Source organism: Medicago sativa, chromosome 5 (assembly GCF_051527215.1).
Source record: "Medicago sativa cultivar Bolivia chromosome 5, Bolivia_mono, whole genome shotgun sequence".
Classification (NCBI taxonomy): domain Eukaryota; kingdom Viridiplantae; phylum Streptophyta; class Magnoliopsida; order Fabales; family Fabaceae; genus Medicago; species Medicago sativa.
In genome coordinates this window covers 23549187-23693365 of record NC_140753.1, presented here as the reverse complement: position 1 = coordinate 23693365, position 144179 = coordinate 23549187, and the positions used below count along the sequence as shown (strand labels likewise).

The window sequence follows — 144179 nt, the reverse complement described above, 5'->3', positions numbered from 1 at the left end:
TCAAAAGTGTTAGAGAAGGGATTTCCAGCTTGATAGTTACACGTGTAATTAACTGTTGTTCGGTAGGTGTCTAAGAGCAATTGTAAAAAAAATATATATATATATATATATATATAACTCCCCGTAAAGAAACTAATATATGTGAACCAAAAAAGACTCCGTCTTTTTCCACCCTATTTGATTTCTCACGCGCTATATGCAATTGAGATTATAGAATTCGAATGACATAAACACCTCATAAAAACCTCCAAAACACGTTAAAACATTTCAGATTTTAGAATCAGAATTGGGCAGCAAGAAACTTATAGAGTGAGAAAAATAATAGTTACAAAAAATTAGCTTATGAGTTAGATTCTCAAAGGCCATATTGTATGAGAATAGAAAATTACTCTTCTCCCTTTCATAATTGCTCATTCCCACTCTGAATTTCCACAATTAACCCCAGCGGAAGTTAACTAACGCTCGATACCCAGTGTGTGTTAACTTGTGTTGGGTTCTGTTTTACATCAAAACAAGCAAGCTTCTCCGCCTTTGTGTTTCAAAAGCCAAGCAAATTGAATTTTCTCCATCCAAGTGTGAATTTGATCAAACTCAAGCAAATTAACTCCAAATTCTACTTCAATTACAAGTAAAAGTTTATGATCCTTTTGCATTGGCTTTTTTATTTTTGTTTAAATGTTAGATTTTTTGATAAAAGTTGTGAAATGTTAGGTTTGTATAGTTGATGAAATTGTTAGATTTTTTGGATGTTAATGATCAAATAAGTTAGAGATTGTAATTTAGATGTTGATTAGAGTAACTTTCCCTCCAATGTGGTAGTTTAGAGATTGAAAAGACACAAATAACTCATAATGTTTATGTTGAACTCAATGTGTTTGATAAATTGTCTCAAAGAAAGATTGATTGATTTTTCATTGTTTTCTGTTGTATAGATATGTCTGACAGACCGAATAGGCACAGACTTGGTAAGAAGACCATGACCTTCAATGCACGGGCAGAGAGGCAGGTTTCGCGCACTTTTACTAGAAGGGGGCGTGGACGTATGAGTCGCGGGGAAGGGACGTCCTTGACAGGTGTGTCCAGATAGTGGACTCTATAGTAGTATGAGGAGATCCCTCACTACCACGCTGCTTAGGAGCACTACGAGCACTCTTATTATGAAGAGCCACAACACGAGGAGGAGGGTAAGGCTAAGCCTGAGCACCGGAGGTTGCACCCGGTCGGGAGGAGTTTCCTGGGGGCCCTAGTGACTTGTCGCTTTTGCCGTCGTTCGGTACACATGTGACCTGCAGACTTTGGAGTTACTTTTTTCAACGATTTAATTGCTATATAAAATATTGTTTTTTTAACGATTCGATATCAATATAAAATAGTGTTTTTAACAATTCAATTGCTAATATTAGAATGTTTATTTTAATTATTGTTCTTTTACGATTCAATTGCTATGTTAAAATGTTTAAGTGAATTATTGTTTTTTTTTTTAACAAAAAAAAAGAATTATTGTTTTTTTTTTTACAATTCAATTGTTATGTTAAAATGTTTATTTGAATTATTGTTATTTTTACGATTCAATTTTTACGTTAAAATGTTTATTTTAATTATTGTTTTTTTATTGTATATTTTAGTTTTTTATGACATTTTGGATATTGATGTAAATTAATGACATTTACGTAATTGCGTATTTTCGATTACATTTGAATTGATTTTGGTTTTGCGTATCTTGGAATTGAATTGATTTTAGTTAGAATGGATTTTGAAAATGATTGAATGAAGGAATTGATTTTTCTATTACATGTGAATGATTGAATGAATGAAAGAATGAACGTGGTGAATGAATGTACTTGATTGAATGAAACAAAGAATGAATGTGATGTTTAGGTGCTTTAAAAACAGCAATTCTGTCAAGAATTGTTGTTCTGTTAACATACCTGAAAGCAGCGCAAGTTAATTATCGTAGGGGGGGTCAGCGTCAGTTAACTACTGTTGATACGCAGCGCAAGTTAACTCAAGTCAGGTACCGAGCGATAGTTAGCTTACATTGAAATTAATTGGAGAATTTAGAGGTGGAAATGAATAAAACAGAAAAGGAAAAGGGCAGTTTTCATGAGAATATATTTAGCCCAAACATAGGCGCAACCATATCATAGGCCCAAAAGAATAACAATATCTCCATTATTTTCTATGACATTTTCTATCGTTTCTTTGAGGTGGATATTTTTATCATCTATGTCACGTGTTAATTTTATACTATTCTCTCAAAAAAAATTGGGACTTACTTTTTCAACTATATGTGTTTCTCGTGCGTCCTATTTTTCTTTTTAAAATACCATTTATTCGGATTATATAATTCGAACTCCTGTATGTGGATTTTTGGATTGTACAATCTAAAGCCTCCCAAAACCCAGAATTAGTGTATGAATTGATAGCAAAGGTCTATGTTGACCATCATATGATCCCCGCAAAAACTGCAAAGCAATTTCAGAGATCGTATGAGTGGTCGGCAGTGACCAAGGTATCATGAACCACTCCTAACTAAAAACTAGGAAAGAAAATTTTAAAATGAACGAAAATTTTGATGCGTGCAAGGCTAGTTATAGCCATAAAACGTTCATAGATTGTAACAACATACAAAGGAAACTTTTAGAATGTCTAAACCGGCCAAAAATGCATTAAGCAAACCATAAACCGTCCAAACATTCCTTGTAATGACAAAGACCACATTTGGGATTGTTCGGATTATATATTCCAAATCTTCTGAGAAGAATTCAGTTTATATAATCTGAATCATACCCAAACTGAGTTAAAACTAGAGGTTTGCCTCAGAACATAGTAAATTTAATTTCAACAACATACATTAAAAATAACAATTACAACAACGCAATTCAACAACGAAAAACACATAATAAAACCCGACATAATAGATCACGGATCAACCAACCTCTACATCTAGTTCCTACATGAGAGTCTTAATTTTTTCGTAGGTTCTCGACAAAATCAAACTTTTTTTAATATATTTGAAAGATCTAACCAATGAAGTGTTCAACTCGATCGGTCCTTTAGTGTTATACTGATCAAATATCATGAAAATGGTACTTACATCATCGTTGTTGCTAAGCTTCACCTGGGTGAACTGGACGCTTCCCTTTGAATTGGTTAATGGACGATGATAATCAACATTGCCCATCGTCTTTGTGTCTCTAATGGTTGATTTGGTCCAACTGATCATTTAACCCGGACAATGTTACATCAATTCGTACCCTTAACATATTGGGTTTTTCTCCATTGTAGTAAAATACGGCTAATTTGGTGTTTAGATCTACCAAATACGTGTTTATGGTTTTTTATGATCTTAATTATACATATTTGGAAGTAGAGTATATAATTTGATTCTTTGGAAGATACTTAAAACAAGGAAACCATAAGGATTGTTATAAAGAACTAATGAGATTAAACTCACACATCAAAGATATGACAGTTTGAAGATCATTAGTATGTTAGACTTTGACTTTTAGATGTTTGTATATAATAGACATCCTTACTAAAAAAATGATTGTATAGTGACAAATTAGTCATTTAATACTTCAACAGCTAATTTTGTAAAGTTTATTGTCTTATATATTATTTTTTGTTGAAGTATATAACATGTAGAGACAAATTTTATGGTAGATTACCAACTAATCAAATCCTTGACATCTAAGTTCTTTGATATGATTATTGTCATTAAGGATGTATTAGATTAGTAGGAGACTCTTTTCTTTCATGTTTTATATTTTGTTTAGGTATCGATATAGACTGTGTTCTAATCTCTTTAAATAAAGTTTATGAGGTTATATTTGTTATAGTCAATTATGTATCATTCATGCAAATATTGAATTTGTAAATTTCTGTTTGATCTCACTAGAGATTTCAGTTGGAGCGGTTTGATGTGATCAAATAAAGTAATAAGGCAATTTGGATGTCTAATAGACTATTCAATAAATAATTAATTGATATAAACTCAACATGAGTTGATGTTTGGATGACCCATTTTTAAATAATGAGAACTTTAATTGATTATCAATTCTATATATAAGTTATGGTCCCCAATATACTAGACACACAACATATTGTCTCCTCTCCGCATCTGAAGAGTGTTGCCTAAGGCATAATGAGTTCATGTTGAAGAAGAACCACAAACGAACAAATGTTTGTCATTCACCTCTCTATTAATTTGAGATCATTAGTATCATCAAAAGTTCATTCAGATATTTCTAATTCTTCATACATGATTATAGTACATTCAGGTATTTCTAATTCTTCATACATGATTATAGTTCATTCCCTCGTATGGTTAATGATTATTCCGCACTAAGATATGATTATAGTTTTAATCTTTATAGAGTATATTTATTTGTATAGATGAATTATAAAATTAATTCCAACATAAAATCTTTTAAAAGAGCCTCTGGAAAAGAAAAAAAAATAAAAGAAAAGTTAAGAACCAATTAACATAAATTTTGAGTATATGATAAAGAACAAACAAATATTTTACCTATCCCTTAAAAAAAACTAATAAAGTTAGATAAGTGTAGCATACATCATTTACATACGGATCGTCATGTTATTAATCATCACATACTAGTATATTTTGTTCTAGTCACACAGTTCAGATCATTAAATTGATATGATCGAACAGTCTATATTGCTGGACAACTGATTTTTTAACAGCAAGAAATCAAATTCATTTACGTACATACCATGTTTTTCTTCCGACAAAATTTACATATATTCCATTTTTTACACACATATAGACCGTCTCTTTTCTTTACACTTTTGGGAAAGTAAACTAATGGTACCAAATAAATTCGGATGTAGATCCTTCATATTTGAAACCAACATGAGAGGCAGGGATGTTTGCGGTTTGGTTCGGTTTTGAGTATAAAAGGTCATCTTAACTGTGAGATAGAAAAGCATATGATTAGTTTGATTCCGTTGACTTTTAAAAAGTCATCTGAACTAAACCAATGCGGCTTGAATTGATTCGGTTGGTATGGTTTTTTAGAGACAATGTAATTTTTTGTTTTCAACATAAAAATCAAGTTGAAAGGTTAAAACACACCATATTTCCATCAATAATGTTTGCAACAATGTTTTATATTTCATCCAACATTACAATTTCTTCCAACAACATAGTCTAAATTAAAAATGTGGACAAAAAATATTATTATTCTATAAGAAATGTATAAGACTAATATTTTACCATTCTCTAAAACAGACTAATGTTTTTTAATTATATTTTAAAAACGCGATGCCTGTGAGAGAGATTAGGAGAGAGAATGTGCGACCAGCAGGTTACCGGCAACCATCTCGTCGTTTTCCTTCGTTGGTGGTGCATTCGAAAGGGGGGATGGGCCATATGCCGGGGAGGCAGAAACGGGGTGGGAACAAGGGGAATGGACTTGGGTGAGAAATAGAAGAAGGAAAGCATTGGGACCGGAATAGGACGGACGGAACGGACAGCGGCAGGGCAACGGACATGGAGGTTTGGATTATTCACCGGAACGTCAGGATTATTATTATGGAAGAGATTTCTATCGCAACAGGTCTGTAAGCAGGGGAAGAATGTGTGTTGGACCATCTAGGGTTAGGATTTTTCATGAAACAGACCGTGGAAGTTCACTGACCTATCGTTATGGACGTCCTTTTTTATGCTCTAGAGAAGGTGTGGCTCGGCATAGGAATGATAGGCACTCTGATACTGCTGCAGCGCAAGATAATAAGGCAGGTCATGGCAATTATCGTAATACTAGTGATGAAGTTGATCAGAGGCGCATGGTGGGGAGCAAATATTGTATCAAAACCAACGCGATTCAGGTATCAGCGGTGTTCTATATAACCAATTTTCCTCATCGTCTTCTGTTTGTCGATTTGAAGAAAGGCTTGGAGGTGTGTGGTATTCTCTCGGATGTTTATCTTTCTCGGTTTCGTAATGTGCGCGGACAAAGCTTTGGTTTTGCCAAATTCTTGAAGGTACGTGATGTAGAAAAATTGAAAAAAGCTCTCAATAATGTATTTTTTTGGGATCTTAGGTTGTTTGCGAATGTGGCTAAGTTTGATAGATTTGTTGACGTAGAAGGAGTTAATGTTGGTGGTGAGGAGCGGAATGGTGGTAAGAGGGTTGAGGGAGAAAATATTAGGGGTAATAAGGTAGGAAAAAAATCGAGGGAGTTGGAAGGGAGAGTGGATGAGAGAGGGGACAGTCGGAAGTTGGCTTTAGAAAAGGTGGAGGTGGCTGCCATTCGAAGCGAGTTGGAGAGGGAGAGGGAGAGGGTATTTACGGTGGGGGATGTGGAATGTGGTGGAACAAAGGGAGTGAAGTTTGGGAAGGAGGAAGACATTAAGATGAAGATTGTAGAGGTGAAGGAGGAGGATAGGCCGAAACCTTTTGTTGGGGAGGGAACGGAATCCGTGTGTGGTAACATTGCACCAGAAGTGATTCGAGAATATTTACCGTTCCATGATGATGTTGAATGGGCGAACAAAAGTATTTTGGCTAAAATCAAGGATGGTACGTGTATCTCTGTTATCCAACAATCTTTCTTAGATGCTGGTTTTGCGGATTTTAAGTTAATATCTTTGAGCGGGGATAATGTTTTGCTCCACCCGTGTGTGGAAGGAGATTCCATGGAACTATTTAATTCGGTGGCGGATTTTATTGGTAATTTTCTTTGTAACTTTCGACCTTGGACAAAGGATGCTAGTGTACCTTATGAGAGGGGTGCCTGGGTCAAGTGTTATGGAGTTCCTCTACATTCTTGGAATGATATATTTTTCTTAGAATTGGCCTCAACTCGAGGTAGGTTACTAAAAATAGATGATGTTACTGTGAATAAAGAAAAAATGGATTTTGCTCGCTTCTTGATTGCTACATCCGAATTGAAAGAATTAAATTATGTTGTTCATTTTATGATTGATGGGAGGGTGTACCCTATTCGTTTTATTGAAGATTTGGAGTTTGGTTTTGCTGACGATGCATGTTTAGCGGAATATGAAGATGATAATAAATCAAATTGTTCAGCTCCGGTTGGTATGCAAGAAGATGAACCTTTGGTTGATGCTATTGTTCAACAAATGCAAGAGGATTGGGTTAATCATTCTATTGCGGTTAAGGAGGTGGATGAAGTCGACATCACTAAGCCTTTTCAAGGAAAGGTGGAGCATCTTGAGGTTAAGGAAAATTCGGGTTCTTCGACAGCCAAATCTATGGCCGAGAATAAAATAGTGATGGGAGAGGACGGGATGAGCAAAGTGACCAAGAAAAATCCCACAACTAAATGGTTTAAGGTGGTTCCATCGTTGGTTGGCTTGAAAAAAATTGCAAGGTTATCTGAAGCTGACAGGATAGCTTTGATTTGGTCTCTGAAAAGATCCAAAATTGTTAAAAAGAAATCAGCGAAGGGTAAGAACTCTAAAACTTCTTCCAACACTTCTTCTTGCAAGAAAAATGGGGTATCTTTGTCAGCAGGTTCGGGTCCTTCAGTAAATTCTAAAGATTGGGAGAATTGGAATATCCTTCATGGGAATGATAAGGCAGTGGATGAAGATGTTTTAGATGTGGGTGAGACTATTGGTGTTCATTGTAGTAATAGTTTTCAGGTTCTTTCTAGAGGGCCAGCAGGTGGTGGGGAGGTGAGGGAGAAGGGGGTGAGGAAGGTGAGGGTGGTTTAGGGTGTGTGGGAGCCGTGTGGAGGGGTGTGGGGAATGGGTGGTAGAAATGGAGATTTTATCTATTAATATTAGAGGGTTAGGGGCAGCAGAGAAGAGGAGGGATATTCGGAAATTGATGTCAGATAGAAGTCGTCGGTGTTGTGTATTCAAGAATCTAAGCTGGAGGTGGAAGATGAGTTCTTGTGTCGCTTTTTGTGGGGGTCTGATCCGATGGCTTTTTCTTTTAAATCTTCAGTTGGTGCGTCTGGTGGTATTATTACTATGTGGGATCCCAGTGTGTTAGATGTCTGGTTGTCAGTGAATATTGCAAATTGTTTGATTGTTAAAGGGAAGTTCATAAAAAATAATGAAGTGTTTTGTTTGGCAAATATTTATGCGCCTTGTGATAGTCGGGGGCGCCAAGATTTGTGGGACGCGATGTCTAACCTGTTTCAGTTACATGGTGAAGCTGCTTGGTGTGTTCTTGGTGACTTTAATGCCATTCGGTCTAGTGAAGAAAGAAGAGGTCGAGAAGAAAATTCCTTTTATGTTGACTATGCTCCTTTTAATCAGTTCATTGATGGTAACTTTCTCATTGATTTACCTTTGTGTGGTCGCAATTTTACCTGGTATCGGGGAGATGGTGTATCCATGAGCCGTCTAGATCGTTTCTTATTATCAGAATCTTGGGTGACTCTGTTTCCTAATTGTATCCAAGTGGCTCTTCCTAGAAGTTTGTCAGATCATTGTCCTCTTCTTTTAACTATTGATGAGGAAAATTGGGGGCCTAAACCTTTTAGGATGCTAAAGTGTTGGGCGGATATTCTAGGCTATGGGGATTTTGTTAAAGAGAAATGGCAGTCCATTCAGGTGCAAGGTTGGAGCGGTTTTATTCTGAAAGAAAAACTTAAAAAATTAAAAGAAAGCTTACGGAGTTGGCACTTGAATCATACTCTTAACATTGATAGTAAAATTCATGGTGCTAAGGAGCGCTTGGCTGTTTTGGATGCTCTTGGGGAGATCAATTCATTGGGTGATCCGGAAGTAGAAGAGCTTCATAGGCTCTCGGCTGATATTATGGCATTATCGAAAGTTCAAACTAGTATGCAGTGGCAGAAGTCAAGAGTTAACTGGTTGAAGGAAGGTGACGCGAATTCTAAATTTTTTCATGGCCTTATGTCTTCCAGAAAGAGGTCAAATGCTATTATTTCTTTGCTGGTTGATGGAGTTAATATTGAAGGTGTGGAACCTGTGCGTCAAACGGTATTCCAACATTTTGCTAATCACTTTAAGAGGAACTTGCAGGCGAGGCCAGACATAGGTGGTTTGGTGTTCCAATCTCTGTCAGCAACGGATGGGGCTGATCTCATTAAACCCTTTCTGATGGAGGAAATTAAAGCAGCTGTGTGGGATTGTGATAGCTTTAAGTGCCCCGGCCCAGATGGTATTAATTTGGGATTCTTCAAAGAGTTTTGGGAAGTTTTGAAGGTTGACTTGCTGAATTTTTTTGCGGAATTCTATCATAATGGTAAGCTTACTAAAGGCCTTAACTCCACTTTTATAGCTTTGATTCCTAAGGTTGAAAATCCTCAACGGGTGGCTGATTTTCGTCCGATATCTTTGGTTAGTAGTGTTTATAAAATTCTCTCCAAAGTGTTGGCCAATCGTTTGCGAATGGTGGTGGGAAATGTTGTGTCTGCTTCTCAGTCTGCTTTTATCAAGGGAAGACAAATTCTGGATGGGATTTTGATAGCAAATGAACTAGTTGATGACGCGAAATGTAAAAAAAGATTTACTTCTGTTTAAGGTGGATTTTGAGAAAGCATATGACTCAGTTGATTGGGGTTACCTAGAGGAGGTTATGGTTAAAATGAATTTTCCACGTTTGTGGCGTTCTTGGATAATGGAATGTGTTACAACGGCAACGGCATCAGTGCTAGTTAATGGATGTCCGACTGATGAGTTTAAGTTTGAGAGAGGTCTCCGTCAAGGGGATCCTCTTTCCCCGTTCTTGTTTCTGTTAGCTACGGAAGGTCTTAATGTGATGATGTCCGCGGTGATCACAACTGGTTTGTTTACGCCTTATAGTGTTGGGGCGCAGGAGCCTGTGTTGGTGTCCCACCTTCAGCTTGCAGATGACACTTTACTAATTGGTGTCAAATCGTGGGCTAATGTTCGTGCCATGAAGGCAGTCCTTTTGTTATTCGAAGCTGTCTCAGGGTTGAAAGTTAATTACCACAAAAGTATGTTATTTGGTGTGCATGTTAATGATTCTTGGTTACATGAGGCGGCTGTGGTAATGCACTGTAAACATGGTCGGATCCCTTTTCTCTATTTAGGGCTGCCCATTGGTGGAGACCCTCAGAAGATTCATTTTTGGTATCCGTTGGTTGATAGGATACGTAGGCGGTTATCAGGGTGGAAGTGCAAAATTTTATCTTTGGGTGGTCGGTTGGTTTTGCTAAAGTCCGTTCTGTCGTCCATTCCGGTTTATTTCCTTTCTTTCTTCAAAGCTCCCTCAGGTATTATTTCTACTCTTGATTCTATTTTTATTAATTTTTTTTGGGGTGGTGGTGAGGATTTTAGGAAACTTTCTTGGATTAAATGGGACATTATTTGCTTGAAAAAGGAGAATGGAGGTTTGGGGGTGAGAAGGATGCGGGAGTTTAATATCTGTTTATTGGAGAAATGGGTGTGGAGGATTTTGGAGGAGAGGGGGAGTTTGTGGAATGTGGTGTTGCGAGCGAAGTACGGGGAGGCTGGAGGGAGGGTACGGTTTAGTGAGGATGTCGGGTCGATTTGGTGGCATCACTTAAACCAAATTCGATCGTATGGGGGTGTCGGATGGTAGGTGGTTGGTTGATAACAATGTTAGGAAGGTAGGTGATGGGTGTACCACCATGTTTTGGGAGGATTTGTGGCTGCTTGATGTACCGTTAGCGGTGTCTTTTTCTACACTTTTTGATTTGTTGGAAACTAAAGAGGCCACGGTGCGGGAGATGTTTTTGTTAGGGTGGGGGACGGATGGGGGAGCGTGGAGGTGGAGGTTATTTGCGTGGGAGGAGGGGTTGGTGGGGGAGTGTGTGGAGAGGTTGGCTAATGTTGTTTTGCAGGTAGACATGTCTGACAGGTGGGTGTGGAGACTTCACTCAACCCAAAGCTATACGGTGCATTCAGCTTACTCTTATTTAACAACTATGGACATCAAAATCACTGAAGATTTTAATCAATTTTTATGGCTTAAGGCGGTTCCGTTAAAGGTTAACATTTTTGTTTGGCGTCTTTTTCTGAATAGACTTGCTACAAAGGACAACTTGCGCAAAAGGAATGTCCTTGAGGCTAACAATGTATCTTGTGCGGCCTTGTGTGGTAAGGAGGAGGAAAGGGACCATTTGTTTTTTAATTGTGATCATTACGGTCGGTTATGGCTCTTGATATCACATTGGCTAGGTATTGTTACAGTTTTGCATGGTAATATAAAGAATCATGCTAATCAGTTTTGTGCTCTCGGTGGATTCTCAAAGAATTCTAAGACAGCTTTTACTATTATTTGGATTTCGGTCTTATATGTTATATGGAAAGATCGCAACAAGAGGATTTTCCAAAATCAATTTGATCATCTTGATGCTCTTATTGAAAGGGTTAAACTTCAAACGTATTGGTGGTTGAAAGCAAATTTCATCAGGTTCACTTTTGACTATCCCTTTTGGAGACAAAACCCTTTATGTTGTTTACAGACTGTCATGTAATGTCTGTTTTTGCTTTCTGTTGTTTACAGACTGTCGTGTAATGTCTGTTTTTTGTTTTATGGCTGCTTTTAGCCATTATGTTTTGTAATTAACATTTTTTAGCTCCCTTCGGCACACCTTGTGCTTGAGGGACTGATTGTTTCTTTAATATATTTCGCTTAGTTTCTTCAAAAAAAATATTTTACCATTCTCTAAAAATTTAATTGAAATAAAAAAAAAAGCAAAGAAGAAACTTAACTAATAGAAAAAATATGTCATTTTGTAAAAGTTTTCATTGAGTTTTTATGATATATTGGTCTTAGTGACATATGTTTAATTAGTGTTTTTACTATGTTGCAATCTGGTTTGGTTCGGTTGGTAAAAAAACCGCAAAACGAACCAAACCATACGGTTGAGTAAAATAAATTATCGGTTGGATTAATTCAATTTATGATTTTTCTATTGAATTGATTCGGTTTTGAACATCACTAATGATAGGGTTATGTCCCTAATCTTACTATAATACTCATTGAATTTTACATTTTAAGAAAATATAAGTGGAATCTCATATGATGATCCAAATTAGTTGGATTAAAAAAGGAGAATGTAAAGGGTGATGAACCACATCTACCTTCACATTCACTAAATATAATCCTTCTATGCATTTTCGTTGTACTTTTCCACATCTACTTTCTTTCCTTCATAATTGACAACAATATATAAAGAGAATATATATTTTTGAATTGATTATTTTTCTTCTATATTTCTCTTTTATTTAAACTATATTATAATTTTTTTTAGGATATTAATTAAATTTTCAATTAAAAAATTAGTCAAATCTCAATAAAATAAGAAAAATCTTCAACAATAGGAAAAATGATCCACAACGATAAAAAAAGATATTAGAAACCAAGAAAAAAAAACTATATTTTAACCTTATATAAATAAATTGTGTTTTTCAGTCAAAAAAATAAACAAAAAAAGTGTATTTTGGTGTAATGTTTCTTTCAATTTTAGCGTTCATTTAATTATTTATTTTTATCATTTTATTGTTTTTTGTCAATAAAAGTGGAACGATGAGCCATTTATAATAATAACTATTTTGAGTAAAATATGACTATTTTTTCTTGTGTTTTCATTGCCCTATACTATACTTGCAAGACCCCCCGCTAAGGATTTACCACTTTTCTTTTTACCCTAAAAAAATATTATTGTCACTATTAATTAAGCCCCACACCAAACTTAGTTGTCGTATTTTGTCATTGCCAAGAAACCTAACCCTTCCATTTATTTCATTCACGCACATGAACTTATAGAAAAGTTTATGCACATGAGCTTATAACAAAGTTTTGTATACCTTTTTTTATTGTCTAGGACAAGAAAGGAAAGTTTTCCATGTATGATAATGATATATATATAGCAATAGCATATAAATAAAATAACTAATTGAGTAATCGATTCGATGTGGAAGAGGTAGAAGTGTCGTGGGCGTGATGCCATATAAATATAAGATTTAACTTATATACATTATCAATGTATATATTTTTTACATGTTAAATAATTATAATCATCATTGAAAATATTTGACTTTAATTCTAATGCTTATGTAGTTATACATATACTAAGTTGTGATTTATCCATATTGTAAACCTACGTACAATATTAATATATAAAATTAAACTTTAACATATGATAGTTTTTTTTTTTATGAATTACTAACATATAGTAGATTGTTTCCTTCAAAAAAAAACATATAGTAGATTGTTTGTATAAATACTTAAAAACACTTAGATGAGATGACAAAGGTATGTTTTAGGTTAACTAAAATCATGGATTTAAATATAGCTTTAGGTATGCAACAATGTTAAAACTTATTGAAAGAGTTGTGCAGTTGCGCGGAGAAGATACCGATTTACATAAAACGATTCTTTGTATAAAAAAAACATACAATAGGTTGTAGTTCTCTAGCTAGAGTATTGATGATGAAGAAGACTCTTTTGTTTCCACTCAATGTGTCACTATGGAGATATCTATCACAATTCACAGAGCATATCAATAAACTGAATAAAGAGTGCCACGACACCCACGCTTCGACGCTCCCCCTCGAAACTTGCTACTAGGCACATTCCATCACTTCTCTTTCTCCATCCTTTTAATAGCATCCAAAGAGAGGAAAATGCAAGTACACGACAAAATGCCCACGTTTTCAACTAGAAAGGAAAAACAAGTATGGGAAAGTGAGAAACCCTTTGAAGCTTTAAATTTTCAGCTTACATTGAGCTACTTTATCTAGGGGTTACATAATCAAAATTTTACATCCTCTTATATTGAAATTAAAAGTAACATATGTACGGTTAACAATTTTAGGGGATATCTAATCAAAATTTTACATCCACTGTATTAAAGGCTAAAGTGCAACTTTGGTCCCTTATCTTTCAAAAAGTTGCGATTGTGGTCCTTAACTTTGAAAACTACAATTTTGATCCCTTAACTTTGAAAACTGCTGAGAAGGCGACACGTGTCCAAAAAAAGGGGCCATTTTGAAAAGATAAGGGGTCATAATCGCAACATTTTAAAAGATAAGGGGTCAAAAGACATATTTCCCTTATGTTAGGGGGTTAAAAGAGCATATTTCCCTAAACATGGGGGGCCAAAATTGTAGTTTTCAAAGTTAGGGGGCCAAAATCGCAACTTTTTGAAAGATAGGGGGCCAAAGTTGCACTTTAGCCTATATTAAAATTACAAGTGAGATATGAACGGCTAACAATTTCAGAAGTGCACTAATTGCAAGCAATTAAAACGATAAGAATGTTGCGGATCGATCTCATCTAGGCATGGTAATGAGGCAGGTGGGTCTTTACCTTTTTTGTTTTCATCTCCGATTCTCATATACTTATTTATTACCCTACTCATATCTAACGGATTCGGGTATCCCTGCCGCATTCCCGTCCCAGAGTGAATAGATTTTTTAATAAAAGAAAAAAGTTTTTTCAACCTCAAAAGCAATATAATTGTAATGCGTTATCCAATAGTATGCTCACTTTAATATTTCATTGACCAAATAATTTGATTGCTTCTTTAAACAATTGAATCTTAAGGGAAATGTTAACGAGTGCCCTCGGGGCACTCTTTAAGACCTTTAAAAGGTAACTTTTTTTGAAAATTAATGTAATCAATGCATTGGAAATTGAAATTTTGACTTTTTTGGTGGAATAATTTCTTCTTTTGAAATGCTTAAAGAGCACCCGAATCTTAATTTCATATTTTCCCGGTTGAACTTAAATTCCTTATATTTTTTCCACTATCTTGGATATAAAAGTTGTTAAGTCTCTTAAACAACTTTGGGAGATAAAAACAGGGTTAATAATGTACTTAAAAAGGTTAATATTGCAATTTTATAATTTGTTTAACCAATTGCATCTAAATTGCCTATTTTCTTGATTGAACTTAATTTCTCTTTTTGGACCAAAAGCAGGGTTAATGTTGTTCCTGGTGAGGCAAAAACATACTTAAATGTTGATAACCCAAGTACACTAGGTGGAAATATTAATAGTCCTAATGATATTCAAGCTCTATCTTAATACCATTAATTCTTCATGATTGTCGAGCCATGATTTAAATCTCAAGATTGGTGTTCCAATAATATTGTTGAGAAATGTTGATCAACCATCATGAGTATGCAATGGTAAACGCCTTAAAAATACCCAAATTGATAATTACGTTTTTGGGGAAAATGTCATATAATGAAGCAGTATTAGACAAAGATTATATCCCAGGTTGTCTTTTACTCCATCTGATCCCAAAATTCCTTTCACATTTCAACGTAAACAATTTTCCATTGTTGTCTCATTTGCAAAGACTATCGATACGAGGAGTCTCTTCAAAATGTTGATAATTGTTTACAACTTTATAATGCATGAATTTGTATGTTGTTCTTTTTAGGGCCAATTACATTAGTCGCTGTATTTTTTTTATCTGTATTTTTTTATCTGTTATATTGTAATGGAGTGAACAAGAGATATTAAATCATTTTTATCATCAATTTATCTGATGTGATGATAAGAAGTCTGAATTATTTCGAAGTTTTTTATTATTTATAGTTTGGAAACATCAACTCATGTTCAATGACAACTATTATATCATGCTCGGTTATCAGATTTATTAGTCAATGATATAGTTAACTTCCTTTGCATCGCACGGGTCCAAGTACTAGTTTGTTATTAAACACTTTATTGGTACACTCCGCTCTTACCAAATTTCTAGTGTGTTCGATCTTAATCTCTTAGCAAATGAACATTTAATTCTTAAGATAGCCCCTAACTTCGAGAATGGATTCTCTCAAGTAGAATTTTCTCCTTTTTTCTCAATTGTTACATCTACACCATTAAACATGAGAGAAAAAAATGATATAATATTATAAAGAGAAAAGGAAATTGAATGTGTGGTTAAGATTTTACAATTGAGAAAAATAGAGAAAATTCCTCTTGAGAGAATCCATCCCCCTCTAACTTCTTAACAAATTTAAAATTAAGAATAAGCATAAATTTATAGGAAATTATATTGGTTTCATGCTTCTACATTTAATCTGAGTCATTTACAAGCTCTACAACTTTTGACTTTAATCTTAGTCATTCACAATCTCTAAAACTTTTGACTTTCTTCACTTTTGACTCTAAAAGAATTTAATCTTAGTCATTCACAATCTCTAAAACTTTTGACTTTCTTCACTTTTAACTCTAAAAATTATCTACAATGATTTAAATTAAATTAAAAACTACTTAAAACTAACTCTAAAACAATGACTATTAAGAATTTATCATGTACTAATAAGTCTTAGATCTAGATACACTCCTTATCCCCTATTTTCATTAATTTTTTATTTTAGTTTTTCAATTTTCAAATCTAAAAATATGGGTTCGTTTATTATAGCTTTTTTTAAAATATATTTTTTTAAAGATTTTTTGTTATAATTTTTTTAACAATTTTTTTTTTAAGGAAAGCTTCAAATGAAAAATTCGTTTGACTAGCTTCTCTTAAAATGTCGTTCTAAGTATTTCATCATTTTGTTATAATTTTTTCAGATACTAAAATTTTGAAAAAAATCTCTAAAAAAAAAAAAATCTATTTCAAATAGTTGTTCATAAAAATCATTTTTGAAAGATGTCATTTTGAAAGAATATGTGATTTTTACTATGTAAAATCTCGAACAATGAATATTTAAGTTAGTGAATGTCAAAATCTCTTTTTTAACTTATACCAAATAATTTTGAAATAATTTCTACCATTTTTGAGTAAATTTCCAAAAAATCCATTTTTAAAAATACAAAGAAGAATCTAATTTTTTTAAATCTATAACAAAGAGGCCTATAATGTTTCATTTTTTAAAATTTCAGAAATTTTTCGCATCATGAAATTCGAGCCAACGGCGAAGCTAGCAGAAATATTATGCGGGGGCCAAATTTAAAGAAAAATGAAATATTTTTAAAAACAACATATTAAATTTAAAGATAAAATATAATTGTAGTTCAATAAATTATAACTTTTTAGGTTTAGTCACTACAAAAAAAAAATCAATTTTTCTCTCAAATTTTTACCCAAAAGAAGAAGAATAATGTTTTTAGTCATGCATTTAATCTCGATAACAACAAATTAAAGACTAAAATTAAACAAAATCTTAGGAGCTTAACTTAAATATCGTGAGTGTTATAGTGACTAAAATCAAATTTAATCACAAACTTTTTTTTTTGAATAATAATTTAATCACAAACTTAAATAATATGTTAAAAAAATCACAATATTTTTAATTACAACAACAAAGAAAATAAAAATCGACAATAGCTATTTAGAAAAGTTGGACACAAAGCAATTCAAAATGTCAATTTTATTAATAAGTAATTGTTTATGACTATTTTTGACAATTTTTATTCTTAAAAAAGTTTTCTCTATATTTGTTGTTGAGACCAAAATGTCAAATTAATACAAATAAATCTATCAATCATGTAGTAATTTTTTTATTTTCTTATTTATGCTAATTTAACCAAATAAATTTATTTGGGATAGCTAAATATTTTTTATTTGAGATAGCTAAATATAAAAACATACCAACTCATTCAAGAAATTTTTTTTTTTGGGTAGCCTTGGCTACCACATGGTCTTGAAGGGCTACGCCCCTGATTCGAGCCTTATTTTTTCATATGTGACAACTTGAATAATAAGCTAGTAAATTACTAAGTGACGTGACAATACATATTTTTTTTTAGAAATATTAGTTTTTAGGGTTTTACATTTTATGTGTAACACCCAATTATCCGTATATGTATTTTTAAGACCCACACGTAGTATTGTAGGCTCTAAGTTTAAAGAGTTACTCTGGAGATTCTTAAGGTCACTTGTTTGTACTTGTGTGTTAGATGTCTTCTTAATCAATGTAAAAATTTCATTTTCCTTCTCGTCTGCGTGAGTAATAGTGGAAAATCGTATGATATTTTTGGCTATGTTTTTAGTTATTTCCTTTATATTTAAGTGCAAATAAGATTTAGTCCTTATTTAATCTCCTAAACTATATCTTAGTCTCTAAACTAGTCTTTAAACTATAACTATAATGTTCTCTCTGATTTAGCATAATTACTATAATGTTCTCTCTGATTTAGCATAATTATTTGAAAGTGTCTAAACTATAACGTTCTCTCTGATTTAACTCCTAAACTATATAAATATAATAATTAGTCCTTAGAAATTTATAAAATTCGTTAATATAGCCCATACTCCTAAGATGTTTTTTTTTTTTTTTTTGAAGAAGTTATAGCCCACCAAAATTGACACCGGAGAGAATCAAACCTGAGACCTTGCGGAGGAGCACACTCCCAAGACCCAGACCAATACCACCGGGCCAACCCAAGTGGGTTTACTACTAAGATGTTATACACTATGAGTAGATAAATGTATAAGTTTTTTTTTTTTTTTGAAAGATAAATGTATAAGTTTGAAACCAAATCAAACCCAACATATATAGCGATCTAGATCCAAATTACATGTGATATATCATTGCTAATTATGAGTGTACTATAATTTGATTAGCCATAATGAAAATGGATCATATGGTTGAGAATTGTGAGCACGACATTAATAATTATTTTGAAGAGACATGCATAATATACATACAAAGGGTCATTTTACATGTTTACGTATAAATTTCAGTTCTGTCGCCATCATTTTCGTTGTCTGCAATATTTCAATGACTTTTCTTTTTGTTACTTTTATTTTATTATCTGTCTTTTATTCTTTTTCAATAAATCTTCTGCGCAATGGGGACAATGAATGCCTCAAGGACTTATACTTAGTGCTATGTCTTGTATTCAGCATCAAAATCTAAAAAACCATGTCTGAGAAACTCAGAATCATTCTTGCTTTTGAAAACCTTTTATCCCTCAAGACCTTTTTGTGGATACCCCACGAGCATATAGTTAATTTTACAACCAAATAAAGTCTCATTTTTCAATAGCTATGGCCACCAAAAGTATAAAATTCGTTAGCAAAAAGATAGTTTGATTCTATATAAAAAAGCCCTACCATTTATATTGAGAGGGGAAAAAAAGAATTTTTGGCTTTAGGGTTTTATACTTTGGATTCCTTATACCTCTTACTTTAAAGGTTATTTTGTTTACATGTAAAGGAGATAAGTGGGGAAGGTTATTTCTTTATTGTGACAAAGTTCCCTTAATAACATTTAAGACAAAAAAAAGAAGGCATGTGTAAATGGTCCCCTAGCATGAGTGCACATGTCAATATGTCATCCTCCCATCTCATCTATATAGATCTATGTATAAAATATATGTTAATGTTAATGTTAATTAGTAATTTTTTTTGTCTTAGATGAAGTGGTAATCCACTGAAATTAAACTCACACACAACTGTGAGGTTTCCGATTCGAACCCTGACCACGACGTTCGGCCTTGTAATTTCGGCATTTACCAATTGAGCTGAGACTTCTAAACTAATTAATAATTTAACTGCTTGGTTTAGTGATAATAATTAATAAGCACTTCTTGCTTATTTCTTTCCATACATGCCATAATGATAAGTAAATTATAAGCTATAGAAAGTCATCATGATCGATAACCCAAACTCCCATAAATATATATGTTATCATTGGGTTCTCATGATGGAGAATATTGGTGGAAATCTATCAAATACATTATACATGCCAAAATCCAAAGTTCTCATTTGGTAACTTTTTGTATCCAATTAGATGGCTTCCCTAACTTCGGATATGACAGCCACTCTCCTTCTCAGAATATGTCCCATTACCCATTATTCATGTCGTTCATTTATACATCCTCATCATGTATACATGAATTAAGAGGTGTTTGAGTATATAACTTAATCGGTCTCGTTAAAAAGTGTCCTATGTGTATTTGTTAAGGACTCAACAATTAAAATAATTGATAACTTTTATGTAGAAAAAAGTTTTTATTTTTATTTTTATGTTTTAATGTGTTAAATACAGAAATTTAAAGATAATTTTTTTTAGTTTAAATGTCTTCTCAAACACTCTAAAGACACTTATTAGCATTTTCCTAACTTAATCGATTCTTTATGATAAGAGTTTCACATAAACCACGTTGAATAGATAAAAATGTTCTATGTGGTATTTTAGTTAATAAAACTTTTCCATTTAACGAATTTCGTTTCTAGATTTGGTTCTCTTTATGAGCCAATGAGTTCAAACAGTTTATCTAATCCACGCTTATAAAGTAAGAGACTAATGTAAAATGTTTTATAATTAAAGTGAGGTTATGGTAATAAACTTCTACATCAACTAGGAGTAATATAATTCAAATGATCATGAAATGGGAAATTCCTCATCACGATTTGAGATGTACAAGCTGAGTAAGATAGCTACACACACAATAACCATACATATAGAAAATTTAAAATCAGTAAGGCATTAAAAAGTCAAAATTCTAATCCTAACAACCAAACAGATTTCTTCAAACAAATGGCCAACGGTCGATAATAATTTAAGATCATCAGCATTTAATTTCATCCAACTACGAAAGAATATATTTGCAAGTGTTTGAACAAATCAACTATTGGTGGTCTCTGATATGACCAATCTAACTATGTTGACAGTCATTTATGAAGTTGAGAGGATGTTCAAAATTTTGTTTTTAAAGGACTCATAAAAAAAATATGTCGAAAATAACTTATGAGCACACTAATTATCAATGACTCCACAAAATGATAAATAAATTAAGGATCAATATTTTGTTCGTGAGACCTAACTTATTTATCAATGTTGATATTGTTAGGTTGAACACGTTCACCCAATTTCGAATTCGAAATCTCATTATTTTGTATCGCCGTGCCACACACCCCAGAAATTTGATTCTTAATTTAGAATACGTACCAAAATTGGATTCTCAAATTATATTACAATTTAATTATTATGCAGCGTGAGTGTAGTAGTAGTTAAACTCTTTTTCATCTATGTTTTAAGAAGCTAAACTAACCCACCTAATCATAGGGAATCAAACCTGAGATCTTGAGGAGGAGAGCACACTCTCAAGTCCCAAGAACTCTTTTTTTATCTTGTTATCTCATTATTTATTTTTGTTTTTTTTTTTTATCTTGATCTCTCATATGTTTCAAATTCCACCTTTTTTAAAATAAAATGAAAAACTGGATTTGACCAACAACAAGAAAACTGTCATTTTTTGTATTAAGAATTGTTCTCTTTTTTATTAAGGGTCAAGATCTTATTCCCCTCTCATGTGATTGGAGGGGATCAACATCAATGGAACCCCTTACAATTGCCATAAAGATTCCTTGTGTGTGGAGCATATATATTATGAGTAAATAAAAGTATTTATTTAATCACATACAATTAAATTAAACTAAATAGTTCAAATAAAAGCTTTAAATATATTTTTTTTTTTTGAGAACAAAAGCTTTAAATATATTGTTTACCTAATATTTTTAAATCTTGCGTGATCTTTCGAAAGGAAGAAAATTTCGAAAGGATTAAAAGAAGTGTCAATTTTAATCTAAATAGTAATTTACTAACACGCTTAGCTTTTGTCGAAGTTAATTATGATTACATAATGTATTCTTCCTCCAGTCACTATTATAAGCAAATTTTGACTTTTTAGGTTCATTCAATAAATGATGTATGTGGTCTATAGTAGACCACATACATCATTTATTGAATGAATCTAAAAAGTAGAAATTTGTTTATAATAGTGACAGGAGGGAGTAAGTGTGTGTACAATCAAGATTAAGACAATAACTAAATCAATACACGTGCATTACTTTTGATGGAAAGAGTTAAGAAAATGGGCCAGCCTTGTCTATGCTAATCAAAGTTTTAATGGCAATATTCTCTTTCTATCCCACGGTTTGTCTTAATCATCTGTCTCATTAATCCTGCAATTACAAATCAAACTTTTGATTACAATCCAAAAACTTTGTCCCACATGGACCTTGAAGAGGAGCCTCTCTAGAGGAGCAAAGTCTTCTATGAATTATCATTCACCATACAGCTAATAATAAGTTCCATGGCTAATTTTGTTAACTTAGCACTTAATTAATGTATACTAATATTTTCATGGCTCCCACCAATTTGACCTATTGCAATATTGCATTAACTGATTTAACAGGCTGCTTTGCCTTTAATTAATAATAAAAATTGACACGTCTTAAATAATTGACAAGTGGAATATATAGGACAATTGATAAGAGGCGGATCCACATATTAGAGCTAGGAACTATCCTTAAAGGCATTCATAAAGCAGAAATAGTATAGTATGTACTACGTATGGGAAGACAAAGATGCCTCTTCAATACGAGGATGATCCAAATATGTTGTATTAAAAAGTTTGAAATCCTATTTGCACCATATAAGGCAAGATAATAATTCATAAAGTAAGGAAATTTCCTTGTGTGTACGAAAAATCAATATAAGGTGGTCCAATCAAATGTCCTTGAACCATGCATACGATCAATTATAGTACATAGCAAACATCCAAGAGCAATAAGAGAAATAGTTAGTCAGCTTAAATTGTCACCATGTAGGTATAATTTTCTTCACTATGGTCCATCTTTGCAGTTACATAGTTAGATCATGAACATGGGTTTTTAGACAGAATTGTATGGATGATATCCAATCAATGGCCATATGGGTGTCATGCAAAGGAAGTGATGATAAGATTTCAAGACAAATGCCTAACATGCATACATGGTCACTTTTTCTGCGAAGACATGGGAATAAAGCCATGGTGCTGTGACTGTGTAAGTGTTGTTGTATGCAAAAATAATATACCTTGTGTCGGAGATTGAGGCAAAATGACAAGTTCTCTCTATAAGTCTAACCTTTAATTAAGCCTTTGTAGAGAATAAATTCTGTACTAAAGTACCTTTTTTAAGATCTGTTGCTTTTTTTAAAAAAAAATTATACTCTTCTGCTTCAAATATGCAAATTTTAATATAATCTTGAAATGTAATAAAGGCATCTTCAGGTGCATAGGTAGTAGTTGCTACCCATCTTCCATTTCATTATGAAACATTTATTTGACAAGATGTATCTCTGATGCAAAAGTTGAAATGTTTGGGTGGTCAAAATATGAAAATAAATGTTCCTCATATGAAGATCTATGTCTGAATGAATGAATAGATGAATGCAAAGCAGAGACTGTCGGAAATTTCAGGGGGCAAGTGATGTATGTAGTATAAGGATATAATAGAACAGCCTGGAGATGGTCACGAGCAGGAACTGGTTATTTGAAGAGTCATAGTCAATGATAATTGATAGTACCTTCTTTATTGCTAGCGGGACCAAGGAGTGCATCAACTTAACAGTTATGCCTCACTAGACTCCAGAATATATATGGCCTTAAAATTTATTTTCAATTCAGTATAATAATAAAAACAAATGAAAAATCTATAATGTTTGGATTGAGAATAAGTTTGATAGATATACATTATGTAATCGTAATTAACTTCGACAAAAGCTAAGCGTTTTAGTAAATTACTATTTACAGTGTAAAAATGGTTTCGTCAAACTCATCGTGATTCCAAATATGAATATCATATCTAGTTATGAAACATATGATATGACAAGTTATTGTGTATTTGGATAAACTATGACTGAATCCTTTCATAAGATTCATGCATAGATTTCATTCATTCAAGGGTCAATTAAGAAGCTGATATATAGAATGAAAGAAAGTAAAGCAGATATGTGAAAAGATATCATATCATAAAATTTATAATTGCTAATAATGAATTCAATACACATCACACAGGAAAAAAGGCTCCAAAAACCTTTTTTTTTTTCTTATGCCAAAAGCCAATTAGGCTAATATGAAAAGAGGTGAAAACAAATGAAAAAATCCAAAATAAATTAAAACTATAGATACGTGTTTCCATCACACGTTGGACACCAGGCAATGGGTCCTGTATAGTTAGGCCAAAACTCAAGGCCAAAATAAAAAATATATAATTCCCGCCAAAAATAAAACAGAACAAAAATCACACATACTCACGTGCATTGCACACACCACCAAAAGTCCACACAATGCAGCTAGCTTCAACTTACTACTAGTAACATTTTTTTTTAACTGTGGGATCCCATCAAAGTGACTTGTGCAAGTTGAAAGAAGAAAGTATACTGTCCAAAATGAGGAGCTTGACTAAGAAAAACCCATTATAAGAAATAGTTCAAATTCCAAAGTTTCAACCCATATGTTTTTGCCAACCAAATTGATATAACTGCTCTGTGAGACTCTGCTTTTCTTTCAAAGCTTTCAAGCAATGTCCCACAATGTTCTCCCCTTTCAACAAATAACCAAAACACATTTTGAGTTCAGAATTCCCACTTCTTTCATCCACACTTACAAGTTACATGACCAATCCATTAATTGCATCTTTGTGGAGTATACTATTTCCCTTCTCACTCTCTACATGTCTCTCATTCACTTTCCCTAGGGAATCTGCAAAGCCATTGCTGAATGACTATACCCACCAACAAGTAATAATAATAACAAAAATAATAATAAAAGCTCACAACTCTCATGCAATATTGTAGTAATGTGCCCCATATGACTCAAGTCAATTATGAAACTCAAAAACCTTCTATAATAAAATTTCGAGGTTTCTGGACAAACTTGGACCACCACCTTATTTATTTCAAGTTTTTTTTCTTCCTTTATTGGTACTACTATTCTTTTTTTTTTTTTTCTTCTTTTCATTGGGAGTTTGATTCTTTGTCATCATCTACCCACAAACAGTTATTTAATTTCCTTCTTTTATAAGATGATGATGATGAGGAAGGAGAAGAGGAAGATGACGAGACACATGACCTCATAAGGGGCTGAATTGTCACTCGCATTTGTGGCAACACTTTAGGGGGTTTCCTTTGGTTATTTTCAATCACAAGTTCTTGCATTAACCTGTAGCACCCTATAATTTTCTCCTGCAACAATGAAATATATGTGCTTTAATAAACAACATATTAATATTGTCACTATTTAAAAGTATACAACAACTATCAAAAGTTCAAAATATGTTATTGCTGATTGCAATGACACCATAATTTTGTCAAAAACACCATAATTTTGTTGAATTCATCACGATTCCAAACATTCACTTACTTTTCTTAGCCCCTCGCACCACAACTCGGCATGCTCGGGCTTAACGAGAGACCAATTAGGAATTTCGTTAGCTGCATAGAGTATAGCCGCGGCAGCAATGCATGAGGGCCAATATGCAAGAATGGTGGCCTCTGCAAAAATATATTCACAAATTGAAGAAAAGTTAAAGTACAACACAACTCAAATTCACTATTGCTAGTACTTCACAACATTTTGTTGACACAATTTAATTCTTCCCAACCATCTCAACTACTCGTGATTGACATTTCATATCTTTATATAGCTACAGGAATCAAAAGTATGCATTTGGGTCTACCTTGGATTTTAGATAAGATAATTTGTGTAGCTCGTGAAATGAGAAACCCAGTAAAAGTTGAAGTTGAATCTAACTTGCACGCAAAGAAACTGAGGAAGCTAAATGGGGTAACTGATCTTAGCCTCCAATCCAAGACACTTAGAACAAGTAGCTCCATTCTTCTAATTGTTATGGGTTCAAACATGTATTTGACACCTTCAACCTATATTAAATTATAAGAAATTTATAAAGTAATGTCAAGTATAATGTAATAGTACATAGCTAAGGACAAAACATGAGTTAGCATAAATTAAATTAACTAATGTAAGAGTATTAAATTAATTTTTTTTAATGAAGAATGTGGTTTAATATTATTTTTCTAAATCCTAATTAAGAATAGGACCATACAGAAAAATATATACCTGAAGGTCCAATAGAGAAGGGACTAAAGTTTCCTCCATCTTTGCAGCTAAAGACAAGCAAGCAACTGATAGAAGTTGCAGTGGCCACCCATTTGTTTGCTGTAAACAAACATATTTATATGTATCAAACAGTAAGTTAAAAACAAAAAATAATTATCATTACTATTATTATTATTTTATCACGACTAACTCATCATACTTTCTGACACATTTTCCCACGCGCAATGCACGTGCCTAACGTACTCAAAACATCACCAAGCTGTCATTCTTCTTATTTTTCAACAAAATCATTAGGATGAGTTATTATAGTACTGAGAATAATTATATAGTTTTGTTAATGTTTTTAAATAATTTTTTGTTTTATAATTTTAAATCATTTTTGATTTTTGTTATGGTGAAATAATTCTTGATACACAATAATAGAACAAGACGTAAAAAAGTAAGTATAGTAAATACAGTGAATCCTATCAAAGAAAAAAATAAAAATACCATAAAGCATAAAAAAGTACAAAAAGTTTCATGGAAACTCAATTTTCCTTATGCTCCATCGACCCACCTAGTAAGTCACATGTAAAATTATATTGTTCCATTCAAAATAATGTAAAATTATTGCTAATTTACTTGAGTATATAGTTTAACACGTTGAAAATTGCAAAATTATAGTTAATCAAAAAGTTTAATTAGTTAAAATCTTGATTGAGCCAAAATCAAGAACCTTATATTCAATTAGATTCACAACACTTTTAAACGTATTGGACTTAATGTGGCAATTGTACAAAATAAATGGGTGTCAGAGTATCATTATTCTAAAAATATTACTATTTTTATATCTAATTTTTAAATCAAGATTAAATAAAGCTTAAAATTTTAATAATGTAGTAAAAGAATTCCATTTTCTTGTATATACTTTTTTGCAAAAAGGCACTTAGTACACAAAAAGTTCGAAAATAATATTATTCATATATGATTTTTAATGAAAAAAGCGATATTTGAACAACTAAATGTAATAACTTTTTCTATAACAACGTATAAAAATACACCCCAAATAAATGTTAAACTTGATTAAAAAAAATGTCTTGTTAATAAGTATCCTAAAGGCATCGTTTAAAAAAAACCATAAATAAAAATATATTTTTTTAAAACATAAGTCAAGACACATGAAAAATCACACATATTTCTTTGTATCGCTTAAACAATACCCCCAACAACAACACTTGTCAACATTTCTTAATAGTAAATTTACAAACTTATAGAAGAGATGTCACGTAACTTTTTTTTTTTTGAAGGAAGATGTCACGTAACTTATAGATTTAAATTGTTCAAATAACTTTTCACTTCCGAAAAATGGTTGTCAAATGATACATTCGGTCTTGTAGATTCATTATCTTAAACAAACTAGTAATTTTTTAGGGAAACTACTAGTAAAATTTATTAGACAACTACTCCCTTATGTCACATTTATAAGAAAATTATTTCTTAGATTCTATATAAAATGTTCGTACATAAATTGACCAAAAACATTTATAACATAATAATAAGAGTACGAAGTGTAGATAACAATCTAGTTAGTCGATTAATTAAAAACGCTCATTAAAAAGGTTAAACCTTTAAAATATTATTACTTCAATTAAACATTAAAAATGATTTTATTGTAATAATGTAGCATGAGCATTAATTTTCACTTCACATTAGAAAAGTCACGCACACAAATTTTACTGCTACTTAGGGAAGTCATACATAATTAATTACCGCTTAGAATTTTCTTCATCTTGCACATGCATTCGCAGACTCAGTAATTAATGTTCCATTATCCTTTTAATTTTTACTTTAATTTTTTATTTAATTTAATATTGAATATCACGAAACTTGACTTCACAGAACTCACCGGCAACCGCCGAGAATTCAAGAACCGATCCATATAGTTCACGGCAAGATACGCCGTAACCGGTTGAAAACCATAATAACCCTGCACCTGCACACACCAGATCACAACCCGATTCACATCAGAAAAAACAAAACAAAAATCTACATCAACCGTAACCGTTTTCTTATACACAAACATCACCGGTGCATTTTAGCAACATCCACCGTATGAATGAATCTGAGATTTTAGTTTTACCTTTAGGATCCATCGAATGGATTCATCTCTAGCATCGGAATCTAACGAGCGAGATTTCATCTTTGCGAAATAATCGAATCCGATGACGAACTTACGTTCGTCTTCGATTAATCCGGCGATGAACTCATCCTCCGGCGGCGGATAAGATTCAACATCGGATAAGCTTTCCGTCGGCGAATCTGACGATAAGATGCTGGAGGTTTCTTCGCCGCATAGGAGGTCGGAGTCGGTGAAGAAGTTGGAGTATGAAATCGACATCGTGAGTGGATGAGATTCATTCCGTTGTTGTCATGGTTTTCGGATGATCGGAGAAGACGCCGGAGGTTGATCGGAGAAGTTGCCGCCGGAGTGGATAGCGTTGGTGGTGGTGGTGAGAGTGTGAAATGGTAGAGAGTGTGGGTTGTTGATGAAAGGTACTTGTTGTAAGTTCTTTGGGTGTTTGTTTGAATATAAATATGCGATTTTGGAAGGAGATTTTTGGTTTCCCGGGAAAAAAATGAGTTTTCTGATTTTTTAGCGCCAGTTGTACAAAGCATGTGCTTTGGAGGGCGAAAATTACCTCAACAACCCTTTGGTAAATTTGAGTAATGATATTTGAACAATTATTTTTGTACAATTTTTTGGAAACCTTGTTGTTTCTTTTTTCATTAGTCAAAAACAATGGAGAGAGAAAAAGAAAAAGAGAGAATAAAAAGATAATGTGAGTATGAGAGAGAAAGTTGTACAAAAGTTATACAATAATAGTTATACAAATATCATTTCTCGATAAATTTAGTGATATTTATTTTTAAAAATGGAAGTAAATCATCAAATTGATCTATGTTTTTGTAAGTCATTCTGAAAGTAATATTTGATTATGTTAATATTTTAAACTATTTAGTGTCTTTGTCAAAAGTTTTTTAATTAGGTTTCTCGTCATGTGATAAAAATGTTAAGATAAAGATCTAATTGAGAAATTTTTGACAATATCAAATAATAGTTTGAAATATTAACAAAGTCATATACTAGTTTGAGATTGGCTTATAAAGATGGGGTCAATTTGGTGGTTTACTTCTGAAAATAGGTTTTTCTACAAAATGGTATTGCATTGTATACAAGTGTTTTTTTACTAATAAAAAAAATCACATCATGTTTCATTTAATTTTTCTTTCTTTCTAAGAAACGTGTTTCATTCAACTTAATGGTTAGATTTATTGACAAATTGATGATGGAAATTACCTTGTACATGATATAAGATTTATCTCACTTGTGCGTTATAGAATTGGACAATTAACATTACCTTTGTTTAAAATTAACAATAATAATCATGTAAGACAACTCAATTAGTAGCTGCAATGAAAATAATATGTAGAGACCGAAGTTTGAACCTCGAATTGCCCAACCGTTCCACACTCAGTTAGATAAAGTATTTGTAGATGCTAGTTGCGACTTGCGAGACATCGGGCTAGGTTTATAATCACACTCATTGTCTGAACATAATGCCTCTCTCTTTTAGCTAACTGAGCGAGACATCGGATGTTAAAATTAGAGTTTATCTCCTGCTATTTTAAGACATCGATATCTACATAGGGTGATTGGCGAAGCTATAAATGAAATATGATGAGTTTATAGTTGATTAAGAAAAGTCATTAAAAGACTAGCTATAATCCCAACACATCTTGCCTATTGTTTATTCCGCCTCACTCAAATTATGTCAATAAAACAACCATTTATTTACTTCCACCACATTTTAACAATCATAGTAACTAAACAGTTAATTAATTTCCCTAAAAAAAAACAGTTAATTAACCAAGTCTTAATGGATCAATAATTTACAATACATTGAAACCGCTTGTAAAACAACTCATTTAATGGTGTCATTGTTGTAACACCCCGTTCTCCCAACAACGTAATATTAGTTAATATAATCAGAGTAAACCATACAACGGAGTGTCACACTGCTAATCAAAATTTCATAAATAGAAAATAGCTATTTATTTAAATCAACATTTAAAATATCTCCAAAACTGCAGCGGAATAATTCTTTAGAAAATGCTATTTCAACCAAATCCAACATAAAGAGAAAATCTTGGCACAAAGGCCTCAACGTAATCAACATTATTTTCAACAACGATAAACCCCATTATTAAGTCTTTTACCAAAAATATGATACATAAAAGAAATGAAGAAAACGAAAACATTCGCGACGAATCCCCATTCTAATATGTATCAGAGCCCTAGACACTTGAGCCGACGAAACCTACAAGCCATCATTACCTGCAAGTTACACATACGAAGGGCAACATTTTCAAGCAGAAGGGGTGAGAAACTTATCCAATAATAATAATATATATAATTCTTCAAATTAATGTAAACAACAAAGCATATCACAACAGGCATCATTAATAATGTATATAAATAAATACATAAGCAACAACATAATTATTTTCAGCAACAAAGGTACAGCAACAACAACAACAACAACGTTATCCACAACGACACTGACAACTCGACAATGCGACAACGACAACAACTCGACAATGCTACAACGACAACAACAACTCAACAATGCTACGACAACAACAACTAATGCATCATGCAGGTGGTACCAATCTACGCGCGTTGAATGCTAAGCATTCCAGGGCATAAGCCCCCAACAATTTGGATGGTTAAAGCATCCCAGGGCATAAGCCCCCAACAGGTGAATGGTAAACATTCCAGGGCATAAGCCCCCAACGGGTTGAATGATAAACATTCCAGGGCATAAGCCCCCAACAGATGTGAGTATGCAAATGGACTCAACTTGTGTATATCAACATACAACTTCAACAACGACTACAACAACAACATATGCGCCTAAAACAATTATGACACACTCCCCAACTTCGACATCAGATGATACAACAACGTCAACGACGAAAAGGAAACAAGATAGCATAATAGAATGCATTAATATCATTTAAGGAATGAATTACATCAACATAATTGTCATAAAACATCATAATATTACTCATAATCAATTATCATCATATATTTAACCACTTCAGACATCATAAACATCAGTATTAATAATCATTTAGGATCATACTATCATCATCATCAATCATAAACAACATCATCATCAAAACAACATCATCAAGACATCATCATCAATAATCATTTATCATCATAACAACTACAACAACATCTACGACAACGACAATGTGCATAATTTACTATGACTCAACGACACAATAATTTTCAACAATGGAACAACAACTTTTATTATACAAAAGTGTCTACACATATATTTCATATAGTACAACCTTCAATAATAATATTCACTTCATAAACATGGCTTAATAAATCAAGGGAACCTATTAAAATGATTAGAATAGACTCCTAGTGCACGAAACAAAATTCAGAAAATGGCAGTACAGGACCAGGGACGCTTTCGCGACAGAAGGACGCTTTCGCGTCCTCTACAAAAAGGGGTAGGACGCTTTCGCGAGTGAAGCACGCTTTCGCGTCCAAAATGTCGTAACTCAGGATGTGGACGCTTTCTGCACGCTAATGGGACGCTTTCGCGTCCTCAACAATTTGGTAGGACGCTTTCGCGACAGAAGGACGCTTTCGCGTCCTCCTTCAGATTTCAGAAAAAGTTTGCGATTTCAACATGGTTTCACCCAAAAATCCCATCTTTGGTCCCTTAATCACCCAAATCGTTTTATAAACATGTTTACAGGTTTAGTATACAACATAGGGAACAAAACAACATACAATCATGTAATTCAACAACAAGTTTCATCATAATTCATCATCTATCATAACTTCTCAAACCCTAAAAACCAAGAACAACAAATTCATCAATTTTCAAATTATATATCACGATTATTGAAAGGAATCCCACCCTTACCTTAGTTTAGATGAATCAAAAGCTTACAGAATTGTTCCTCCTCTTCTCTTTGCCTCTTCTAGGTTTTCTCTTCTTCTCCCAAAACTTATGTTTTCTTTTTGTACGTGAAGAATGTTTCTGACCCCTCTCTATTCTATTTCCCAATAAACATAACCTCTCCTTTATTTTTCTTAACTCCCTTAAACTCACATAATTACTAATTAACTCCCATTAACCAAAATAGTAATATTTTACTCCTATTTTTATTTCTCCTAATATCTCCACAAATAATAAAGCCATATTCATTTAAATAAGATACAACCCCCTAAATCATATAATAAAATAGCATCACACCATATATCACATAAAATCACACAAAACACATATTTCACATAAAAATCTTTTATTTAACAAATAAAGTGATATAAAAATATTCACCCATCTACTAAAAATAATAGAAATAAAAATGGGGCGTTACAACTCTCCCTAACTTATAGAATTTCGTCCTCGAAATATTACCTCAAGCAAACAACTCGGGATATGACTCATGCATCTTACTCTCCAACTCCCAAGTAAGACTTTCACCAGTTGCTCCTCCCCAAACAACTCTCACTAGAGGTATCTCCTTGCCTCTCAACGTCTTCACCTTACGATCATCAATCCTCAAAGGTAAAGTCTCCACCGTAAGATTGTCCCAAACTTGCACATCATCTCTAGGAATAACATGTGAAGGATCCGCTACATATTTCCGAAGTTGCGACACATGAAACACATCATGCAAGTTCGAAAGATGTGGTGGCAAACCAACTCTATAAGCCACCGTGCCAATTCTCTCAGATATTTGATAAGGACCAATAAATTTTGGAGTCAACTTCTTGGACTTCAATGCACGACCCACACCGGTCATAGGAGTGACTCTTAAGAACACATGATCACCCTCTTGAAACTCAAGGTCTTTCCTACGCTTGTCATGGTAACTCTTCTGTCGACTCTGCGACGCTTTCATATGCTCTCTTATCATCTTGACTTTCTCCGTAGTCTGCTGAACTATTTCAGGTCCCAACACAACACTTTCACCCGACTCAAACCAACATAGAGGAGTTCTACACCTTCGACCATATAAAGCTTCGAAAGGTGCCATACCAATACTCGAATGGTAACTATTGTTGTACGTGAACTCTATCAGCGGTAGATGACTATCCCAAGCTCCACCTTGCTCAAGCACACACACCCTCAACAAATCTTCTAACGATTGAATCGTTCTTTATGACTGACCATCTGTTTGCGGATGATACGCTGAACTCAATTTCAACTGAGAGCCTAAAGCTTCTTGCAAGCTCTTCCAAAATCTCGAAGTGAACCTCGGATCTCTATCCGAAACAATACTCGACGGAACACCGTGCAACTTCACAATATTATGAATATAAATCTCCGCCAACTGAGCTACTGAATAGGTGATATTATTTGGAATAAAATGTGCCGACTTCGTCAATCTATCGACAACAACCCAACTGGCATCATGCCCACTTTGAGTGTTTGGCAAACTCGTCACAAAATCCATGGATATGCTATCTCACTTCCATTCAGGCACATCTAATGGTGTCAACAAACCAGCAGGCTTCTGATGTTCAACTTTCGATTTCTGACAAGTCAAACACGCATAAACAAATTGTACGACATCACGCTTCAACTCAGACCACCAAAACAGTTTCTTCAAGTCATGATACATCTTTGTAGCTCCAGGATGGATACTCAAGCTACTTCTGTGACTTTCTTCTAAAATCAACTTTTTCAATTCATTGTTATCAGGGATACAAATCCTGCCTCGGAATCTCAACACTCCTTGATCATCAACCTGAAAATCACCATCTGCATTCTGGTTACTAGCAACCATCAAGTCTACAAATTTCACATCAGCTTCCTGGGCTCCTTTGATACTCTTCAAGAAATCATTATTAATTTTCAACATACCCAACTGCACACTCTGAGGTGCCAATTCACAAACAAGACTTAAGTCTCTAAACTGTTCCAGCAATTCAAATTCTTTCACCATCATAGCCGACATGTGCAACGTTTTCCTACTCAAGGCATCTGCAACCACATTGGCTTTACCCGGATGATAATTCAAACCAAAATCATAATCTTTCAACAACTCTAGCCACCTTCTCTGCCTCATATTTAACTCCTTTTGATCAAATAAATATTTCAGACTTTTATGATCACTAAACACTTCAAATCTGGAACCGTACAAATAGTGTCTCCAAATTTTCAACACAAAAACCACAGCAGCCAACTCTAAATCATGTGTAGGGTAGTTCTTCTCATGTATTCTCAATTATCTCGAAGCATAAGTCACTACCTTGCCATCTTGCATAAGCACACCGCCTAAGCCCAACTTGGACGCATCACAATATACAACAAAAGGTTTATCTGGCTCTGGTAAAATCAAAATCGGAGCCGTTGTCAATCTCCGCTTCAACTCATTGAAATTATTCTCACACTGATCATCCCACACAAAAGCTTTACCTTTACAGGTCAACTGAGTCAATGGAAGTGCTAACTTCGAAAATCCTTCGATAAATCTTCTGTAATAACCAGCCAAACCAAGAAAACTTCTAATCTCCGTAACTGACTTAGGAGTCTCCCACTGTGATACCGCTTCAACCTTCGACGGGTCAACTGCAATACCACTACCAATAATAATATGGCCAAGGAAACTTACTTCACTTAACCAGAACTCGCACTTTGACAACTTTGCATACAACTTCTTTTCTTTCAGCACCTGTAAAACAATCTTCAAATGTTCTGCATGCTCTTCTTCAGTCTTAGAATAAATCAAAATATCATCAATAAACACAACAACAAATTTATCCAGAAAAGCATGAAAAATTCTGTTCATATACTCCATGAACACACCAGGCGCATTAGTAACACCGAAAGGCATCACTTTATATTCATAATGTCCATACCGTGTCCTAAAGGCCTTCTTTTGCATATCTTCATCCTTCACCTTAATCTGATGGTAACCTGACCTCAAATCAATTTTACTAAACACACGTGCACCCACTAGCTGATCCATCAAATCGTCAATTCTCGGAAGTGGATACCTATTCTTTATCGTCACCTTATTCAACTGACGGTAATCTATGCACAATCTCATGCTACCATCCTTCTTCTTTACCAACAATACCGGCGCTCCCCAAGGTGAGACACTCGGTCTTACAAACTTCTTATCAAGCAATTCTTCTAACTGCTTCTTCAATTCTGCCAACTCGGAAGTTGACATACGGTAAGGAGCCATCGACACAGACTTCGTACCTGGCACAAGGTCAATTGAAAATTCAACCTCCCTCTCTGGTGGCACATCTGGAATCTCATCAGGAAAAACTTCAGGAAATTCATTCACAACGGGCAATCTATCAATTATCGACTGATTCTCTACAGACAAATACGCCATCAAAGAAAACATCAAGTTTCCCTCATGCTCTAACCGCTTCAGCTGCTTGGTAGATAAAAATTCTGCTCCACTCTCTTCTTCAGCAGAAGAAAAGTACACCGTCTTTCTAAAACAATTAATATGCACATGGTTGTACTCCAACCAGTTCATACTAGGGATTGCACAACAAACAACAAACAACAATTAGGACAACAAGGACAATACAAAATTGTCACACAACACTACTAGGCTCGACACGACTCTACTAATTGGCCGGACGGACCGACCTGCTCTGATACCAATTGTAACACCCCGTTCTCCCAACAACGTAATATTAGTTAATATAATCAGAGTAAACCATACAACGGAGTGTCACACTGCTAATCAAAATTTCATAAATAGAAAATGGCTATTTATTTAAATCAACATTGAAAATATCTCCAAAACTGCAGCGAAATAATTCTTTAGAAAATACTATTTCAACCAAATCCAACATAAAGGGAAAATCTTGGCACAAAGGCCTCAACGTAATCAACATTATTTTCAACAACGATAAACCCCATTATTAAATCTTTTACCAAAAATATGATACATAAAAGAAATGAAGAAAACCAAAACATTCGCGACGAATCCCCATCCTAATATGTATCAGAGCCCTAGACACTTGAGCCGACGAAACCTACAAGCCATCATTACCTGCAAGTTACACATACGAAGGGCAACATTTTCAAGCAGAAGGGGTGAGAAACTTATCCAATAATAATAATATATAATTCTTCAAATTAATGTAAACAACAAAGCATATCACAACAGACATCATTAATAATGTATATAAATAAATACATAAGCAACAACATAATTATTTTCAGCAACAAAGGTACAGCAACAACAACAACAACAACGTTATCCACAACGACATCGACAACTCGACAATGCGACAACGACAACAACTCGACAATGCTACAACGACAACAACAACACAACAATGTTACGACAACAACAACTAATGCATCATGCAGGTGGTACCAATCTACGCGCGTTGAATGCTAAGCATTCCAGGGCATAAGCCCCCAATAATTTGGATGGTTAAAGCATCCCAGGGTATAAGCCCCCAACGGGTTGAATGATAAACATTCCAGGGCATAAGCCCCCAACAGATGTGAGTATGCAAATGGACTCAACTTGTGTATATCAACATACAACTTCAACAACGACTACAACAACAACATATGTGCCTAAAACAATTATGACACACTCCCCAACTTCGACATCAGATGATACAACAACGTCAACGACGGAAAGGAAACAAGATAGCATAATAGAATGCATTAACATCATTTAAGGAATGAATTACATCAACATAATTGTCATAAAACATCATAATATTACTCATAATCAATTATCATCATATATTTAACCACTTCAGACATCATAAACATCAGTATTAATAATCATTTAGGATCATACTATTATCATCATCAATCATAAACACCATTATCATCAAAACATCATCATCAAGACATCATCATCAATAATCATTTATCATCATAACAACTACAACAACATCTACGACAACGACAATGTGCATAATTTACAATGACTCAACGACAAAATAATTTTCAACAATGCAACAACAACTTTTATTATACAAAAGTGTTTACACATATATTTCATATAGTACAACCTTCAATAATAATATTCACTTCATAAACATGGCTTAATAAATCAAGGGAACCTATTAAAATGATTAGAATAGACTCCTAGTGCACGAAACAAAATTCAGAAAATGGCAGTACAGGACCAGGGACGCTTTCGCGACAGAAGGACGCTTTCGCGTCCTCTACAAAAAGGGGTAGGACGCTTTCGCGAGCGAAGCACGCTTTCGCGTCCAAAATGTCGTAACTCAGGATGTGGACGCTTTCTGCACGCTAATGGGACGCTTTCGCGTCCTAAACAATTTGGTAGGACGCTTTCGCGACAGAAGGACGCTTTCGCGTCCTGCTTCAGATTTCAGAAAAAGTTTGCGATTTCAACATGGTTTCACCCAAAAATCCCATCTTTGATCCCTTAATCACCCAAATCGTTTTACAAACATGTTTACAGGTTTAGTATACAACATAGGGAACAAAACAACATACAATCATGTAATTCAACAACAAGTTTCATCATAATTCATCATCTATCATAACTTCTCAAACCCTAAAAACCAAGAACAACAAATTCATCAATTTTCAAATTATATATCAAGATTATTGAAAGGAATCCCACCCTTACCTTAGTTTAGATGAATCAAAAGCTTACAGAATTGTTCCTCCTCTTCTCTTTGCCTCTTCTAGGTTTTCTCTTCTTCTCCCAAAACTTATGTTTTCTTTTTGTACGTGAAAAATGTTTCTGACCCCTCTCTATTCTATTTCCCAATAAACATAACCTCTCCTTTATTTTTCTTAACTCCCTTAAACTCACATAATTACTAATTAACTCCCATTAACCAAAATATTAATATTTTACTCCTATTTTTATTTCTCCTAATATCTCCACAAATAATAAAGCCATATTCATTTAAATAATATACAAACCCCTAAATCATATAATAAAATAGCATCACACCATATATCACATAAAATCACACAAAACACATATTTCACATAAAAATCATTTATTTAACAAATAAAGTCATATAAAAATATTCACCCATCTACTAAAAATAATAGAATAAAAATGGGGCGTTACAGTTGTCGAGGATTTGCGTAAATTGACTATACAATTACTTTTTATTGTTTAAAAGTATGTACATTAGTCAGATTTTGTAATTAATTTTTTTTTTCTTTTATACTATTATCCTTTGTGATTTTTTTGTTGCTTAATTGCAGTTTTAGCCTTCCTATTTCTTCTGATTTTGGATTTTAATCCCCATATTTTAAAACTTTGAATTAGTCCCCTTATTTTGCATGCTCGCCTAACGAATCAAACCTTCTTCATTAGAGCAAAAAGTCAGATGTCTACTGATATTCCTTAACACCACCTTAGTTCACTTAATGGACTAAATCTCGCATAGCGAACTGCCTTTGACAAATCTCCTTGGAACTCTCTGTTTTAGCTTGCTTTGACGTCACTCAGCTTGTCTAGCGAATCAAGATTTTCCAAATGCCTTTATGATGCTCTGGTTTGGCTTCTAGTGTGTCTACTTGCATCGTTTGTTCTGCATTGATTTAGTTGTGTCCAAAACCTACAAAAAGGTGTGGAAAACAGATGTAATAGCTTCTTGGTATAATTTTGCAATATAAACTGTATTTACATATAATGGGTTAATAGACTTTTACCCCGCTGCCATTTGGAGTTTTTCGGTTTACCCCCCTATGAAAAAAAAACTTGGAGATCCCCCTGTAAAATAAAGATTCTTTGGTTTATCCCCCTAAGGCCATCTGACTGGATAAATGAGATGATGTGGCTTGTTGACTGGGTATTTATTTATTTTTTAATTTCCACGTGGCATACATAATAATTTTTTTAAAAAAATAATATTAAAGATGTGAAATACCTAAAGTACCCCTAAAAATTCCAATTCCTTTTCTTTCTCTCCTTCTCCATCGATCCATCTTCTTCTCTCTTCTTCCCTCACTGTTCTTTCTTTCAAATTCCTCTTTTTCTATCATCTCTTTCCTCCTACATCAACTTCATGAACAAAGAAACATTCAACTTCTTCTCCAAATCTCAAACACAAAGAAAGAGATGAACAAAGAAGGGAAAAAAAAACCAGGGAAGCAAAAAAAAAAAAAACGTGTAATGTTTATCATCATTTTGAGTACTTCCACTTCCAAAATCATCAACCTAAAAACCCAATTTCAGAAAATCATACCTAAAAACCCAAAATCATCTCATCTTTCTTTCTTCTTATTGTTGCGTTTTTCCCTTTTGTGTGTTGGATTAAATTCAATTTCATGAATAGGTTTTTATTTGTGTGTTGATTGAATTTTCAATTATTTTTGCAGGTTTCAATTTTTTTTATACAAGTTTCAATTGAAGGGGAAGATGATGAACTGTTGTTGTTCCTGTTTTACTATTGTGTTTCCATTTTTTTTAAGATATGTTTGTGTTGTTGATAGAGGGAAGATGATGAATTTGGATAGATGAATGAGTTTGTTAAAGATTATTGCGTGTTGTTTTTCCGTGTTGTTGTTGTGGGTTGTTTTTGTTGCTGTGATTTGAGAGTAAATAAGGATTTGTGTTTCTGGGTTTGTGTTTGTTGTTGTTGGGTTGTGTTCTTGAAAGAGAAGATGAGATTGGGGAAGAAGATGATGAGGTAAAAAATTGGAGATTGGGTTTAATGATGAAAAGAAGAAGAAGAAGAAGCAGAAGGAGAAGGAGAAGGTCGGGGAAGGGAAGGAGGAAACGTGCTGCGAGAAGAGGGAAGAGAGAAGAAATCCAGATTTTTAATTAACACTAAGGGTATTTTAGGTTTTTCAATTTTTAACATTTATTATTTAAAAAATATATTATTATGATGTGTTAAAACAAGTAAATAAAAATTAATATTAAATCTGACGTGTCAGTGACACGTCATCCACCATTACACAATCAACATGCCACATCATCGTATTTGTCCAGTCATATGCCATCAGGGTTGAAAACCAAGGAATCTTCTAATGGCAAGGGGGAATCTCCAATTTTTTTTTTCATAGGGGGGTAAACCAAAAGACCCCCAAATGGCAGGGGGGTAAAAACCTATTAACCCACATATAATTGTGGTTTTTGTATTAGATTACTTGCAAAACAAGTCGATAAGTGCTATGAAAAACAAATGTAATTTGGCATTTATAAGTCTCCTCTACTTTGAACTTTGTTTATCCTTAAACAATTGTCCTAAAAAAGATAAAAGGTTGACCCTTAGAAAATTATTTGAATACAAATGGATTCGCAAGGTTTTTAGTGAATCAATCATTTTGATAGAAATAATTGATAATGTATGATTCAATTGCGAATTGTAAGGGAAAGTCTTATGGTTGCTACTATTATGGAATCAACCATGAATGTGAAATAAGTCTTAAATACAAAGTTCATTTCATATATTTCAAGTCAATATCATGTTAGATATTGAATCACACTTGACAAACTTCTTTAGAAGTAAATAGTTGAAATTAAGTACATATGCGAATTGGAACTCACGTTAAACAATTATGCTAACATCCTGATCAAGTTAGGCATTCATCCAAGCATACCAATTTGAAAGTATTAAAACATAGATCACTGATGGTTGGATTATGGCAAGTGCACCAAATCGTTTACCAAGTATTAAAGTGATAAGTAGAGTATCATATCCACATGGATTATCGTTTCGTCCAAACAATTTGCGTTACTTATTTTTGTAAGTTGATAGTATAAAGGTTAGGTTGCCATTTTTATTTGTTTACAACAGAACAAATTTACCTGTTTTTGGTTGCAGAAAAGTAAGCAGCGGTTGGGATTCTTCGAATCCCCCCTATATATATATTGTTGGATATTAAGTAAAAGTAATGTCGCATTTATTTATCTTAGGTAGACTATACAAGTGATGAGGCCGTTGGGACGTTACTAATCTACTTTGGTCTATCCCTCCGATGGCTAACACCACCTGTTGATCGCACGGTGATCCTTACGTGTGGGGTTTTGCTAATTCAAAGGTAATGGAAACATAAACTTAAATTGGCTTTCTAGTGTTTCCCAAGGCAATGAAGGTTAAGGTTCCCTTAGGTCTGCCCATCTATGAATCTTAGGACACTCATAGCACACTCTATCTACGTTCTTAATAGTTCTACAAACGGGCAGCCCTAATCTACGTCTACCTTACTAAGGGTTTAAAGAGAATGGTTATATTAGGTTACGACTTATTTCTTGCAGTTAGGCACTTGTTTCCCTAATTACTAACCAGTTAATTTCTAGGTTCGGTAGAGCACCACGCAGTCTTAATAGTTTTTAGCTACTAAGTACCTACGACTAGGGTTAACAATCTTTTCAGTATCTTTGGCTAATTAATAATCACTTACTTCTGAGACAGATAGTTATCAGTAAAATGATATAAATATCAAGATATAAGCATCTAGTTAGTGATAACAATATTAGGCCCTGTCACAACCTAAGTACCTAATCTAGGGTTGCATTTATCAAAGAAATAAACTATTTCCTAACAAAACTTAATAGCGAACAAAAAATAAATAAAATATAAACGACATTAAATTAAATAAATATCAAACAAAAATATACAGAGGTTCATCTTAGTACTCTAACCTAAAAAGTTTAGTTACACATGGTAATTAAAAACAAATTACTAAAGATAAAAACATACCCCAGAAAATCAAGGAGAGGTAGAAACTCTCCCGAAGCTCCAAAGTTGCCTTCCTCTTGAACTGCCACAGTTTTGAACGAGAATTTATGAATGAGGAAGGCTGATATTTATAGTGAGAGTTTCTACCTGGGTTTGGGTTAAAAGTGCGAGCTTTACCCAAAATAAAAGCAGGAAAAGACGCTTGTACCTCGCATTTTCAAATGCACGGGCACATTGCTAGTGTGCCTAGCACAAGAGTGTATGGCCAAAACCATGCCCTACGCTCATGAACAATGCCCTAGGCGCATGTCATGCCATTCCATGTGCTAGGCACATAGTTCATGTGCTAGGCGCATGACATCTTTCCTGGGCCCAAATTCTCTGATTTTCCGTCGTTTTAGGTCTTCGTCTTCAAATAATTTGCCTCGGAACTTGAGAACAGAATTCCTCCCATCTGTAAGTTTTATGAGGCCTCTTGAATCTTCATTCTTTGTTTCCTTGAATCTTCATAATTCTTCATATGTTCTTGATTTGCCGATTTGCATGATTTCTTCGTGAATTACTTCAAAAACCCCCTAAAATTGCTATGTTTCGGGAAAACTAGAATTACATACTCAAATATAGAAAACATTACAAAAGTCTCGAAATCATAGACAATCGTTCCAATACTCCTCCTTTTTGCTGCTAAAACCTAATGAAAATAACTGAAAGTTTTTAAGGTTTTATATGAATTTTTCAAATTTAATAGATTCAAGTTTTTTCTGATTCGATTCAAACTTATATGAAAACATTACAAACATATATTAATTTTAAGAATATCTTTTTGCTATTGATTCGATTCAAGGTTTTTCAGATTTGATTCAAACTTAATTTTTAAGTGTGATTTGATTCAAACTTAATTTTTAAGTGTTATTTTGGGTCAAACTTACTCCTATCTCACTTATCTATATATACTTTCATCCACTCGAATTCTAAGGGTTTATATGAATTCTTCAAATTTAATATTGTTATAATATTCTTAAAATTAAAAATATATTAATCATAAGCGTTAATTTATCACTCTCTAAAAAAACATTCTTTCAAAAGATGTGAAAGATTTCCTAATTTTCCCCGATATTTCTCTCCCCAAAACCCTTCCTTCCCCTCTCCTCCAAACTCCCAAACAAAGCCTAAAGGGACAAATGATTTGAGGAGGATGAATATTGCATAAGGGACATATTAAAAGGAATGGCATGTGGCAATGAAAGCCAACCTGGATAGATAAGAAATTGAAAGATTCAAAGACTACATCATCTGAAATTTGAGTAAAGACGTTAACGAGTTGCAAGAAGGTGCATAAGATTGGCTACTAGTACTTTCAAATAAACTCCAAATGAGCCATAGATATTCCGAACCCTACATGCGCAAACCAACTGCGCAAACCTTGTTGGTTTGCGGTGGTCACGTATGCTTGTTGCTATTTTTCGTGCGAAAAAGTTAAGCAATCTACTTTTCATTAATTTGGTACCAGCTTTGGGATGACCAATATACAAATTTAAGACCTACAAATAACTTCCTCCAAAAAATAAAATAAAATAAAATAAAATAAATGCTCGTTTTAGTATTTTATTTTACAAAAAAATGAACAAATATCTTTTTACATAGACAAAATGATAATAATCATTGAAAATTCATACAAATAAATAATAAGTTAGGATTTAACTCTCAATTATAAAGTTGGACCGAGCAATTTCAATATTGTTAATAGTGAGCTAGAATTTTCTCTCAAAAAATTAGTTGAACTAGAATTTGTGTTTTTTTTTTTTTACTAAACTAACAAATAGAGTATCTTTTTAGAATTATAGAATTAAGATAAGACGTATTATTTTCACTGTTAGACAAAATTGCAGATTTTTTTTCTTTATAAAGAAGACAACGTTATTGGGAGTATAAGGAGTATTCAAATTCATCTTATAAAATATTAAAATTACTAGTCTAAGCAGCTCTTTGGGCATGAACATCAAACTGAAAAATTCAACCCTGATTTTCTACCTTTTCCATCAATGAACCAACCCCAAGATAAATTGTTTTCTCATAGACACTGTTTATATATTAGGATATTTAAATTTTTATCATGAACTAAAATCTCGGAATTGGTAATTTTTATGAACTATTTGAGAATTTTGATTTGAATTACTATTGCTAAACTGAGTATTTTCTCAAAAATTAATCACTACCCTAACCCTAAAGTTTGATATATCAAATCAAAATAATGGAGGATTATGAGATATGGACCGAGATAGTGTTTGGTAGGGAGCAAAATAAATTGTATGCGAATTCGATTGCTATAATAGCCGACATATATAGAAGCATGACTTTTATAGCTGTGAAAAGTTCCAAATAAGGTATAAAAAAATGGTAAATTGATGTCATGTAGACATAGCAAATGGACAAATAGAGTGATACATTTGAAGTGTGGTTTAGTGGCTAGAGTTAGCTTAGCTGGGGTGGGGGAAAGAAGGTGCATGTGATCAAAAGTGGAAACGTAAGATGTTGGCATTGAATGAGGGTCAAGATGATGGTCATTTCTAGCACTTAAAGGATCATGTGGTGAAATCAATATCCTTATCATTTCCAACAAGGTGTTGAAATGAATGTGTGTGGAAATAATTATGGTCATACCAGTGAAATAATTCTTGTGGTTTATTTTTTGACCAGATGTTAAAACCAAAGGGAATTGGTATTGTGACTATTGTCGATATATCTATACATCTGGACTAATATATCTTCACATTTTTTTTAATTGGATAAAGTAAAATACACTACAATTCATTATTACAAGACACTAGTCTGTGTACTATAAATTAAAAATTTACAGTAGATCTAATCTGAAAATTTATATATGGAAAGGATGATGTGTGCTAAAGAGAATAGGAAATGGTAGTTTTGTCCAAAAGGAAAAAATTGCGGTGGTACTAATTATTATGGGTATACATGTAAGGTGTGGATCATGGATTTGATTTGTATAAGCTTATGATGTAAATTTAAACTTCTTTTTAGACATGTATCAAATCAAATTATGGGAAATTATACCCTATACCCCAACAATTATACTCACACCCTACAAACCATAAAAAATGCCAATTCTAGCCTTTAAAAAATTACACCCATTCACCCCATCAGAATATAGTTCCAAATTTTCCAGAATTTGCATCACGTAAAGAACTTTTCCGAATTTTAGCATCCAATATCGATTGATTCCAATCCTTCCCAATTGCACACAAAAACGAATCACAACCTCCAAAAACTTAAAACTAAAAAAATAATCCAAAATTAAAGTTAGGAAAAGATATGAGTATGAATTAGATTAAACGGAATTCAAAATAAGGGATTGAGATGAATCTCAAGTATGACTAAAATTGAACGGTGATAATGCATGAAATTCAAAAATTAAAGAATAATTAAGGTTTATTTCCTGTTGTTGGAGATTTGCAGATATGATTGAGGTTGTATGATTAAGGTTTATTTCCTGTTGTTTGGTGTGGCATGTATTGAAATTTGATTGAGTGGGATGAATTGGAATATGAAATTGATTAAATTGACATGAACAGTAATTTGATAGTGTTGGCATGAATTGGTAGCCACCCTTTTGAAATGAATTAGCCACAAAACATGAGTATTTTATTGGAATAATAGAATCAATTTATGCAGAATCATATAAACGGTGTATGGGAAGAAGAAGGAGTGCAGATGTGGGGGTGAAGTCCAGAGAGAGAAGTGATAGTGAAGCCCCCGCAATTGCAAATGTTTTCCTAATATCAAATGTTTTCCTAATATGAGGGTAAAATGGACAGTTTACAAAAAATGTAGGGGTGAAGGTATGATTGTAAGGGTGCATGGTAAAATTTCCCAAATTATGCCACATAGATAATTTAGTAACTAACCAATAAAAATGACACTTTGTTGTGATTTGATTTGAAATATAGGAGTCCAACATTACAATACTACAAAACAAAGCAACAATACAAAACAAAGCAACAATGTATCAAAACAAAGTAATAAAAATGGCTTCGCCCAGGCTCGAACTGGGGACCTTCAGTGTGTTAGACTGACGTGATAACCAACTACACCACGAAACCTCGATGTTCATCATCGATATTAAAATATATATAAACCAAATTCACTATATGAATAATTTGAAAACCCGTTATAAACATTTTTCTGTGAGTTAAAGAATTGAAGTTAAAATTTCACACTATCACTTTAACAATGCTCCGAGCAACTACATTTCCGGCACCGAACAATTCGGTGGTGATTCTCACCGGAAATCACCCGTGTCCTTATCCAGAACCCACACGCGTCATTTTCCCTCGCTCTTCTTTCATTTCACGGTTACAATTCCGGCGAACCAACGTGAAGTGTCTGCGCACCGTACACGGCGGCGGGTTCATCCCGGCGGCCGCGAAGAAAGAATTACGCGGAAGCGCAAACTTAGTCGAAATTGAGGAAGAATTCGACGAAGAAGGCGAAGATGAAGAGGAAGAAGGTGAAGTAGATGAGGTTGACGAGGAAGAAGAAGAAGAGATAGTTGGGTATGATGAAATGAAAGAATGGTTGGAGAAGAAGCCGAAGGGGTTTGGAGAAGGGAAAGTGTATGATACTTCAGTTGAAGATAAGTTGTTTGAAGAAATGCAGAAGAGTAAACAAGTTCAAGCTCTTAATTTGAAAAAGCTTAAAACCAATCCTATCAAAAATAATGTCACAAAGAAGATAGGTAACTCATCAAAATTCAGTTTTTTGTTATATTTTATTTCTAAAATTTTGTTATTGCTCCCTGTTAAATAGGTATTTGTTTGATGAAATTATTCTGTTATTGATGATGGGGTTTTGTTTATGTTCTTGTTGCTGTGTTGTGTTTGTTTGTTACTAGTGTGTGCATAAAGCATTTTTCTATGGGAATTTGTTCAATTGAAATGAGCTAACTTTAGAGAGTAAAATTATCAATCTTATATGTTTGGTTTTGCTGTGAGGTAAATTGATTTTGAGTGAATTGATTTTGGCTAAATGAGTTGAAGGGAAAGTGATTTATGTTTGAATACATTCATGTAAAAGTGACTTGAACAAAATATTTGAGTGTAAAGATCAATTATAGAATCAAAAGCTACAACTAGTAGCTTCAAGTAGAATTGCTCTTAGTCCCCAAAATTTATTTCTCAAAAAATGTCAAACATAATTTTATAGAGTCAGATTGCTTTTAGCATTTGAAAATCACTTCTAGGACGTCTAGAAGTGATACCAAACACACCAAGTAGAATCAATTCTAGAGGCAAAATCAATTATACTCTGAAGGAACCATACATTGTCAAAATCAATTCTACACATCTAGAATAAATTTTGGCTCCTCCAAAAGTGGAACCAAACATACATGTGTATGCATAACAAAGTAATTTATCATTTTCTATGATACATACACGACTGCTTGATTATTGATTACTTAATTGAGGTGTACACATTTCAGTTTGTTTTGGAGATTCAGAGAATAATGTCTATGGGGAATTTGTGGTACACCCACTCTTTTAGATTCTATATATTTAACTCATTTGGTTTGTATACCAATCTAACAATTATGCGGATAAAGGGCATCTCAGTGCACAAGGCTCTCACCTGGTGGGGTGGGGTGGGTGGTGGTTTGGAGATGATAGATGTATGTAGTCTTACCTTTGCAAGCTAAGAGGCTGGCAGCAGCCTTATCCTTGCGCCAAAATTTTCCCTTATAACAACTATACCGATCCAACCACTTAATGTGTGGAGCACTGGTACATGAATAAAAAAACAGGTAGAACGTAGGGGTGTGCAAAAAATTTGGTTAACTGTAACCAAATCAACAACCACATCGACCCATATTTAAAAAGCCCAGTCCATTTAAAAGAAAACCCAAACCAACCCATACTGCAAAACAAACATAAAACCGGTTTACCATTGGTTCAGAACCGGTTTGTTCAAGCCAAAAACCACAACTGGCACATGCTAACGCAACTCAGAAACGCTTCTCAGCACAAATCACGAACTGCGACGGTACCGGCTACGGCAAACACAACGACAGCAAATGCACGGCAGCATAAAGTCTAGATTGGGCCAAATCACAACAACAAACAATACTGCCTTCAGAATCCCAAATCCACAAATTAGCAGAGAACTCAGTTATTATTTGAAAATTTGGTGTGTTTTAAGGTCAGTTTCATGGATTCAAATTTCGCAATTTTGGAAGAAGCAATTGAGGAAAATTATTAACAGAAATGGTTTATGTGAAATCGATTTGGAAATTGCACTGGGCATCAAGGACAGGTATTACTATGAAGGTTGTTGGTGTGGCGGAGAACGGCGGCGACGGGAAGGTTAAAGTTGGGAGTGAATCGAATGAGCGTAGAGGTAGTGAATCGATTTTGAAATTGCAGAAATGGTTGTGATTCAGAAGAAAGAATTGATGTGAATTGTAAATGTTTTTTTTTATTGTAAACCGGTTCTGAACCAGACCTGAACTAGTATTGGGAAAAAACCGGTTTTTGATTGAAAAAGGTTATGGATTTGAACCAAACCATAAATTAGGTTTGGATTTGGTTTGGTTTATAACCATGAACACCCCTAGTAGAACGTAAGTGACATCAATGCTTAGTACAATCAATACATAGCTGTTGCACAAATGCTCAAAACCGGTTCTGAACCAGACCTGAACTAGTATTGGGAAAAAACCGGTTTTTGATTGAAAAAGGTTATGGATTTGAACCAAACCATAAATTAGGTTTGGATTTGGTTTGGTTTATAACCATGAACACCCCTAGTAGAACGTAAGTGACATCAATGCTTATTGGTTAGTACAATCAATACATAGCTGTTGCACTAATGCTTAGCTGTAAAGGAGTATTAAATCTTGTCTGTTTCACTTTTTTGTTCTCTCGATGATTTGTTTTTCTTTACCTTCTCACACATTTTTGTAATTAGACTTGTATTAAGCTGCACGCCTCATGTTAATTGTGACCGGAAATAAACTTGATAAAAAATGTTGGGGTCTAGTACAAGGCTGCCTTCTTATTCCTGTTGAGCTTACAATTTTAAATTGCACTTTGCAGATGAAATAGTTGTTCCAGTCCGAAGCCGAGTGCGCTTGGTGAATTTACCAAAGAAAAGAAAAATTGACAGAGATTTGAAATCAGCTTTTCAAGGGATTCCAGGCATAACAAATATAGTCCCTGCTGTTATCGGAAACAAGAAGACAAGGGATCCTGTCTGCAAGGGTTTTGCTTTTGTGGATTTCAAGCATGAAGACGATGCAGTTAGGTGTGTTCTGACGTCAATCTTATAATAATAGAAAATAAGGGAAGAGTATGTTTAGTTTGATACATACACTGCATGACATTATTATAATATGGAAAAAGTTTCACATTGGTAATTTCTTTATAAATTTTGACAAAGTCAAAAGTGTTTTATTTTTGATACATCGGATTTATTTATCATCATGAAAAATCTGTGTAATTTAGCAGAAGATGGTTTTCTATTCTTGGATAATTGATTTGAGCTTCTTCATGTTATTTTGCTTGACTTAAATAAAGTGAGTGTATGTGTGTAGCATCTGGATCTATTTCATTTTGATTGCTGTTCCCATGTTATTAAAACATTTTACTTCTTGGTTTGCTTTTTTCAAGTTGTTTTTACTGTTCTAATCTCTTAACATTATTACTAACTCACTTGCTCTCTCTTCTTCAGGTTTGTAGAGTTATACACAGGACAAACTATTACATTTGGCAAAATTCAAAAGCCGATAAAATGTGAACTTGTAAATGCACAGTCTTCCTCTTCTCCTGGTTCAAACAAAAATCTCAACACTGCTCTGCCTCTCTTGCCCTCCTTTGAAGAAGATTCAAACGAGGATTCCAATATGGATGATTCTGCCTTCGATACATGGGATGAGACTGAAGTAGATGATTCGGATGAGCTACAGGAAAGTGACGGGGAGAGTCAAGAGTTCGCCACTGCACTGACTGTGGATAGTCATGACAGCGTAGAAATGACCAATGATTCTGAAATCAAATCACCTCTCTCTAAGCAGGTTGACAGAAAACCCACAGCTGAGAAGAAGTCATCTGTCAAAGTTAAACAAGAGAATGCCCCTAAGAAAAAATCTAGTACGAAAGAGAACGCGAAAAAGGTTTTAGATGTTCCTGGATCTGCAAAAAGGTGATTCACTGTGCATCATAGTTGGCTTTAGCAGTTTACTATGATTTGAATTTTGAATGCTTTGTGTTCATTTCTCATGTATGATTGATTCTGGTGCAGGTTAAAGATTAAGGAAAAGGCTGTATTAAGTGATGTTTTCTCCAAGTACGGATCAAAAGCTGCCCTTGCTTCAAAGGAGAGTTAGTATGTTTGTTAATGACCGAAGTCTAAACCATCACCCATCAATGTAATAGGGCTTTTTAGTTTGGTCATGAACGCCAATTTTTGTTCCAGTGTAGAATGAAGTAGTGGGGTAGTGGATATTGTTGTTCTATAGAAAAATGGATGATCCTATATATTATTGTTATGAATATCAAAACATTCTTTCTCAACATTTCAACTCTCAACGCATGGGGTGGGAATTGGGATGTTTATTTGACAATCTGATGTCCGAGAATTTTTTTGTTGTCAACTGGAATGCAAAACTTTAGGAGTTGAACTGGTGATAACTGTGAAAAGTGAAAACTAGTGATAACTGATAACCTGCTGAACCGTTATTTTAAATTTTTGTTTTTGATTTTGCAAATAGAAGGATTATTGTGAGATGCGGGAGCAATATACCCCCTCAGTCATCACAAAAATTATCATAGTAAGCCATTTCACATAAATTATAAATTATAGAGAAGTTATAAATGAATAAAAAATAATAATTTTACCAAACTAACCTTGTTAAGTTTTGATTGATTCTCATTATCATAAATGCAAAGTAAAAAACGATAATAACTTGGGGTGGTGGAATCGGAAGATCACTTTGTAACATGTGGCTTCACAAGTGGAATTTGGTCTGAGATTTTCAATTGGTTGGGAGTGGTGGTGGTGGTGTTGCCGGGGTAATATCTTTACTTTGTTTGACATCTTTGGCTCCTTGGCCACAAAGGGAAAAGATGTAACAGGTGTGATGTTGATTTGGCATTGGGTAGCGTGGTTGATTTGGAAGGCTTGGAACGACGAAATCTCCGGTTCCTAAGGTGCTAATGTGCCGGAGGTCGTAGATGCAATAACAAACTTATCTTTGAGTTGGTTTTTAGGGAGGAATTCGGGTCTACCTTACCTCCTTTATGAATGGTTTAAATTATCATTACATTGTAGAAGTACTTAATTGTTGGAATTTTGAGTACTTGGTTAGATTCTTTGGATTTATTGAATACTACTTGTACTTAATGTTATCTATCATCAATAAGATTTCTTTTGCTGTTAAAAAAAAAAGTTAATTAGAGGGTATAATTAATTTTTTTTTTAGTGTTTTACATTAAAGGAGGGAGTATATTAAGATGATAATATCCAGTGTTGATGTCACCATCTTGAATCCATTTTGCTCTTCTAAACCTTTGAAACGAAGCCATTTTTTTCTTCTGCAAAACAATCTTCAATTTCCTTTAGTAAGTTTCTTTGGAACTTGTTAAGAAATTGATTTGAAGTTCCAGCACACTGACTATGCTGAATACCTCCCAACCGTGCCAAAAGATCTCTTTTTTTTTTCTTCGTGATGCCACCAAAAGTATATTCCTCTTCCAATGAGTAAGCTCATTCTCCATATTCTTGATATTATTTTGAACTGTATTTGCATTTTGTTCAGCTTGTTGAATTATTTCTTTTCAAGTTGAGTGACTCATCCAAGCTTGCTTAATTCGAAACTTGCTTGTCCCATCAGGAATTTGCATCTTTGCATAATGCACGATCTAGTCGCTCAAAACAACGGAACACTCTAACCATTGCATCAGCGAAACCCAGTCTCCTGTAATCATTGCATGATGCGCAATCTAGTCGCTCAAAAATACAATATCTTCCAAAAAAAGAGGTCCTAACCATGTAAAATTAGCACTAACAGCTCCCAAACAACCCATCAGGTCGTAAGTGTTTATATTGTCAATAAAAATATCAGACTTGATTGTGACACCAACTCGGCATTTCTTCTCTAAACTAGACGCAATATCATTAAAATCTCCTGTTAATATACTACTGTGAAATTCCAATTTGGCCTCCTCCCAAAGATACTCAAGTATGAACGAATTGAAATATTTTTAGAAATAAAAACACCACCAAAATATCATATTCATCTTATTTGATTTTTAGAATTTTTGGTGTTTATATATTTTTTTGATTTTATTTGACAAATTTTATCATTTTTACTTTGTTATTCTGGTTGTTTTTTAAAAACAAAATTTGAAACTGCTGAAATCGGAAGGGGATTTTGATTGTTGCTTATATATAAGAATATTTTGGATTGTATAATTCAAAAATTATCCAAAAAGAGTCCAAATATATAATTAGAACGTGAATATTTTCGGAATTTAATAAGGCGTGTGAAAAGAGAGTAGCTAGAAAAGAAATTGTCATTTCTTTTTCCGCATCATAATTTTCCTTGATTTTACCAATTCCAAACATCAAATACGCAAAATATCTATGGGGGGGGGGGGGCGCAATAAGAAACCACCATCACGATATAGTATTGGGCTTTCCAAATTAGCAAGGTCCAATTTTACTCTAGTGAGATATTTTGCTTGGAACCCTGCTCTTTACCCAAACGGTTTTGCTCATTCCCAAAGTAAATGTCAAAAATACCCCTCGCATGTTAACTCACGTTAGTGTTAAATTTGCATGAGTTAACTCAAGCTGCGTGACTTAAGTCACATAGAAAAAACACACACTAAAACTCAGCGTGAGTTAGCTCACGCTGGTTTTGTTTCATCCATATTCCAACTTTTTCACATGTTGTGTGGCTAGGAAAATGTGTGATGGTTATTGATTCCACTAAAAAGTAGTGGTGGGATATGTTTCAACTATTCAAACATGTGTGTGGCTAGGAAAATGTGTGATGGTTATTGTTTCATCCATTGTGTAGCTGTTGGAATATGTGTGTGGCTATGAATATGTGTAGCTAGGAAAACATGTATGTTTCAACTATTCAAACATGTGTGTGGCTAGCAATATGTGTGGCTGTTGGAATAACGCTCACAAAATGTTGCCAGCACATTTGTTTGAATAATTGACACCGTTTTCCTATTGCATATGTGTAGTGTTGGCATATGGCATATGTTCTCAGCAAACTATAAGGTTCAATGTGAATTTTAGGGGAAAGGAAACCAGCGTGAGTTAACTCATGCTGAGTTTCAATGTGTTTTTTTCGGCGTGACTTAAGTCACGTAGCATGAGTTAACTCACGCAACGTGTGTTAACCCACGTTTCCATTTACACTAGCGTGAGTTAACATGCGTAGGAGTATTTTAGACATTTACTTTGAAAATGAGCAAAACCGTTTGGGTAAAGAGCATGATTCTTTTGCTTGTCATGATGTAAAAAGAGTGAGAACCAATTTGAGAGTTTCTTATCCCATTCTATTTTTTTCTTTCTTTCTAACACCCTACATATTTCGGGTTATGTATAAATCAAGAGTTTTGTTCATTGAACAATTATTTGAATGATAGTTTATAAAAAACCATAAATTTATAAAAAAAAATTAGATATTGATACAAAAACTAAAATAATAAGGGAAAAACTAAAGAGTGTCCTTGGGACATTGGTTAAGAGAACATAAATAGAAATAATTTGTTCCAAAATGATGAAAAGTGTTGAATTCAACTTTCTAAAAGTCAAAAAAGTTATAATTTCCAATGCAAAACTACTACTTTTAGTTTCCTTAACCATTGTCCATTTCCTTAACCATTGTCCTGAAGACATTGATTGATTAAAATTAACAAGAGCCGAGACTCAAATAATAACGAGAGAAAATAAAAACAATAATAAGCATGAAATAACATTCTCATAAATCAAAAGTGTAAAAACACCCTTTACCTCTGTAACATTTTAGATTATTGTAGAGTGTAGGAAAAGAAACACTGAACTATTTAGCGCTTATTTTTTGCAAACTGCAATTTGCAAACACACCCCCTCAACAAAAATCAAGAAGATGCATATGATTACGAGAACCCTCGCTAGAAGCTTGACCGACACGTCAACAATCAGATCCTCATCACTTTCATTTCTCCGTTCGCTGTCTTCCACCTCCGCCGCCGTCTCCGACGCTCCTGATCCTTCCGTTGCCAAGGTTGTCGCTTCCGCTTCCGGCGATGCCGTCGTCGACGCTGATTCTTCCGTTGCCAAGGTTGCCGCTTCCACTCCCACTTTGCTTCAACCTAGAGTTGTACTTTACGACGGCGTTTGTCATCTCTGTCACCAAGGTATTACCTTTACTATTCTCATTCTCTGTTCTGTTCTGTATCTGCGAATGAGAATGTGTTTTCTATTTGCTTCATTGTTTATTCTGTCTAAAATTTTAGGAATGCCATAGTTAGGGTTTTAGAGTAAGATTGTAGCTTTTACAGTGTGTTGGCATATTGGTGAAAGCTATGAATCACTGACACTATGGGAGTTGGGTAGCTCAATTAATTGGTTCGAGCTAAACGATTAAAGATGTTAGAGAGTTAAAATTCTATGAACTAAGAATGAGAATGGCGTTTCATTTTTGCTTGTTGCTGGTTCTGTCTATAATTTTATATAAAAAAAAAGGTTTTTTTTTTTTATTTTTTATTTTTTTTATTTTTTTTTTATTTAAGGAATGTCATAGTTAGGGTAAGATTGTAGTTTATACAATGTGTTGGCATATTGGTGAACACTTTGAATGACGGACACTAACTCACACGTTGACACTGTTAATCTCTGCAGTGAAGACAGACACCTTTAGCTTAAAGCATGTCCCACTGTGCAACACGCGTCGGTGTCCGACACCTGTACGCCATGTGTTAGACTAGTGTCCCAAAAAAATCATTTTATCCTTTTCTTCAGCACTCTGGCATTAAGCTTGTTCCAGTGTGCGACACGCGTCATTCATGTCTTGTACACAATGATTTAATTGAACACAAAAAAAAAAAAAATTGTGGAATGCAACCGCAATATTGAACTCTGAGAGGTTTGTTTACAATCACTTTGTGTCCATATTTGCTCCACGTCAGCTATATTTATCCAGAAAAAAACGTGATTTCAAGAATCATAGTGTAACTGCGTCTGCAATTGCAATTGTGACCACAATTTAGGAAACATTGAGTTCAGTGAAGGCAAATGGCAGGAGTTGAAGAATGTGATTTATTTTTAATTGGTATTCATAATGGTGGGCAATTTGAACAGCCCAAGTAATAGGGAGTGGAGCTAGTGTTGTTCCTTTTTTGGTTATCCTTGTATTATGAACTGTTAGCATCCAATAGTCAACATTGAATAAGCTATTTTCAGTTTATAGTGTTGGAGGTTAGAGTATAATTGTTATCATTTGTTGATGATAGGTTTAGCTGTGGCAAGGAAGCAGCTTATATTAAGTCGAATAAGATAGAATCAGAGAAACGAGTTGTTTTATACATTGTGTTTTCATTGCTATGTCATTTTTAATTTCCACTTTATGAGACATTAGCTTGATCTTTGAATTATGCTTTCAAAGTATGGCTTTGCAGGCTTAGTGCTTGTCAATGACTTTCCTGAAGTTGCCCGGCAATGGAAAAAAATTGGGAAAACAATAAATAAATTGGGGCTTGAGACTGAGCTATCATAAGTCCTAACTTATTCTGTTCACCCTGTCAATATTCTAAATTCTATTATCTTATGCATTGTTGTAGGTTTGTCCTCATTTTTGCATTATATTTTTGACAATTCTGTATTGGCAGGAGTGAAATGGGTAATCAGAGCCGACAAGGATAGGAAGATCAAATTCTGCTGTGTTCAGTCTAATGCTGCTGAGCCCTATTTGAATGCATCTGGTCTCAAACGAGAGGATGTCCTACGCCGCTTTTTATTCGTCGAAGGCTTGAATGTGTTCTCTCAGGGATCTACTGGTTAGGATTCCCTCACTTATTTAATTCACTTGTCTTACATAACTTTGATTTAGGCGTGGTTGTGAGTGGATGCAATTTTAACATTCAATCCAGCAACTATATAGTAACATCAGAAGGCCCATTATAAGATTTGCTCTCTATCTTGTGGGTCTAGATCTCTGCACATGGATACTTAATATTACTAACACAATCTAGCAATCATGAATTTGTTCCTCTGTTGAATTGACCAAGTCAAAAATGTTTCACAATTTGGTTGAAAAGGTGGTCTGGTGTTAAACTCTATGAAAAATCTTACAATATCTTAGTACTATCTTCGAGTACTTTTTGAGTAGTTTCCATGTTTCTTAGTTATTATCATGAATGTTTTTCTCTATTTTATTAGCATTATGAGTTTATTTCTAGTTTAGATAAAAGTTAGTGTTTTATAAATTATAATCATAAATCATGCCAAATCATATTCATAATGCATAGTATTGATTCTTTCTATCCAGTGTTTTAAAACCCTCTGAATTTTACTAACTCAATCTAGCAATCATGAACTTGTTACTATGTTGAATTGACCAAGTCAAAATGTTTCACTAATGCGTATAAAGGGTGGCCTGATGTGCTTGTGGCTCACACTGCTGGTGGGGTCTGTAGGGATTGAAATCAGTTTCCCCCTATCTTTTCCTCCCAATAAGAACATCAATAAAACATATAACAAGTAAGAGAGTGTTAGTTTTAAAGAGTGAGAATTTTGTTTTGCTGAGATGTTATCTTTTGATAACGAATAAGCTATTCCAATCCAATATGGAGAAGATGAGATCCGTATATCAGATATAAGAATTAAGAATCCATATACACTCTGTTTGACGAGTGAAAATGAGAGGAAAGACAATGGAGAGAGGTGAAAAATAGGAGAAAATGGGATTGTTAATAGTTTGTCTGGGAGAAGAAAGAATGAAAAGAAATAAAGGTAAAATTCTCTGTCCGCGGGTTTGGATGCAGAGAAAATGAGTTCTTTTCTTATTCTTCTCTCATTGTTTCGTAAATAACCAATACAGATTGAAAAATTAGTTCACAATATATTGGCCAAAGTAATATACCATATATTGATGATGCTTCTCATCTTTGAATATTTATATGAATGAACTCACCTTTTGAATTATGTTGGCTAACTGTGTAAATTTTCTGGTGGATTTTATATTTTACCCGCATAGTGTATGATAATGGACGAGCTCTCAATCTAAATGTAATGTGAATTAGCCAAAGGCATCCTTTAAGATAAATTATAAATATTTAGATCATTAAAGGTAATTCTGACGTGAATTTAAATTTAGTGAACGTCACAAAGGTATCCTTTGGGACAAATTTTAAATATATAGGTCAACATATGTAACAGATTAACATGTTATTATATTCTCTACATTGCTGTTTTCCATGTCATTTTTTGTCAATCTCATTGTGATAAATTATTATGCAGCTGCATTGCGCGTACTGTCATACTTGCCATTACCTTACTCTGCTATAAGCTGTCTGTGGGTGATTCCAACTCCAATAAGGGATGCTGTGTATGATTATATAGCAAAAAATCGGTATGAATGGTTTGGAAAGGCTGAAGACTGTTTGGTGTTGCAAGAGAAGGAGCTGCTTGAGCGTTTCATAGATAGGGATGAAATGATGAATCGAGATTCCTAGTTCAACCACGATTTACACTAACATTCCAGCTCCTGTTCTGTTATCTTACAGTATCTTCTTTTTCGTCTAACTAAAGGGTCTCCACAAGTAGTCGTATGCTTCACCTAACATCACTCAGAGTTTCTTTTAGTATAATTTTGGAATGCCATTCTTGAGAATCATATGAATAGCAGTGCAGAGCGTAGATTCGTCATTCATCTTACTTAAAGGCTTTCTAATTCTAGATGCTTTATTGTCCACAAGTTGAAATATTATTCATACATCTTAGACTTCATTTAATAGTTCTTGTAAGATGGAAAAGAATAATATTATGCATTTCATAAAGAAAGGGGAAAGTGTAAAAGGAGAGCTGTAATGTAAAATTGTGATGTTTGAAATATGAATGTCATTTTGATTAAAAGAAAAGTTTAGGCTCTTGAAAAAGGTCTAAAAAATAGTCACTTAAGTTTGTTATCTAGCAAAAATTGGTTTTTTACACACAACTTAAAAGTTTTAATCTTTATTTACATGTAGCTGTTTTTTCACCGTGTGTGTAGTTAAATTTGTTGAAGTTTAATTTTCTTTTAGAAATAGTCTTTTGCACTTGTTGTTTTTTAATTGAGCAATAGAAATCTAGGTCAACAAATGTCATGTGGTGTATATATGAACATCACACCATTTAAAAATTTCTGTGGCTTTTGGATTTTTGTCCGAGAGACCAATTATTGAAACGTACAATAAGGGAAAGACCTATCAAAGTTAACGGAAAAGTTTAGTTTAAGGTGAAGTTGATCTCCACTAATAAACTAATTCCCATAATTTTTTTAAACGAAAAAACAAATTTCCAGTATAAAAAAAAACCACTCCACTACTTTAAATTACAGGTTACTTTTTTGATTTTACGGGATAGGCCCAGGGTTACTTTATTAAAATGTAAATATTGTAACGCCTTACGGTACAAGTATTTTATTTTTTCACCTTTACTTTGCATCTGGTTGTTTTCAAGAAATTTCCATGAAGAAAAAGTAGAAACTTCAGAGAGCATTATTAGTGGCGGGACCCTTGTTGACTTGACGTAAATTTTTTCTATCATATACCAATCCTTAGTTATTGTTAATCTTCTTGCTTGTTGTTACTATCATACTACATTCTCAATCATACAAACAAACCTGTACCTTCATTTTGGGATTTGAAGCTTATAAGATGGCTGAAGCTGTGCTTGAAGTTGTCCTTCACAATTTGACCTCACTCGTTCAGAAGAAGATTGGCCTATTTCTTAGTTTTGAACAGGACTTCGAAAGACTTTCAAGCTTGCTCACTACAATCAAGGCTACACTTGAAGATGCTGAGGAGAAACAATTCACTGACAAAGCTATCAAGGATTGGCTGCTTAAGCTTAAAGATGCTGCTTATGTCCTCGACGACATCTTGGACGAGTGTGCCACTCAAGCTTTGGAGATGGAGTACAAAGGATTCAAGGGTGGACCTTCGCATAAGGTACAAAGCTCTTTCTTATCTTCTTTTCATCCTAAGCATGGTGCTTTCCGTTACAAACTTGCTAAGAAAATGAAAAGGATAAGAGAGAGATTGGATGAAATAGCTGAAGAAAGGAGTATGTTTCATTTGACTGAGATAGTGAGAGAGAGGAGAAGCGGGGTTCTTGACTGGCGACAAACCACCTCAATTATTACTCAACCTCAAGTTTATGGAAGAGATGAAGATAAGAGTAAAATTGTAGACTTTTTGGTTGATGATGCTTATGCTTGTGAGGATTTATCAGTCTATCCAATAGTAGGTCTTGGTGGACTTGGGAAAACAACACTTGCCCAACTTGTGTTCAATCACGAGAAGGCAGTCAACCACTTTGAGCTAAGAATTTGGGTATGTGTTTCAGAAGATTTCAGTTTGAAGAGAATGACAAAAGCCATCATAGAAGCTGCATCTGGCCATGCTTGTGAGGACTTAGATCTAGAGCCGCTGCAAAGAAAACTGTTGGATTTGCTACGAAGTAAAAGATATTTGCTGGTGTTGGATGATATATGGGATGATGGACAAGAGAATTGGGAGAGATTGAGATCTGTATTGGCTTGTGGAGGCAAGGGTGCTTCGGTTTTGGTAACCACTCGTCTTCCAAAGGTTGCAGCAATTATGGGAACAATACGCTCTCATGATTTATCAATCCTATCTGACACTGATTGTTTGGAATTGATTAAACAGAGAGCATTTGGACCAAATGAGGATGAACGGCCCGATCTTGTGGTCATAGGGAAGGAGATAGCAAAAAAGTGTGGTGGAGTTCCACTGGCAGCAAAAGCACTAGGAAGTTTCTTGCGTTTTAAACGAGAAGAAAAGGAATGGCGCTATGTCAAGGAAAGCAAGCTATGGAGTTTACAAGGTGAGAATTTGATCATGCCTGCCTTGAGGTTAAGTTACTTGAATTTGCCGGTAAAATTGAGGCAATGCTTTGCCTTTTGTGCACTATTTCCCAAGGACGAAATTATAAGTAAGCAATTTTTAATTGAGCTTTGGATGGCTAATGGATTTATTTCATCCAATGAAATATTGGAAGCACAAGACATCGGCAATGAGGTGTGGAACGAATTATATTGTAGATCATTTTTCCAAGATACTGAGACAAATAAATATGGACAAATCGTACGTTTCAAGATGCATGATCTTGTTCATGATCTTGCTCAATCTATTGCTGAAGAGATCTGTCACATTACAAATGATAGTGGCATACCAAGTATGTCTGAAAGAGTCCGTCATCTCTCAATTTGCAGGTGGAACATGTTTGAGGAAGTTGGTTCAATCAGGTTACACTGTGTTGAATCATTAAAAACATGCATAAATTGTGTTGACCAACTCTCACCCCATGTATTGAGATGTTATTCTTTACGAGTGCTTGACTTCGAGAGAAAAGAAAAGTTGTCGTCTTCAATTGGTCGTTTAAAATATTTAAGGTACTTGAATCTTTCTTGGGGAAATTTCAAAACTCTTCCAGAATCCTTATGTACGTTGTGGAATTTGCAGATTTTAAAGTTAGACTATTGTCGAAAACTCCAAAAGTTGCCTAATAGTCTGGTACACTTGAAAGCTCTACAACATCTATATTTGAGACGCTGTTATTCTCTATCAAGCTTTCCCCCACATGTAAGGATGTTGGCATCCTTGAAAACTTTAACACTATTCGTGGTTGGCATGAAAAAAGGGTTTCTTTTAGCAGAGTTAGGACAAATGAACCTTCAAGGAGACCTTTACATTAAGAACTTGGAGAGAGTTAAAAGTGTAATGAATGCCAAGGAAGCTAATATGTCAAGCAAGTGTGTGGACAAGTTGAAACTGTCATGGGATATAAATGAAGAGTCACAATTACAGGAAAATGTTGAGGAGATTCTTGAAGTTCTTCAACCTCAAACTCAGCAACTTCGATGTCTGGATGTTGGAGGATATACCGGTTCCTGTTTCCCAGAATGGATGTCTAGTCCTACTCTAAAATATTTAACTAGTTTACAACTTGTGCATTGCAAAAGTTGTTTACACCTTCCACATTTGGGGAAACTACCATCTCTAAAGAGTTTAACAGTATCTAGTTTGAGTCATGTAAAATACTTAGACGAGGAGTCGTGCGATAATGGAGTTGCAGGAGGTTTCATACGTCTAGAATATCTGGTTCTAGAGAAGCTGCCAAACCTGATAGCCTTATCAAGGGATGATAGAGAAAACATGCTTCCACACCTTTCTAAATTTCAAATTACTGAATGTCCTAAATTGTTGGGTTTGCCTTGCCTTCCATCTCTCATTGATATGCGTATACGAGGAAAATGCAACACGGATTTACTAAGTTCAATTCATAAACAAGTTACTCTTGAATCCCTTAGGTTCCACCACAATGATGAGCTAACTTGCTTTCCAGATGGGATGCTAAGAAACCTGGCTTCTCTAAAAACATTTGAGATTTATGGGATTTCCAAACTTGAGCAATTCCCATCCGAAATCTTTAACATTAATGCTATCCAAGAAATATGTATCACAAAATGTGATAACCTGAAGTCATTGACAGATGAAGTATTACAAGGGTTGCACACTCTTAAGAAATTAGTCATCGAATTGTGCTCAGGAATAGAAGGTTTACACCCGGCTTTACAACATATGACGTCCCTTCAATCGTTGACATTGAGTTTTCTTCCAAACCTAGCATCCCTACCTGACTGGTTAGGAAACCTAAGTTTACTTCAAGAATTATATATTTCTCGGTGTCCAAAGCTGACGTGTCTTCCGACGAGCATTCAATGCCTTACTGGTCTTAAAAGTTTGAGAATTTATGGTTGCAGTGAGTTAGGGGAACGATGTAAAGAGAACACAGGTGAGGATTGGCCAAAAATAGCTCATGTGCGAGATATTAAAATACAAAACATAGGAATGTTCTGTGGAAGAGGAGGAGGATTTTATTCTGTAGATTGGTTGTGGTTTTAGATCCCTCAAATGTAAGTGCATGTGTCTATGAATATATTATGTTTTGGTCTTTGAAAATTGTTATATATTATACTGATGTGAGAAAATTGGAGCAACTAGTATAATTTTGAAGTGAGGGTGGTAAACCTTATTTTGAAGCATTACAAGTTTTGGGTTTGGTAGATGTCATTTATATTTGGGTACTTTTCATTTTGTTTAATTTCGGTGGCATTGAAGTGCCATGCCTGTGTTTTTGTTTTCACAGGTTTGGTGTTTAGATTTGCGCCTGCGAAACTGAAGGGATATAAATTTTGGGTTTTATTTCACTTCTTGGATTTGTGTCATTTCTTTGTTCAACCTGGGATAATATACAACCGTGTTTGCTTCAATCACAGCGCCAGTTGTAGCATTATATCGCCTTCTCTTTGCTTACGCGGGTATGTATCATCTACTCGACGTTCTTGCTTTCACCTGTCATAATATCAAGGCTAAAATATGGTTTTAGTCCCTGCAAATATGCCTCGTTTTGGTTTTAGTCCCTGGTAAAAAAAAATTTTGTTTTTGGTCCCTGCAAAATTTTTTGTTTTTGGTCCCTGGAGGGACTATTTTCAAAAACAAAAAATTTTGCAGGGACCTTTTTAAAAAAACAAAATATTTTACAGGGACCAAAAACTACAAAATGGGTTCAGTCATCATGTGCCACGTATGCAAATCATCACAAAAATGGGGTCAGGGACTATTTTAAAAAACAAAAAATTTTGCAGGGACCAAAAACAAATTTTTTTAAGGTTGTTATTTAAAGTACTCTGCTCATTATATTCTTATTAGAAAGAAAGCGACGACGTCTCAGTACCATAAATTTAAGGTTGTTATTTCAGTGAAGCTTTAACTTTGTTTCTTTTCTTTAAGCTGTCATTTTCTTCTAGCTATTTCCATAAAACAAACAAAAAGTACACAGAGACCTCAACAACTTCGTGGGAAATTCCTCAGATGATTAATCGTAGTGGTGGGTGCTTGTTGGCGTAAAAAAATCGATCCAAAAGGTCCCCTACTTCTATTCCTCAGATGTTAAAGTTCATTATGGCTGAGGCTGTCACTGAAGTGGGAGACAAATGGCAGAGAGTCTTCGTAACTTTTTTTGTAACTTAGGAGTTGAAGAATGTGATTTATTTTTAATTAGTATTCATGATGGTTGACTATTGGAGCTAAGGATATTCCTTATTTAGTGATCCTATGTTTATCTGTATTCTGAACAGTTGGCATCCAATCATTAGTAACCAATAAGTTATTTTCAGTGTATGTAAATATATTATTAGAGACTAGAGTATAATTTATGTAATTTCTTGAGAATAGATTTAGCAGTGGGAATGTGGCAACTTCTGTAATGTTGAATGAAATATATTTGGAGAAAGTAGGGCTGTTATAGATGGTGTTTTCAATGTTATACTATTTTTAAATGGCATTTTACAAGAAATTAACTTGATCTTTAAATTATGTTTTCAAAATAAGGTTTTTTAGGCGTAATCGATGGTCAGTGACTGTGACTATCCAGTAGTCCCCCCAACCCCCCAGGGAAAAAAAAAGTAAAATGTGGTGCGAGACTGAGTTAACATGTTCTGTTTACCCTGTCAATATACCGCATTCAACTATCTTGTGCATTGTCGTAGATTTGTTCCAATTGTTATATTCCATTTTACTGTAGAATACAATTTTGATCATTAGCCTAATGTTTTGTATTACATTTATGACAATTCTGTTTTGGCAGGAGTAAAATGGGTAATCAGAGTGGACAAGGACATGAAGATCAAATTCTGTTGCATCCGGTCTTGAACGAGAGGATGTCCTACATCGCTTTTTATTCTCTTAGGGATCTACTGGTTAGAATACACTCACTTAATTTACTTCAACAGCCGTTATGTTCTTTTGTCTTTCTTTGAACTATCTTATTTACTGCGAACTGTTTTAACATTAAATCCTTCAAATATATTGTAACTTGAGAATGATCATTCTACTATTTTCTGTTCAATAGTTTGTAGATCTAGCAATCATAAGTTTCTTACTGTGTTGAATTGACCAAGGTAGAAGTGTCCCACAATTGAGTAGAAAGGGAGGCCTAGTGTTAAACAGTATGAAAATATCTTGGTATTATTTTTCCACATTTCTTAGTTATTATTGATGATTGTGTTTCCCTATTTTATTAGAATTATGAGTTTAGTTCTAGTTTAGATAAAGGATAGCATTTTACAATCATCAACCGTGTCAAACCATATTCTTAATGCAAAGTATTTTTTCTTTCTTCCTCTTTTTAACAAAACCTCTGAATATTAATAAATCAATCTAGCAAATGTGAGCTTGTTAATATGTCGAATTGACAAAGTAAAAAATGTTTCAATAATGCACATAAAGGATGGCCTAGTGTGCTTGAGGCTCCCGCTGTTGGTGGGGTTTGAAGAGTTTAAAATCAATTGTTCCCTATCTTGTCTTCCCAATGAAAACATTAGGAGAAGGCAAAATCCCTATATCAGATATAAGAAGCCTTATACACTATGTTTTGTTGATGAGAGAAAATGAGAGGAAGGACAACACAGAGAAAATTAGTTCATTTCTCATTCTTCTCTCATTTTTTCGTAAATAACCAATCCAGGTTGAAAAATTAGTTCGCAATCTTCTGTCCAAAGTAATGATGCTTCTCATCTTCGAGTATTTATATGGCCAATTATAAATGATTCAAAATTTGTATCTGCTTCATAGAATGTGTAAATTTTCTGTTGTAGTCCACATTGTACAATTTCGTATGATGATGAATGAGCTCTGAATCTAAATTTAGTGAATTTGCCAATGCCGTCCTTTCGGACAAATTTTAAATATTTAGATCATTCATTTTATGTAACAGATGAGCGTGTATGTTAATTACTGTCACTACTCTTGTCAATCACATTGCGACATTATTGTTATGCAGCGTCATTGCGTGTCATTTGTGTCAATCTCACCATGACATTATTGTTATGCAGTTGCTTTGCGCGTACTGTCATACTTGCCATTACCTTACTCTGCTCTCAACTGTCTGTCGGTGATTCCAACTCCAATAAGGGCTGCTGTGTCCGATTATATACGAAAAAATCGGTATGAATGGCTTGGCAAGGTTGAAGACTGTTTGGTTTTGCAAGAGAAGGAGCTGCTTGAGCGTTCCTTTTAAAAACTGTGGAATCAAGTTTAGATCCTGTTGTATTGGAGCTTATGTAATAACATACGTACTTGTGATACTGTATTGGATTTAAGATTTATTTCCCCCCGAAAAATCAAACAAAACTGACTTGTTAAACCTGGACCTGTTCCCTCCCAACGCTCCTTTGTCTATCAGTATCACCGTTGATATATAAACATTGAGTTTACTGAGTTTTCTAAGTGTTCAAATATACATGATACTCATTAACCATAACTCAAAGGGCGTTCCAATTTTAATATAAAATTTGTGCGAGCTTAATGCAAAATTTGTGCGTGAGAATGTGATGACATTTTTCTAATTTTTATGGCTTGAAAAAGTGTTTGACATTGACACACATTATAGTTTTTGATAAAACATTGACAAACATTTTTTTATACCCAGAAATATTGATAGTTATGCCCAGAAATATTTGTTTTTCAACCCAGTAATAAACGCGAGTACAATGATTCTTTCACAGCGCACTCGCCAACACAACTAAATAGCTTATGGACCGACATAAATACTTGTGTGATACTGTAATTCCCAGAATCATTCCTTGCTTCTAAAACAACCATGCTCCTTCTTCCATACTCGCTCACTCACCAACACAAGCAAATAGTTCACCCTATTTTCGTACATCAAAATATGGAACTGCTGACTTTGTTTTCCTGTGGAATTTATTTATATGCGTTGACGGCGTAAAATTATTTTACGCATGCATACAATCATTTGTTGCCACATCTTGTAATGTGTTTGAAAGCATATGACTGGTTATATTCATTGAATGATGTGGCAACGTATGATTGGATGCATGTGTAAAATAATTTTACATTGATGCATACAAATTAAACTCTTTCCTATGTGGGTATGAATCATCTACTCAACATTATTTCTTTCTTTTGTCTTAATTTCAATTAACTTGCTCATTATATTATTACTATTATGTTATAGAGATAGTACTTTATTTTGGTAATTTGAAATTTTAGTGGAAGGAAATCAACCAACACATTCTTGATTCAAATAATTTGAAAGAAAATTCAAGATTGTTATATCAGTGAAGTTTCAACCTTGTTATAATTTTCTAACATGTAAATTCCTTGTAGTCGTTTCCAAGAAATTTCAATCAAATAACAATAAAAAGTAGATAGAGACTTGAGCAACTTTGTGCAAAATTTCAAAGATACATTAATCAGTGTGGGTCACCTGTTGACTTCACAAACTCAAACCATAACATCTCCTACCACTTACACTTTGTTAGTCTTCGTTTCTGATATTCATTTCTCAACAAAACAAACTCTATTCCATTTACATTCTGTGAGTTGGAATTCACTTGAATCATGGCTGAGGCTGTCATTGAAGTTGTCCTTGATAATTTGAGCACACTCATTCAGAAGGAGCTTGGCCTATTTCTAGGTGTCGATCGTGAATTGAAAAGCCTTTCCAGCTTGCTATCTACAATCAAGGCTACACTTGAAGATGCTGAGGAGAAGCAATTCTCAAACAAAGCTATCAAGGATTGGCTGCTTAAGCTCAAAGATGCTGCTCACATCCTCGATGACATCTTGGACGAGTGTGCCACCAAAGCACTAGAACTGGAGTACAAAGGATTCAAGTATGGACCATCACACAAGGTACAAAGCTCTTGCTTATCCTCTTTAAATCCTAAGAATGTTGCTTTCCATTACAAAATTGCTAAGAAAATGAAGAGGATGAGAGAGAGATTGGATGGAATAGCTGAAGAAAGGAGTAAGTTTCATTTGACTGAGATAGTAAGAGAAAGGAGATTCGAAGTCCTTGACTGGCGACAAACCACCTCAATTATTACTCAACCTCAAGTTTATGGAAGAGATGAAGAAAATAATAAAATTGTAGACTTTTTGGTTGATGATGCTTCTAGTTTTGAGGATTTATCAGTTTATCCAATTGTCGGTTTAGGTGGACTTGGGAAAACAACACTTGCCCAACTTGTGTTCAATCATGAGAAGGTAGTCAACCACTTTGAGCTAAGAATTTGGGTATGTGTTTCAGAAGATTTCAGTTTGAAGAGAATGACAAAAGCCATCATAGAAGCTGCATCTGGCCATGCTTGTGAGGATTTAGATCTAGAGCCGTTGCAAAGAAAACTGTTGGATTTGCTACGAAGAAAAAGATATTTGCTGGTGTTGGATGATGTATGGGATGATGGACAAGAGAATTGGGAGAGATTGAGATATGTATTGGCTTGTGGAGGCAAGGGTGCTTCGGTTTTGGTAACCACTCGTCTTTCAAAGGTTGCAGCAATCATGGGAACAATGCCCTTTCATGATATATCATTGCTATCTGAGACTGATTGTTGGGAATTGTTTAAACAACGAGCATTTGGACCAACAGAGGCTGAACGGTCAGATCTTGCAGTCATAGGGAAGGAGATAGTAAAAAAGTGTAGGGGAGTCCCTCTCGCAGCAAAAGCACTGGGAAGTTTATTGCGGTTTAAACGAGAAGAAAAGGAATGGCTCTATGTCAAGGAAAGTAAGCTATGGAATTTACAAGGCGAGAATTCTGTCATGCCTGCGTTGAGATTAAGTTACTTGAATTTGCCGGTAAAATTGAGACAGTGTTTTGCCTTCTGCGCACTATTTCCGAAAGATGAAAGAATAAGCAAGCAGTTACTAATTGATCTTTGGATGGCTAATGGATTTATTCCATCCAATGGAATGTTGGAAGCAGAGGATATTGGTAATGAGGCGTGGAATGAGTTATACTGTAGATCATTTTTTCAAGATACTCAGACAGATGAATTTGGACAAATTGCATATTTCTATATGCATGATCTTGTTCATGATCTTGCTCAATCTATCACAGAAGAGGTCTGTCACATTACAAATGATAGTGGCATACCTAGTATGTCTGAAAGAGTCCGTCATCTCTCAATTTGCAGGTGGAACATGTTTGAGGAAGTTGGTTCAATTAGGTTACACTGTGTTGAATCATTAAAAACATGCATAAATTGTGTTGACCAACTCTCACCCCATGTATTGAGATGTTATTCTTTACGAGTGCTTGACTTCGAGAGAAAAGAAAAGTTGTCGTCTTCAATTGGTCGTTTAAAATATCTAAGGTACTTGAATCTTTCTTGGGGAAATTTCAAAACTCTTCCAGAATCCTTATGTGAGTTGTGGAATTTGCAGATTTTAAAGTTAAACAACTGTCAAAATCTCCAAAAGTTACCTAATAGTCTAGTACACTTGAAAGCTCTACAACATCTATATTTGAGAGGCTGCTATTCACTATCAAGTTTGCCCCCGCATGTAAGGATGTTGGCATCCTTGAAAACTTTAACACTATATGTAGTTGGCATGAAAAAAGGTTTTCTTTTATCAGAATTAGGACAGATGAACCTTCAAGGGGACCTTCACATTGAGCACTTGGAGAGAGTTAAAAGTGTAATGAATGCCGCAGAAGCTAATATGTCAAGCAAGTGCGTGGACAAGTTGGAATTGTCATGGGATAGAAATGCAGAGTCACAATTACAGGAAAATGTTGAGGAGATTCTTGAAGTGCTTCAACCTCAAACTCAGCAACTTCGAAGTCTGGGTGTTCGAGGATATACCGGTTCCTGTTTCCCAGAATGGATGTCTAGTCCTACTCTAAAATATTTAACTAGTTTACAACTTGTGCATTGCAAAAGTTGTTTACACCTTCCGCATTTGGGGAAGCTACCATCCCTCAAGAGTCTAACAGTATCTAACATGAGTCATGTAAAATACTTAGACGAGGAGTCATGCGATGATGGAGTTGCAGGAGGTTTTATATGTCTAGAAAAACTGGATCTAGTGAAGCTGCCAAACCTGATAATTTTATCAAGGGATGATAGAGAAAACATGCTCCCACACCTTTCTCAATTGCAAATTATTGAATGCCCTAAATTGTTGGGCTTGCCTTGCCTTCCATCTCTCATTGATATGCGTATAAGCGGAAAATGCAATACGGGTTTACTAAGTTCAATTCAAAAACTCGTTAGTCTTGAATCCCTTATGTTCAGTGGCAATGAAGCACTAACTTGCTTTCCAGATGGGATGCTAAGAAACCTCAATTCTCTAAAACAATTTGACATTTGTATGCTTTCCACACTTGAAAGCTTCCCAACTGAAATCATTAACCTTAGTGCTGTCCAAGAAATACGTATTGCTGCATGTGAAAACCTCAAGTCATTGACAGATGAAGTATTACAAGGGCTGCACTCTCTTAAGATATTGAGTATTGTGGAGTACCAAAAGTTCAATCTATCTGAAAGTTTTCAATACCTCACTTGTCTTGAGAAATTGGTGATCCAAAGTTGCTCAGAAATAGAAGTTTTGCATGAGAGTTTACAGCATATGACTTCCCTTCAATCGCTGACATTGTGTGATCTTCCAAATCTTGCATCCATACCTGACTGGTTAGGAAACCTAAGTTTGCTTCAAGAATTAAATATTTCTCAGTGTCCAAAGCTGATGTGCCTTCCAATGAGCATTCAATGCCTTACTGGTCTGAAACGTTTGAGTATTTACAGTTGCAGTGAGTTAGAGAAACGGTGTAAAGAGAAAACAGGTGAGGATTGGCCAAAAATAGCTCACATTCAATGCATTGACGTAGAAAACATCAGAATGTTCTACGGATAAAGAGCAAGAATTTACTCTGCAGATTGGTTTTAGATCTCTCAAATGCAACTTCATATGTGTATGCATATATTATGCTTTCCACTCACGGGAGAAACCATTCTCCCACTGTATGGGTCCCATATGCATAGGAGATTTGTTGGTGCCATTTTGAAGTAATAGCAAGAGCAGTAAACCTCGTTTTGAAGCATTGTAATTTTGGGTTTGGTAGGTATCATTTAGATTTGTTGGTGCCATCTTTGTTCAACCCTAGTAAAAGGTAAGGTTTTTGTTTTGTTGGATTTTATTATTCATATCATTCTTTATTTCAGATTTTCTATGTTTTAACTTTTTATGTTTGTAGGATGCATATTGAAAGAGTATAGATTGTGGCCGAGATTATGTTTTGTTCTTGAATTTGTTCTTTAAGCATGAGAAAGTTAATTTTTTTTTTATTTATTTCAATCTTTTGTATTTATCTGTTTCTAAGCCTCATGACTATCCAAACATGTACTCATCTTTTGTTTTCTTCTTAAAAACTGATTCTTCTGTATTTATTATTGTGTCTACTTTAGGAAAAGAACATGTCAAAGCCATAGAAGGAGGCATACAAGAGGCTTTAATGTATGCTTTCAAAAATGTTCTGTCATGGAAGAATCTTCAGCCTTGCTTTCTCTGTTGGAATTGGTGATATTCTCTTTGGTTATGACATTGGTAAGTAGCAAACATTTTGTATTATTATACTCCATTTTGTTCACTTTTTTCTTTGTCAATTTCCTTTCTCCTGAGTCTCTGATTTATTTATATCTATAGTTTGGATACAGAGTTTATGCACAGCATTTGTAAAAGTGATATTATTCAGATGTAGACTACATGAATGGAAAATTTCTGCACGAAGGAAGCGTTGATGCAAGGATCCAGTCTCTTTGAAATTTTGGCATAAAATTGGGAGAAGTTTGTTTTTATTTTGCTTTTAGGTGAATAGCATTAATCCTTATGTAAGTTTAATGTGCTCTCCATTTTTGAGAAAGTATGATATAAATAACTACAGAGTGCAGGAATTTCCCTGTTAGCATAATAACATATTTCGATATTTTTCAAGCTTTTTTTTTATAGATCCTGCTATGTTTGGTTTTTAATTTTTGTCTTCTTATTTTTATTTTATTTAATGGAACAGTTTTTCAAAAAAATACTTTGTTTGCCCATTGTTGAAATATTTGCTGCAGTTCAGAAGTACAAAAGGAAGCTATATGACTTCCTTCTACGACAAGTTATCGAGTCAACTTTCTGTTAGTTAGTTATCTTTATACTTGGAGTTAGTTAGCAATTCGTTTCATTAGTTAGTGGCTGTATAAGTTTGTAATCTAACTCATTTTCAATAAGAGAATTCTCAATTTTCTCTCTCAGATTTCTAATTGCATCAAGTCTTTTGTTACCGGTAGATATTATTAGCATACTAATGCTCATTTGTCCAAACAACAAATACATCCACAATAATAAGTTATATTATATCTCCACTAGATTCAACTGCATTTAAGCTATGGAAAATCTAGTATGAGAGAATAACAATAAATCTGTGTAAGAAGCTAGCAACCACTTAGTGAAGTCAGAAAGTCTTGCAACCATAACATAAGAAGAGAAATTGTTTTCCTTCTTAAAAAAAATAAAAGAATAAGAGAAATTGTTTTCAAGATTTGAAAGTTACAAGATATCAACTTTACTGTTACTAAAAGGGTCTTCCTCGAATTACATAAATGTGTGAGAAGATAAAATAATCTGAAAGCAAATAAACCTTTAAAAAAGTAACATGAAATTCCCTCTACAAAAACATAAAATACGTTTTTTTTTTGTATTTGCCACTTAAAACTAGTATTCATATTTACAAGTACTTAAAACATACAGAAGAGATCAAATATCTTTTGCATTCCATTTCCACTTAAATTTGGCATCCTATTTTGCAATGAAACTTGACACTTGTATCCTTTTACATAAGACTTTTCTTCTTATGTCATTTAATCATTCAAACGTGAAGAAAAAGGATTCATATGCTTTTTTTTCATTTCATCACTTTTTTCATCTTTCGAGGATTTACGAGTATGAATGAGCTGGGTTGTAGGGGATATTTAGCTGTCTAGTACTCTCTAAAACAAGTTTAGAAGTCTAATGCTCCAAATCTTTTAAACGGCAAAAAGTCTCTCGGAGAGTGAAAACCTTCCCACCTACGAACAGAGTGCACCCTAAACTCTGTGCATCATCTGGTCCTTCATTTTGTACCTGAAACATAGGAGGTGCCATTTGAGCCTTTCCAATAAACTCCATCAAACAACTCTTGTGTGTGATTCTTTAAAAGCACATAACAAAACCATTTCACCGTATTTATAAAAATCCATAAAAACAAAAACATTCCACCATATTACAACAACAAAAATATTCATAAAAGTCTATAACACGAACATTAAATCAACTTTATTAATGATTTTATATACCTCTATAACAACACACATATATTCATAGCTCAAAGTACAAACTTAAAAATACAAAAACAAATATTTTTTTTCTTTCAATTTTCATTTCTTTCATAAGAAATTCCAAAAGTGTGTATCCTAATTTAAGTTAAACTATTTTTGAAGTGAAATAATAGCATTTTCATCACAAACCCACAAATTTTTTTTCCAAAGCAAACTCATAAAAATTGGAGGACTTACTGGTAAGAATGAGGGATGGCGTGTTTTGGTGGAGACCTGTATGGTTAGCAACTCTAACGCAAGTCTACAAACATCGTGCACTGAATCTCTTTTACGGTCAAAAGTTTGTTTGCAAGTGAAATACTCTCCACTTACGTACGCATCCAATCTATACTTGGATGCATGATTTGATCTCTCGATATCTATTTTAAATACATGATGGGTCATGTGTCTCTTATGAATAAGTTCCATCAAATGACTCTTGTGCTTTTCTGCAAAATAAAAGGGTTTAATACAAAAAGTGCACTCAACAACAAAACATTTAGCCATAACCAAATAGCAAAGTTTACAAGAACCAAACTAAACTGATTTTGAGGTTCAATGCGTTGCTGAATTTTTTTTCCAGCATATGTACTTCTAAACTGAATTTGCTCGTGTCTTTTATTTATTTTTTCAGCTTGACTTCCTTCTATGATGTTCCATCGAGCTAAAACCCTAATTAAATTAAAGCAAATGTTTAACACCCTTAGTCTTAAAAAATACTATGTTCTTCATTCCTTTCTACAGCTACTGCCTTTTGGTTGTCGGAAGGTGTTGTTTTTAGCTCAATCAACAAAGAAAACCAAAGAACAAATTTGTTACCTAAATACCCATTTCTTCCCTTTCTAGCAACATTCACAATCAAACCAAAAGAAAACCTAAATTTTGATCGAGAGATGCAGCAGATCAAACTAACATCTAACAAACCCAGAAAGGGACGACTCAACCGATCAAACATTTTACCAAAACTGATCAAGAGAAAAAAACACATAAAAAAATGATTCATGAAACGAAACACTAATTGAAACTCGAAGGCAACCAAAAAATGAAGGGTGGAGGAAGATGGATTTGAATGGATATGATTATCTGATGTTGAATCAGAAACATAAATTTTTTAAACCTATTATTTGAGTGTAAAAGAGATTCAGTGCACGATATTTATAGACTTGCTTTAGAGTTTTTAACAATGAAGTTCTCTGCAAACATCGTGCACTAAATCTCCTTACAGTCTAAAAAGGTTGGAGAACTTATTGGAAGAAGCCATAGAAAAATGCAGATGAATAAGAGTCTTTTATATACCTTTTGTTTGTGCGGTTTATGATATGACCATTCTTCAATCGGTTTATGTTGGGTATGGTGGTTATTTTGATTTGTAGAGTTTTTGTTATTTGTTATACTGAGAGGTCTCACCTACTATGAATTCTTCACCTACCTGTAATTTATAATACAGAATCTATCTATCTATGAACTTTGAAAGTAACACCCCCAATTTATATCGAACTTTATTAATTAAAAAAACAAAAAAAATTTGTCGTTGTCACGAGACATTTTAAACCCCGGATCTTGCATATATTAAACATTGTCCTACCAACACCGAGCTAAGCTCACGAGGACAACAGAACTAATATTTAATATTGTTAAACTAAGTTTGAAGTTTTTTTATTGCACTAAAAAATTATGGTTTTTTATTTTATTTTTTTGGATTATAAAAATGTAATAGTTTTGAATTTTGTATTTTTTTTTATGGTATCCAAGGTTTGAACATCAGACCTTGCATATATTATATATTGTCTTTAGTACCAACTGAGTTTAGCTCGCAGGAACTTGAATTTTGGATTTAACATTAAGTTTATAGTTTTGACAAAATTGACTTCATATTTATTGTTTTTAATATTAAAGTACTAAATGCATTAACTAATTTTGTTATTTTTCTATGGTTAATTGTCCTTAAATAGTCGTCCCTTCATTCACCTAGCATTACTAAATTTTGAATTTTAGTATGACGCTTATTTCATATTTCATCCAAACCGCAAAATGTTATTTGAAGATACACAAATAGTACAAGCATAGTCCTTTAAAAAACAAAAAAATCAAAAGCATAGTACAAATACAATCAAAAGCTCATCAAGATACACAAATTATTTAATGATACTCGAGGTAAAGATTACTCTCCTCGTGGGAAAGATTATAGTACAATCAAAGAATTTATGAACGACTATAAACAAAAGCCCCTCGTGGGTCTCGTGCAGATAGATAAAATAATAACAATAATATATAATGTTCCCTCAAAATATATATATATATATATATATATATATATATATATATATATATATATATATATATATAATGAGTACATAAATAAGTAAATTATTTATACTAGCAAAAAGATACATGCCCGCCTTCCCTATCTTTTTATTGTACTAACGTTTGAAAATGTATGAACGATATTCTTTTATGAAATTTTGATTTAGATTAAAAGTATAAATATAAATATAAATGTTTGTTGCTTTCAAATTCAAATTATAACAAATTAAACTAATCATGTTTATCTATTTCAATGAAACCAACAATATAACAAAAATTATAATCCAAATTTTTATCCTTTTAATGTCACCAACAACAATCGTTATTACAGAAAATTGTTTAAGAGTATAATTGAGATGATGAAAAGTCAGCACAAAATCTCATATTTTCTTTATATATAGTAAGTATAGATATACTAGTTTGTTATACCTTTTAAAGGATAAAAGATACTAATATCGTGTTTGTTTCACTTTTTTATTTATTTTGAATTCACTCCCACCCATTATCTTTTTTAAAGAATAAAAGATAAGGAAAAAAGACTGATATATCATGGACAATAAGGGTTGGGCTTAGTTACACTTTTTTTTTTTAATATTTGAATTTACTCTTATTTATTTGTTATACGAGTTATTTGTGTTGAAAGTTGAAGGTAATTTTGGGAGTAGAAAAAGGCAGCCCAAAATGGACTATTTTCTTTCTATATAGTATAGATAAAACCAAAATATGCTTGAACTAGAATAGAGATGCACTCACAGTCGTACATGGAGAGATAGAAACATGATTTTATCTGATGAGTAGAATGACATCCAATGCGGTGAGTATGTTGTTCGTACGAGCTTGAAACGGGGGGAAAGGGGAGGGGTGTACCTGCAAATACTCTACCGCTTAAGCCAACTTATGAGATATGGGATAGAATAAATCGTACCTTTGGAGACAGTGTAAAGTCCCCTTATATAGAGTTGTTGCTCGGCAGTTGCATGAACCGTAATTGTCGAGCGTTATAGAATGGCAATCATGACGACCGTTATAAATTATGTTTGAATTGGGGCACTGTGTTGCTGCGAGCATCCCCCTCGCGAGGAGGGGGTGTGAAGTAAGTGATTGGCCCAATGATGGATTGGGCCTGTTTTATTGAGCTTGGACTATTGCGAGCATAGGCCTTTGGACATTCCAGAACAATAGCCCCCAAGTTGTTGCTCTAATGTGATGAATTCGAGCAATAGTTAGATCCTATGCGAGGATAGATATTATGATCGTGGGGATTAAGTTATAAGGAGTGTGGTGCTCGCCTAACACTTGTGATTTGTGCGAAAACTGCAAGTTTTAGGAGTAACAAGGATTGGTGGTTCGTTAAGAATTGTGCTCGTATAAGGATTTGTTCTTGCAAGAAGCTAGTGAATTCGATGTTCGACTTGGAGCCGTTTTTTGTAATATGCTCGCAGGGAGCTGGTTAATTCGAGAAGAATTGCGCTCGTAGAGACAAATGACATTGATGCTCGTTGGAGAGTCTTTTATTTGGAATGTTCGCGACGAGCCAATTTGTTTCCATTAAAAGGATCCTTCTTGCGGGGAGCTAGTGATATTTTGGCTTACAAGCTACGTTTAGTAACGATTTTACCTTGTGCTGGTAAAAATATTATGCCTGTGATTGGATGTGACTATTTGGTACCATCATAGACGATATAATTGTTTGTTCTCTTAGAATTTATTGTTAGCATCTTGTGCATGAGATTGAGGGGACATGACCTTTGGTGACTAAGCAATTAACAAAATTTATTGATTAAAAATAGTAAAAAAAAAAAAGAATAAGGTTTTGCAAGTTTAAATTGTTTACACAATAAGAGTAGTAGTTTGATTGCAGAAAATTAAAAGGGGTTGAATTAGATGTTTAATGGTGATTAGGATTCTATGAATCTCCTCTGTCTTCTTCGTTGGATTTAGTCCTTAGGAACCCTAGTAAATCAAACGTTCTTATTCATATGTTATTATTCGGAGAAATTAGAGGTTGTTAATCTCGTAACCTGATATCAGTTCAATGGTCTAGGTTTGTCGGACCTAGTCTTGAAAAGCATTGGAAAATACAAAACATAGAAAACATAGTTCAGGAATGAATAAAGAAATTCCTTTATACTTGAATTCAACAAATAAATAGTCGTTCATCTAGAAATCCTAATCAATAGAGGTTTAGTTACACATGATAACAAACATCATTGCAAAAGAAAAGAAAAGCATACTCTAGAGCAAGGTTGTCAAAAGAAAAGCATATCATTCTTTGTTTCAGACTTCTATGTTTTAACATTTTATGTTTGTAGGGTGTATATTGAAATCGTATAGATTGTGGCCCAGATTATGTTTTGTTCTTGTATTTGTTCTTTAAGCAGGAGAAAGTTAATTCTTTTTATTTATTTCAATCTTTTGTATTTATCTGTTTCTAAGCCTCATGACTATCCAAACATGTACTCATCTTTTGTTTTCTTCTTAAAAACTGATTCTTCTGTATTTATTATTGTGTCTACTTTAGGAAAAAACACGTCAAAGCCATAGAAGGAGGCATAAAAGCGGCTAGTATTTAGAAACTAAATATATAAATTATCATTCAAACTACATTTACATGGTCTTTCATTTTCCAATGCTTTCAAACAACATTTACACAATAAACAATTAGTATTTGCCTTTTGATTTGCAGGGGGCTGAAGCATTTTCTGATTATCCAAAGCTCTATAGAAATGCTTCTTCCTCTTCAAATATTAGAAGCTTTACTTTGCAAAGTAGTTCTACAAATTCTGATTAGATAAAAAATTGTATAAAAAGATCAATGATTACTATTGGTCTTATTCGTTTACATGTTATGATATGTATCAGAAATAAATAGAAAAGAGGAAGAGAAGACAATATATGAAGCACAAGATACTTAACTTGCAATACAAGTCACACTCTAGATAGCTTAACTTCATTTGTAATTTCACTTGCATTTAGCTTACATGTAGTTAGTTATGACAGTTAGAATGAGCTGTCACTAATCAAGTGTATATAACCTCTTGTACAATTCTGGGGCAATGAATCATAATTCAGTTTTATATCTTTGAGTCCATCTTCTTTCTTCATGATTGAGTTTTGCTCTAAATATGCTTGGGGTTAGGGCTAGCATGGGAGGAAGAATGGAGAGATTAACAACGAGACAAGCCTCTGAGCACCAAGGGAAAGAGGAAAGGTAAAAACAAATGCCTCAGCTTGAAGAGGAAAATCCATCTCTAGGGCATCAAAGAAAACAACTTAACACTGTTGTTGAACAAAAAGGTCCCATGAAAATGTATGACAAAGTGAATAAGTGGATCTCGATCTTGAATTTTTGGATCTTTTTCCTATTTATTTGTATAATATTCATTAAAGGACGTGGCAACATGTTACTGAGTGCGTGTGTAAAGCAACTGAACACAGATGGTGCATACAAATTAAACTCTATTATATTATTATAGAGATAGTCATAATACTTTACTATTTAAAATTGAAATTTTTGTAGAAAAAAAATTAACCAACACATTCATGATTCAAATAATTAGAAAGAAATTCAAGCTTGTTAGTATCTCAGTGTGAAGTTTTAACCTTGATTCTTTTTGTCTCCCTTGTCATTTTCTTCTCTGTTTCCTTGAAATTTCAATCAAGTAACAATAAAAAGTAGATACAATGACAATGATAATGATAATGATAATAATAATAATAATAATAATAATAATAATAATAATAATAATAATAATAATAATAATAATAATAATAATAATAATAATAATAATAATAATAATAGTGGATCAGTTGTTGACTTCACAAAGTGGAACCAAAACATCTCCTACCACTCATTCCTTGTCAATCTTGTTTTCTGATAATACCACTTCATTTCTCAACCAAACCTACTACTATTTTCCATCTACATTCTTGAGTTAGAATTCACTTGAAAAATGGCTGAGGCTGTCATTGAAATTGTAATAGATAATTTGAGCAAACTCATTAGAAAGGAGCTTGGCCTATTTCTAAGCATCGATCGTGAATTAAAAAGTCTTTCCAGCTTGCTAACTACAATCAAGGCTACACTTGAAGATGCTGAGGAGAAGCAATTCTCAAACAGAGCCATCAAGGATTGGCTGCTTAAGCTCAAAGATGCTGCTCACGTCCTCGATGACATCTTGGACGAATGTGCCACCAAAGCACTGGAGATGGAACATGGAGGATTCCAGTGTGGACCATCACACAAGGTACAAAGTTCTTGCTTATCCTCTTTAAATCCAAAACATGTTGTTTTCCGTTACAAAATTGCTAAGAAAATGAAGATCATAAGGGAGAGACTGGATGAGATAGCAGACGAAAGGAGTAAGTTTCATTTGATCGAGATAGTCAGAGAGAGGAGAAGCGGAGTCCTTGACTGGCGTCAAACCACCTCAATTATTACTCAACCTCAAGCTTATGGAAGAGATGAAGATAAGAATAAAATTGTAGAGTTTTTGGTTAGTGATGGTTCTAGTTTCGAGGATTTATCAGTTTATCCAATTGTCGGTGTCGGTGGAATTGGAAAAACAACATTGACCCAACTTATCTTCAATCATGAGAGTGTAGTCAACCACTTTGATCTAAGAATTTGGGTATGTGTTTCAGAAGATTTCAGTTTGAAAAGAATGACAAAAGCCATCATAGAATCTACATCTGGTCATGCTTGTGAGGAATTAGATCTAGAGCCGTTGCAAAGAAAACTTTTGGATTTGCTACAAAGAAAAAGATATTTGCTTGTGTTGGATGATGTGTGGGACGACGAATCAGAGAATTGGCAAAGATTGAGATCTGTATTGGCTTGTGGAGGCAAGGGTGCTTCAGTTTTAGTAACAACTCGCCTTCCAAAGGTAGCAGCAACCATGGGAACAGTGCCTTCTCATAATTTATCAAAACTATGTGACAATGATTGTTGGGAATTGTTTAAACAACGAGCCTTTGGACCAAATGAGGAAGAATGTGCAAAGCTTGTGGTCATAGGGAACGAGATAGTTAAAAAGTGTGTGGGAGTGCCTCTTGCAGCAATAGCACTAGGAAGTCTCTTGCGTTTCAAAAGAGACGAAAATGAGTGGCTCTATGTCATGGAAAGCAAACTATGGAATTTACAAGGTGATAATTCCGTCATGGCTGCCTTGAGATTAAGTTATTTGAATTTGCCAGTAAAATTAAGGCAGTGTTTTGCCTTATGTGCGCTATTTCCCAAAGATAAACTAATAAGCAAACACTTTCTAATAGAACTCTGGATGGCTAATGGCTTTATTTCGTCAAATGAAAAGTTGGAAGATGTTGATATTGGCAATGAGGTGTGGAATGAGTTATACTGGAGATCATTTTTTCAAGATATTGAGATAGATGAATTTGGGAAAACTAGTTTCAAAATGCATGATCTTGTTCATGATCTTGCTCAATATGTTGCAGACGAAGTATGCTCCATTACAGATGACAACGATGTGCCTAGTATGTCTGAAAGAATCCGCCACCTCTCAATTTATAAGAGGAAATCCTTAGGGGATACCAATGCAGTTCGGTTACCTACTGTGAAATCATTAAAGACATGTTTAAGGCATGTTGACCAACTTTCACCTCATGTATTGAAATGTTATTATTTACGGGTACTCGACTTTGAAAGAAGAAAAAAGTTGTCATCTTCGATTGGTAGTCTAAAATATCTAAGGTACTTGAATCTATCTGATGGTAAGTTCAAAACTCTACCAAAATCCTTATGTACATTGTGGAATTTACAGATTTTGAAATTAGACAATTGTTATCATCTCCTTAACTTGCCTAATAGTTTGACACAACTGAAAGCTCTACAGAGTTTATATTTGACCAACTGCTACTCATTATCAAGCTTTCCCCCCAATATAAGGAAGTTGACTTCCTTGAAAACTTTAACTTTGTATGTAGTTGGGAAGAGAAAAGGATTCCTTTTGGAAGAACTAGGACAACTATGAAGTGGATAAAATAGTCACAAGAAAGGGGGGGGTTTGAATTGTGACCCTTTAAAAATTATCCTGCAACTTAAAAATTAATTCTCAAGTGGAAACTTGGAATAGTTAAGTTAATAGCAGACTTCAGAACGTTCTGATGTCTGAGTGCAAAAACAGTTTAAAGCAGACTTCAGAATGTTCTGATGTCTGAGTGCAAAAACAGTTTAACAAAGTAAATGTGTTTGTGTGTGTTTGTGTTTGCAGTAAGTAAAGAGTATAGGGAAGAGAAAGAACACACAGAAGTTTATAGTGGTTCACCCAATGTGGGTTAGTCCACTCCTCACAATCTTGTGAGAGTTTCCACTATGATGCTTGAGATAACCTCTCAAATCCTGCACCTTACAATCTGTGTTCACCTGAACACTTACAACCCTGTATTCTCTAAGCCTCAGCAGGCTTGCACCTTGTTGCTAAGATAACCTCTTAGACTTTTACAACCTTTGCTCAAACTAACACTTTAGTACCCCTAAAGCTAGATGAGACTTTTTCGTCTTGCTAAGTTACCCACTTAGACTTTTACACCTTTGCTCAAACTAACACTTTAGTACCCCTAAAGCTAGAAGAGACTTTGTTACAATTTGTAAGAAGGTTTGAATGTTTGTGAATCAAACAGACAAGAAGAAAGAAGAAGAAGTTATCTTGAAGATAACACAGAGTATTGATTTGCACTAAGTAATGAAAGCCTTAGTCATTGATCAATTTCAGTTTGCAAAAGCTTCAAACAAAATCAAGTTGTTTTCTTGTATGCTTTGCAATTTGTGTGGAGTTTGAATGTTTGAGAATCAAACAGAGGAGGGTGAAGAGAAAGTTATCTTGGCAAGAGATAACAGAGAGTATTGATGTGCACTAAGGAAACAAAAGCCTTAGCCATTGATCAATTTCTGTTGCAAGAGCTTTTAAACAATCTTCAAGTTGTTTATTTGAATGCTTTGGCAAGGTGCAAGTTTTGCTGAGCCTTAGATCTGTATTTATAGAGTCTTTGGGCTCAAATAGCCGTTGTAGGGTGTCCAATGGTGTTATGCCACGTGTCCTGGGCCCCACAAGCTTTTACTTGAAAATCTGGGTGAACATTCTGACCATCAGAATGTTGTTGCGTTCCCAGGATGAACATCAGAATGTTGATGTGTTCTTCATCAGAATGTTGGAAATTCATGATGTTCTTCATCTGGGTTCATCATGGATGAATGTTGGATGAATTTCTGGGCTTGCCCAGCACGTGATGTGAGATTTGTTTGAGTTTTATCCTCCAAAAAGTAGCTTCTCCATATGCTTCAAAAGTTGCTGGAAAAGTAGGATAAAGTGAACCAAATCTGTCTTGGACTTTGTGCAGGAAAGAGAGGATAGTGGTCTGCAGCTTCAGGCCCATGCTTCTAGGAGATTTGCTTGATTTTGTTCAGAGTACAAGTTATCTCTGATGCAAGATCTCCTTTTGTTACCTTTTTCTTCTTTTTACCAACTACACTGTTCATGGCTGGAAGCATGTGCAGAAGTGAACATTCTGATCATCAGAATGTTTCATTTGTGCTTACTTTAAGATGATTTGTAAGACTACTTTTGATGTAATCAATCCTAATAGTAGAGACACGACTGAAGTGCAGTGAATGCAACATCTAGGATGATATTCTCATTGGAATAATCCTAGTACTTTAATGTTCATAGTCTTGGATGAACATTAAAGATCCTTTTGACATAAATCTTTGTCCATGCCTTTATTGTTGATAGATCCATGCAGATGTACTTTTCTGGACCTTTTATTCATGTCAAGTGTGCTTTGCATGTTCTTCACGTTCTTGATGATTCTGGGTTTGCTTATGAACAACCTTCTGAACTATCATCAGAACGTTCTGATCAACTCTCTGATCAACATTCTGAACTAACTTTCTGAACTCAGAGTTAGTTCATGAATGCAAATGTTCTTTGATTTCTTGTATCTAGGTATGTTTTAACTTTGTTTGTGTCTTGGTTAATCACTCAAGAATGCACAAATACCAAGAACTATCAAAGTCCATTAATCCTTTAATCACCATAGATGTATTTAATGATTTTTTGATCCAAAGTCAAAATCATTGTCTGCATAAGATATGTTCATGTCACATCTGTTCTTGCATGTTCTTGATGTGGACATTGATTTATGGTTTTGCTCTAATGAACTTTCTGAGCAACCTTCTGAACAACCTTCTGAACTCCTTCTGGGTTCAAACATATGAACTTCAGAATGTTTCTTCTGGGTTCCTTCCTTTATGATGGTTGTACTCTGTGCTGAACATTCTGATGTTCTTCAACACTTTGAACCTTATGAAGGTTGTTTATTTATTTCCTTCAAGAACTACTTGAAGCATATAAATGAGAGATCATTTGTTTTGACAAACAAGATGATTCTTTCTTTGAAGTCCAAAAGAATATTTCTTTGCCTCTAGTTCATCATTGCATGTAACTGATGACTTTAAATATTCTTGTTTATCCATGAAATAATCCTTTATTATTTCTGGATATATTCAGGGTTAATGTTCATGATTAACTCCATTCACATGAACATTCTGATCTATGTTCATATGAACATTCTGAACTCAGAACTTCTTATCTTCAGAAGCTTTGGAAGTGTGATACTTTGAGGAGGTTCTGAGAATCTTCCTAACTTGTATGCATATTTCCTTTTATCTTCTTTATGCATGGTGGATCTTCAAATCATATAGGATAAAACTCAATGTGAGTTTTGTCATATAACTTCTTGCACATTCTTGTGCAGCTTGTGATGTAAGTTTTTCCAGCATGATTCAAGTTCTTCCATCATGATTCTTGAGCTATGAATCTTCATGGAGATGTGATCTTTGTTGTTTCAACTGATGATATACTCATTCTTTCATTGTTGAGTAGATATGATGCACTTATCAATGTGGGTGGCTTCTAGCTTATCCACTATGTGATTCCTGTTCTTTTAACAAAAACTCAAGTGCAACCATCAGTAGATCACCATTCATAAAACTTATTATTTATTCCACTAGGTTTGTTATCATTAAAACATTCATCAAAAAGATTTTTGCTTCAACAATCTCCCCCTTTTTGATGATGACAAACCTTTTGAATAAATATTAAGTTTTATGATGGATATAATAATAAATGTAAGAATGTTCATGGATATGCAATTAAACTCCCCCTAAACACATGCAAGAGTTTAATTCTTATCAACCTAATTAAACTCCCCCTCAACATATGGAAAGGGTTAATTCATAACATTCTTCATTAATTAAATCCATTTTAGATTTTTCTCTCCCATAATACATATGTCTCCCCATCCTAGGTTTTTATCCCATCATATATATCTCTCCCCCTTTTGTCATCTATCAAAAAGTACTAGGGGTGATATGAAGGAAAAGTGACATAATCTTGGAAGGTAAGAATCACAAGACATTGCATGTAATTCACAAGTGCATTCATATATTAAACTCATGGTTTAGTTAAAACATAATGCAAGGATCATGATCAATCATTATTTCAATCAGTTGTGTAAACAAGACATGAAAAATGATAACATATGCAACCATTTCAACATATTCAAAATATGAGAAATTTTTCTCAAGATTTAAGAAAATGTTTTTGTCCTTGGTTTCAATGTTTTCGAAAAGATTGATATCTGCAAGTATAGAAAACTCCCCCTAAATTTTAGAGATGAATATCCTATTACATTTCAAATCTTTTGATTTTCTAAGAAAATAATTATTTTCTTTTACTTATTGTCATAGCAGATAAGTTTTTCATTTTGACAAAGTCATGCTCATAATTTAGAAGATGATTATCTAATCTAAATTGAGTTTTAAAAGAGCAAAGATCGATTGATCTTATTCAGCAATTTCTGAAATTGAGAGAAAATGAAGTATTTGTGGAAGCGGTGAAATCAGAGTTTTGAAAAGATCTTTCTCTCTCTACAGTATTCTCATGTTGGAGAATATTGCTGAGTTTTTTCAAAAGCTGAAATGCTTCAAAGTATCATTTGATGCAAGATAGTTTCTTTAAAAGAAAACAATTACAAGCAACAATTTTTGACACAATTTGTGGAAAACATACATTATTACAATCAAGTATATGCAGCAAATTTATGCACAAACACATATTGATATGCCATTGATGTTTACAACTTTTTCTTTGTCTTCAATTTTTGCAATTAAAGTAAGATAATTATTCAACAATGCTTAAAACAAATTTTTATGCTCAAAGCAAATCCAATATAAGTTTAAGAACAAAATATGCAAACCTTAGAGCAATATTTGAAGATTATAACAAGATTATACACAACATCAACATGAAGATCAAGAATATAAAAAATCTTCTAATGCTAATTCCAACATAAGATTCATTTAAAATCATGTTTGAGGAATGATATTTTCATAAACTAAATCATCATATTTATTAGTGCAAATAAATGTGTACCTTATGCGATGATATCCCTCACTTTGAGATTCAATGAAGAGAGCATGTTTCTCTTTCTTTGAAATACTTTCTCATCTGAATGGAGAAGTCCAAGCATCAATAAGCATAACCTTCTGAAGCAGCTTAATCATCAGTAGCTTTCTCTTCTTCTTGGTCTTTGCATCTTTCTGATCTGAGTGTCTTTTAACATATCCAGATGTTTCTGGATCTGGAGACATATGATCAACAGATGGAATGCTTTGTTCATAAAGAATGTTTTCATGAACATTCTGAACTTGAGTTGAAGGAATTGTTCCATCATTTTCCATTTGAGAGTCCTCAAAGTCATTTGTATTGAAGTCTGAGCTGAATTCCTCCATATTCAGATCAAAACCAGCTTCATTTCCAGCTAGCTCATCCTCATCAGATTCCTTTGTGGTAGTGTTTTCACTAAGCATGTGTGTGGCCAGAGCTTTTAGCAACATCATGCATATCTGGATTTTTTTAATGACACAGGAACATTTCCCATATCAGATTCTAGAACAATTTCTTGTTCATCAAACTGGAGTTCACCCATGATGTTTGTAACATCAACTTCAGATTTTGAAATTTGTTTCAGCAGTAGAAGATTTAAAGAATCTTTCTCCACTAAAAGCTTTCTGCTTGGTTAGCTTTCTGGGTATTTCTCCAGAAGCTTCTTCAACTTCATCAACCTTCTGAAGTTGTTATGCAGGAACTTCATCAACTTTCCCATCTTCAGCAGCTGTGTCAACTTTCTGAAGTGATGTTTCAGTAGCTGTATAAGCTTCCCAAACCTTATTGGTTGCAATCTCAATGTTTGAGGTATTGCATCAACTTGATGACTTCCATTCTCAGCAACATCAACTTCCTTTTGAAGTTGTTCAACATTCTGAGCTTCATTAACTTTCTGAACAGCTACTTTAGCAATGTATGTAACTTCTTGGAAGGTTTCTTCAGGGATGTTTTGATCCATTGTTGGAGGATCCTCATTGTTGTCAAATTCTTTATGTCAAAGATTTGGCAATCCTTCTCATACACTTCACTTTTTCAGAGGCATCTTAAAATGCTTGAATATGAGTGTGAAAGCCAATTCATATAGAATATGAGAAGTCTTCTTGTTCTTCAATCATATGTTGCAAGAACATGTAGTTGAGATTGAAAGACAATATGTTGAGAACATGGTATATGATCAACATTAACGACATACTCAAACACTTTCACTTATTTTACATAGTGAATGCAGAGATTGTTTAGACAAGTCTTTTGATCAGACCATCTTCTTCAATCTTGAGTTTGCAAAAATAATTCTCTTATTTGCATCATATGAGTGCAGTTCTTATGACCAGTAAGGTCCTTGATGTTTGATCCAACATTCTCTAACCTTCCAAAGTTATTGAATGTTCTTTGAGTAATAGCTCTTGCTGACCAATTTTCTCAAAGTATAAGATTTATACCTTGCTTGAAAACAGAGGGATGAACTTTGAAGCTTTCAATTTTTTGGATTGAGTAGCTTCAGCATCAGGAGCATTTTCCTGAACATTCTGATCTGCAGACACCTTAACATTCTGATCTTCAATTTCAGATGTTTCTTGAACATTCTGAATTGCAGTCACTTTGAACATTCTGATCATCAGTTTCAGATGTTTCTTGAACAATCTGGACTGTATCCTGAGTATCTTGAAACACATCAGTGTTGAAGTATGAGTTTAGATCTTCTATGTTGAGATCAAAACCAGATGAAAATTTCATGTGTTCATCTTTTTATACTTGCGCATTTCCTTGACTCATTATTTGTGAAGCTAAGATTTCTGCATCTTCCTGAGTGTCTTTATCAACTTTGTTAGAAGCTTGCTCAGTATTTTCTTCAACTTTCTGATCTTGGTCAGAAGGGTTTTCTTAAACATTCTGAGGTGTGTCAACCTTCTGATGTTCTTCTTCAGCAGCATTCACTGGAGTTTCTACATCAATTTCATCTTTCTTCTGAAGATATACATCATCAACCTTCTGAGTATCATCTTCTGAGATTGAAGCAGCCATATGAGCTTCTTGAGGTATCTCATCATCTTCTATTCGATATACAACCTCATCTTGCACATTTTCTTCTTTAACAACTTCATCTTCTTTCTGAAGATATTCTTCATTCTCACCAGCAGCAATCTGAACTGCTTTTCTTGCAAGATCAGCAACTTGTTGAAATAACTCCAGGGATGGAAGAGAAAGAGCTTCATTATCTTCCATAAGATATCCATCTCCTTCTTCCTTCTGTATGCTGGATAGGTTTCTAACCTTCTTCTTTTCTTCCTAGTTCTATGAACTTTCTGATCTGTATCCTCCTGAACATTCTGATCAGTGTTGTTTTGAACATTCTGATCATCTTGCTGAATGTCTTCTCCCTGAGCATCTTGAAAGATCTCATTGTAGGGATCATTTGTAGTGTCTTCAATGTTGAGATCAAAGTCAGAATGAGCTCCAACATTATCTTGTTCCAACTGAATTCCTTCATCAATTTCCATATGATGATGCTCACTTCCAAGAGTGTTTGATACCAGGATTTCAGCAACTTCATGTGTATCATTATCAACTTTCTGAGCATGTTGCTCAATATTTTCTTCAACTCTTATATCTTCAGAGGGTACTTCAACACCTTGACTCAGAGTTGTTTCAACTTTCTGATGACCATCAGTAGTTTCTCCAACTTTATCAACAGATCACGTAGCCATCATAGCTTCAAACTGTTGAGTGCTTGCCTCAACCAGCTCTCTTGCATGTTCAGCAACATGAGCAAAGACTTCAGGAGCTGGAGTAGGTTTGCCTTTCTCAGCTTTGTGAGAGCTTGATCCAATCTCCTTCTTGGCAGACTTGTCAGCTTCCTGTTTCTCTCTTACTTCCTGAACTTTCTGATCAGAAAGTCTCTTCACTGATCCAGTCTTTTGAGGAGTAGGCATGTTGGTGGTTGTGATGTGAAGTTGTCCTAAGGTTTCTGTTGTGAATCTCATGAAGGTGTGTTTACTTTCTTCACCTTCTAGGGATACTTGTGCAACCTTAAAGATGAGAGTCATATGAATCCCATATGGTAACTTAACAACTTTTTGTTTGACAGCCAAACAAGAATCAATCATGTATTGAAGGATTAAGAAGTAGAGGTTGAATTTTGTTTTGGTCATGAGATGATACATAAATCAGTATCAACATCAAAGGTTTCACATCTAGGGAGTAAGGTGTTGTGGTTCATGTTTAGGTGATGACAAATGATAGCTTCTTAGATGTGTGCTAGTAAATGAAGTTTTGGTTCTTTGACTTGAACTCATTTTAAATTGTTCCATTGTTCTAGAACAACTCAGGATCATCTTGAGAAGTTTCAGAATCTTCATCATTTTGATCTCCACATATTTCTTGAACATAATTTGTCCATGAATCAAGCTCTTCCTAGAAATTTAGAAGACATTCCTGCATCACAAATTGGTAAAGCTTTTGGTACCCGTATTACTTTGGGTCCTTGAGGTTAGTGTTTCTCTTCTTGAGAGATTCTTTCTTATGACCACATTCTGATTTAAGATGATCAGATTTGTTGAAACAAGAAAACTATATTTTACCAATCTCAACCTTTTGAGCTCATTCTAATTTAGGATAGAATGTCTTTTTGAAATGAGGACTTTTCTCAAGTTTCTTTTTAAGAAAAATATATAGGTTCAGATTTTTCAAAATGAAAATTTTTCATTTACCTTCTCACTTTTGTTTGTGATAGGTTATGAATCCTAAACCAGCTTTTTGAAAGGTCTTAACAGACTTTAGAAAGTTGAATATGTCATTTTTCAAAGTTTTACTTTCCTTTTCAAAATAACATCTTGTTTCAAAAATTCAGACTTTTCTAAATCTTACAAAATTTTGATCATTGAGAGTCTTATGTTTCTCAAATATTTAAAAATGATAGTACTACAATTTTTGAATGGTTTTAAAATATATATCATTCAGGATTAGTAGTTTCACATTTTCTTTCTTTATACAAGAAAAGTTATTATTTTAAAAGTTCATACTTTTAAGATAAAATGCATGAGTCAAATGAGATATAATTAAACACTTTATATAAAAGATAAGGATTAGAATTTCTTACCTCTTCACTTCTTGTGTTTGTCTTTACTCATGTGCTGACTTCAAAATCATCTCTGGTTGCCATCTTTGCATCTTCTTCTTCAGAGGGCATTTAGTTTTGAAGTATCCCACATTGTTGCATATGTGACATGCACTTTGATTTGCAGGCTTTGACATCACTTCCTTCTGGATCTTTTCCTCATACACTGTTAAGTGCTCAAACCATAGAGGCGGGCTCTGATGCCAATTGAAGTGGATAAAATAGTCTCAAGAAAGGGGGGGGGGTTTGAATTGTGACCCTTTAAAAATTATCCTGCAACTTAAAAATTAATTCTCAAGTGGAAACTTGGAATAGTTAAGTTAATAGCAGACTTCAGAACGTTCTGATGTCTGAGTGCAAAAACAGTTTAAAGCAGACTTCAGAATGTTCTGATGTCTGAGTGCAAAAACAGTTTAACAAAGTAAATGTGTTTGTGTGTGTTTGTGTTTGCAGTAAGTAAAGAGTATAGGGAAGAGAAAGAACACACAGAAGTTTATAGTGGTTCACCCAATGTGGGTTAGTCCACTCCTCACAATCTTGTGAGAGTTTCCACTATGATGCTTGAGATAACCTCTCAAATCCTGCACCTTACAATCTGTGTTCACCTGAACACTTACAACCCTGTATTCTCTAAGCCTCAGCAGGCTTGCACCTTGTTGCTAAGATAACCTCTTAGACTTTTACAACCTTTGCTCAAACTAACACTTTAGTACCCCTAAAGCTAGATGAGACTTTTTCGTCTTGCTAAGTTACCCACTTAGACTTTTACACCTTTGCTCAAACTAACACTTTAGTACCCCTAAAGCTAGAAGAGACTTTGTTACAATTTGTAAGAAGGTTTGAATGTTTGTGAATCAAACAGACAAGAAGAAAGAAGAAGAAGTTATCTTGAAGATAACACAGAGTATTGATTTGCACTAAGTAATGAAAGCCTTAGTCATTGATCAATTTCAGTTTGCAAAAGCTTCAAACAAAATCAAGTTGTTTTCTTGTATGCTTTGCAATTTGTGTGGAGTTTGAATGTTTGAGAATCAAACAGAGGAGGGTGAAGAGAAAGTTATCTTGGCAAGAGATAACAGAGAGTATTGATGTGCACTAAGGAAACAAAAGCCTTAGCCATTGATCAATTTCTGTTGCAAGAGCTTTTAAACAATCTTCAAGTTGTTTATTTGAATGCTTTGGCAAGGTGCAAGTTTTGCTGAGCCTTAGATCTGTATTTATAGAGTCTTTGGGCTCAAATAGCCGTTGTAGGGTGTCCAATGGTGTTATGCCACGTGTCCTGGGCCCCACAAGCTTTTACTTGAAAATCTGGGTGAACATTCTGACCATCAGAATGTTGTTGCGTTCCCAGGATGAACATCAGAATGTTGATGTGTTCTTCATCAGAATGTTGGAAATTCATGATGTTCTTCATCTGGGTTCATCATGGATGAATGTTGGATGAATTTCTGGGCTTGCCCAGCACGTGATGTGAGATTTGTTTGAGTTTTATCCTCCAAAAAGTAGCTTCTCCATATGCTTCAAAAGTTGCTGGAAAAGTAGGATAAAGTGAACCAAATCTGTCTTGGACTTTGTGCAGGAAAGAGAGGATAGTGGTCTGCAGCTTCAGGCCCATGCTTCTAGGAGATTTGCTTGATTTTGTTCAGAGTACAAGTTATCTCTGATGCAAGATCTCCTTTTGTTACCTTTTTCTTCTTTTTACCAACTACACTGTTCATGGCTGGAAGCATGTGCAGAAGTGAACATTCTGATCATCAGAATGTTTCATTTGTGCTTACTTTAGGATGATTTGTAAGACTACTTTTGATGTAATCAATCCTAATAGTAGAGACACGACTGAAGTGCAGTGAATGCAACATCTAGGATGATATTCTCATTGGAATAATCCTAGTACTTTAATGTTCATAGTCTTGGATGAACATTAAAGATCCTTTTGACATAAATCTTTGTCCATGCCTTTATTGTTGATAGATCCATGCAGATGTACTTTTCTGGACCTTTTATTCATGTCAAGTGTGCTTTGCATGTTCTTCACGTTCTTGATGATTCTGGGTTTGCTTATGAACAACCTTCTGAACTATCATCAGAACGTTCTGATCAACTCTCTGATCAACATTCTGAACTAACTTTCTGAACTCAGAGTTAGTTCATGAATGCAAATGTTCTTTGATTTCTTGTATCTAGGTATGTTTTAACTTTGTTTGTGTCTTGGTTAATCACTCAAGAATGCACAAATACCAAGAACTATCAAAGTCCATTAATCCTTTAATCACCATAGATGTATTTAATGATTTTTTGATCCAAAGTCAAAATCATTGTCTGCATAAGATATGTTCATGTCACATCTGTTCTTGCATGTTCTTGGTGTGGACATTGATTTATGGTTTTGCTCTAATGAACTTTCTGAGCAACCTTCTGAACAACCTTCTGAACTCCTTCTGGGTTCAAACATATGAACTTCAGAATGTTTCTTCTGGGTTCCTTCCTTTATGATGGTTGTACTCTGTGCTGAACATTCTGATGTTCTTCAACACTTTGAACCTTATGAAGGTTGTTTATTTATTTCCTTCAAGAACTACTTGAAGCATATAAATGAGAGATCATTTGTTTTGACAAACAAGATGATTCTTTCTTTGAAGTCCAAAAGAATATTTCTTTGCCTCTAGTTCATCATTGCATGTAACTGATGACTTTAAATATTCTTGTTTATCCATGAAATAATCCTTTATTATTTCTGGATATATTCAGGGTTAATGTTCATGATTAACTCCATTCACATGAACATTCTGATCTATGTTCATATGAACATTCTGAACTCAGAACTTCTTATCTTCAGAAGCTTTGGAAGTGTGATACTTTGAGGAGGTTCTGAGAATCTTCCTAACTTGTATGCATATTTCCTTTTATCTTCTTTATGCATGGTGGATCTTCAAATCATATAGGATAAAACTCAATGTGAGTTTTGTCATATAACTTCTTGCACATTCTTGTGCAGCTTGTGATGTAAGTTTTTCCAGCATGATTCAAGTTCTTCCATCATGATTCTTGAGCTATGAATCTTCATGGAGATGTGATCTTTGTTGTTTCAACTGATGATATACTCATTCTTTCATTGTTGAGTAGATATGATGCACTTATCAATGTGGGTGGCTTCTAGCTTATCCACTATGTGATTCCTGTTCTTTTAACAAAAACTCAAGTGCAACCATCAGTAGATCACCATTCATAAAACTTATTATTTATTCCACTAGGTTTGTTATCATTAAAACATTCATCAAAAAGATTTTTGCTTCAACAAACTAAACCTCAAAGGAGATCTTTATATTAAGCACTTGGAGAGAGTAAAAAGTGTAGTTAATGCAAAAGAAGCCAATATGTCGAGTAAGAACTTGACGCAATTGAGATTGTCATGGGAGAGAAATGAAGAGTCTCATTTACAAGAAAATACTGAGGAGATTCTTGAAGTGCTTCAACCTCGAACTCAACAACTTCTAACTTTGGGTGTGCAAGGATATACAGGTTCCTGTTTCCCACAATGGATATCTAGTCCTTCGTTGGAATGCTTAACTTTTCTACAACTAATGGATTGCAAAAGTTGTTTACACCTTCCACAGTTGGGAAAATTACCTGCTCTAAAGGACCTAAGAATATTGAACATGAGCCATGTAATATATGTAGACGAGGAGTCGTGTGATGATGGAGTTGCGAGAGGTTTCACTAAACTAGCAGTTCTGGTACTCGTAGAGCTACCAAACCTGGTAAGGTTATCCAGGGAAGATAAAGAAAACATGTTCCCATGTCTTTCAAGACTTCAAGTTACTGAATGTCCTAAACTTTCGGGCTTGCCTTGCCTTCCACATCTCAAGGATTTGCGTATAGAAGGGAAATGCAACCAAGATTTGGTATGTTCAATTCATAAGCTCAGTAGTCTTGAATCACTTCGGTTCAAAGATAATGAAGATCTAACTTGCTTTCCAGATGGAATGCTACGGAATCTCACTTCTCTAAAGATATTAGACATTTATGGCTTATTCAAACTTGAGCAATTCCCAACTGAAATCATTTACCTTAATGCTCTCCAAGAAATACATATCACTGACTGCAACAACCTCAAGTCATTGACAGATGAAGTATTACAAGGGTTGCATTCTCTTAAGATACTAGATATTGTGAGGTGCCAAAATTTTACTTTAGAGTCACTCAGAAACAGAAAGTTTTGATGAGGCTTATGAAATATGAGTTCCCTTCAGTCGTTAAAGTTATGCAATCAATACCTCGCAATTTACTTATTTCTCATTGTCCGAAGTTGATATGTCTTCTGGCGAGCATTCAATGCCTCAACAATATGAGAACTTTGAGGAGTACAATTGCATTTAGTAATGTCTAAATGAAACAGGCGAGGATTGGCCAAAAATAGCTCACATTCAATGTATTGAAGTACAATACATCAGAATCTTCTATGGAGGAGGATATTTTATGATGCTGATTGGTTTTTGATCTCTCACATGTAAGTGCATGTGTTTGTGCATATATTATTTTTTAATCTTTAAGAACTGATACATTTTCCACTTACTTGATAAATAGAAACTGTTCAAATGAGTGTCTTTTTAAAAGAGAGAGTGGGAACAGTTAACAGTATTTTGAAGCATTGTCATTTATATATTAAAGCTTTCATTGGATTTAGGTTGCACTGAAATAATATTTTTCGATTTTTGTTTTCACAGATTTGGTACTTACACCGGCTCTTGCAAAACTGAAGGGGTGCAAATTTTGGGTTTCATTTCACTTCTTGCATCTGTTTCATTTCTTTGTTCAACCCAAGAAAAAGGTAAGGTCTTTGTTTCATAGAATCTTATTATTCATATCATTCTTTGTTTTAGACTTTCTGTGTTTTTATTCTGTTCTTATGTTTGTTCTTTAGGCATGTGTACTTTAATTCCTTTCATTTATTTTAAATTTTGGTTTTATCAGTTCATAAATGTATTTGGTCTCTATAAATCAATGGCAAAAGCAAACAGAATTGTTATGCAAGGATTAATCTTGATTCCATACATTGATAATGATGATGCTTCTCATTTTCGAGTATTTATATGGACTCCGGAGAGGTTTATTGATTATGCTGGACAACACTGAACGAGCTGTGATTATGTTGGCCTTTCGGACAAATTTTAAATACTTGGATCATTCGTTATATGTAACAGATGAGTGTATGTTAATTACGGTCACTACTCTGCTGTCTTCCATATCATTTTGTGTGAATCTCATTGTGAGAAACTATTATGCAGCTGCATTGCGTGTACCGTCAAACTTGCTATTACCTTACTCTTCTTTGAGCTGTCTGGGGTGATTCCAACTCCAATAAGGGATGCTGTGTCTGATTATATTGCAAAAAATCAGTATGAACGGTTTAGAAAAGCAGAAGATTGTTTTGTTTTTCAAGAGAAGGAGCTGCTCCAGCGTTTCATCGATAGCAATGAATGAAGAATCGAAAATCCTAGTTTTAGCTTCTGCGAAATGATATCAACAATGTCAGGGCCTCCACAAGTAGTATCTTTCACCCAACATCACTCACAATTTCATTTGTTTGGTTACAACTCACAATTTCGTTTAATATAGTTTTTGGAACACCATGCTTTATTGTCACTCGTCTGAAAGATTTTAGGATCGTCACTCGTCGTTCGTACTTTTATGGTCCGAAAGTCACCATGATATGAAATGAAGAGGTTTGTTATTTTAACACAAATTTAACATTAAATTTCCACAACAATTTAGATGGTTAACAAAATTTGAATATGAGTCCTTCAAAAAATAATTTGAATATTAAAAAAAAGAGACTAATTATGTTTAGTGAAATGTTGGTGAATATAATCAGGTGTGTAGCAACTAGTTAATCATCCACATATATGGATTAGTCAATGGATTGGACTGAATTCATCAACTTCATTATATGGATGGATTACAATTCATCCACTTTTTTTTTAATGCAATTGATCAACTAAAAAACTTGTTTTTGATTACCATTCGTGGTGGATTAATCCTTCAAGTTTCTTGTAATTGTTCTTTTTATTTTCGTTCAGGCGTGTTCCTTGTTCCCGATATAACTTGATTTTTCTCTTTGCTTATCTCTAACAGACCTTGTGGGCTAAATTGCCAATATAAATCCATTGGTTATATATTTTATTTTTCTATAAGAGGTTTGGTTATTGATTACATTTTATCATCTTAAAAAAAAAAAAACTAAATTGCCAATATAAATCCATTGGTTAAAATCTATATACTTTATTTATAAAACTAATATAAATTATGCTTTTGAAAGAATACAAATCAATTTTATAAGTAAAATATCTGAACAAAAAATAACAACCAAGGACGGAGCTTTGGCTTATAAAAAAAATGGATTCCTCAAAACAAAATGGAGGAGCTTTGCCGTGGACATACCGAAGCTCCGCCACCATCTTCAATTACCCCCCGAAATTGTAAGTTTCGTCCATTACCCCCTGACGTTAATAACCCTCCGTCAAATTCGTCTGTTAGTCAACATCACGTTTTGCAAATACCCCATGAAGTTTTGCACTTATGTGCAAAATGCCCTTCGAACTTGAAAATTTATATATTTTTTTCTTATACTTAGACTCAAAAATATTAAAGGCAAACAATTAACAGTTAGCCTTAATGAAAATCTTTTAAAATTTTCACTTGATACTTGGTTCTTCATCTACGTTATATGGACTATTTGGTTGTCCCTTTAGATTACGTTTGAAACTGAATAGTTATTTTTTCTACACCTATGCTTTTCTATTTCATTCCTATGCTTCAATATTGTCATGATCTACTTAATAGGCTCAACTTTAGTCCCTTCACATTTACTTACCTACTACTTTTTTGTTGCAAAGGCAAAATATACTTATACTATTAAAACCGCATCCAAGCACAAGATGTGCAAGAATGAAACAAGAAGATAAGCATACATAAATTGTTTAGCTATCGATAAACAACAACAATGAGACACAAGAAAACTCTCAAAATCAAACAATATGTGAAATGAGTTTCTAATTTAGCTAACAAACTAATGCATCTTCAATTCCAATCCAAAGCTAAAGCAAGATTTAGGAGACTATTGCTTAATCTAAGAGGTGTATTTATTTACTATTCATTTAATTCTTTCATATCCTCTGTGATTTCAAAATAGTGGATGATGCCACATGGTAATGAATTATATTGTTGAATGATAATGGTGTATATTGTCACTTGATATAATTTTCATAATCAGATAAGTATTGCAAACTAAAACAATTAGAAACAATGTCATCTAATCATTGGCTAAAAAAAATGTCATCTAATCTATTTATAAACAAAGCATATCAATTTAAATATGTAGCTAGGCTGAAAAAATTATAATTATACATTTTTTACAAGGATATCAACCACTATGTTAATTGTTTGCCTTTAATATCTTTTGAGTCAAGTATAAGAAAAAAAATATAAATTTTCAAGTTCGGGGGACATTTTGCACGTAAGTGCAAAACTTCAGGGGGGGGGGTATTTGCAAAACGTGATGTTGACTAACAGAAGAATTTGACGGAGGGGGTAAATTGATTAACGTTGTGCAATTTCGGGGGGGGGGGGGGGGGGGGTAATTGAAGTTTTGTTAGCGTCGGGGGGGTAATGGACGAAACTTACAATTTCCGGGGGAGGTGGGGGCAATTTCCTATTTACTCGGTGCTATGCTCACTGGAACTGCCCTCCGCTTGGCATAGAATCTCTCATATTGAGAGATAATCTCGACTCTCCCTCTTTTTTCTTTTTCTTTTTGCCTCGTTACATTGTAACACTACCAAAAAAAAGTTGTTAGCTTAGTGTTTTTCTCCTTCGTCTGGATTTGAACCTTGGATTTCCAACAATTCCTTATCCCTTACCTCAAACCATTGAAAATATAATAATGGATGGATTGGATTGGATGTTTAAAACAAGTTTTTTACTATTCTTTAAAAAAAACATTTTTTTTACTAAATTGTTAATGGATTGTGTTCATCCATCAATTACCATTCAAATCCAAATTCATTTAAACCATTCATTTTGCCACCCCTAGTTTTTCTTACCCTGTGTTAGTATAGTAAAATTTGTTGGAATATAATTTCATTTAAAATGTCGTTATTTTCATATAAAATATGCATGGGTTTAATTGTCCATGAATAGTCCCTTCATCCACCTACCATTACTAAATTTTATTAAAAAAAGGGAAATGTTAATAAGTGTCCCGTGACACTTGCTAAGGAATTATAAAAGAAAATATTTATCTTGGAAATTGTGAATTTTACTTTTTGAAATGTAACAAAAGTGTTCTTTTCAATACAAAATTTGACTTTTCTTTCAACTTTTAGTTCCTTAACTAGAGTTCCGGGAACACCGGTTAACAAGACCCTAAAAAAAGGCAAAGTTTAAGTGGAGATCCTCCTCTCTATGTTGTGAGAACGTTGGAGCTCCTCATGGACCGCAACCAGCGACCATTGTGCTCCGACATTGATTGGGATTGACATCCACCCGTAATTATTTAAATATCTTTTGAACAATAAATAAAATCTAATATTTTTTTTGGTGGTGGCCGGGGTTCGAACCCCGGACCTTGCATATTTTATGTATTGTTCATACCAACTGAGCTAAGCTCGACAAATAAAATTTGATATAGCCGATAAAAAGATTGTTTTGGGCCTTCTACAAATAATAAGCACATCATACTTCCGAAAATATCCACACCGATAGTTAACTATAGTTTGTCTGTGAATGATAGTTAGGAACAGTTTGGGCATAATGAATGAATGGGGTTTAAATTATGAATATTGGTCTTACATTTCGATTCCATCACTTAAATAACTGAAACTCAAAATTTAACATACCTTTAGCAGTAACACTTTGTTTTGATGAATTACAAGTCCGACGAAAAGGGATTCCTAGAAATGAAAAGATTCCTTTACTAAGATTTTACTTGAACAATTGAGATATGATTTACTGAACAAAGAACATAAGAAATGTAAGATTCTAGGGAGAGAGAGAGAGAGAAATGTATTTTTTTGGACATATCGTAGTATGCCCAGATACCACCGACGCATCAACAACATGGATCGGATTTCTTAAAACAATTTTTAGTAGATTGTTAATGAATTAATGGATTGTGTTGATCCATCAATTACTATACAAATTCAAATTCATTCATTTTTCCACCCATACTAGTTTTTCTAATTTGTTCGAATATAATTTATTTAAAAAATTGTTATTTTTATATAAAATTATTATTATCTTTTTTTTTAACCAAAAAATAATTATTATCTTAAAAAAATATAAAATAACTATGAGGTTATATTGTCCTTGAATAGTTCCCTTCATTCACCTACCATTACCCAAAAACATATCTTATTCAAACCGCAAAAAAAAATTATTCGAAGATACAAAATTATGATCAAAGAGAGACTATAAACAAAAGCTCATCAAAAAACTAAGAAACAAAATGTAATAATAATAATAACGCGCCATGCAATATAATATTAACACCGTGCGATATAATTCAACCTTTCATTTTCATCTGGTTTCTCTTTTGTCTGTAAGTATAAGCCTTTCATCATTTCTCCTCAAGCGGCTATCGTTGACTTCACAACCTGACCCAACTTTTCTTGTTCCTCCTTCCTTGTTGCTGCTAATCTTCTTGCTTGATATATACTATATACACAACCACGTTGCGTTTCTTACTCATACAAAAAACAAAAAAACAAACAAGTACCTTCATTTTTTGAGTTATTATAACTTGGAAAATGGCAGAGGCTGTGATTGAACTTGTGCTTAGCAGTTTGAGATCACCCATTCAGAAGAAACTTGCCAATTTTCTGGGTTTTGATGAAGATTTTAAAAGTCTTTCAAGCTTGCTCACTACAATCAAGGCAACTCTTGATGATGCTGAGGAGAAACAATTCACTGAAAGAGCTGTCAAGGATTGGCTGCATAAGCTTAAAGATGCTGCTTTTGTCCTCCATGACATCTTGGACGAGTGTGCCACACAAGCACGCGGATCCGGATACGAAGGATTCAATGCTGGATCATCACATAAGGTACGAAGCTCTTTTTTATCCTCTCTTAATCCCAAGAACGTTGCTTTCCGGTACAAAATTACTAAGAAAATGAACAAGATACGAAAGAGGTTAGATGAAATTGCTGAAGAAAGAACCAAGTTTCATCTGACTGAGACTGTCAGAGAGAGGAGAAGTGGAGTTCTTGACTGGCGCCAAACCACTTCAATCATTTCTCAACCTCAAGTCTATGGAAGAGATGAAGACAAGGATAAAATTGTAAACTTTATGGTTGGTGATGCTTCTACTTTTGAGGATTTATCAGTCTATCCAGTTGTTGGTCTAGGCGGACTTGGAAAAACAACACTTGCCCAACTTATCTTCAATCATGAAAGGGTGGTCCAACACTTTGAACTGAAAATGTGGGTATGTGTTTCCGAAGATTTTAGTTTGAAGAGAATGACAAAAGCTATCTTAGAATCGGCCTCTGGTCATGCCTCTGAGGAGTTGGATCTAGAGCTATTGCAGAGAAAACTTCAAGATCTACTCCAAGGAAAGAGATATTTGCTGATTTTGGACGATGTATGGGATCATGACCAAGAGAATTGGCAAAGACTGAGATCTGTATTGGCTTCTGGAGGAAAGGGTGCTTCAATTTTGGTCACTACTCGTCTTGCAAAGGTAGCAGAAATCATGGGAACAATGGCTCCTCATGAATTATCAAAGCTCTCCGACATTGATTGTTGGCAATTGTTTAAACAACGAGCTTTTGGACCAAATGAGGCAGAACGGAAAGAGCTTGTGGTCATAGGGGAGGAGATACTAAAGAAGTGTGGGGGAGTACCTCTGGCGGCCATAGCACTAGGAAGTCTCCTGCGCTTTAAAAGAGAAGAAAAAGAGTGGCTTTATGTCAAGGAAAGCAAACTATGGAATCTACAAGATGAAAGTTCTGTCATGCCCGCTTTGAGATTAAGTTACTTGAATTTGCCAGTAAGATTGAAACAATGTTTTTCCTTTTGTGCACCATTTCAAAAAGACAAAGATATAAGCAAAAGACTTCTAATTGACCTTTGGATAGCTAATGGCATTATTTCATCCAATGAAGTTTTGGGAGTAGAAGATGTTGGCAATGAGATGTGGAATGAGTTATGTTGGAGATCATTTTTCCAAGATATTGAAAAAGATGAATTTGGCAATATTGAAAGTTTCAAAATGCATGATCTTGTTCATGATCTTGCTCAGTCTGTAACAGAAGAGGTTTGTTGCATTACAGAACCAAGCTCGTGTGAAAGAATCCACCACCTCTCAGTTTATGGGGAATTCGATTCAATACAGTTGCATGACATCAAATCATTGAGGACCTTTTTAAAGCGTCCATATGTTTGTCCACCACCTGATATACTAAAATGTTATTCGTTACGAGCACTTGACTTCCAACAAGTTGAAGAGTTGCCGTCTTCGATTTGTCATTTAAAGTATTTAAGGTACTTGGATCTTTCTTGGGGTAAATTCAAGGCTCTTCCAAAATCCATATGTGAGTTGTCGAATTTAATGATTTTAAAGCTAGATAATTGTCGAAAGCTCCAAAAGTTGCCTAATAGTTTGGTTCACTTGAAAGCTTTACAACATCTATCTTTGGACTATTGCTACTCACTATCAAGCTTGCCTCCGCATATAAGGATGTTGGCTTCCCTAAAAACTTTAACCTTGTATGTAGTTGGCAAGAAAAGAGGGTTTCTTTTGGCAGAACTAGGACAAATGAATCTTAAAGGGGACCTTTGCATCAAGCACTTGGAGAGAGTTAAAAGTGTGATGAGTGCCAAAGAAGCTAATTTGTCGAGCAAGTCCATGAACAAATTGCAATTGTCATGGGAGAGAAATGAAGAGTCCCAGTTACAGGAAAACGTTGAGGAGATTCTAGAAGTGCTTCAACCTCAAACCCAACAACTTAAAAGTCTGTCAGTTGTAGGATATATAGGTGCCTATTTCCCACAATGGATATATAGTCCTTCTCTAAAATATTTAACTTGTTTACAGCTTGTGGATTGCCAAAGTTGTTTACACCTTCCACACTTGGGGAAACTTCCTTCTCTAAAGAGACTAACAATATCTAAAATGAGTAATGTAAAATACTTATGTGAAGAATCATCCAATGGTGGAGTTTCCGGAGGTTTCCCAACATTAGAGATTTTATTACTAAATAAGTTGCCAAACTTGGTAAGGTTATCAAGGGAGGATAGAGATGACATATTTCCATGCCTTTCAACACTTCAATTTACTGAATGTCCTGCACTATTGGACTTTCCTTTCATTCCATCTCTCAGTGATTTGCGTGTACATGGTAAATGCAACCAACATTTATTAAGTTCAATTCATAAACTCAGTAGTCTTGAATCACTTACGTTCAGGAACAATGAAGAGCTAACTTGCTTTCCTAATGGGATGCTACGAAAACTTACTTCCCTAAAGGTTTTTGACATTTGTGAGCTTTCCAACCTTGAGCAACTCCCAGCCGAAATCAGTAACCTTACTGTTATCCAAGAAATAATGATCACAAATTGCAAGAACCTCAAGTCATTGACAGATGAAGTATTACAAGGGTTGCACTCTCTTAAGATATTGAATATTGCGGGGTGCAAAAAGTTCAATCTGTCAGAAAGTTTTAAATATCTCACTTGTCTTGAGAAATTGATGATCCAAAATTCTTCAGAAATAGAAGGTTTTCATGAGGGTTTACAACATATGACTGCTCTTAAATCTTTGATATTGAGTCATCTTCCAAACCTGGCATCCCTACCTGACTGGTTAGGAAACCTAGGTTTGCTTCAAATTATAGAAATAATTATGTGTCCAAAGCTGACGTGCCTTCCCATGAGCATTCAATGCCTTACTGGTCTTAAAATTTTGAGAATTTATGGTTGCAGTGAGTTAGGGGAACGATGTAAAGAGAACACAGGTGAGGATTGGCCAAAAATAACTCACATTCAATACATTGATGTACAAAACAAAATGGCAATGGCCTACGTAGGAGGAAGAGGTTTTTATAGAATAGATATATTTTAGATCTCTCACATGTAAGTGAATTTTTGTATGTATATGTCATGTTTTTCTATTGCCACATATGATGTTTTTGTCTTGGATAATTAATATATAACAATTTGAAATTACAACTAAGTAAAGAAGTTGGGATCTAGTCCAAGACTGTCTTCTTATTCCAGTTGAGCTTACAATTTGAAATTGCACTTTGCAGATGAAAAAGTTGTTCCTGTCCAATGACGAGTGCACTTGGTGAATCTACCAAAGAAAAAAGAACATTGATAGGGATTTCATATAAGCTTTTGAAGAGATTCTGGGAATAACAAATATAGTCCCTGCTGTTATCGGAAGCAAGAGGATCCTTTTGCTTTTGTAGATTCCAAGCATCGTGAAGATGCATTTAGGTGTGTTCTGATCTCAACCATGTAATAATAGTTGAAAATAACGAAAAAGTATGTTTGTTTTGATACATACAATGCATGACATTACTGTAATGGAAAATATATCCGTGAACTAAGGAACCTCACTTAAGTTTTATCATTTTTACTCGCTAATTGTCAGAGTTTCACCTTCTAATTAATTGTATCCTGTGGCTGCAGATGCAGAACTTCTCAATGCTGTTTGAAGTGGTTCTCCTGAAGTTGTGCCTACACGACGGGGATTCTACCTTCAACAGTTTATCCTTGCTAAGACACGCGGATTTAATTTGATATGAGGACATTTAAGATTGAATGTATCTTAGTTAGGATAAAGTCTATATAGTAAATTTTCTTAAATATGTATGTTTTCTCACTACTTCTATCGGAAGATTAACAAAACTTCGATTTAATCAAGGAAATGATATAACTTGTAGTGCAAGTTAATTTCAGATGATCAGACAATGACTCTTTTCTTTATTAAGGTAGGAAAACATGCACAACAATCTGAAAGTAGTAGAACAAAATTTCTGCTCTGATTTCACTTGATTCTGGTTTGTGCCAAGCCCAAAACCGTCACTTGATACTTTTTGCGATTTCACTTTTATAATATGCATTTTCCTCTTAGTAGGACTGAATACCATGAATCAATGTTGCTGATCCTTGTAAGGCAAGATTCATATAAGCAGAGCATTATTTAAATAAATATATATTATAAAACATAATATCAAGTTTTTAGGCATATAAATAAACTATATCTTCAGTAAAAAAAAATAAAATAAACTACGCCTCAGGAATAAAATGTGAAGTAACTATACAAATTTTGAGCACATAGAATTGCACTGCGTAGCGTAGAACCAAAAAAGTGAACTTGGAGGACCAAAAATTCGGTTTTTAAAATGGAAGACTAAAACTTTTTTTTTTAAATAGGAGAACCAAAAGTGTATTTAAAACTTTTATTTCATCTGTATACATTTTTTGTACAAGTATATATTCGGATGCAATTTTTTCACTGTTTGGATATTTTTAGTTGATGTGATGATATATGAGTGTGATAAATTCTGTAGAAAAATGGTACCTCTTGGATTGTGTATGTATTCAAGAAAATTAAGCATTATTAACAGTAACCTCCCGGCATTAGTGAAGCAGAAAGTGCATCTGTCTCTTCTCTAGATTTTGGCATCTTTGTATCACATTGTAACTTGGTTTTAGTATAGGGCTATTTTCAGAAAAACAATTTGACATTGTACCTTGAGCATGTATTTCAAATATTTTTGGTCGTATTGAAAACCATTAAAAGGATGAAATATCTCTATCACAGCATGGGCTGCAGGAGATATTATTTTTCTCACTTCAATTAAAAATATAATTACAGTAATTGTTTAGACAAAATATATCAAGAGCAACAATTTTTAGGACAAAACCTGTAAAAAATACTTTTACCTTTGGTTTCAAGTACTTGACGTGGGTTCAACATGGACCCATTCATGTCTATACATTAAGTACATATTGGAATATGTATTTTTTTTTAATTCCTACATTAATCTTATACTATTGTACATTACCTAGACATACCGACATACACAATGTAGATAGATATAAAAGAATTTAGAGGATTTTATTTAGACACACTAAAGTCGATATTGTAACCAACACCGTATAAAATACAGATGGTGGCCGGTGTTGATGTCTGGTCATATATCCAAGGAACATTTTGCCAAAAACATTATTAAATCGAAGATTAGTACGAGAGGGAGTAAATTAAATTACATAGAAATTATTACTTTTACTTTGAAAATGAAACTTTAGCGTACATTATTCCACAAAAACATTGGATTACAGCAACAACAACACCATCCATGAAGTTTCAACCTGATGATATTGACATAAAGTCTTTGTTTATTTTATCTAATATGTCATTTTCATGTGGTAGTTATTTCCACCAAGTTTCAATCAAACCATAAAATATTGTGGTAATGAAAGCAACCTTAAGCAAAATTCCAAAGATATGCGTTAACATTAATGGGTGGCATTTTCATCTAATTGTTTCCACGAAATTTTAATCACACATAACTGTTCACTTTCATTTCATTTCTTATTAACCTTCTTGTTTGATACAACCATTGCATTTCTCATTCAAACAAACCTATACACTTACATTTTGAGAGTTAGAACTTTGAAGATGGCTGAAGCTGTGCTTGAAGTTGTGCTTTACAATTTGAACTCACTCATTCAGAAGAAGCTAGCTCTATTTCTTGGTTTCGATCAAGACTTTAAAAGTCTTTCCAGCTTGCTTACTACAATCAAGGCAACACTTGAAGATGCTGAGGAGAAACAATTTACTGACAAAGCTATCAAGGATTGGCTGCTTAAGCTCAAAGATGCTGCTTATGTGCTCGACGACATCTTGGACGAGTGTGCCACTCAAGCGTTGGAGATGGAGTACAACAGAGGACTATCACATAAGGTACAAAGCTCTAGCTCTTTCTTATCCTCTTTTCATCCCAAGCATGTTGCTTTCCGTTACAAAATTGCAAAGAAAATGAAAAGGATAAGAGAGAGGTTAGATGAAATAGCTGAAGAAAGGAGTAAGTTTCATTTGACTGAAATGGTTGGAGAGAAGAGAGATGGAGTCGTTGACTGGCGCCAATCCACCTCAATCATTTCTCAACCTCAAGTCTTTGGAAGAGATGATGATAGGGATAAAATGGTCGATATTTTGGTTAACGGTGCTTGTGCTTTTGAGGATTTGTCGGTTTATTCAATTGTGGGCCTAGGCGGACTTGGAAAAACAACACTTGCCCAACTTATCTTCAATCATGAAAGTGTTGTCAAACACTTTGATTTGAGAATGTGGGTGTGTGTTTCAGATGATTTTAGTATTAAAAGAATGACTAGAGGCATCATTGAAGCTGCAACTAACAAATCTTGTGATAATTTGGATCTTGAGCCACTACAAAGAAGACTTCAAGATCTATTGCAAAGAAAAAGATATTTGCTTGTTTTAGATGATGTGTGGAATGAGAAACAAGAGAAATGGCAAAAGTTGAAATCTTTGTTGGCTTGCGGAGGAAAAGGGTGCTTCAATTTTGGTCACTACTCGTCTTGCGAAGGTAGCAGAAATCATGGGAACAATTCCTCCTTTTGAAGTATCAAAGCTATCCGATGTAGATTGTTGGGAATTGTTTAAACAACGAGCTTTTGGGCCAAATGAGGTAGAACAAGAAGAGCTAGTGGTAATAGGGAAGGAGATACTAAAGAAGTGTGGTGGAGTGCCGCTTGCAGCAATAGCGCTGGGAAGTCTCCTGCGTTTTAAAAGAGAGCAAAATGAGTGGCAATATATCAAGGAAAACAAATTATGGAGTTTACAAGATGAAGATTATGTCATGCCTACCTGAGATTAAGTTGCTTGAATTTGCCAGTAAAATTGAGACAATGTTTTGCCTTTTGTGCTCTATTTATCAAAGATGAAAGAATAAGTAAGAAGTTTCTAATTGAGCTATGGATGGCTAATGGCTTGGTTTCATCTAATGAAATGTTGGACGAGGAAGATGTTGGCAATGGGGTGTGGGATGAATTATACTTGAGATCATTTTTCCAAGATATTGAGACAGATATATTTGGCAAAATTACAAGTTTCAAGATGCATGATCTTGTTCATGACCTTGCTCAATCTGTTTCAGAAGAGGCCTGTTGCATTATAAACAATGATGGCATGCCTAGCAAAACTGAAAGAATCCGTCATCTCTCCTTTTGTCAGGGTAGTTCATTTGGGGAAGTCGATTCAATCCGGTTGCATAGCATCAAATCATTGAAGACTTGCACAGTGGCAGGGTTTGATGGCGACAAACTTTTACCTCATTTATTGAAATTCCATTCTTTACGGGCTCTTGATTTGAAATATATTAAAGAAGTTCCATCTTCAATTGTTAATTTAAAATATCTAAGGTATTTGAATCTTTTTTCGGGTGATTTTGAAATTCTTCCGGAATCCATATGTCAGTTGTGGAATTTGCAAATTTTGAAGTTAGATCACTGTCATAGTCTCCGATACTTGCCTAATAGTTTGATACACTTGAAATCTTTACAACATATATCTTTGATTGGCTGCTACTTATCAAGTTTGCCGCGCCAAATAGGGAAGTTGACTTCCTTGAGGACTTTGAGCATGTTTATAGTTGGCAACAAAAGAGGGTTCCTTTTGGCAGAATTAGGACAACTAAATCTTAAAGGAGAGCTTCACATCAAGCACCTTGAGAGAGTGAAAAGTGTAATGGATGCTAAAGAAGCCAATATGTTTAGTAAGCACTTGAACCTTTTGTGGTTGTCGAGGGAGAGAACTGCAGAGTCCCAATTGCAGGAAAATGTTGAGAAGATTCTTGAAGTTCTTCAACCTCATATCCATCACCTTCAAGAATTGAGGGTGGAAGGATATACAGGTGTCCATTTCCCACAATGGATCTCTAGTCCTTCTCTAAAAATTTTACAGTGTGTGTATATCAAGGATTGTGAAAGCTGTTTACACCTCCCACAGTTGGGGAAACTACCTTATCTAAAGGAACTGTTTATATCCAACGTGAGTCGTATAACATACTTAGATGAGGAGTCCTACGATGGTGAAGTTGCGGGTGGTTTCACAGCACTAGAACATCTGTCATTGGAGAAGCTGCCAAACCTGATAAGGATATCAAGGGAGGATAGAGAAAATATGTTCCCACACCTTTCCGCACTTGTAATAATTGAATGTCCTAGTTTGTTGGGCTTGCCTTGGCTTCCATCTCTCAATTATATATGTATACAAGGAAAATGCAACCAAGATTTACTAAGTTCAATTCATAAACATGATGGTCTTGAATCACTTTGTTTCTACGATAATGAAGAGCTAACATGCTTTCCAGATAGTATGCTAAGAAACCTCGTTTCACTTAAGTTATTGATGATTTGGAGTTGTTCAGAAATAGAAGTTTTGGATGAGGCTTTACAACATATGACGTCCCCTTGAATCGTTAATATTGAGGGATCTTCAAAACTTGACATCCTTGCCTGAATCGTTGGGAAACCTAGGTTTTCTTCACAAACTAATAATTTCTAATTGTCCGAAGTTGACATGTCTTCCAATGAGCATTCAAAGCCTTACTGGTCTGGAAAGTTTGGGAATTTACAGTTGCAGTGAGTTAGAAAAACGATGTGAAAAGGGAACAGGTCAAGATTGGCCAAAAATAGCTCATGTTCAAAATATTGAAATAAGAAACACCAGATTGATCTTCTGAGCAGGAAGACTGCACCCACCTTATTAAGCTGCAAAAGTTCCTTCGATCACAGGTTCGTGTTTTTGTATGCATATTATACAAAGATTAATATATCGCTATAGCCTAGATGAAAAGAAAGATTAATATATCACTATATTTTGTCTGGTTGATAAGGTGTGGTACCTGTTTGTATTGAACAACTCAGCCAACCAAGTTAGTGGAGATGCAAGGGTCACGGCTTGGATTCTTTATGATTCTGCTACAAATAATATCAGATGCTGGTCAAACTTTTGGCTTATTAGTTTGAGGAAAAAAAAATTCTTCTGTTAGATTCAACTGACATTTCATTGGTGAGTGTTATAAGTTTTCAGTCATTAGACTATTTTATACTTTCTCCTGTTACTTATTTACATATTGGTTTTTCTGTCATTTCTGCAGAATGCAGATTCAGAGTAAATATGAAATCGGCAACAAAAAATCTGTAAGATATCTCTGGTTTATCATTTTTTGCTTTCAATTGTGTTTTCTGCAAAAAGTATACTGCTTATCGTGATAGATAAATATGTTTTCCCTTTATCATCGAACTTAAGTTATGGAAAAATGAACTGCTAAATTTCGCAAATTAGGATAGTTACTGATTAATTCTCTCTTGTATTTGTATTAATCAGAACAAAAGCAGCTTAAATGCTAGCATGAAAAGTGCTTATACCAGCATTTAAGCAGCCTAAGGTTTAATCTCTAGTTTACTTTCTTTTTCATTGTCTGAGGCTCTCTCCCTCTATCTGTAAGCCTCCATTTTGTGTTTATATATGCCTTCACGGTGAAGTTATACTTACTGCACAGTATCTCAGAGAGATGGCGCTCACTGATATTTTCTCTCTTTGATAGAAAGGAGAATAAGGTAGACCTTCATTCTGCAGGAGTACAAGATCAAGACAAATCTGGAAATACTATAGCAAAACAACCAAGGAAAAATGAGTCCAATGCCGGATTAACACGCAAGCAATGCCTCGTGCGATGAAAGACTCTGCTGGAAAGGAAGAGCTGCAGTTTGCTGGATGCTGTACAGAGTCAAACCAGGAATGCAAGAATCATTTGTCAAATGTTGCTCCTAGGATTTTGCAACTGACACAACACAAATTGATTTTTGGCCAGCCAAAGGATACAGGACCTGTCAGAAAATACTAAGGGCCAATTTGATTTTCCTTTCTTCACAAGAAAACATGATTCCTTTGGGTCAATATCAATGATGGTAAACAAAAACAATAATGATGTGAAAAAGCTTCTTGATGAGGAAGGTACAGAAGCCAATAATAGCAGGAGAAAGATGGTCATCTTAAACAAGATTGAAGGATTAAAGCTTTTTTTTTTTAGGGGTGAAGGATTAAAGCTTATCTACCCAATGTCAGCTATAAAAAGTTCCTTCAACTGATCAAGTTGAGAACCCTCTTGATAGTGATTTTCAATATGCTTATAAACAATCTTTTGATTTCTCTTGAATTTAACGTTTATGAGGTTTTTTTATTTGTGAAGTCGACATTGTGTTATACATTTTGTGACCAACAGAAAATTGAAGTTTACATTTTTCTACAGCAACATATGTTCTGAAATTTTTACTGCAATATTAGTGTATTTAGTCACCTGTTTTTGAAATAATTGTTTACCTTCTAATATATATATGAAGTGTTAACTCACTGGAAAGAGTTTAGGCTAATAACTTCAAGAAACAGAGTTCAAAAACAGAGGTCAAACCCCCTCAAAATTGTTTGTAAATTAGTCATTGGTATCACTTGTTAATAAAAATTTCTACTTCCCCAACCTTTTTTTAAAAATTGAGCATCACACAAAAATGTTTAAAATAACTGATAAATAGTAGTTAGTTTTTTCTATTTAATTTTTTTTTTTTTGAAAGGCTAGTTAGTTCTTCTATTTATAAGCTACTATTATTTATAATTAAATTAAATATAGATAAAAACTATTTGCGATATATTTTAATTCAAAATTAATACTATTTATTGTGTAGGCACGAAGTCTTGGTCAGTATGCACCGTGCACTAAACTAACCATAGGTGTGTGCTAAAAACCATTGGATCCATATCAGTAAAAATTTATGTATAATTATATAAAGCCAAACACATAAACGAAAGCATTATGTTGATTTATCCAAAAAAAAAAAAAAATTACCAAATGTTCATTTATCCAAATTGTAATATCAAAGTGGGTTTATATCAAACAAATAACAGTCATCATGACATGAAGAGGCATCCAAAATTGAAGCACTGACTATGCCAACAACACCAGTTAAAGAAAAAAACAGAAACACGATGTGTTGATAAGAAATACATTTTTCAAATATACCCTTAAGTTGGGAATCCACTTTCTACCATTCTAGATGTTACCAAGAATTTATTCTTATTGTTTCTTTTGCTCGTAACTGTCTTCAAATTCTCTGCTCTTCAATGCTTTTAACTTTCTGTATCCTACATCAGTTCCAAATATCCTAATACATAGAAAAAAGTCAGTATAGAAAACTAGTAAAGCATCGAATTCCAAGGCATTACAAATGTTCATTAAGTTAAGCCATCATAAAAAATGAAGTAAATCGTCAATTCGGTCCCTAAATGTGTGAGGTGGTGTCACTGTAGTTGTTGAGTGTATTGGAACTACAAAAGTATCCTAGAATGTGTCTTTTGTTGGCGATTTCATGGACTAAACTGTCTAATAGAAAAGACATTCGACGATCAAATTAACGAATGAAAGATATATTCAAGGACTAAACTCACCAAGGAAAGACACATTCAGGGAAGTTTTTGTAATTTTGATACATTCTAGGACTAAAATGACCTTTTACTCTAAAAAGGTTAAGGGAAAAATGTTTGATGCTTACCGGTCCATGTAAGTGAATGTTGATGAATAGTTCCCGGACTTCGTGTACAACAAACGATGATGATAATCATGGAAATCAGATCTGAAAAATTGAGGATACAAAGTTTAACAGCAAGAAGTACAAGAGAAGAATGAACCAACTAGCTGATATTAAGCAAAGGTGGAGGAACTTGAGACTGACCCGCCATATAAAGGTAAGAAGTTTGAGGGACTCCATGGGAAATGGTAACCGCAATGTGCCTCAACTGTCTCTAAGACTCTCACAACCATCCATAACCACAAAGTTATCAAGTGGGGCCCAGTGATGGCAGGACCAACAATGGTTGCAAACCCAAGGAAAAGTATTTCGGCAGGATGAGCATATTCCGAAGTAAGTCCAAATGGTGTCGCATACCTTCACAATACAGTAAAACCCTATAGAAGTTCATAGGTGATCAATATAACAAGCCAAAAATGCAGAACACATGTAACACTCACTCGTGATGTACACTGTGGACATGCTTGTATAACCATTTTGTGTGCAATATCCTGTGTCCCCAATAGAATATGAAGTCCTCCAAAATGAAGTAAAACATTATTTGAGTTAGAATTATGTTCCTGCAAAACCAAATTTCATCTTGTTAAGTAATCTAAATACAAACGCATTCCAAATATTTGCAGAAAAAGAACCCAACAAGGGACTCAAAAGAAGATGAAAGTACCAGGATGGTAGGGGAAGACTACTCTGCATGCCCATGTATTTGAACACGGGATATGAAAAAATCATAACAGGTAGATTGACACCGAAATGATATAGCAACAGGCGAACAATACATTTATCCTGAGCTTCAGGGCTATTATTTTTCGCCTGCATGAAAGGAAGGATTAGTAACACCAATAGATTTATATATAGAACTATGTATTACCATGTGAAAGAGGAAAACAATTGTAATTTCCTGTCAGTATTGTGGGAATTCGGTTAATACAATGATCAAATATAGCATGCACAAGCCTCAAAGAGAGAAGGAAAAAAAAATTAATTCAACACTCTCGATAAGTTATTCAAACTAAACCACTGCAACATGCAGTGTGGATTCAGTTGCAACCACAAGTATTGCAGCCGCGTCACGTGACGTGAACTGGGAACTAAAACGACCTACATTTGGAGAGATATATTGTGTGAAAGGCCAACTAAAAGGCTGACAATCAACACCAAAAGTAATTATTAGAACAACCTATCAGTATCAACACCTATGTTATGTAATACACAAGGAAGAAGTTGAAAAGGGAAATCTCAAGGAACTTTCACTTGTAAAGGTCTAGATAGCACTGTTCTTAGAACAATGGAAAGCAGGTAGTGTTATTGATTGCGCATGGCAGATCATGGAGGAAAGCCAAAAATCTTCCATTTTAAGGTGTTGTATCATATCTGCCATTATACACCACTGCACCACCATCATTCATAAATTGGCGATTGTTAAAAAATCTGCAACCACAATCTGCCATGGCCGATATTTGACAACACTGAAAGCAGGGTCAAGTGAATAATTGAAATGAATAACAATGTGTGTGCTATTGAATATGCATATTATGTCAGAGGGAACATTGATGGAACGGTTTAGTTATGAAAGATTTACATCCAAATACAACAAGAGATATAATTCATAACAATGGGAACATAAGGAAGAATCTACAACATAAAGGATAAAGAAAAATTTTTGTCAACTGCAGACCTGAATCTTGTACTTGCTTAACCAACCTGCCCTCTCGATCCATACAAAAGGAAGTCCAGATAAGAAGAAAACACTCTCATGTAGAAAGAAACTTCCCAAACATGCCAGTTGAAAGTCACTGAAATGTGTGATTAAGTACTGCAGCACAAAAAAGTAAAAGGAAAAATAAAATCAGAGAATTTCATCACTCAATAGTTAAAAGGAACAACGATCAATTCTGTTTTTGCAAAAATTGTACAATTATGTAAGCACGCAATCTCACAAGAATCTGAAAACCAAAATCACATCAAAGCACAAGAAATCATGTCCAAAACATGATAAATGAAATCACTGAAGCCCTTGTTTTGCAATTTTTGCACATTGCTGTTTAAATATTTCAATAACTGTTAACCTATAAACATCGTAGAATCCACGTTAGCTCAAAACTACGTGCATGTTTGGATTGACGATTAGTTTGGCGGAATCACATTAGCATCATGATTTTGTAGAAGTTATAAAGTGTAGTTTTTGCCGAAAATCAGTGGCACATCATGGTTCTGTCAAACTCAGTGTCAATTCAAACGACGTATTACATCAAAGATTCAACCATCAATTTCCAACTTTCACAATTTTCACAATATATGAATGAATGGAACAACAAAAATTAAAAAAGAAAAATCACATGATTTCAAAAACTATAATAATAATTAACACTGATCTACAAAAAAGAATCTAGTTGATATTATTTCAAATAGAGCAGAAACCCAACATTGTTCACATTAGCATCAAAACACTCATAGAACAAACACAATCCATCGTTCCAATCACCGTAAATCCTAATTTCAATGTCCATTCATATTCTCATCAAGTTTACCAAATAACAAATGAAGAAAAAGAAAAACTAACAATAATTAGTTAAATTAAATCTGACAATAAACCCTGAAATCTAAAACATATAAAAAAATCATGGGGTTTGAAAAAAGATAATAAATTTGTGAAAAGAAAAAAAAAACCCAATAAAAAAGTTAGCGTTAATGGGTAGTTAGTGATGATTGTAGAAAGGAATGAAGGAAAAAGGAAGGAGGAGAGAGAGAACCTGCCAGCCAGATTCGAAGATGGAAGCCATGGAAGAAGAGATTTGAGAATGTGTGATGGAGAAGTGAGGGATGATGGGAGAACCAAAGGCAGTGCCAAAGCGGCAGGCAGCACCATTCAATACACAACAAGTTAAACACGACAGACTGTGTATTACCTCTTCTTAATCATGCCACCTCTTTCTTTTTTTCTTTTTTTTTCTTTTTCTTTTTGGGGTACAAATGTCATAATTTATTGTTTTATTTGTATTTTATTTTAAAATAAGAATAAATGGTAGCTATCAGATTAAAAAGAAAGGTTACTATATCTTTACCTTGTAATTTAGACGAGTTCCGATTTACCCCGTATAAAAAAAAGTTTAGATTCTAACCTTGTAATTTGAAGATTCTTTCGAAATAGACTCTGTAATTTGAAGATTCTGTCGTTTTAGACCCTGAGGCATCTGACTGTGCAAACATGATGATCTCGGCGTACTGACTGTATAATTAATTTTGTTTTTAAAAATCAGAAGAAAAAAAATCAGATTTTTTTTGAAATTTAAAAAATTCGAAAAATCAGGAAAAAATATTCATATTTTTTTAAAAATTTTATTCCAGAATTTTTATAAAAATCTTTTTCAAAATTAAAATATTAGAAAAAAATATAAATATTTTTTACGAAAAATGAAAAATTCTGGAACTTAATGCATTTCAAAAATTTCGAAAAAGTTCAAATTTTCCTTGCGAAATCAAAAAGTTCGATTTTCATATTTATACAAAAAATTAAAATTTTGGAAAATATTTTTCGTAGTAGAAAAAATTCCTGAATTTTTAAAAAAAATATTTTTCGTAAAATCAAAATTCCTGATTTATTTTTCTTATTTTTACAATTTTTTTTCCTGAATTTTTTTAATTTCAAATTTGTTTTTCTAAATTTGTTTTATTTTAAAAATTAAATTCCAGAATTTTTATTTTTTTTGAAAATTCGGTTTTTTTTAAATATATTGTTTTTTAGGATTTTTATTTTCAAAAATTAATTTTCAGATTTTTTTAAATTTTTTATTTTAAAATTAATATAACTTCATTTATATTATTTTTTTAATTTTTTATTTTAAAAAAATAGGCAAGATGCCACATGTCCCCTTAAAAAAATAAAAAACAAAATTAATTATACAGTTAACGTGCCACATAATCAGATATGTACAGTCAGCGCGCCACTCAGCATGTCACGTCAGCATTTTGTTCAGTCAGATGGTCTTAGGGTCTAAAACGAAAGAATATTAAATTACAGGGTTGGAATCTAAATTTTTATTTTACAGGGGGTAAACCGGAACTCGTCCAGATTACAGGGATAAAGACATATTAACACTAAAAAGAATGATTTATATTAAAAGATAACTTAAGTGAGTTATGTGTGAATTCTCACTTACTCGCGTGTTTCAATTCTCACTTCTTTACTAAAAGAGATAGTAACTAGACCATCGACCCGTGCTAACGCACGGGTCATACAAAAGAACAAATATTACGCAAATATGAAAGTAAACATTTTACTTGAATTGGAAAAATAGTATAATTCAATTCATAAAATAAATTGCCAGAAACCTTTGTAATGTACCATATTAAACAATTTCCACGACATCGACCATGTTACGGTAACATAAGAAGAGAAGTTGTTTAAGATCAAGGAGAAAGAGTAAGAAGCAGATACGGTTATATTTGAAAATAAGCATTAGGGTTAAAACAGTAAATCCAAGCATTAGGGTTTAGGTTAAAATTAGGGCTAAAATAATCAGCCGGGTTAACTTTTATATATAAGAAGATACATCAGAAGAGAAGTTGTTTAAGATCAAGGAGAAAGAGTAAGAAGCAGATAAGGTTATATTTGAAAATAAGCATTAGAGTTAAAACAGTAAATTCAAGCATTAGGGTTTAGGTTAAAATTAGGGCTAAAATAATCACCCGGGTTAACTTTTATATATAAGAAGATACATAAGAAGAGAAGTTGTTTAAGATCAAGGAGAAAGAGTAAGAAGCAGATAAGGTAATATTTGAAAATAAGCATTAGGGTTAAAACAGTAAATCCAAGCATTAGGGTTTAGGTTGAAATTAGGGCTAAAATAATCATCCGGGTTAACTTTTATATATAAGAAGATATATAAGAAGAGAAGTTGTTTAAGATCAAGGAGAAAGAGTAAGAAGTAGATAAGGTTATATTTGAAAATAAGTATTAGAGTTAAAACAGTAAATCCAAGCATTAGGGTTTAGGTTAAAATTAGGGCTAAAATAATCACTCAGGTTAACTTTTATATATAAGAAGATATATAAGAAGAGAAGTTGTTTAAGATCAAGGAGAAAGAGTAATAAGCAGATAAAGTTATATTTGAAAATAAGCATTAGGGTTAAAACAGTAAATCCAAGCATTAGGGTTTAGGTTAAAATTAGGGCTAAAATAATCACCCGGGTTAACTTTTATATATAAAAAGATTATTGTGTGAATATGTTTTATATAATCTTCAATTTATTTATATAATCTTCAATTTATTTAGAGTTTTTACTCTTGGTGTTTGCTAAGATGATTGCGAAGAACTCATTTTATCGATGTATTGACGTTAATGAGTAGTATAGAGAATGTTTTTCATATTAAGTGAATAATCACATCTATGTATTTAATCTAGACAATGAGAAAAATTTGATTAATAATTTTCGATTCTAATTATATCCTTTACATTTATAATGTAACCAAAAAATATTACTATTCTCACCAAATGATTAAATTCAAGTAAAGAAAATGAGCTTCATCAAATAATAAATTATTTGAGAGAACTCAAGCTCGATTTTTGTGTTTAACAATTATTGTTCAGACTTTACTTATCTTCAAGTCGAACTCTAGATTACTAAGGTCCCCTTCTCCTAATAATTGGAGGTTTGGAAAAATTAGTGTTCTATTACGGGTCATTTACTCATATAGTATAAATTATTATACATTTATATTCTCTTTTTATAAGCAAATTTATTGTACCGAGTACAAAGGTACTATACATTTTTTATATATGTCATATTCATGTTGATTATTTTTATTTTTTTGTTGCTTAAGAGAAAGAAGATACTTTAGAACCTTGTATTAAATATAAATAATGTCAAATACTTTTTTCGACTAAGATATTGTTTATTGAGTCATACAACTAGGAGATCTTAACCTTTAGTTTTCTATATATCAATAAGCTAGAAAGTGTCGGATTAGAAAATTAAGCCACATGTGAGTTTGTTTTGTTTCACATCACATGCAAATGCAATAAAGTTTAGCTAATTGTAGTATTCTTATTGCATCGTTTTATTTTGAATTGTATTCCCATGGTCCATCGGTGACGTGCTCTTTTGACGGCCAAGTGACTATTACTCTATTTGATTTCATTTTTGAAGAAGAAAATTTGATTTTGGTATGCTAAAATCGAATTTGACTTGTTAAGATATTTTTGGGGAAGAATTATTCTAATATGAAACTAGAACTTCACTGGAAGAAAAAAGTCATTTTGCAACTGTTAAAATGCTAGACTGCGACGGTTTTAAGGGTCACATATGGTCATTTCTGACGGTCTTCCAACAGTCAGAAAAATTGGTGTTGGAACAGTTTTGAAATCGACTCCCGAGCCTTTGCTAGAAAAGGAGGAAATTTGAGGCTTGTGCGTATTACATGTTATATCAATCAATAAGATCCTTATATCAATTTTAGATTCACATTTAGATTGGTTTGACTATCTTATACGTTTGAATTTTGATATCCTTTCAAATGTCAATGACGGTGTCTTTCTTAACTTTATTTGAGCTAATGAATGAAGTTAAACGGTCATTAATTAATGAGTAATTAATTAGTCTTCTTTCAAAAATTCTCTTTTAGATTCATTCAATATATGATGTATGTGATCTATATATAGATCATATAAAAGTACATCATTTTACAAAATGAACCTAAAAAATAGATTTAATGAGATGTACTTCCTCCAGTCCTATATATAAGAAACAATTGACTTTTTAGATACATTTGATAATTAACATATCTAGTCTTTAAAATATAGATCAAATACATCAATTATCTAATATATCTAAAAAGTTAATTGTTTCTTATATATATGACCGGAGGGAGTAATAATTAATTACCATAACATATCAAGATGGAATATCCTCTAAAAGAATATCAAGATGGATTATCATAGTTTAATGGTTTTGGCCCAAATATATTTACATTAGGATACAATTTTGTTTTATAAGCACCTCAAAAAGAATTGCTTTGTAATATGTACAAGTTTTTTTTTTTTTTGGAAAAATATACGTACAAGTTTTTTTTTTGGTCAGGTAATATATGTACAAGTTAAAAGTGAATAATTAATAGTACAAATTTTCTTTCAGGAAAGGTATTTAAAAGACGTGCTATTATTTAGGAAAAATTATTAAAAAAGAATGGCTATCCTTTCTCGAGTTGTGATCCTTTCTCACTTTGTTCTTTTGGTTTGTATTTGTAGGATACGTTCAACTTAAAAAAGTCCCACACGTGACTTGGGGATGCTACTTTCCAGGTCAACTCAGTTTCAAAATATAAGCAAAATTCATTCTTTAGGTTCATTTATTTAATGATGTATGTGGTTCATAATAATTACATACGTCATTAAATAAATGAACCTAAAAAATAAATTTTGCTTATATTTTGAAACGGAGGGAGTATACTATAAGCTTTTGTCAAAACGAGAATATTATATAACCTTGTTCCTCTAAAAAAACGAATCATAATATCAACAAAATGTATACTAGTTTCCGTAAAACTTAACTCAGTTGAAATTGACAATGCATAATATATATAAGGTCAGAGATTCAAACCCCGACCACCATAAAAAAAAAACAAAAAAAAAATGTATACTAATATGTACTCAACGCTAAGAAAAGTAATCTTAAAAAACTTGTTAAAGAAAACAAAAATAATAGGTTTAAATTGGATTCAACAATATTTTAAGTTTTTAAAAGTTAAATTTTTCACATTTCACTACTTTTTAATACGATATTTCTATTTTTATCCTCTTAATCGATGTTTTAAGGACTTTCTTTAACATTTCTCACATGTACCTAATAAAATGACTAAGAGTATTACAAAATTAAATAATATATTAAATTTCTCTATTTTGTGTTTATGCATGTGCTTGAACCGCGCATCAGTTGTGTGCAGCTATAAAAACTAATAGTACCAATATAATAGAATCATGGTAAAAAAATCTCATTCACTAATAAAAAAAATGTCTATCTTATTAGGGCTAGGCCTTCCTATCTATCAAAATTTCGACACTTAACATGTGTTTGGTGTGGAGTTTGAAAGATGCGGCAACTAAAAAAATCGCATCCCAATGCACTTTTTGACAGTGGAATGACAAGCTGAGAATTCCAGCATCACTCTAAGCGCGCGTTAAACCCTTCCCACCATTAAACCAATTAACAGACACTTTAATTCTTTTGCTAAGAATAAGATCTAGATTTTGACTAACCAAATGACCCAGAAGTGCTTGCTTCTTTGTAGTAATCAAGGATGTTTGCGAATTTGGGCGATTAGTTCAACTCGGAGGGACACAATTTATAATTTGTAGTAGTAAAGCGAAATGATTACTAGTAAATTAAATAATATATTTAATTTGTGTACAGTTGTTTTAAAATTGTCATTCGATAAATATTTTAAATGACACAAAAATATGGTAAACTAATGAATGATATTTTTGTAAATATAAAACAATGCATCCAATAGTTTGATAGAAACTTGTATTTAGATATCATTTTTTACAAACTAGTTATATTTAAGAACAGAGATAATTTTGATAAAAACTAAAACAGAAATAGTAAACAAGTCACTCACTTGATTTTTGTTTAAGAGTGAAGAAATCAACAAATTCTAAGTTATTAATTATTATAAACAAATTTTAGTACCTACAAAGAGACATAATTTAGGGTGCATATCCTATAACTTCATTCACACCTAACATACTAATAACATGGTCCAATCCTCCAATCCAAAATCACACAGAAGGGAAAAACTTGTTAAGATTGAAAGGTAAAGAGTAAAACTCTTCACTTCTTGTATCTGTCTTGAATGAACTGAATCTGTCCCACCAATGCATGCCTCTGTCTTTACGAATTTGGTTGTCATTTTTGTGCAAAGTTACATCGAAAAACAGTGCCAATATACCAGCAACAAATGCTCCTGATGAGAATGGGACATTGATCATGTCGTTGAACTGCCAAAATAAGAAAAAATTAACACTTTTAAGTACTTTGAACTAACCATTTAAAAAAGAACGCACATTCAACCAATGCTTTAAAAACCGGAACGGAACGGATTGAATTGAACATGTCGGTTATTTATTTATCAATTGGTTCAACGGTCGTTTAACCAACTGAACCAGTCAATTTATAACTTAAAAGTCTCGCCTGTTTGAACTCTGATTCGGTTTTTAAAATGTTGAATTAAACAATAAGAAGAATGAGAGAAAGTGGATATACCCATCTAGCATTAGTGTGCACTGGACCATAATGCTTAGTTGCTATGTACTCCTTGAAGTATTGTGGTACAGAAAATCCCATGTAAATAGAGAATCCAATAATGAATTTGGTTCTAAAGCTGTTCAAATTGCAAAACTGAAGGAAACTAAGTCCTGCAGAACCTGTATTAAAGAAAATAATTGAATAACAATAAGGTCAACAAATCAAACTTAAAGCCCCGTTTGGAGAAACAAATTAATTGAGTGCTTATGCGTGCTTATAGGATAAGCACGTATCATATAAATGGTTATGAAGTTATGTGTACACTATTTCCATAAAGTCAAATTATTTTTCTTATAAGCTATAAGTTGTTTTCATTAGCTATCATTGAGATCTTATGAAAATTAGGTGAAAACTGCTTATGAACATATCATAAGCTTATGAAAATAGTTTATGAGCAGATCGCAAAAACAAACTTATGACCATGGATACGTACAATAACTCAATCCAAACATGTTCTTAAATGAAATTATAACAAGCAAAAACTATATTATTTAGTTGATTATACATAGTTACATACCAACTAGAGAAAAGAGAAGGCAATATAATGCTGCAACTATTGGCATTGGGATTGAAGCAAACACAGCTCCAAACTTTCCTGCATATAAAGAAAACACTTCATACGAAGTACACATTGGTTCACAGGTAAGAAAGTAATTTTCAATATTCAGCCTCATGAACTTACCAAGAATGGAGAAAAAGATCATGAATCCAGCTGATATTTGAACAACCCTTCGACTTCCAACCCGCGTCAAAGCTAACAGTCCAGCATTCTCACTATGAAAAATTCAAGAATGTTTCTTAAAACTGATTCAGGCATACTCTCCAACTAAGAAAATGATATCATGTTTTGAACAAGAATCTTACATAGAAACTGATGATCCATTCCCGGTTCCGAAGATCCCAGATAATAGAATTCCTACTCCCTGATACATAAGAAACAGTAATCAATGATGATCAATAGTCAGTACTAGTTTTAATGGATGCAGATATTCATTATGTCATTTCTAATATGACAGTAGAGAGATCAATTTCACCGATTTAGATAGGACGAAAAATAGTTTCAATTCAAAAATTATGTTTACCTGCCAACCAATGCCGCGGCTAAGTACCGAAGGTGGAACGGGTGTTGCACTTGCAAGCCTTGCAACAGCAATAAAACCACCAGTTGACTGCAGCAAATTGAAAAATATGTCAGCAACAATCATTAAAAAGGTATGCAACAATCATATATTTGCAAGACAATAAGCTGAGCAAAACCATGGTATTCTAGAGAAGGACCTAAGTTCAAAATTCATTGTACTCATCACAAAAATAAAAATAAACTAACCTCTATTTGTGCGACAAATGAAGCAGCCATCATAGCGAAAGCTTCTCCAGCATCAAATGTTGGAGCTCCCCATCGGAAAGGAATTGGGGCGCTAATCCTGATTAATATATTTTATCAAAATAACTAGTTAGGAATTAACCAAAACTGAATCCATTTTTCTAGTCATCAAAGATATAGAAAATAACAAGTTTAATCGACCGCGTCCTCTAAAATATACCACTACCTAAAGTAAGGAATAAACATTCACAAGACTCTTACCAAGATGCACCACGTATGAGTCCAGCACGGTCAGTTCTGCAAGTATCCTGAGTCTCAGGTTCTGCGTTTTTATAAGCTCCGCAACTAGTGAGAATAATAGCATAAACCCATACGATTATCACCGAAAATATAACCGCAAAGCGGGCAAAGATATGCCTTCCTCCTTTTATCATATGAGGCATGCACTGTTCAAAGAAATGCCATTACTTTAGAATATAACAATAGATGGAAGGAAGCTAAGCAAACCAAGAACCAACAAACTTTCACCTGTGAGAGGAAGACTAGGATTACAATTTCTGGAAGTCCAATCTCAATACATTTTGCAAGCTAAGATTCAAACGCCACAGTTAAGAAAGTGTGAACCATAACAATTAATATATTTATAATTCAAAAATGTAGGAAAAAAAATAAGGACAACTGGACTAGATATCATTGTTGTAAATATACATACCATTGGAAAACCTAACTCATAAAGTCCAAAGCCTGTAAGAGCAACCAAGGGAACCGCAGAGAGAGGGCTTATGAACCTAAATAGCAAAAATTCAATTTAAACTTTGAATTTAAGTGAATATGTATCGATGTTTACACGAAAACACAAGTTTGATGTAAAGGTTAATGTAAAATTTTCAACCCAATGCAAAAACTATTTTTTTTATCATTTCTACTAAAATCACAGTTTGAATGCGCGATTAGTTTTGCCAAGCAATGACCAAATATTTGATTGTTGGCTAAAACCACACTTGACAGAGAGAAACAATTCTGATAGCATTCACGTGACATGTGAGAGTAAAATTATTGTAACAAAACACAATGCGACAAGAACAAACCTCACTACATGGCGCCAAAGGCCACTAAATCCAACAATAATTTGGAGGCTTGAAGCAACAATAAGCGCACCCTGCGTTCCACGCATAATCCTCTTAAATTTCTGCACATTGATCACAAATCAGATTGCAAGAAGAGGATGTTGATATACCAAAAACGACAAAACAATGAAAAATACGAAGTTTGTGATGAACCAACCTCCCGTGGACTCATAATGTCATCGTCGTAGCGACTGGCCAAGATGATTGAAATGGTAGTTGGCACAAAGGTAAAGGATCCTCCGATAACTGCTGGTAGACGAGTCCCAAACAATGTTTGTATTAATGTATTTATACCAGCCACAAACAAATGATTTTGAATCAGCATTGCTTTTTCTTCCTATTGAAACACAAATTAAGATATTTGTTAGAAGAAAAAAACTACATAACATCATAAAAAATCACTTTTCCTTTTTTCTTACTCGACAAGACTTACATTTCCTCCTCCCATCTGTGAAACTAGAGCGGTTGGTATCAAAACAGTTGTGCCCAACATCACCAAGTAATGTTGAAAACCAAGTATTATCGCCTCCGCTTCATATAATCATAATTCTAAGCTCAATAATCAACATTGAACACAAAGGTATAACACGAACTTGGATTAAATGCAGACAGTGGTAGGTGCAGTCAACACCTCTAAACCATCCTATCAAGACCAAATGATTCAGATCTAAAGACAATTTTTTTTATTTTTGTTCGATATAAAATTTGAGGTTAAAATCCGGATCATCTGATCTTGATAGGACGACTGCATGACTACATTGACAATTGACTGCACTGAAACCCAATTTGATCAACCCAACGTTGAAGGGCTAATAGATCATAAAGTTCAAAACTTAATCAAGTAGACAACCAAAAAAAAAAAATCAAACTCACAAAATCAAAACAAAAAGACTTTACATAGACACATGAAGAAAAAAATGATCTTAACGAGTTCTTCCAAAAAAAAAATCAAATTGATAAATGAAGAAAAAACATAATGACATTACAAATTAATAGTCACTCACGTAAAAATAAAAATAAAAACAGAAAAAGCTCAAATTTTTAACATGAAAACGTAAAAATGGATTCGAACTCACGCCAAGGTGGAGGACTTGTGATACAGTATGAAACATTTGGTAGTTGATCTTTCACCGGATGAGGCTGAAACTCGTCTTGTTTAGGTGGTGGCGCACCTCCTCCTCCTCCTCCACCTCCAGCCATTTTTCTTCTTCTCTTACTTCAATGAACTTGATCAATATAAATGTGAAACTTTTTAGTAACTTGTAATGCAAAATAAATTGTTTTCTTCTTTTTTCTCTTTAATGGGAGTGAAATAGTCACATAATAAGGACAATGAAAAGTTAAGGGTGACGTAACTCTTTGACATAACTGTAATGCAATGCAGAAAATGATGGAAAGGTTTCTTATCCCAAAGAGAGAAAGAAAGAGAAGATGTGGAAATAAGTGCAAGAAGCAAGTGTTTGTATTTCATTGCCTTTCTAAGCAAGAAAGAAAGAAAACGCGGTTAATTTAATCCCATTTTGTAAAAAGTTTTTATTAGCATTAATGACTATAATGTCATTTTCATATTTTCACCTTCTCTTTCATTGACCTCAACTTTTAGTTTAGCATTTAATTAATACAAGGTTTCTGAATTTTTTACAAGGACCACTCTCTATCACCCATCTATCTATATATGCACATAGTAGTATAATACTCGAGTTGTCCATAATAAGTGGTGATTCATTGGACCATTTCACAATAGATCAAGAAAAATGCATAAATGAATAGAGATAATAGTATTTTTATTAGGGGTTAAATAAGCTTTTCGTCCTTATAAATATATCAAATTTTGATTTTAACCTTTAAAAAATAAAATTAGATGTTTTCATGTTCACAAAATTATTTTTTTTTTTCCGTCCGTAATAGATATATTTTTGACATGTTTGTGAATACTTTTTAACATAATATAAATATATAAAGGTTGAACATAATAAACATATATAACATGGATGCAATTTGAACATATACGAGTTATAATCTTGACATTCACATAAACATAAAATGGTCATTAAGGATCAAAAAAAAAATAATTTTTTTGTGAGAACGAAAACATTCAGTTTAATTTTTTAGGGACTAAAAATCAAAATTTGCTATATTTATAGTAAAAAAAAAAAACTTATTTAACCTTTTATTAAAGGAGATTTTGTTACCTTGAAATATTGTCATAGATTGGTACCTTGTGGATAAATTTAATTCAAAATTTAAATTTATTTTAAAATAATTAAATAAACAAAAAAAATAACACAACACTACATGATTGAATGATGGGTATCAAATTCAAGCAACAACGTGTTCCCTTTTATTAAATTATATTCTTACTCATATCATAAATAAATACTCTAATCAGTGGATTGTAATAGTAATATAAATAATTAGAGGATACAGGTGAAAAACTAATACTACTAATACTCTAATAATTACTTGAATAAAATCATTTTAAGATGTGAAATGCTAAGGAACTCCAATGTCTACATTCTACATTAGCGTGATGTTTTGCCACGATTTTAGAGAAATCGAATGTTGACCCAAACCGACAATGACTATTGACTGTTGACTCACACATGAGCGTTTCCTTCAAGAGCTACTACTTGCATTGCAAAGTCTTGGTTGTAAAGTACTCTGTACTTTGTGTCTCGTCTATGCTTAAAACAAACTTTGCAGAGAAAAATGTTTTTTTGTAAGGATTGTAGGAAAAAAATATCAAATCTAATATAGATATATTGATTAAATTCGAGTGGTTTAGTACAGTAAAAATATGTTAACAGTATACAAGTTGTTATACAATTTTATAATAGCGCACTATTAGACATAAGAGGTGGGAGAGAGCATGACACCCAACAACATATATTATTAAAAAAAATGTTTTTTTTTAGATTACCTTTGAAGAATGATTGATAATTTACACACTAACCAATGAAAATGAGCAATTCATTCGTGGAGTCAAGTTAACCGAGATATACTACATATACAAGACGTATTGTAATACGTGAAAAATCGAGCGTACATCATTCATATAAAAAGAGTTATAAACGAGAGATAATATCTGATAGTAGAACACCACCACCGTGTATCAATCCAAAATCTCACTTAAACTTGACATAATATTTGCCAGTAGTACACTACCACCGTAGCAATCCGAAGTTTCATTTAAATCCCACGTACTAAACAATGAATCTAAATCCAACGTATTAACAGAAAAATGCAAATAATCCAAACTAAACAAAAGAACTATGTCTCAGAACATATCAATCAATCAGTCAAGTAAATGCAAGTGAAACCGTGAATACAAATAAGCACCTTGTATAAATCTCACGGTTTTACTTGCAAAGAAAGTTGCTTTTCTGACATCCAAAAGTTCACAATGACACATGTAAAATACTAAATTGCCTCCAACGGTAGTTAACTACCGTTTTGCAACTCGACAGCAGTTAACTGCCGCTGAGGGCCAGCGGTAGTTAACTACAGCTGAATTCTTATCATCAATTTATGCATATATTATTTGGTGGCCACGTTTAGCTTTAGCCTGGTAATTCATTATTTTGTTTCTCTCTCGTACATGGAACCATAACTCCCTGTTCATCTTATTCTTCCTTCCACTCTTAAATCTCCACAAATAAAAAAATAAATAAATAACTTGATAAGGCAAGAACGTGTATGAATTGTGCAAAAGCTTTTATATTTGCAAAACTCAACAAAATTTTATTCTTCAGATCTAGAAATGATTTTTTGAATTGAAGTTCACCAAAAAAAAAAAAAAAATGATTTTTTGAATGAGGAAGGAATAAGAAGTGCATGAATTAAATTTGTATATCAAATTTAGTATTTTTATTAAAAGTATTTCAAAATTAGATGTAAATTTGATTTAAGCTCTTCCTTTGAATAATATTTGAATCAGTTTTGGGGTGTGAAAGAGATGAATATGATGATTTTAATTGTATTTGGGTATCTGGAAAAGAGTACATATTAAATTATAATTTTTTTTATTCTTCCTTCAAACAGAGACTTCAGCTGGAAGCTCAACCCAGGTTGATCTCTTTGGATTCGATGACTTCATGGATGCTCCAATAAATCATAAAAGCCATTAAAAAATTGACTATTTTTATTACAACCCAGAGGCAATTATTCACTTTCTTCATGACAAACCGAGAGGCAATTATCACACAAATTTTGAGCTTAGGAGGAGAGAGAAAGAGAATGAAAAGATGTGCAGAAAAGCAATTTCCAACTGTAGTTAACTACCGCTGAGGACTTATCTGACATCTTAGAAACTTAAAGGACCTATCTGAAACAAATGTGAAACTTAAAGGACTCAGGGAGGTATTTGGCCGTTATTTTATATGATTAAAGCATCAACAAATATATGAAGGAACATAAATAACTAGTACTACACAAATATATATATATATATATATATATATATATATATATATATATATATATATAAGTTAAAAGTTAAAATTTATATATTATTAATAATTAAAATTTGATATATATAGAAACTTTTCAATATCGAATTAGATATATCTTTTATTTGAAGTTGTATATATGGCACTAACTATGAATAACTTTGGTTTATTTATAAGTAAAATCAAGAGAGAATAAATTATAAATAAGCTTGGTCTTTAAATATGAACATACATGTTACAGATAAGTTGTTTGGACAAAACTTAAGAGGAAAAGCAACATTGTTTGGGGTTGCTTCATATCAGATTAAGTGATCCAAAAATAATAGACTAATTAGTGCCACAGACGACAACATTGTTTGATGAAACATAGTGGTATAGCAAAAAAACCAAAACGTCAATCAATTAGCATAATTCAATCTTTCTTTTCTCTCTTGATAGTTATCTTTAACTTTGTTGAAGATTGTTTGGTTGAGCACGTATATGAGCTTTCGACATCTTTAACAGGATGAGAATCTTCAACTCTTTCCTGGTGTACGTGAAGATCGGATATCAGGCTCATTCTCACAGAAAGCAGACATGTCTGCCTGCAATTACAGTGGATCATGGTATTAGTTTATATATTATAAATGTATACCACGTCTAATTTAACTATGTATGAATCAAAGTTAAGAGACTTACAGTTGGGATTGTTGATAGGTCCTGAACTTCAAAGTTAATGGTTTTGACGTTCAGCTGTGATGATAAACAACCATGATACCTGGACTTTTCTCTCTCTAAAAATCCCATTCTCTAACCTCTCTCTAGTTTCTCACAAACAGCCCACCGTCTCCTCCCTTTTTCCAATTCCAGCAACTGCGATGTAGACTTTCCAACCGGTGGTGCGACGAGAGCTGTTTCTCCGCACCACCCTTTCTCTCCTTTCCACCGGTTTTCTCTCGTCCCCTTCACTGTTCACGCGCCGTAGCTTGCTGGTGTCGCCGTGACTTGGTTGTTGTTAGGATGAGCTGAATCGGATGCTTTTTCTGGTGTTGGTTGGCGGTTCTTTGGATGGTAGTCAGTGGGTTTTGCTGGTTCGTCGATTGGTTTCTTTCACGTTCCGGTCATCCTCTCCATTCAAGGCTTTTGATTTCTGGTTCATTTCAGATCTATTGAGATCTGCAGATTTCTTTGGCTTCCAATTCGCCGCCTTCACACCGGTGGTCTAAGGATTTTTATGTTGTTCCTTTTCGTTTTGTTTGTGGTTGTACTGTGTGATGTTTTCTTTTGTTTGTATTGTTTGTTATGTGATCTTGTTGTGGTCAGAGATTGGGTGGACAGGAGACGAGGCCTTGTTTTGCGGTGGTTCGGTTTCGTAAACCCGAAAGGGTCTGTCACAAAAAAAACCCCCGAAAGGGTCTGGTTTGGTTAACCCGAAAGTGTCTGTTGACGTATTGGACTCATCCCTCGATCTGAGTTCTTACGCGTTGCTTGCTCGAAAGAGCTTATTATGTTTGTTGTGTTCAGGGAGCTATTGGCACTTGGATTTTGTTACCGTGTTGGCGGTCAATCCTTTCGCCATTTTTACACTCTAACTGTTCTCTGCAATGTTCACTTTTGATTTTTTTTTTGTAACTTAGTTTCGCGCCCGTACGCGGGTTCGCTGGGTTGCGCATGTGATTAGTGAATTTTTGTTAGGATAGATTAGAGTAGATCCACTTGGACTGATATATCACGATGTATTCCCGTTTGGGTTTTCCTGGGTCAGGTCCTATGTTCCCCCAATCTTTGTATCCTTTCCTTTTTATTTATTCTATTTTCTTTTCACTTAAAAAAAAAAAAAACAACCATGATACCTTAGAAACCATGAATACATAATTGGTATCAAGATTTATTTTTAAGACATTTCGGGTCAAAACAAACTATACCTTTGCAGTTTCAACACCTTCAATTGCCAAAAGGTCTTCCACCTTAAAAAAAACGTACAATTTATATTGTGTTTATAATTTCTATGAACATTGATAAAAATATAGTAATATACTGATTTCTGATTGATAAGAACATCTCACTTGATTTTTTGGGAATAGATCTTTGACCTTTCAACCAAACCGTCATCCTCCTTGATTGCTTGAACCGAACAGCTATCCCAGGTTGGCTGCCACTTAACTTTACCAACAACATTTCTATTCTCTAGTTGGTCCAGCAGCATTGGATATTCCAAAGAATTTATGACGCCAGCCTAAATGATTTTTGGTTAAATATATATGTCCGATTTCAATTTTGTAGACATGTACATAATAAGCAATAAATTAATACCTCAGTCATGACCTTATGAAGGTCAGCAACGGTAGTTCCAAGCAGTTCATTGCATTCATGACCCCAGAAGAAAAAAAACTTAGTTGCAACACCATTATATTCAACTTTCACCTCTAACTTAAACCTACAATAACGTTATTAATGGATTAATAAACATAATAACATATAATAGGCAACATTAGTTGGTACTGAAATATTTGTTAATAAATACCTTAGATTGACAACATTTGTCTCATGCTTCTCAGAGCACAAAAGAGGTAAAGTATCACCCTTTGCGGCCCTGGAACATTTACTGCATGCTTTGTAGTGCCAACCATTTTTTTGATGGTTTGACATGATTGATTTTCACAACAGTTACACACAAAGTTGTCTATTAGAACAAATAAAACAACAATAAGGTAATTTGATTTGGTTATTTAATATGTAGTATAGAAATAACATTTGTTGCACAGCTAAATGGTATAGATATGATGAAGAGCAGTAACAATTCTAAAAGATACCTCTCGGAGTTGCAAATTCTCATTTAGTGGTAGAACAACAGCAAATGCTAAAAGATTAGTTGTTATTTTAGAATGATATATTTACATCACCTGTTTGTCACACAACACCATCTCGATATGTTGTTTGTTCTTCGAGTTTGAAACAGTCCATAAATCAACAACTCGAACACCAATTTTCCTCTATTTATTCGAATCATTGAGGTTCTTGATTTGTTCCAAAGACCTTGCCATTGATGCTGAAAAGTAAGAGATACTTTAGATATTATGAACACAATATTAAAAACCACACACATTTGAAAAACAACTAATGTGAAAGTGATTGATGAAAAATGAGCAGTGTAAATCAAAATGGTTTTATTCAAATAATATTGAAATAACAATAAACGATGAGCAGGGTATATGTAAAACCAATAAGTAACAGCGAAACATGTTAATAAAAAATGAACCTTAATGAGAATAAACAGATAATATAAAAATTAACCTCAGCAAATGCATGATCTATAACTTAAAAGTTTAACAAAAACATCATCTTTGATGAGTCATTTTTTCATGCAAGCATGATAAATGAAAAGGGCAAGTAGAACATAACCCAAAATTTAATAATATGATAAAAAGATGAACTTTGATTATAAGTGAAACATGACCCATCATATAAACAGATTATAAACACATTAACTTCAACACTAAAACCAAGAATTTGAAAGTGATTAAACACAAAAACAAAGTTTGATGAAAAAAGAACCCTCAAACATATTACAAAAACATAAAATTTGTTGATAATTCCAAACACTTCATTAAAAAGAAGATGAGTTCTTCCAACACGAAAAATTAAAGAAAAAACAAAAAAAAAACGAAGAATAAACCACTATGAAGAAGATGAGTTCTGGAATTGCTAACCTGCAAAGTAAAATAAAACCCAAAAGGACAAAAACATAAATAGTGAGTTTAATAATAAGCATGATTAAAAGTTGATCTTTGATTATAAGTTTATTCATGGAAGCAAAGATGATATTAGATGAAAACATGAAAGAAAGAGCAAATCGAGCACCAAGACATTTAAGATGATTCGGAAAAATGGAATGAAAAGGGAAAAAAGAGTTAAGTTACAAAGGCCTTGTCATTGTTGCTGAAAGAAAAACATGTTATGAACATGAAAAATAACTAATCAGAAACATATTATGAACATGATATTAAAGACAAACAAAATACAAAAAACAACTAATTAGAAATTTGAGTTTTTCCATTATTAAGAAAGTGATTCATAAAACAACCCAACACTTTAAACATGATTGTTGATGCTAAAGAACCCAAACAGTAAACTCCATTATAAGGTTATGAACTTTGATGATAAATATATTCATGGAAGCAAAAATAATAAAAACGAAAAATCAAACATAACCCAACACTAAGACACATTATAAAATTATGAACTTTAATGATAAATATATTTATGGAAGCAAAAATAATGAAAACGAAAAAATCAACATAACCCAACACTAAAACACATTATAAAAATATGAACTTTGATGATAAATATATTCATGGAAGCATAAGCAATGAGAAGGAAAAATCAAAAAGAACCCAACACTAAAACACATTATAAAAACACGAACTTTGATGATAAATCTATTCATTCAAGTAGAGATGATTAAAATAAAAACTGGAAAACAAAATCAACACTAACCCACATTATAAAATATGATCTTTGATGAAAAATCTATTCATGCAAGCAAAAATGATAAAAAAAAAACAAAATTGGAAAACAAAACCAACACCAACCCATTTAACAAATATGCAAGGTTCGGGGTTCGAATCTCGGCCACCACAAAAAAAAAATCTGAACTATCATGAGGGTGAGTGTCATTTGCTTCCCTTAATATCACCCATATAAACAAATATTGATCTAAAACGTAATTCATATAATTATTTATAACAACACACCTTATTCAATTGTAGCCCAGACCAGGCCTATTTTTGCCTCTCTATCATTGGGGCTAACACTTCCTTTAACCTTGTAGCGTGCTCCCTTGTAGTCTGTGCTTATTTGACCATTAAGCGTGATATTTGCATCCCCCAATCCGAGCTGCAGTACCACCTTCTGCACGTGCTGCATTCCCACGTGTTGCATTCCCACGTGCTTCATTTCCACCTGCTGCAGTCTCAGTTCCCGGAAAGTTGACAATTGCTCTAAATGCAATACTTAGAACAGAGACATCCTTGCCAACTCACATGTTGACGTTTGTCTCTTTTGTAGAAATAGTTTGTTCTGCTGAAGCCCTCAACATTATAGTTTTTGTAATGTACTGTTGGTACACTATTCTGAAGTTATCTTCCCCTCTATTATTTTGAATGTAAATTGAGTAAAATTAGTATATTAAAATATTTATAGTTCATGTAAATTTAATAAAAAGTTGGCTGTATTTTTACTTGTACATGTTAAGCAGCATAGTTGAAGTGACATAACCAACATCAGCAGATGTTGTTAGCTTTTGTTCTGCCAGGGGTTTATACACTACTTGCCCTGATGCTGCCCATTCCTTTTCCTGAGCCTTTAGCAGGAGGCTCAGGCTTGGATTTATGGGAGTGCCAAAGTTCACAAGGCCAGATACAGAGATGATGCTCTTCGTTGGAAAATATTTTACTCCCAGTTTTTCCACACCGAAACTCTGTTTAGCATATGACAAATATAAATCAATTTCCTATCGTTATTATATAACATGAAAATTATAATGCAATTTACAAGTTATATAATTGATTTTTTAGTGTCAACATTTGCAGACATTACCTTTTCTCCATTTCCAAATCCTAGGATAAGTCTTAGTTTGTTTAAGCAAATAGTGGAATCAACAGCTGCAGTAATGATTCTTTTGGTGCCCAAGCCTCTTTTGAATTCCTAAATGTAATAACAATTAATTAGTAAAAAATCAAATCATAATAAATTAAATTAACTCATTGTAACAATATCTTACGAAGTCATGCGAGAACTTGGTCTTGAACTGTAACACTTCATCATGTGTAGGTCTTCTGGATTCAAAAAAGTCTGAAAAATAATTATAATATTAGATTATCTAGGTTTAGTAAACGAAAAAAAAAATGTTAAACACTATCATTAGAAACAAAACAAGATCTGAAAGGAAACAACAGATAACATCACAAATAGCGATAACCTAACTAGAAACACAAATCTCACAAAATTAATTAGGCACCATAATTAGAAATACAACAAGATCAATAAAATCAACTAATTATGGTTTTATGAGATTAGCGATAACCTTTAAGGTTCTGGTGGATTTCGGCAGGATTAAGATCTGAAATAGAAAATCAAACATAAAATATCACAAATTAAAAATATGCATAAAATCAACTAATTATGGTTTTCTGAAATTAGCGATAACTGTAACACCCCGTTTTACCAACATAAAAATTTCACATATAAATCAGAGTCATTCAACATAAACGGAATGCTACATTTCTTAAAAATCATAAATGGAATAAATAACAATTCATCCTTCATAAATTGGCCAACATAAATATTCAAAAACTTTGCAGCGGATTTTAATTCAACAACATAATTAGTCTTGGCACGAAGGCCTCATCAAAACATCTCGTAATAATCCAAAAACTAAATCATAGTCATGTAAAATCATAAGCAGTACGTAAGGAATAGAAAATAGCCACAAAAGTTCCCATCCCCCCGTTACGTATCAGAGCACCTAAAGACACTGTGAGAGATAACCACTCACGACAGCAATCAACAGCTACTTATTCTCGATCACCTGCAAGTTACTCATACGAAGAGCAACATTTCCAAGCAGAAGGGGTGAGATTCACAAACAATAATGTTAAGCATATAATTCAACAATTATATTTAACAACATAAACATCATCAACATATCATAACAATGGTCATGTAGCATCATTATCATGATCATAATCAACTTCATAATCAACATCAATATCAACTTCATAAATCAACTTAACAACTTGACTCGACAATGCAACTTAACTCGACTATGCAACTCTATCAATTTACTCCTGCATGTGGTACCATTCTAAGGCATAAGCCCTCGTTGCTTTTGAGCATAAATATACTCCTAGGGCATGAGCCCTCGTCTTTATTGAGCAAAAGCTCCTAGGGCATGAGCCCTCGTCTTTAAATGAGTATGCATGGACTCAACATCTTACAACTTAGACAACATGAACGTCTTATATGACTCCAATAATTTGGATCAACATCTCACATCTTAGACCGACACATGCAGCTTTAATCAATAGTAAACAGCAACATGGAAGCACATCAATAATCTCAAGATATAACAATATCAAAATGTAATCATCGTCTCAAAACATCACTTATAATTCACATAATGCATATAAGATTATATATATATATATATATATATATATATATATATATATATATATCATCAGTAACAACATTAAATCATCTTATAACAACTTCACAGATCATCGTTAATATTATATTCAAACATCAACAATTCATCATATAACATCATATTCAAACATCAACAATTCATCATGCAATTTTCTAAAAACATAATAAATTATACATAACATATTTCCATGTCAAACCAAGGATACTAGAAAGATATCACAATTATCAACAACTTTCGCGTTTATACCAAAGACCAATTTGAAACAGAGACGTGTGAAAAAGACGCAAAAACATGAAACAGAGAATGTTGTCACCGTACAATTTCGCTAAGACCTCCTCGAAATATTTTCATCATAACTCAAAAACTAAAAGTCATTTTCATGTCAAACCAAAGCCACTGGAAAGCTAACAAAATTATCTAAAACTTTCATGTTTACACCCAAGGCCAATTCTGTACCGATCAATACCAGTTTTCGTTTCAAATTCGAAAAAGTTGTGTAGAAAGTCCATAAAAATTCACTGTGACCTACGTGCAGTAATTTGACCATAACTCAAGTTCTATAAATCATTTTGACATCAGACCAACGACATTAGAAAACTAACATCCATACCTACAACTTTCGTGTTTACACCTAAGACAAATTCTGTACGGATCAATACCAGTTTCTATTTCAAAATTCGGGACAGAGATAAGAAAAAATCAGGAAAAGCAACTTATATTATTCAAACTTCACATTCATTCAAAATCATCACAACCACAAATCAACAACAACATAACATAAATCATCAATTATCACTCTTAACCCTAATTCTCCAATTCTCAAAAACTAAACCAACAACATGTTAAATGAAATTTCAGAATCACAGACTCAAGATTATTGAATGATAGTCTCACCCTTACCTTAGATTGATTGATTGCAAGGATTCTACAAACTTCTCTTCTCTAGGTTTCTCCTCTTTCTCAAGGTTTCTCCTCTTTCTCCCAAAAACAGTTTGCACGTAATTCTTATTTTCTAACTCTGACTCTCCTCTATATATAAACTTTAACCTATTTATTTTCTCTTAATTCCAATTCTGCCCCAAAGCCTCATTATTCTAAATAATTATATTTCTCCACTAAATATATACTTCCACTAAATATATTCTTCCACTAAATATATTTCTCCACTAAATAATAAAATAGGGGCTATTAATAAATATCAACACATAATAATAAAATATCACTTATCAAATATATTCATTAAATTATAAAAAAACTCTAAACTCAATCAAATAAATAAATAATAAAATAGGGCGTTACAATAACCTTTCAATTTTTCATTAATTTCTCCAGCGACTACTCTGCCAGTTTCAGTTGCAATAATTTTCTAAAACTCAGCCATAGTGAATCGAGAATGCGCGAGAGGGAAAATAGAGAGGGAGAGAAAATGTGTAAGAATGAAAATTGAAAATGAGTGAAGAGTGTGATCCGCGTGAATACCTTTTTCTATTTATTTAAAAAATTCAAAACATTTCTTTCTATAATAAATTAAAAATATGCATAAAATCAACTAATTATCGTTTTATGATATTAGCGATAACCTTTCAATTTCAAATTAAAAATATGCCAGATTCAGTTGCAACAATTTTCAAGAACTCAACCATAGTGAATTGAGAATGCGCGAGAGGGAAAATTGAGAGGGAGTGAAAATGTGTAAGAATAAAAATTGAAAATGAGTGAAGAGTGTGATCCGCGTGAATACCTTTTTCAATTTATTCAAAAAATTCAAAACATTTCTTTCTTTCTTTTTTTAGGGAAAAACATTTTTTTTTTTATAAAATCAAATTGATACTGTAACACTTCATCAGGTGTAGGTCTTCTGGATTCAATAAAGTCTGAAAAATAATTTTAATATTAGATTATCTAGGTTTAGTAAACGAAAATAAAATGTTAAACACTATCATTAGGAACAAAACAAGATCTGAAAGGAAACAACAGATAACATCACAAATAGCGATAACCTAACTAGAAACACAAATCTCACAAAATTGATTAGGCACCATAATTAGAAACACAACAAGATCAATAAAATCAACTAATTATGGTTTTCTGAGATTAATGATAACCTTTAAGGTTTTGGAGGATTTCGGCAGGATCAAGATGTGAAATAGAAAATCAAACATAAAATATCACAAATTAAAAATATGCATAAAATCAACTAATTATGGTTTTCTGAGATTAGCGATAACCTTTCAAATTTTTATTAATTTCTCCAGTGAGTACTCTGCCAGTTTCAGTTGCAACAATTTTCAAGAACTCAGCCATAGTGAATTGAGAATGCGCGAGAGGGAAAATTGAGAGGGAATGAAAATGTGTAAGAATGAAAATTGAAAATGAGTGAAGAGTGTGATCGGCGTGAATACCTTTTTCTATTTATTCAAAAAATTTAAAACATTTCTTTCTTTCTTTTTTTGAGGAAAAAACATTTTTTTTTATAAAATCAAATTGATACTGTAACACTTCATCAGATGTAGGTCTTCTGGATTCAAAAAAGTCTGAAAAATAATTTTAATATTAGATTATCTAGGTTTAGTAAACGAAAAAAAAAATGTTAAACACTCTCATTAGGAACAAAACAAGATCTGAAAGGAAACAACAGATAACATCACAAATAACGATAACCTAACTAGAAACACAAATCTCACAAAATTGATTAGGCACCATAATTAGAAACACAACAAGATCAATAAAATCAACTAATTATGGTTTTCTGAGATTAGCGATAAGGTTCTGGAGGATTTCAGCAGGATCAAGATCTGAAATAGAAAATCAAACATAAAATATCACAAATTAAAAATATGCATAAAATCAACTAATTATGGTTTTCTGAGATTAGCGATAACCTTTAGGGCCCGTTTGGTGCGCATGATATGACAAAAATAGGATAGGATAACATACTGGATAAGGATATGATATGATAGTAACAAGATAGACATTATCATATCATGTTTTTTTTTTTTGTTACAAAAAGTTTAGGTGGGTTCGGCTCCGGTCACCACCAGGGTCAGGGCACGCCTCCGGACCCAAAGGACACTTATAGAGGTACTTACAGATCACCCACCAACACTGCCCTCACATCGGCAGAGAGAATCGAACACACAACCTTCTGCAAGGAAGTGGCCCGTTTCTTTCCAACTGAGCCAACATGTGTACACATGATAAGAAATAGCATTATTTTTTTAACATTTTTCATTAATTCACGCATTCCTCAAATTAAACCAGGAAAATTACAAAATTACAAACCACTGTTCGTGCATAATTGGAAATTGGAGAATCAATCGTTGTGTTCCATAACACCAATTCTTGTATAAGTAGAAATTACGAACCAAACGAATTACAAGAAGAAGGAACGTGTTGTTTATATCTTGCTATGTGATGCCTGGGTGTGATTGATATCCTACAACCTAGGCCTCCACGCGAGAATGACACTTGGTCGATATATCTTGTGAATTTAGATGAACAAAATGAAAATGGTTCTCAGAGTAGTGGCCTAAGCCGAATGATACAAGAATGACAAGTGACTTGTCGAGAAAAAACAGAGTGGTGCTTAGTGGATATCCTAATTGTGAGGGTTATAGCTTGAGCGAAACAAGGATGGTACTCATTACTCATTAGTGTTGTAAACTCCATGCATAGGGTCATTGTATGTAAATGTATATATGAAATGTGAATCATATACACACATTGGGGGTAGGAAAGCGCAGTTGAATTAGGAAGGTGGAGGCTGCTATGGAAAATCTTAATTCTGATCTTGGGGAGGATGTAGAATTACAACACATAATGATCCACCCAACACTATCAAATATCAATTTTTTTTTTAATAGCATAATTAAAAACACACCTCCAGAGCCATGAAAACAGACGCAGAAACAGCCCCTGCCACTGCCCAAGTACAGATGCATCAGCAGCCGAAACAACAACTCCCTTCCCCCCCTGGCGCAGTGAAAACCGCTAGCCCACCAAACCCCCATTTCAAAACTAATGGGATAAGCAATCTTTCGGGTTCCAACACTGCTGATAGTACAAACAAGTACGCCATGACAAGACCTTAATCTTTTCAATTAAGTTCACAATTTCTGCAAGTGATATTATTTCTCGCCCTCCATATCATCCAGATCGTAGCATGCCAAATAAACATATATCCTCGCTTTAGCTTAATGGGTTTCACCTCATTTGTCCAACAAATGCACAAACAAATTTGGGGGGTAATAAAATTAATCTCTACCCAATTCAATGCCTTTGCCGAAACCAAAGACACCGCCTCACAATGAAGCTTTGTTGCGCCAACACTTCTGATTGAAGGAGCGTCCCGGCGTCCGACACGACACCGACACTTGTGATTACCTTGAATTATGTCATTTTTTCAAAATTTTATCGGTGTCGATGTGTCCGTGTCAGTGACGTGTCTGTGTTCGTGCTTCATAGGCGCTACTGTTATGTGTGAGACAAACGAGTTGAGAGTGTGATCAATGTCATTCACCAAAATAGGTGCTACTGTTATGTGTGAGACACAACACGGTACAGTGGTCAAGCATTCGTTAGTTATTGAATTCAGTATCACATGCATACAAGTAGAGTATGTGAGCATTGTTTTGTGATGCATTTATTATGATTTGTGTGTTAATGATGTGTCGCTCCTAATAATGTCGTAACGTTCTAGCGATTTGAGTTGTTGGTGATTTTGTTTGGTGTTGACTGCTGAGTTTGTTTAACCTATTTCTAACTACCATATAGTTGTAGTATTGTGATTTAAGTTGTTAGTGGTGCTATATGGTGTTGTGTTGGGTTTGTTTCATCTATTTGTACGTAACATGTAATTTATTTATGATTTACTCACCTCTTCTATGTCTGTTTATCTGTTTGTACTCTTGTAACATGTACAGGGGAGCTTTAATCAGTCGCCGAGGAATGATCATCAGTTAGAGAACCAACTTGTAGACATCTTGGTGTTACTCCAATAACTTTATTATATATAGTCTGGAATTTTATGTGAATTTCAAGCTGTGTATTTTATTTATGGGATTGTATGACATCGAAAGTGTGAAACCTTAATATGATTTTTGAGTGTGAGGCCTTGAAGGCTAAATTTTAATTCAAAAAAATGAGTTCAGGTTGATCGTTACAATAGGACACAATTGAGCGACAAGAATAGACAGTTGATGCTTTAAAGTTTTGTTTTGTTGATAAAAGAAAAAGGATAATCCTTCTTTCCATGTTCCAATCAATGAACCAAAGGGAGACATAATTCATACTCTGCAAGAATTTGTACGTAGTTTACTCAAATTATAACACTATTTATTTCTAATAAAATATAACACCATCGTTCGCATTTTTTTGGTAAAGTTTTTTAATGGCTAGCAATTCTATTTTCAGGTTGATAAATGGTAAATTTGGATTTCGAACCCTAACCGCTGTATAACATAATGTTCCTACCAACTTAAATATGCTAACAAGAACAATACCATCATTTTCTATTCCCCTAAAAAACATCATAATTTCTATCTCAATTTCTCTAGTGAAAAGATAAACAAATGCAAACTATCGCCTTTTTACCCATATAAAAAGTATTGTAAGTGACATATTTAGAGAGAGAGAGAGAGAGAATTATTTTGATGTAACATTACTATAAAATTTTCTTAGATGTTTATCTAATTAAATTACAACAAGATTCATCTTGTTTCATACATAGCGACGTGTGCAAAATAGTTTTACAATATTCTTATGTTCATGCAAAAGTTTTCAAAGCCAAATACTCTTACATAAAATTTGTTGAGTGCGAAAGTTGGTGGTAGTCCAAGTTACACATGGCATATCATTTGTTCATCTAGAGTTCTTACGTCAAGATCTGAAATGAAATGTGGTGCGTGGTGCTTAATATAAATGTGGGGTCCGTATATGAGTCATTTTTTTTAACAAATCAAAATGAATTATATTACCATCCAAAAAAATTCTTTCTAACACAAAGCGTACCGATCAATTGTGACCTCAAAACGCAAGATTTAGTAACTATGATGTTGCTAGGTGGGGTAGATCTAGTTCGCAACTTGATTCAAGAGGAAGATGTCGAGTATGTGCTGAACACACCCTTATTGGATTCGATTGTTAAAGATTTGTTGTGTTGGTGGACATATAATTATCTAGAGATATGTTTATAATAAAGGCTAAACTGCACTTTTCGCGCCCTAAGTTTCAAAACGTTGCGATTTTGGACCCCTATTAAAAAAATGGCAAAAGTGACCCCTCATGTTTAGGGAAGTATGCTCTTTTGACCCCCTAACATAAGAGAAATATGATCTTTTGATCTCTTATCTTCTCAAAAAGTTGCGATTATGGCCCCTGTTTTGGGACATGTGGCGTATTCTCCGCAATTTTAGGACGAAAGGGGCCAAAATTGTCATTTTTCAATAGAGGGTCAAAATCGCAACATTTTGAAACTTAGGGGACGAAAAGTGCAATTTAGCCTATAATAAAGTCTACATATAATCTTGTTTTAAATAATTTGGTGAATAATGCTGCCTTACATTTGAATGGTGATTGGATGTGACAAAAAAAAAAATGTGAATGGTGATTGGTCTATGGTTTGAAGTTTGGAAGCCCCCTTATTGTGAAGAATTTTATATAGCGCATGTTAAGAGACTGCTTACAAACTAGAACAAAGCTTATAACGAAAAAGTATTTTTTGCCCCATAATTGTGTTCGGTGTAGGGAATATGGTGAAATGCTTGGCATTTGTTTGTTACATGTCCAATGGTTGTTGAAACTTTAAGAGGTCTATAACCTTATATTATGACCGTCAATGGTATTTTTTTTTACCTATTTTTTACCATTGCAAACTCTTTGCCTCAGTTAAAGCGTATTATGTGGTGTTCAACCATGTAGAGCTTTTCAAAAAGTAACAACTTGAAGCTTTGTGAGGACATTGATGAGGGTGCTACGTCGATATATCAATCCATGTTTCTCAATCAATGATAATGGGCAAAAATTTCATCAAGAGTCAATGTATGACTCTCATCCCAGGCATGATTGAGCTAAATGGAGAAAACCACCAATTGAAAAATTGAAATGTAATATTAATGTCTATTTTCTAGATAACAAGACATGTATTGGTACGTGCATTAGAAACTGCAACAATATATTTATTGGAGCTAATACTACTAATTGTATTTGAAATGTTAAACATTGCATGTTCAAACTCAATTGTGAACTTTACAACAAAGCACACTAATGTTGTTGCTAATAATCTAGCATGAACACCGCATGCATGACTTATCCTCAGGTTTTAGAGTTGAGGGATATTTGTATTGATGCTATAAATAATTATGAGATAAATTTGTTCTATACGTAGTAAAAAAATAGCTCTCTACAATTGGCCGCACAGAAAACAAGATTAGATTTAAGAAACAACTTTAATAATTATATTTAAGAAAAAGTTTTAAAATAATATCCATTGAATCATTTGATTTGAACCAAGAGGGGACCCAATATCATGAAATAGCTCACTCTTTTAGAATGAAGAAATATGTTTTCTTATCTTTACAATCTGCACACAGTAATAATCAATAATAAATAAATAAAACCAACTGGTATCATGTGATCCATGTTCAGGGGCGGATCCACTATTAGGCATTGTGTGGCAGTTGCCACACCAGATTATTTTCCAATTTTTTTTTCTTCATATAGATTATTTTCCAATTTTTTTTTCTTCATATATTTGACTTAAATAATTATATATATAATATAAGTCGTTCATATATCATAGGTTTTTTACTTGGCTTAGCGGTTTATGCTTGATGGATGATTCGTATGACCTGTGTTCAACTCTTCAACTCCTGTTGGTTGAGTTTCAGTTTTGATTTTTTTTTTTCAAGTTGAGTTTCAGTTTTGATTTTTTTTAATTATTAATATTGGTTGAGTTTCAGTTTTGATTTTTTTTAATTATTAATATTAATATAAAAATAAAAGCTGTTGCAGAGTTTTGATTTTTTTTTTCAAGTTGAGTTTCAGTTTTTATTTTTTTAATTATTAATATTAATATAAAAATAAAAGCTGTTGCAGGGAATCGAACCTGTAACACCATGTTAAAATGCTCCCACCCGTCCTCGTGAGCTTGACTCAGTTGGTAAGGACAATGCATAATATATGCAAGGTCTGGGGTTCGAACCCAACCACCACAAAAAAAAAAATGCTCTCACCCAAACCATTTTGCTATTCTGTTTAAAGTGTCAATGGTCTACTTTGTTAATATATATAGTTGCTTTGGAAGTTTTGCCACACCAATATCAAATGTCTAGATCCGCTCCTGTCCATGTTTAGTAAAAAATAATAAAGTGTGGTTCAAGTCAAAATAATCAAATGTCTAGATTCGCTCCTGTCCATGTTTAGTAAAAAATAATAAAGTGTGGTTCAAGTCAAAATAATCAAAGAAAAAGAAGAGTTGAACTAACTTTATAAAATACAATATTTTAGACTTTTGATAAGAATAAAAGTTACGAATAAAAAACACACTCCCTCAAAAAAAAAAAAAAACACACGTGTTCAGCACAATATATAAAATACTATTTTTTACTTATTAAACAAAATAAGTACAATAAACGTAAATGGCAAGAATCTAGCAAAGAAACCATGGAAGCTTTCTAACATAGACCAGAATATTCTTAATTTCATTATCATACTAATTTAATTGAAAAAAAAATACTCTTCATCTCAAAATAATTGTCTTTTTAATGTTTTTTTTTTCTGGCTCAAAATAATTATTATTGTACAATATCAATGCAATATTTATTATTTTTTCCATTATTATATTCTTATTTATTAAATTTCATCCAACTTAACAACTCCACTAACTACAATTAATAAAGATATTTTAGTAAATGGTACTAATTTTACCATTGAAATTAACACAATCAATCATTTTCTTAAAAATTATGCACAAACCTTAACGATTATTATTTTCAGACATATGGAGTATGTATTAGAATAATATTTAAAAATATATATAAGCGGAGGATCTATTTCTTTTCAATTGATCGTTACAATAGGGCATGATTGAGCCACAAGAATAGACACTTGATAAGCATGTGGGTACATGCATGTGAATTATTATTATCCAATTAAGGCTTTTTTCCTTGCTTCCAAAAAAAATTTGGCGAAAAAAATAAACGAATGCAAACAGTCGTTGTTTGTAAGTAACATATATTTATAAGGTGAGAATGATTTTAATGTAACGTTACTATAAAATTTTCTTTGTTGTGTATCTAATCAAATTACATCAAAGATTCATTTTGTTACATACATAACGATACATGAGTATACACCTGTATAAAATAATTTTACGTTATGCATGCAAATTAAATTCTTACAATAATACCTTTTTTTGTGTTGCTTTGAACAAAGATCAATGACATATATCATTAAAAGGAATTAAGCAACGCAAATAGGCAACAAATCAAAATGGCATGACCAGCTCAAGATGTGGCCATCCTAACTAATATATAGACGACTACATTTGCTTGTTTTATTATAAAATTTAAGGATCAGGATTCTTTGCAGCCTCATATGACTACATGATCTTGCATGGGTGGTAATGACAAAACTAACCCCAAAAATAAACTAAATGTTGGTGACTTTGGGATTTATAAATGTAAAGAATCATATTCCTATAACTGAACCTTTTTTTTTTTTTACTTTGATCCATAAAAAATATTATTTTTAAAACTATCTAATGATATTGAGAGGAACACACTCTAAAATCATAAATGTGTACCACCAGAGCAACCCACACCATTATAAAGTTAATTAACAAATATCAATGGGATAAACACAACACAATCAAGGGGTAAACAAAACACGATCAATATATAGACATGTTTTCTTGTTAATGTATAAGGATAATTATGAAATTGTACCGTGTAATAACTGTCTTATATCTCAAACAATCTTTTATGTTAACTTTATAAACCACCCCAATAGAAAAGTTAAAACATGGATATCTCGTAAATTCGACTAAAAGATTGGCCTGTTTGAAAGAGTTTTGGTTTTTAGTTTTTAAATTCTATTTTATAAATTAGATTTAGCAAACTGTTTTGAAAAAGAAACTAACAAAAAAAATCTGTTTGGTAATCTTAATTTTGAAAACTGTTTTAGAAAAGTCTGAAGGAAAAAACTTGTTTGACAAATGAATTTCCCAAATATATTTTAA

General features: G+C 33.5%; 9 protein-coding genes, 3 long non-coding RNA genes, 1 other non-coding gene and 3 pseudogenes across 20 annotated transcripts; 10 read left to right on the top strand and 6 right to left on the bottom strand.

Annotated features, from left to right (window-relative positions):
- The first annotated feature begins 934 nt into the window (after positions 1-934).
- On the top strand, positions 935-7707 carry LOC146921164 (uncharacterized). The gene is made up of 6 exons (XM_085711257.1): positions 935-1073; positions 1879-2014; positions 5382-5442; positions 5500-5796; positions 5854-6351; positions 6397-7707. The coding sequence occupies exons 1-6, from the start codon at positions 935-937 to the stop codon at positions 7705-7707; spliced, it is 2442 nt and encodes an 813-aa protein (XP_085567383.1).
- A 3176-nt stretch (positions 7708-10883) lies between these two features.
- LOC146921163 (uncharacterized) lies at positions 10884-11435 on the top strand. Its single transcript, XM_085711255.1, has one exon. It carries the CDS (start codon positions 10884-10886, stop codon positions 11433-11435), a length of 552 nt encoding a protein of 183 aa, XP_085567381.1.
- A 12216-nt stretch (positions 11436-23651) lies between these two features.
- On the bottom strand, positions 23652-28323 carry CYCD1;1 (CYCLIN D1;1). Its single transcript, XM_085714575.1, has 6 exons — positions 27900-28323; positions 27666-27752; positions 25781-25879; positions 25380-25581; positions 25064-25194; positions 23652-24885 (listed from the first exon to the last, which is right to left on the bottom strand). Exons 1-6 carry the CDS (start codon positions 28155-28157, stop codon positions 24658-24660), a joined length of 1005 nt encoding a protein of 334 aa, XP_085570701.1. The 5' UTR covers positions 28158-28323; the 3' UTR covers positions 23652-24657.
- A 17207-nt stretch (positions 28324-45530) lies between these two features.
- On the bottom strand, positions 45531-45604 carry TRNAV-AAC (transfer RNA valine (anticodon AAC)). The gene has a single exon. It is a non-coding gene; the product is annotated as a tRNA-Val (tRNA).
- Positions 45605-45703: 99 nt separating this feature from the next.
- Positions 45704-50068, top strand: LOC146921160 (RNA-binding (RRM/RBD/RNP motifs) family protein). Its single transcript, XM_085714573.1, has 4 exons — positions 45704-46239; positions 48593-48800; positions 49227-49697; positions 49797-50068. Exons 1-4 carry the CDS (start codon positions 45735-45737, stop codon positions 49879-49881), a joined length of 1269 nt encoding a protein of 422 aa, XP_085570699.1. The 5' UTR covers positions 45704-45734; the 3' UTR covers positions 49882-50068.
- Positions 50069-53518: 3450 nt separating this feature from the next.
- On the top strand, positions 53519-57635 carry LOC146921159 (Putative thiol-disulfide oxidoreductase DCC). Its single transcript, XM_085714574.1, has 3 exons — positions 53519-53914; positions 55385-55552; positions 57015-57635. Exons 1-3 carry the CDS (start codon positions 53644-53646, stop codon positions 57227-57229), a joined length of 654 nt encoding a protein of 217 aa, XP_085570700.1. The 5' UTR covers positions 53519-53643; the 3' UTR covers positions 57230-57635.
- Positions 57636-58328: 693 nt separating this feature from the next.
- On the top strand, positions 58329-65059 carry LOC146921158 (putative disease resistance protein RGA3). Of its 2 annotated transcripts, XM_085714572.1 has the most exons (5): positions 58329-60171; positions 60242-61695; positions 61929-62100; positions 63429-63540; positions 64675-65059. In XM_085714572.1, the coding sequence occupies exons 1-2, from the start codon at positions 58412-58414 to the stop codon at positions 60246-60248; spliced, it is 1767 nt and encodes a 588-aa protein (XP_085570698.1). In that variant the 5' UTR covers positions 58329-58411; the 3' UTR covers positions 60249-61695; positions 61929-62100; positions 63429-63540; positions 64675-65059. The 2 variants fall into 2 exon arrangements, with proteins under 2 accessions (XP_085570698.1, XP_085570696.1); XM_085714570.1 differs by having other exon boundaries at positions 58329-61695.
- A 973-nt stretch (positions 65060-66032) lies between these two features.
- LOC146921157 (putative disease resistance protein RGA3 pseudogene) lies at positions 66033-70585 on the top strand (annotated as a pseudogene). 2 transcript variants are annotated; one of them, XR_015012028.1, is made up of 3 exons: positions 66033-69764; positions 70060-70198; positions 70309-70585. The product of XR_015012028.1 is annotated as a putative disease resistance protein RGA3 pseudogene, transcript variant X1 (transcript). The 2 variants fall into 2 exon arrangements; XR_015012029.1 differs by having other exon boundaries at positions 66091-69764; positions 70298-70585.
- A 592-nt stretch (positions 70586-71177) lies between these two features.
- On the bottom strand, positions 71178-73453 carry LOC146921156 (uncharacterized). The gene is made up of 3 exons (XR_015012030.1): positions 73288-73453; positions 72190-72440; positions 71178-71758 (listed from the first exon to the last, which is right to left on the bottom strand). It is a non-coding gene; the product is annotated as an uncharacterized LOC146921156 (long non-coding RNA).
- A 4662-nt stretch (positions 73454-78115) lies between these two features.
- Positions 78116-80299, top strand: LOC146921155 (putative disease resistance protein RGA3 pseudogene; annotated as a pseudogene). The gene is made up of 2 exons (XR_015011114.1): positions 78116-80005; positions 80239-80299. The product of XR_015011114.1 is annotated as a putative disease resistance protein RGA3 pseudogene (transcript).
- A 7283-nt stretch (positions 80300-87582) lies between these two features.
- On the top strand, positions 87583-94630 carry LOC146921154 (uncharacterized). Its single transcript, XR_015012027.1, has 3 exons — positions 87583-93382; positions 93600-93703; positions 94161-94630. It is a non-coding gene; the product is annotated as an uncharacterized LOC146921154 (long non-coding RNA).
- A 3870-nt stretch (positions 94631-98500) lies between these two features.
- Positions 98501-102834, top strand: LOC146921153 (disease resistance protein RGA2-like). 3 transcript variants are annotated; one of them, XM_085714569.1, is made up of 3 exons: positions 98501-100908; positions 102181-102370; positions 102566-102834. In XM_085714569.1, the coding sequence occupies exons 1-2, from the start codon at positions 98679-98681 to the stop codon at positions 102204-102206; spliced, it is 2256 nt and encodes a 751-aa protein (XP_085570695.1). In that variant the 5' UTR covers positions 98501-98678; the 3' UTR covers positions 102207-102370; positions 102566-102834. The 3 variants fall into 3 exon arrangements, with proteins under 3 accessions (XP_085570695.1, XP_085570694.1, XP_085570693.1); XM_085714568.1 differs by having other exon boundaries at positions 98501-101886; XM_085714567.1 differs by having other exon boundaries at positions 98501-102004.
- Positions 102835-104421: 1587 nt separating this feature from the next.
- Positions 104422-108789, top strand: LOC146921152 (putative disease resistance protein RGA4; annotated as a pseudogene).
- Positions 108790-109768: 979 nt separating this feature from the next.
- LOC146921151 (methylsterol monooxygenase 2-2-like) lies at positions 109769-113437 on the bottom strand. Its single transcript, XM_085714566.1, has 7 exons — positions 113305-113437; positions 112230-112367; positions 111219-111364; positions 110995-111114; positions 110699-110911; positions 110519-110599; positions 109769-110131 (listed from the first exon to the last, which is right to left on the bottom strand). Exons 1-7 carry the CDS (start codon positions 113332-113334, stop codon positions 110044-110046), a joined length of 816 nt encoding a protein of 271 aa, XP_085570692.1. The 5' UTR covers positions 113335-113437; the 3' UTR covers positions 109769-110043.
- A 5712-nt stretch (positions 113438-119149) lies between these two features.
- Positions 119150-123567, bottom strand: LOC146921150 (nucleobase-ascorbate transporter 6-like). Of its 2 annotated transcripts, none has more exons than XM_085714564.1 (14): positions 123382-123567; positions 122739-122836; positions 122463-122642; positions 122267-122367; positions 121891-121966; positions 121707-121766; positions 121440-121624; positions 121182-121278; positions 120937-121023; positions 120719-120777; positions 120537-120628; positions 120372-120449; positions 119813-119973; positions 119150-119547 (listed from the first exon to the last, which is right to left on the bottom strand). In XM_085714564.1, the coding sequence occupies exons 1-14, from the start codon at positions 123503-123505 to the stop codon at positions 119329-119331; spliced, it is 1617 nt and encodes a 538-aa protein (XP_085570690.1). In that variant the 5' UTR covers positions 123506-123567; the 3' UTR covers positions 119150-119328. The 2 variants fall into 2 exon arrangements, with proteins under 2 accessions (XP_085570690.1, XP_085570691.1); XM_085714565.1 differs by having other exon boundaries at positions 122739-122833; positions 123382-123541.
- Positions 123568-126950: 3383 nt separating this feature from the next.
- Positions 126951-128052, bottom strand: LOC146921149 (uncharacterized). Its single transcript, XR_015012026.1, has 2 exons — positions 127432-128052; positions 126951-127337 (listed from the first exon to the last, which is right to left on the bottom strand). It is a non-coding gene; the product is annotated as an uncharacterized LOC146921149 (long non-coding RNA).
- Positions 128053-144179: the final 16127 nt, after the last annotated feature.

What these genes read in the sequence shown, in the direction of transcription:
- LOC146921164 (XM_085711257.1), top strand. Translation starts at nt 935, where the DNA reads ATGTCTGACAGACCGAATAGGCACAGACTTGGTAAGAAGACCATGACC. An exon ending in GGAAGGGACGTCCTTGACAG is followed by an intron (nt 1,074 to 1,878) that starts GTGTGTCCAGAT and finishes TGTGATGTTTAG; the next exon opens with GTGCTTTAAAAACAGCAATT. An exon ending in ATCGTAATACTAGTGATGAA is followed by an intron (nt 5,797 to 5,853) that starts GTTGATCAGAGG and finishes AACGCGATTCAG; the next exon opens with GTATCAGCGGTGTTCTATAT.
- LOC146921163 (XM_085711255.1), top strand. Translation starts at nt 10,884, where the DNA reads ATGGACATCAAAATCACTGAAGATTTTAATCAATTTTTATGGCTTAAG.
- LOC146921160 (XM_085714573.1), top strand. Translation starts at nt 45,735, where the DNA reads ATGCTCCGAGCAACTACATTTCCGGCACCGAACAATTCGGTGGTGATT. An exon ending in TAATGTCACAAAGAAGATAG is followed by an intron (nt 46,240 to 48,592) that starts GTAACTCATCAA and finishes TGCACTTTGCAG; the next exon opens with ATGAAATAGTTGTTCCAGTC. An exon ending in GTTCCTGGATCTGCAAAAAG is followed by an intron (nt 49,698 to 49,796) that starts GTGATTCACTGT and finishes ATTCTGGTGCAG; the next exon opens with GTTAAAGATTAAGGAAAAGG.
- LOC146921159 (XM_085714574.1), top strand. Translation starts at nt 53,644, where the DNA reads ATGCATATGATTACGAGAACCCTCGCTAGAAGCTTGACCGACACGTCA. An exon ending in TTGTCATCTCTGTCACCAAG is followed by an intron (nt 53,915 to 55,384) that starts GTATTACCTTTA and finishes CTGTATTGGCAG; the next exon opens with GAGTGAAATGGGTAATCAGA. An exon ending in GTTCTCTCAGGGATCTACTG is followed by an intron (nt 55,553 to 57,014) that starts GTTAGGATTCCC and finishes ATTATTATGCAG; the next exon opens with CTGCATTGCGCGTACTGTCA.
- LOC146921158 (XM_085714570.1), top strand. Translation starts at nt 58,412, where the DNA reads ATGGCTGAAGCTGTGCTTGAAGTTGTCCTTCACAATTTGACCTCACTC.
- LOC146921153 (XM_085714567.1), top strand. Translation starts at nt 98,679, where the DNA reads ATGGCAGAGGCTGTGATTGAACTTGTGCTTAGCAGTTTGAGATCACCC.
- LOC146921151 (XM_085714566.1), bottom strand. Translation starts at nt 113,334, where the DNA reads ATGGCTTCCATCTTCGAATCTGGCTGGCAG. An exon ending in TCTTCGAATCTGGCTGGCAG is followed by an intron (nt 112,368 to 113,304) that starts GTTCTCTCTCTC and finishes TTTGTGCTGCAG; the next exon opens with TACTTAATCACACATTTCAG. An exon ending in AGTCTTCCCCTACCATCCTG is followed by an intron (nt 111,115 to 111,218) that starts GTACTTTCATCT and finishes TTGGTTTTGCAG; the next exon opens with GAACATAATTCTAACTCAAA.
- LOC146921150 (XM_085714564.1), bottom strand. Translation starts at nt 123,505, where the DNA reads ATGGCTGGAGGTGGAGGAGGAGGAGGAGGTGCGCCACCACCTAAACAA. An exon ending in ACATTATGAGTCCACGGGAG is followed by an intron (nt 122,368 to 122,462) that starts GTTGGTTCATCA and finishes ATCAATGTGCAG; the next exon opens with AAATTTAAGAGGATTATGCG. An exon ending in AATGGATCATCAGTTTCTAT is followed by an intron (nt 120,629 to 120,718) that starts GTAAGATTCTTG and finishes AATTTTTCATAG; the next exon opens with TGAGAATGCTGGACTGTTAG.